Source organism: Gavia stellata, chromosome Z, assembly GCF_030936135.1.
Source record: "Gavia stellata isolate bGavSte3 chromosome Z, bGavSte3.hap2, whole genome shotgun sequence".
In the NCBI taxonomy this organism is placed as follows: domain Eukaryota; kingdom Metazoa; phylum Chordata; class Aves; order Gaviiformes; family Gaviidae; genus Gavia; species Gavia stellata.
In genome coordinates, this window is record NC_082637.1 from 42051275 (window position 1) to 42174248 (window position 122974).

The 122974-nt window shown below is 42.0% G+C and overlaps 1 protein-coding gene across 1 annotated transcript; it reads right to left on the reverse strand.

Moving 5' to 3' along the window:
* Positions 1 to 5292: 5292 nt before the first annotated feature.
* On the reverse strand, positions 5293 to 74532 carry MAMDC2 (MAM domain containing 2). Its single transcript, XM_059833748.1, has 14 exons — positions 74502 to 74532; positions 74245 to 74358; positions 35476 to 35741; positions 34662 to 34746; positions 33580 to 33717; positions 31081 to 31337; positions 28047 to 28140; positions 24640 to 24786; positions 23509 to 23774; positions 13332 to 13425; positions 11507 to 11659; positions 7635 to 7894; positions 6474 to 6558; positions 5293 to 6143 (listed from the first exon to the last, which is right to left on the reverse strand). The coding sequence occupies exons 1-14, from the start codon at positions 74530 to 74532 to the stop codon at positions 6082 to 6084; spliced, it is 2052 nt and encodes a 683-aa protein (XP_059689731.1). The 3' UTR covers positions 5293 to 6081.
* Positions 74533 to 122974: the final 48442 nt, after the last annotated feature.

Here is a 122974-nt window from a genome sequence, read left to right on the forward strand (position 1 = left end):
CAGCCTGGGCCCCTCTCGGCCGGTGGGATGAATCCCTTCGCGCCTCGCGGGCCGCACCTTCCGGCGGGTGTTGCGGCGGGAGGACGGCGCCTGCGGTCCGGCGTACCCTGCGGTGGAGCGGCGCGGAGGGAGGGCACTGGTGCCTGCGCCGCGTCCCCCAAGGCGGCCCCCGCAGTGCTCACCCCTCAGAGCCTTTAGTGTGCTTCTCGGAGGCCCCTGCCCCGAGCGGAATGGCAAGCAGTTGCGCAGGCCTTGGGGCTGCAGGCCCCGGCCCGCTACCGCTGGCGGCCTTTCCCCGGCGGCTGGGCAGCGTAACGCGGCGCGGGAGAGTGGTGGTAGCGGCTTTCCCACGAGGTGGCAGCACAGTCGAGCAGTTGGGCGGCCGGTGCTTCGGCCGTGGGCACTGCCGAGTATCCCCCTTCCTTCATGGGGACGCGCTTGCGTTCGGGCGAGGGAACTCTTCTTGTTTTCCTTTCCCTGCACCTGTCTGAGTTTCTCTACTTTATCTTAATTTTTAACAAAATAACAGGAAAAGCATTTTTTTACATGCGTTACTTAGAGATCAGGAAGTCTGTAGGAAGGATGGATGTCCTTTAGAAATAATGCTGCAGGAATGCGTGTGTGTGAGATTTTGGCACCTTGACTGCCCGGCAATCACCAGTGTCACTGAGACTCCTCAGATGCCTTGCCTTTCCCACGCACTTTATTTTTTCTGTCAGACCAAGAGTTCCTGCTGGAACACAAGGCCTCATAACTAGCCAAAGCTTCTGTGAGGGACCAGGAGGCTGATTAAGACTACTGAAAGACAGAGATAAGAAACTGCTTGTGCTTAAGTGGATCTAGGTAAAGGAATCGACATATAACTAGAGTGATTTGTCCTAGGAAGTTTACCAGGAAAACAATGTTTTTCCAATATGAACCAGATATCTGGCATGCAGAGGCTTGCAAGGCCACCTGTACGTAAGGAACTGTATCTGTAATACCCAGCAAAGACTGAGACTGCCATAGTAAAGACATGAGAACAGCATCTTGGGTATGGATGTAGTAGAATTAGGACCAATGAGGAAAAAAGTAATTTAAGACAGGTTGCTTCTTTGAGGGGAATTTAGGTAGATGAAGGGAGGTGCAAGGGCAGTGAAAAGGTTATTCCAGATACAGAGGAAAAATGGGGGAAGAAAGATTAAGATCTGTTAAAGAATGAAGTGGACTTCTGTTCCAACAGTATGAGTGCAGATGCCCATAGATAGTAATGAAGCTGACCTGCATGTCCAAGCCTACCAGGACATCAGACAGCCACTTTGGATAACCCACTGGACTCTCCACCAGGTCCATGTCCAGAAGACTTGGTGTAGAAGAATAAAGAAGCATAGAAATGCACCCTAGTACTATGTGGTATGGAGGGGAAAGGATAATAAAATTGAAAGTATGTCATGCATAAGAGTTGTGATAATAGCTTTGTAATAGCTGTGTAATAGAGTGCAAAATTGTATTGTAAATTAGTAACACTGGTGTGTCTATTAGTTAATTAGAATATTAGTTGATTTACTGGTTGGTACTATTTTACTTAATAAATATCGTAGTCTCCTAAATCAGTTACGTCTCAAGCTTGCAGACCAAAAGGGTAGAGTTGGACTCGTTAAGTAACCGAAAGAGAAGGAGGCAGTAGATTAAGGAACCATTTCAACATATTCCCCCTGTTTTCCCCAAAATTTGTCAGGGAGCATTTTCCAGGATCTGTGAGTATGGCTGGTGGTAAGAGCTGGAAAAGAGATGGCGAAGGCCACAAAGGTTCTTGAAAGAAGAGAGCGAGGATGTAAAAGCTAATACAGAACACAAGAGCAGCAAGATGTAACACAGTGCTTAGCAGTGAGCAAAGGAACGTAGCAGAATATGCAGTTGGCTAAGGAAGAGACCGAAATGCTGACGTTGAGAAAAAACATATGCAGGTGGGAAAAACAGGTGGGATGTTTTCTCTTTTCCAAATGTGAGGGGTAGAACCTTTTGGCTCAGTGTGTCATGTTGCAGGAAAAGTGTGCTCTCTTCAGCCTTTTGCCTTACACAGTGGTCCTTTTGGAGTACTGGGTCTCTTGAGTATGGGCAGTCACACTTCTGAGCTGTGTTCAGATCCAGGTAGATAAAATGCCAGGTCTTTTAGTGCTCAGCTTGAGCTGTCTTTGTGAAGCTTCATGACCGTAAAGTTGGATTTCTGTTAGGTGTATTTTGGTGTGACACAATAGTCAGCCAGAATACAGTTTCATTTACATTAGCATAAAGCTAATGATATTTAATGTTGTTATTCTGGTTTTCCATTGGTGTAACTGAGACCTAAATTTGGCAGTCTTTTTGGAAATCAATAAGGAATAAGGATAATGACAAAATATTGAAAGAGTAAAAATGATGAAAGCATAAAGAGTATTAAACAAGAGGACAATAAAAGGGCTTTTCCTCTGATGTCCGGACAAGTTCAGTTCCATTCCCGCACAAAGCTACATTTAGAGCAATCAAATACAAGTCTGTTAGTGTTTGGGGTGTTATAGCTGCTTTTGAAGGTTTCTCATTTCCATTTTATGGACTGTGCCACAACTGGGATCAAAGCAATTACTTGTAGGTTCTCCGGTAGCTTTTGAAGAAATTTGCAGACAGTAAACAGGCCTAGTATAGCAAGGCTCAGAACTGTTCTTTGCCCTGCTGTGGTCCCTGTACAGGTACTGCAGCAGTGAGAAAGGAACAAATAGTAAATAAAAATGGATCCAGGGCAGAAATTAGTTGCAAGGGGAGTTTCTTATTTAGGCAGAGCTCATGGAATGTTTTTTATCTCACCATAAAACTGAAGTTTGCTGGTGGAGAAATCTTACTGCACCTTCCCTAGTTTTCAGATGTTTTGCAGCCATTCTTTCACTAGTCTGTGAATTTCCTGGTCTATAAACTGATATTCAGTAGGCACTAAAGCAATTTAAAACCACCTTTCAAATTATGCCTCTGTTCTTTAATTCCTGCAGCAGAAATGGGTGAAAAGGTGCTGTTGTTCCCTGCTGAAGGAAGAACTTAGGCTTTTTTTTTTTTTGCAGTCAGGACAGTGCTTCACACCCTATGGATAAATACTACCCTCGGTGATACTGACAAAATCATCATACTAGTGAGGTCCCTAAAGAATGCTTAGTGGAGCGCAGAATAGAGTACTTTGCTTATGTTCTCATTCATATCAGCCTAAATCTGATTACTTTGATGGCATGAAGCAGAGTTGCATAAATTGTTAGAGATAGGAATCCAATAGTTACGCTTTGTGCTTCATTTCATTTACTGAAAAGTCCCATCAGAAGTATGGAGAACCACAAAGCCTGATGATTTTAACTTCATTTTCACTTGTTTTCTACTTAGATAATTTGATCTGAATGTTGGTACCAAAGCGTAAGCTTTACTGAACAACTGTAAACTGTACTGACTCTTAGGAAACAGTCCATTGTTTCTGCTTGCTTTCATTTTCAGAATAATAGCAAGAGTGATGTGTTCATAACCAGCTGCCAATGGGGACTGTAGGTAGCTAGGATAGGCAGTTAAGATGTTGGTTCCTTTTGGCTCTTCCTCAGTCTGTAGGAAATAATAAACTGATTCAATCTGTATGGTCAAATAAACACGTTGGTACTGAATGTATTTAATTGAACAATCTCTTCAATTGTTTGTGTTTCACCAAAGTGAAAACTTACTAAAGATGCAAGGGGCCAGATTGTCCCAGGTGCTGTTGATCCTTATAAGCCATTAGGAAAAATGTATACTTTGTTCTGAAAGGAGCAAAGGCTATTCCCACTTTTCAGGGCTCACATCTTGCAGCAACAGCGTGAATGTGGTGGCTGTAAGAATAATTTCTGCGGCTGAATACAGGATCTTCCTGCAGCAGATCAGATTGCTTTCTGTCAGCTCTCTTAGGTGATGTGACCCACACATTTCATAGAATCATAGAATCATTTAGGTTGGAAAAGACTGTTAAGATCATCAAGTCCAACCATAAACTTAACACTGCTAAGTTCACCACTAAGCCATGTCCCTGAGTGCCTCATTCACATGTCTTTTAAATACTTCCAGGGATGGTGACTCAACCACTTCCCTGGGCAGCCTGTTCCAATGCTCGACAACCCTTTCGGTGAAGAAATTTTAACTAATATCCAATCTAAACCTCCCTTGGCACAACTTGAGGCCATTTCCTCGTCCTATCACTTGTCACTTGGGAGAAGAGACCAACACCCACCTCTCTACAACCTCCTTTCAGGTAGTTGTAGAGAGCAATAAGGTGTCCCCTGAGCCTCCTCCAGGGTAAACAATTCCAGTTCCCTCAACCACTCCTCATAAGGCTTCTGCTCCAGACCCCTCACCAGCTTTGTTGCCCTTCTCTGGATGTGCTCCAGCACCTCAATGTCCTTCTTGTAGTGAGGGGCCCAAAACTGAACACAGCATTTGAGGTGCGGCCTCACCAGCGCCAAGTACAGGGGCACTATCACTTCCCTGGTCTTGCTGGCCACACTGTTTCTGATACAGGCCAGTATGCTGTTTGGCCTTCTTGGCCACCTGGGCACAGTGCTGGCTTATATTCAGCAGGCTGTTGATTGACACCCCCAGGTCCTTTTCTGCAGGGTAGCTTTCCAGCCACTCGTCCCCAAGCCTGTAGCGTTGCATGGGGTTGTTGTGACCCAAGTGCAGGACCCGGCACTTGGCCTTGTTGAACTTCATCCAATTGGCCTGGGCCCATCGATCCAGCCTGTCCAGATCCCTCTGCAGAGCCTTCCGACCCTCGAGCAGATCAACACACCCATGCAAGTTGGTGTCATCCGCAAACTGACTGAGGGAGTACTCAGTCCCCTCATCCAGATAATTGATAAAGATATTAAACTGGCCACCAACTGGATTTAACTCTATTCACCACAACCCTTTGGGCCTGGCTGTCCAACCAGTTTTTAATCCAGCAAAGAGTGCGCCCATCCAAGCCATGAGCAGTCAGTTTCTCCAGGACAGTGTTGCGGTAAACGGTGTCAAAGGCTTTACTAAAATTTAGGTAGACTACATCCACAGCCTTTCCCTCATCCACTAAGCAGATTCTCTTCGTATTCAAAATGCTGAATTCAGGCTATTATATTAGGTTCAGTTGTTTCTCATTAGACCAATAACCATAAAGTCTAGAGCAGAGCGATAAGACGATTTTCAAAGTTAAATTTTATTAGGAAGTTATAATAATTTCAAAACAAAACCTTCCACACAAACACATAAAATCTTAAAAATTAACAAGTTGTGTGAATTCAGTTTCCTATTAATATAAATGCAAGGCATCTGTGGTTGGGTAAAGTATAAGTACATTCTCTGTGAGTGTACAAACTCATTTATTAAAAAAAACAAGACTTGTATGTCGGAAAACATATGGCTTCAAAGGGTTTCATTTCACATAGTTCAAAATGTCAGCAGTCTACACTGCTAGAACACTAGAAGTGAGTTTGTTATTGGCAAGGATGACAAATATATTTGTTACAGGAAAAGAATACAAAACCACAAAAAATTGCCAGCAGAGTGTTATGAGTTTCCCAGAGAGATTTGTCATCATGAATAATTGCACTTAAACTGTAGGCTATTACTAGTAGCTAATACTATTTTCTTTATTATTTCAAAATATTTATAATTTCCTTAACAAAAGTCCATTCTGTATCCAACACAAAACATTCACTGAATGCAGATTTAAGATAACACAATATTGGATTTTAATTGTGCACCTTTACTTTCCCCTTTTTACTTATATACCAGAAAGGTTAAAAAAAAAAAAAAGCATTAAAATGAATGATCTGTGCAAAATGGAAAGCCTTTATGTAATAACTGATACCTCATGCAAAAGAGAAAAAAATACATTAAAAACAGTCTAAGAAGCCCTGAGTCAATAATTTCATTGCAAAGGCGAGGAACATGAGTGCTCTGAGTTCTTCCTATCCATCGGTGCATATTCAAACCAGTCCAGTATTCACTTAAAACATATTTTAAAATAGGCAGTTTGTGCAGTTTCTCACATACAAATCTTCTATGCACTTCATTCCTTTCAGCAGACTGTATTTAATACTCAATTTCATTTAAGCTGTCAGGGTAGCCTGATGAGAATTGAATTTCTTCCACTTCTAGAATATAAGGAATGGGGAGATACTGTAATTATGTATATTTTTATCATACATAAGAATGCATATGACAGAATGTAATTACCATACTGGATTTAAATGGGACTGCCATACAGTTTTTAAAAAGTATTACAGCGTGTTTACTAGTCTGGATTCTGAGGATGGTCTCACATGTTATTAGAAAACAAAAATTCCGCACTAACCCAGCAGCATGATACTAAATTCAGATTCATTCAGTGGGGATTCAAGGGAAGAAGTATCACCTATCTTATTACAAAAAGCACTGTGAATCGCTAGATGTTTCCTAAGAGAAATAAAGTATGTTTAACTTACCTAAACAGGGTCCTGCCTGGAACAGAATATCATCAATAGCAGTGTCACTTCTCATTGACACACCGCGGATTGCCTCAAAAATAATCTGTAAAGGTAGGACACAGCTTTTCATGAATCCCACTGGAGGAAGAACTTAAAAAAAATAATACCCATGCAGTCTATTCAAGGATCTAGTGTGTTCTGAAAGCCTGCTTCTTGGAAAGCAACTTTTATGCTCCATGAGTCAGTTCATTGCCCTGGTCAGAGAATTTGGGTGTGTGATATGCTGAAGGAAGCAAATTTGTTCTCACAATTTGTTAAGAAATTGCTGTGTGTTATAGACTACTGATAAATTTCCTCTAGTGATGTGGCATTTCTGTCTTGCTTTTCAGCCCAAATGTGTAGCCCATATGCCCATATGCAAGCAAGACTTGAGGGGGGAAAAAAAGCATTACAATATTATGTTGTGGTCTTCCTGACGAAGCTAAACTTACTTTTCAGTGAAAGGTTTCTTCCCCCCCCCCCCCCCCCCCCAATTAATTTCCAGGCTCTTAAGGCAAAGTGATTAAAAAAGCCCACACAACATCCCTGGTTAGTGATCAGTGCAGTTTTGTGCCTGGTGCTGTTTCTGTCAATAGCAATTTCAGCTTCCTCTTGGACAGGGAAACTGAAGCAGGCTTTGTCTCTGGCAATACTGAAATGATGGCACTGTTGAAACCAAAGTCAGAGCTCTGGCTTTGCATCATCCCTTGCCTTTGGTGCCACCTCAGAAAGATCATCCTGTAAGCAGCAGCCATTTTATCACAGCTTAGTGGTTATGTCAAATCTGGACAGGGCTTTAGACAGCTGAAGGAAAAGAAATGGCACAAGTGGTCTAAATAAAAACTGCCACTACTGACAAGAAATGATGGGAAAACAGCATTTAAATACTTTAAAAATATAATTTTGAATTAATGAATTAATAAACTATTTTTATACTTGAGGCTTATTAATATCTTTAATAATTCCCTCCCTACCTTCATTTGTAAGAAATTACAGGTTACTTCAGCTTGTTCAGGTGTCCATTCAATGCTATCTACATTTTAACATTTTAATTTTTTTCATACAGCCCAAACCTTGGATTCTAGCACATAGTTCAGTTCAGTATTCCATTTTGACTGCTTTTTGTTTGTTTTTTCTTACCTGGTAGTTTCTATCACTTTCATATTCTATCAGTCCCCTTAACCATGAGATGCTTTGTTCCCCTGTCCTCCTCCACAAAGGAATCTCTTCATCGTCACCTTCCTTTCTTAGATAAACACTTAATAATCCAGACCCAGCTCCATACATGTGATAGAAAAATGTCAAGCATTGTTTTCCAGAGGTTCCTCTTAGTGATCTTGAAACCAGATACGCTCGCTGTCCATAGACCATGTTGGATGCCTCTATATACATGTAGTATCCTTAAAAAGATATACAAGCAAATATTAGCAAAGTAGAATACATTCTCTCAGCATGTTCATTATGCTCAACGTGCTCATTATACCAAAAACTATGATTGAAACTATTTTGATAAAAATTCTTATGCCATAGACTGTTATATATGTGAACTGTAACATTTGTGATACTGTAATAATAGGGTAGTGTAATAATGGCAATATTTGTGAATGCTAATATAAGAACACTTAAAAACTTGTTTATATCTGATGAAATACATAGCAACAGAACAGAATATAAAGTAAGAAAAAATAGCTGTTCTTAAACCAGGAATGCATTCTGACAGTGGTCGATTAATTGGAATTCAGAGACAGCTGCATGTACATCTGAGGGTACAGTTTAGGCAATGGTTGGAACTGATGCTCTTAACAAAGCAAATGGATTGAAATACCTCTTTTAAATCACATATGACATCAATAACATTTTTCTTTCTGTGACCAAGATATGAAGAAACAAGTGAGGAAAACTAGACTCTCTAGAATCCATGAATGAATGAAATATTGTCATGAACTCTGATCTGTGGAAAAATTAGTCATTAATTGGTGGCAGGCAAATTAATCCCCCCACCCCCAATCCCTCATTTGGTTATTTCCAATTGGAGCAAACTGTGGTGTGTCAGAAGACTGAGGAGCATCCCCACATCCCATCTGCTGCGTATGACAGCTGTTCTGTCTCTTGAGATGCACACTCCGCCAGCAAGCAGTGAACTCAGATTTTGCAGCAGCTCTTTATGCAGTCCCACTGCTCCCTTTTTGTGGTGTTGGAGAAAACAAGCTGCACTTCTGCCACCACAAGTCCTGGCAGTGAGGTTGCCTGCAGAGGGAGAGGGGATTCCTAAGGATCAGTGAGGCAGCAGAAAAGCTGAGAGTGGCAAGAGCAGCAGGTGGATGCTTGGGGTGTCTCTCACAATACTCAGAGTCCTATGATCTACACAAACCCATGCTGAAGACATGCCCTCTAACCCAGGTTGTAGTTTGGTGAGCAGCAGTGGCAAGAAAGGGTGAAAAGGAAGATTACAGCTGTAGGTCTGTAAAGAAACTATAATTTCATACAGCATGTTGGAAGATTCCCAAGGCTATTTATACCAAACCAAGTGCAAGCCATTGCGAGGATTTTGATGTTTGCTATGCTTAAAAGTTCCTTGAGTTAAAAATAGAAACCTACAGCTCATACTACAGTATAATAAAATAACTTGCCTTTAGTTCTAAAGCCTGAATCATATTATAAACTTGTTGGAAAGACTAGATCAGCTGTTGGTTTTGTGAATTCAAATCCACGTGTTTCTCAGCACATCTTGCTGCAAAGACATGTGTGAAATAAGGTATAAACATTGCTGTCATAGGCCAGGCTTAAAAGATTCTCTTGCTTCACCCATTCTAAAGTTGAGCTATCAGCCACAGATCTCAGAATACTTAGTGATCTACATAAACTGAAAATAGGTCTAAAGTCAGTTTCTGCCTTAGAAATCAAGAAAATTGTGCTAACAGCCCATTCCTCTTCTTGAGCAAGAAACTCTTTCAGTATTGCTCCTACTATAAGGAGAGGGTTATTGTCCTTGGAAACAGAAGAGCTGGGATATAGAGTATTTGAAAGAGGAAGAATAAAATATATTACCGAGGGGATAACCAGGGGAAAAAAAAAAAAGCATCAAACAAACCTGAATGTTGAATCCTTTTACAGAATTGAGTTTGGTTCCCTACCGAAACAACCAGCAACTTTAATGTGATGTAGTCCTTTTGGATTGTATTTTGTAGAAAAAAAGGTTCTGCCAGACAATATAGAGATGGCCTACAGATGAATCTCCAAGAGTGTCACCCACATTTCAAAATAAAAACTCTCAAATTAACTTTAAGAATTGTTAGGAAAAATTCTCATTTCTTTTAAGGCTGGTGATCACATGTCTAGTTGATGCAGAAGAACTGGACAGCATGGGTAACAAAGACTTACAGACAGTATGTCATGTAATTCATTCTTATGTCATCTAATTTTTAAATGGAAAAGGGACAAGAATTTCAATAGTCTCTTTTGAAAGTCATTCCACAGTACAAAAGTATCAATATTGGGAAAATGTTCTTGATTTGTAGGTAGCCTACATTGTCCATTTAGAGAACTTAGGCAACAGAGCTGGTCAGAATATGGTCAGATTTGTAAGTAATGTTTCTCATTTTTATTTCACAACATGTAAGAAAAGTTTTAAGCTTTAAAACTTACTTATCTCTGAAGGCTATTCATACTTCCACCCAGAATCAGTACTGTTTAGAATTAACAATGGCAGAACATAATTTGTCGGTGATCTGAAATTTCAAGCCAAAGAGAAACATTCCCATCTGCATTATCAATTCTGCATGTAGGATTTTGGCCATACAGTCCCCCACACCATGAATTTACATCTCTGTAGTCAATTTTCACACCTTGCTCAGGATGCAGCTATTACAGGAATTTTACCAGGAGATAGGAAAGGGAGATTTTGCTGACCATGCACAAAGCCATCTTTTCAGATAAAGGGATCGGAAACAAGACAAAACCTTTGTTATTTTATTAACTAGAAGCATTTGTTATTTTGTTAACTAGAAACAAAACAGTTTTCCAGAGTAACTTGAATTAAGCTTGCACAGAGCCAAACTTCATACACACAGCTGAAAGAAGTATGCTTGATAATGCTTAACATGGTTTACACTCAATCACAGTTGACAGAATAATAATAGCTTTTGGTGAGCCTTTGGAGCAGGCCAACTGCTTTTGTAGCCCAGCTAAAATTTGTAACAGACTGCATAGATGGCTACTGTGAATAAGACAGCTTGTCTGCATCTGACTTTATAACTTGTTGAATGAATGCTCACCACTGTGAAGGAGGGCAAAACCAAAGGCCCCAGAAGCCTTTTTAAACCTATGTAAGCATTTGAAGTTCAGAAGCCTTAGGGCAGTTTCATCCATTGTACTGAAGTCAGGGGAGTTGTTACTGAGGTCCTCTTCTGCAGGAACATGAGCACCCAAGGCAGCGACACAGTTCATCATTTTCAAAGGTCACCAGGTACTGCCCCCGGTTTGGGAGCAATTCTCATGCAGTTTTCTGTGTGATTGCTCATGCTAATGGAGGCCCCACTTGCCTAAATACTTTAACTTGCACAAGTGAGGTTATGGAGCAGATTTTCAAGACAAAGGATAGGTGGGACCTCTTTTATTATCCATGTTTTCTTCTAAGTTTGAACAGGTGTTGATGCAGAAGAGCCCCCAACCACTTATTTGCCTTTAAGTTTCAGGGAATATTCATGTAAACTAGGGTTTGGAAGAAGGCTTTTCTGCGGGGTCTGGAGAGTCATCCTGTCTTTTTTTCTCCCAAAGGAAAGGGCTACTTGAGGATATGAAGACCAAATTACCCACCTGGTCTGCAGATAATTCAGGTTAAACATCACATTCTCGAAACCATCTGTGGGTCCCTGAGAAATGCGTTTACTTCATTTGATTATTAACTGTTCTGACCAGAACACTAAAAACTTTCTCTGCATTCTAAGTTAAAATTTCAAAGCATTTTTGATTAACTATCAAACTCTGAAAGTTCAATGTGGAGCTTAACTCACCTACCCCAGTCGTGTGGTCTCCTTTTGGTCCGGTGTAAGAAGTGGGAGTTGGTCCCCTCCTCCTGTGCCAACTGCCACGACCTCTCCTCTTCTGGGTAAACACACACTCATCTTTCTCAAAAGTACACTCTCCAGGATTGGGCAGCAATAGATCTATAAGGAGAGGACATTGTTTAAAACTGCAAATATATTAGACAGATATATGGAGAGATTACACAAGCAATGGATTGCATTCACTCACGTGCTGAAATCACTTAAATCTACCTATATCACTTATACAGTAGTCACAAGCATATAAAAGCTAGCTTCAAACTGATATACGAAGTGTAATTTCATTTTCTTCATAGTGTTGGGGAATTCTGTGCCCTAGTCTGGCTCACTAGCATGTACTAACGTTCTTTAAAACATCTCTTACAGTTTATTATCTCATCATAGCTCTTACTCCGCAGTGGGCTCTACCAGTGTAATTTTCTTCACTACTGTGGCACCCCATGCAGTTTAATGAGCTCGAGGATGTATAACATGCATATTAAATGAGTCTTGTCAAAGATTGGAGTTTCTGTGATCTGAAATCAAGCGGCACATTTAGCTCTCATGTTCCCTTGGCACCAGATTCTAATATTGCATACAATAGACCACAAAGCTGCAATTACTAGAGTAGTTCCATTATTTCAGTTCTATTAGATGATGCAGAAGAGGGAACATTGTCAATTCAGGTGCTCGCCAGCAAGCTTCTGTCAGGTCTTCTGCTATAATCTGAATTTGTAGTTCAGGAGTAGACACTCTGAGCTGCTTTCACCTTTTGGAAAGGAGGAAGCCTTGATGCCTCACATACTCTGGGGCATTTTTCAGGCATTTTTTTGCTGCCATCAGTGACAAGTCCCCATATGACTACACACCCAAGTATCAGTTTTGCACCTTTGGTTCCTTTTCAAATTATGTAGGAACTACAGAAAGGCAAAACAGACAACTATCAGAAATACTTCAGAAAAATGGCATCTTGTTTTATACATTTGACTTCTTTCTGTTCTGTAATGGTTAGCTGCCTGAATGCGTGAAATCCAATCAAAAGAAGTCATTAGAAAGTTCTTATTACATGGCAATATAAATGGCATGGTAGATCAGCCTCATCACCATTTCAAAAGCATGGCTTTATTCCGAAGAAGAATGGGATTATACATTGTGCCTGTCTCATGAGAATGGTTTCCAAATTAGGATACAATCGTTGCATTGTCAGACCTCAAAAAGCCCCAGAAGAGGGAGTTTGGGTGAGTTCAGAGAGGATAGCCTGTACATGTCAGAGGGTAAAGTCTCGCTCAAAAACATTCAGTTCCTCCCACTACAGGAGGGAGACTGAAACTTATCTTATCTGTCTTCATTAGAGAGCTGCAGCTCAGATAAAGGGCTGTGTCTTGGCCTTGCACAACGTCCATATCCGGACTAAAAAGAATAATGCTATGTTTTGAAAATGTTGCTTTTGGGTCCATTCCTGGTTTCATAAAAGCCACTTGACAACCCTCTGTTGGACTGTTGTTTTTTAAAAAATTGTAATGCCCCAAAAGGAGCGCTCACCTATATACAACCGCACTGGCATCAGTGAAGTTAATTAGGAGTTAGCTGGTACCCCTGTGAGGAAAAACTGGTCCTCGCTGTAGGTATGCTACTGCAAAAACAGGATTTATGCAATACTTATTGGAAAAAGAAAGGAAAGGAAACCACAGTGGGATGAAGGCAGCTGTAGGATAGGCTTGGAAAATGAAGACATGCGATGAACTCTTACTAAAAAGGGTAGCAGCTGTTGGACAGCAAATATACATGGTCTTACCAGCAGCCTGGCAGCTTCCCAGGCTCAGTGATACATCATCCAGTGCCACAAGTCCACAGTCCCAGAAGCTTTTACACCAGCTGACAAAGACAATCTGCAATGCATGAGGGAAGTTTCAGGTATCTAACAAAAGCTGGCACTGCTAAGAGTCTGAAATTTTAGATTTTTCCAAATGCACTAACATTTTTGACATCTGCAGAACAGAAATGATGAATCCACTTTGTTTTGGCACATACTAGTACTGCCAGTGACTGAAGTTTCAAATCCACTGGGGTTTACATATATGTTTTCATTCAACAGAAAGTGTTTTTTCACTTTTATAGGCAAATGATGTATCTCGGTATGTAGTTTCCATTTTATCAGGAGAGTATGTATTTTTTAATGTATGAGAAAACATGACTCACTGAGACAGTTGCAGTTTCCCCCCTCACCACCCCCCCCAAAGAAAAAACATGAACAGCTTAAATGTCCTCAGCTATCTTATCCTTACAACCACGAGGTTTTATCTGTGGAAAAATAAATTTGAAAGAGTAATGCAGAGTGCTGACCACCTCCAAAGGTTGACACAGTTCTGTTTGAATTACAGAAGACACAATAAGGTTTATTTTGTGAAAATACTGCTGGCAGTTTTCTTTGCCTAACTACTGCAAACCGTCTGTCTGACCATTTGGGTTATGACCATAGTTTGGGAGGAGCTTTTCAAAACAATTCCTTGGTGGTGAGGTCTGAGCTAGTGCCTGGAGATGGATGAGTGTCACTTCTAACAGTTCAATATTCTGGAACAACTGTAAACACCTCGGTTACATATCAGAGGTTAAATGCTGACTAACAGTTTCATGTGGATACAAAAAGGTTGTTAAAAGTCATTGATGCATTATTTAATATGTCCTCTTTTAACAGCCTTGGTAACACCTTCAGTATGGTCATTATACTGGATTTTGCTCAATTGCTTTGCTATGTAGTATTTATTTACCCATCTGCTTATGAAACAGCCTGGGACGTAGCTACACTTTAACATTTGAAGCATGTATGGGTTATGCTGCCCAGAATGGAGCAATTTTCAATGTCATTTTCCATTCAATGCTACCAATCCTGGTAATACTGATTATCTGTCTTGTAAACTGTTACAGATGTGGACTTGAGGAGTGCCCCTACACAGCATGCACAACTGCTCAGTGTATAGTGACCTAAAACTGGCCTTTTTTTTCTTTTTTTTTTTTTTGATAGACCTGCTGTATTACCCTTAAGGTTTAACAGAACAAAAATTGTTTCCTAGTTCATTCTCAAGAAACAGGCGTTATCTATTAAAAAATGGTAGTATCTCTTGGAATAAAGAATACAACAAATACTGACGTTGGGTGGACGTCATTCACCAGACTTTTAATAAATGCATTCTGGTGAGCATCTGTAATAAACTAAAGACGTATTATAGTCTTAAACCCAAGAATCTTCAGAAAACCACACATGAAAGGGTGAGGTCAGTCCTCGTTTGTGAAACAACATTTCCACACTGTGGAATCATGTTGTAAGTGATGTTTTCCTATTGACATCATTGGGAGCAGGATCAAGTTCTTTATCCTTAAATTGCAGTAATTTGTTCCATACAAGGTATGTAATTACCCATTGGATCCTGCAGAAAGCCCTCAATTTCAAAGGCATCACAACAATAACTGTTGGTCTCTCAAAGGCCATTGAACCAGTAGTCTTTGTACAATCAAAGGATTGATCTGTTTCAGTGACACTTGTAAACTTGTTCAGCTTTGTCATCTGTAGCTTTAGTGTTACTAATTCTCCACTTGCTTTTTGTGGTGTTGAGTGACACGCTGCCATGAGCACACTTTATAATTGCACAGGGGTGGGGTGGGGAGCTTGTGCTTGGGAATGTGGAGTTTCCAGTATTAGCTATAGCAAATGTACTGAAATTGTTCATTGTCCCCGCAGCTTGTTCTGTTGTTATGTTCTTGATTTAGTTTGAAGCAACAGGGTAGAACATGTTTTTATTCACAGGTCAAATTTATTCAGTCTTCTTTTGTCCTAAATGTCCTTTTTTGTCATAAAGGCACATCTTTGATTATTTGAACTTTACCTACCAAAATGGTACGAATTTGGATTTACTCAGCTACTCATTTTCACCCTGCGTCAGATGTCTGAATCCTTTGTACAGTCTCGATAGGACTAATCTCATGATGCTTTACATTTGTTCTTGTTTTGAATTAAAATATTTCCTAGGTCAATTCTTCCAAAAGAAATTTTTATGAAGTTATCTCATCCCTTGGAGAAGAGAATAGGGGGATTTTTGTGTTCAGCTCACACTTTCTTCATAAAACAGGACAGATGAACAACATACTAATTGTTTCAAACTAGGTAACAAATCTTCCTGGACTTGCATGCTATCTTGGAGGCTAAATTAAAAACATTATCCAATGGAGGCAGTTGTTGCCTGTGTTAGTGAAAAATAAAACATATTTTCCTCCTGTGTCTCTTTTTGTTCCAATAACAGGACACAGCCAGGGCATTAGTTTCTTTCCAAATCACTGCCCCAATTTCTGGAAGCTGGTTTGTTAATTTTCCAATGCTTAATCAATGCTCCTGGCCTGCAGCCTCAAAGTATCAATAATCAGTTCTTAGCATTTATCCTGGATTATATCAGCAAAGAGCAACATAGGATGAGAACAGCTGGTAGAGCAAGCAGGGTTTCACTTCTCCCATGACATGTTGTTGGGTCATTCTGCAGACACCGGATGAGGTAGAAAGGACTTCTCATCCTTAGCACTCTGCATCTCTACAAGTAGATGTGAGTTAAAACGTATGCATATGAAGTTTACCTGCTTCTGGAGGAGAAGAAAGAGTGGGACATGCAGTAGGGTACCTCAAGAAGTGTGAGGAAGGACTAATGGGGACGCTTGTAGAAAGAGGTTTAGAGGGAGCTGGACTGAGAACAGCAGAAAAGGAGAGAAGATGCCCCCAGATCACTATGGATTCTGCGTATTTTCTTTCCTACTTGTTTATCCCAGAAAATAGAACTCTTGCTCAATTAGAGAGCCAGACCAGCCAAACAAAAGAAAAACTGTGACAGAAGCCAAATCTGGTGACTTAAGAGCAAGCTATGCCTCTGCAGCAAATTAGTTTACCTGATTCCATCCTAGTGAATGTTCCTGGGTTTTAACTACATTCTGTATACCTGTATAGACACAAAACTCAGTCTGTCACTTAGACACATATTTATGTTCAATTTCTTAAAGGATAAAGGCATTTATAGTGGAGTCTGAGGTGGGTTTTTGTGAGAAGCAACTGTTGTAATTTCCATACAGTGACACAAAACTCGGTATTACGAAATGCAAAAATAATTTGAGCACCCGAAACTAAAGTGTGACGTGACACAAAGAAGCAGTCGTTTTCACAAAACAGGGAGCCTGACTTTTCAGTCAGTTAAGCTAGTACGCAGCCATATAAGCACATAAGCCAGGGACCCATCACTAGCACAGGGAATGGGAGAACAATTCTGATTCTCCCAGAGCTGTTCGATACAAACTTTATCAGTGTAGCCCAAGTTACTTTTAACTAGTTTAATTACACTAGATTTTAAATGGCTTGTTTTTCTTTGGCTTAAACAGTCAGAAACTGATTTATCAAGAATGCAAGTAAGCTATTAAGCCAAAATTAGAATGTCTGCAAGCTTCTGTCATTTAAAATAAACTGATCTAAAATGGCACTCACCAGGCAAGTTCAATTTCTTGCCACGGAAATACAATGAGCTTCTGCGGGAAAAATAATGGATTATGAAAGCTTCTACATAAATAATTGGATAACATTGGTAATAAGCTTGTGACGTTTGAACAAATATTTTTGAAAATCTTTCCTGTCCAAGGGCCAACGGGTTGCAGAAACAAACAATGAAAAGAGAGGCATAAAGTTAACGGAACAACCTAGGGCCACAGGCTGTTAATGCGACATCTATATTCAGTGGATTGCACTGTCTAGTAGAGAATGCTGCCTGCACAGAAATGTATGCAGGACACTGATATCCTCAGCTGTCCCCCAGGGTCCTCCTAGATTTCCAGAAATCTGGTTTTATGGCTCTATTCTCTTTTCAGTGAAGCAGCTTCCTTGGCTCTTTTTATAAAAGGGAAAGGTTCTTGCCTTTAGACTGAGGAGTCTTGTCAGATGATGTGGCATCGTAATATCACAATATTAAGTACCCAGAACAAAAATTGAGTAAAAAAAAAGGAAATGCCAGCTAAGTATCACAGACACCAAAAGGAGGTATGTAATATTTCATGCAACATATCTCCTTGCTTAGCTACTGTGAAGATGCAGGCCACTTAGGTAACACTTTCTAACCTGAATAATTTTTACAGTTTCTGAAATGTCATTTCCATAACCATATATCAAACACCACAGACAGTGGGGTAGACATTGTGCAAGCGCTAATCCTACTATTTACAGACCCTAATATTCTTATTTTAAATAGGCATTTCCAGTGACTGTTCTTTAAGAAATTTCTAGTTTTAAAGGTGAGAGAAGGAAGGGCAGAAGGGCCATACTATAAAACTGCAGCTCATTCCAACCTCTTTAGGTTGCATACCTTATTGTGGGAAGACTGATCAAGGGTTGCGTCAGAACAGTACCAAAAAGCTCGTTTATTTGACGCAAGTGAGGGTTTTTCAGAGGAGGAGGAGGAGATGTCTGCCCTCTTCCACTTGATACCTGACTGGAGAACTGTGCCCTTTATACTAGTGACTCAGTCACAGGGACCTAGGACTTCATCATATATCCAAGATTGCTTTAGTCATTTACCTATGACTTTGGCGGACAAGTGGGAGACACAAATTTCTCAGCAGCAAAGAGAAATGCTAGAATAATTTAATACTGAGCGTCATCACAGTGGTGGTGTGAGAGCAAAGGTCCGAAGATCCTCATATCAAGCCCGAGGAAGGCAGAGGGGTGATCATGGATGTTTAGGGAAAACAGTACAAGAAACAAATCAACCATAAAGCTATTTGTACCATTATATTATGTTCAGCCTGCAGAGAGTTGAAGAACTTGCTGAACTGGAGGTCACATCTGTACCACTGTGTTTACGGTCACTGTGAGGTCTGTTTTCCATAAATTTGGCTAGTCCCTTTTTAAATGCATGTATACTATTGGCCTCCACAGCATCCTGCAGCAAAGGATTTCAGTGTTTAGTCATTCTCGAAAAAGTCTTCCCTTTTGTTTGTTTTAAAACATGTAAATATTGGAGTGCAACACTCAGTCACTTGATTTTGCTTTCTTACAACTGCAGCTAAAATTAGTTATGGAGGATGAGTGAAAACAAACAGATGAACTCAAAGAACGAGTGAGGGCAAAAAAACATCAGAGAGGAAGAAAAGTAGACTGAAAGAATGAAAACCCTAGAAATGCTGCCACAACTACTCTGATGGAAGTAGGGTGGACTGTTGCGATGTCAGCTACCTTTCTGAGGATTTGTTTTTGAACTCTGTGGAAGGTATTCAAGCACTACAGCACTAGGTAACATTGCAAAAACTTGCATGAATGGATAAACAACATGAGATGTTTACTTTTGAAAACCTGAACTTCAGAATGGTGAACCAACTTTAACAGAGATGAACAGAACTGATGTAAGTAGACCCAATAGCACTCAAACCTTCATTTTAATCTAGGCATTTGGACTTTGTTGTGAAATTGCATAGAAGAGTTATCTTTCCATGGTGGGGTATACACATAAACACACACACACACAATATTAAAATGCAGATTCTTGCTCCACGGTGCATGTGAGCATCTGCAGGTTGCATATGCCATATGTGAATTCTTCTTTCAGTTAGCTCTGACATTTTCCTGCCATGTATTGGCCTGGAAGATCAGTTTCAGTACATTCAATCAGATCAAAAGAATCTACATTATTTCAGACTCAGATTTTTGTGCTGCCCTTTAAGAGGCTTATACAACAAAGCATGAAGGGTTTCATTTATTTTAATATATGTTAGGAATTTTTTTTTTTTCTTTCCTTCTCATATTTATTCCCTGGGCACTACAGAGTATAAAACCAATACTGTATGTGTATAGGATCATAGGTACTTACGCTAAGTAAAAGAGTGCCTCAAGTGCAAATTGAGAAAGTAGGATTTTAAATTTCCTGCCTTCTTACTAGCATTATGTAGCATATGTATTTGCAGTAAGTACACATATACACATATATATTTATGTATAAACATTTATGACTTGCTTAGCTGGATCATACCCACCTAACCTTTTCAATGTGGTAGTTTCAAAGTGTCATATTAAAGCCTGTCGGCCAATTTCATGTTTCCTGCTCACAGAGCACAAGCCAACAATCTGTGCCAGACTGCAGTTAGCTAATTCAAAAAGAACTTGCAAATACCATTACACAAACGAAGAGATGAAAATCGGAGCCTTTTTATTGTCCTGATGCAAACAAGTATGTTATTAAAACATATCAGATGGTTTTTATATTGTTTTCAAAGCCTTGGGAGTAGTATTCATAGTAGAAGAAAGATGAAGGACATAGGTAATCAGGTATTTTAGAACAATTGTTTTCTGACTGGAAAATCGTTATGACCTTCAGTACTCCCTGGCCAAAGCAGCCTAACAACTGCCTCACTGACTTTACTGGCCATTAAGGAACTGACAGGAGACTGTTTACTCTTTCCACAGGAGCTGACCCAATCTACAAGTCACACCCCGTAACCAAGAACTCGATCAGCCAAACTACTGTGCATGCCTACAACTTCTTATCATATAAGTCTAGACATGATGCATCTCGGAAAACAATACGATAGGCACATGAGCCACCACATCTATATTAGAGGAAAGGTGGGAATCCTAGCTTATTTTGAGACCACCTCACACCATTAAAAGACTGTTTTTCACTTGCTTATAACATTGCCAAGACGAAATGATTTCAGCTCAGACTTTCCATGCTGGGTCCTTGCTTCAGGCTTGTTTTGGAAGTTTTAAGCCAAAACAGTTCCATCATTTCCTAGAACAAGGCTAGGAAAAAAGGTTTTATTTTGCCCCTGCTTAAAAAATTCTTTGAAAAGCTGGGGCACTCCTAGGCTTTGGAGTAGGAGCATGAAATGTGTCAGGGTTTGGTCTTTGTGCCAGAACTGTGCTTTCTGTCAAGTCATTAGTTTTTGAAAAACTAAAATTTGTAAGAACTGGGAGAAGCAGGGCAAACAGACTGGCACATGGACAGGATTAGAAGGAAAATAATGGGACTGTCCAGAGCTGGGGAGCCAGGACTAAGATGGGGAATGGGGGGCAGCGGTTTCTGCCTATGGGGCAGGATAGATAAGACAAAGATGCATCAGTGAGGAGGCAAGAGACTCAAGGACAGGTTGGAGGAGACAGGACAAGAGAGGTCAAGCTTCAGTGAGCTTGTTTCTCTCATGTCTCTCTATCCTGTCTCTCCCTCCAGAGCCTGAAGTGTAATCCCTGAATTGCTGGTTCCCACCACTCCTTGCTGTCAGGCAAAACGTGCTCTGATGCACCTCCACCACTGACCTACATTGAAGATGACCATTCAAATCAGTGTTCCTTGTCAGGTATTTCACTAGGTCCTAGTCCTACCCATCCTTACAGATAACTAACCTAGGTATTTATACAATGCCACAGTACTCCTTCATTTCCTTCTGTTGGTTTGGAAAAGAAGAAACAAAAAAAATTAAGCATGTAAGGACTTTTTAAAGTACTAAGGTTGAAGAGTTGGACATGAGATTGCAAGGAAAAGCCAGATTTGGGTTCAATGTGCAACTTCATTCAAGCCTGCTTGTGCATATTGCAAGCAGAAAACCTGTAACTACAGCATTTTTTCACCCTTGCCTTATGGCAAGCAGACACATGCTTAAACTTTGGCATCATTTGTCTTTTGTGTGCTACCTTCTCAGCCGTAAACATATATTGATACACTTTTCCATATTGACAGGCTCCATAACTTCACTCATTGTCTTCCATGTACTATTGGTCTAAGGAAAACTTTATAAACTGATGGTGCATATACATACACAGCCATCATGAAAACCATAAAACCGTTATACAAAGTTCAGCACATTATTGCTTGTGCATAATTTATTATGCACCAATGGCATCTACTATATATGCAAAACTGCAGCTTAATCCCTATTCTAAACCTAATTCAATCTTCCAATCCAGGAAAAAAGACAGTGTGAGAGAATAGATTTAAACCAAGGCTAAGGTAGAACTTCACACCGCTCCCGCCAAATACATAGTTATTTGGCTAAGATGTCAGAATTATGATATGCTGAACTCATGCTGAGTTCTCTAAAGCCCAGTAAATCTCTCTTTTTATGATATATGAGGAACGCCTCCTCAACAGAAACATTTTGCAACTTGTTTCTGTGGGAAAGAAGGCTTTCCCATCACAAGGCCTGAAGGACCCACTGAAGGTTTTTGAGAACTGCCAGAGGCCAAAAAACCCTCCTGCTGCAAAGCACAGGGTTTCTTCCCTCCTGCAGACCTTCAGCTCAGAAGCAGCGAGGATATTCCCTTGATTTCTTTATTCTCCCCCGTGCTGCTGTCCCCATCTGTTACTGCCTACAGACAGACTGGTAACTACAGACATGAAAGCTGCAATTCATGAAAAGCTTTCCATCCCAGGCAAGCTTCTTCACAAGTGTTTTAGATATACTAATTTCTAGGAAAACATAAAAATAGTTCTTCATAAATTCATATTTGAAAATAATTTCCATGTAAATGCCAGATGCTAAAAAACCTGCCACGTCCAAGGCTATAAACCATTTTTAACAGTCATGCTCAGCTGTCATCACTACTCACACAGTGTATTATGCTACACAAGCTACTGAACCTTTTTAAAAGTAATAAAGAAATATGTAAACAGGAGATGCCAAAAGTATGTTATAAGCTTGCCTTTTTAACCAATACCTTTTCATGACTTTAAAAAAAGAGAAAAATACTTTTCTGCAAATATTTTGGGATGATACTGAGAGACTTTTCTATCATGCATTTGCTGGGCAGTACTAAAATTATTTTTTTTCTATATCAGTTGAAAGTGAATTAGAAATTCTATTATGTTTTATGCATAAAAAATACGTACATAAAAATCCCATCAATTTTTAAAGACATCTGAGAGAAAACACTAGCCAACAACTAGGACCAAAATTTTCAGCATAAATTTCCCTTTTAACACAGTTAGGCAACTTTTTTTTTGGTGACTTTTTTCTTTTACAGTAGATTTACTTTGAAGAAAAACACTTTTTTTTTTTAAGAAAAGTTAAACTCAGTAACTACTGCAATTAAAAAAAATTACCTTGTAGTGGGGAAAATGCTCAAGATGTTTGTCTATAATTTAGAAATACCCAAGTTACAAGACAAGTTTTCATTCATATGTTCATAGTACTATCTCACTGTGAAAAAAAGCTGGATTTATCTCAGTGTCATCAGGTAGTAATCCATCTGGTCCTCCTTAGATGACTCACAGATAGTGAAAACCCATTACAGAAATCAGGATAACCACAGAAGTAGAAGTCGGTCTTTGTAAAAAGACTGGAGGTGAGGAATAACAGCAGCTTGAGGACTTACTCAGGACGTGATGTGAAATATTATGTTATTCTTATTAACTTGCTGAGATAACAAAGTGGCCTCTCCAACCAGACATAGCAAATACAAGTCCATTGCTCTAAATTACGCCAACTTCTGGTTTCGTATTTTACCCCAGTGGTTGATTTTAGGGAAGTAGGAACGGCTCCCCATCTTGACCAGAACTTACCAATACTAATGTTTTAGATTAATTAAAATCTGTAATTGAGTTTGGTGATGCAAATCACATAGGAAACAAAGAAAAATGAGTGAACATGGAGCCTGCTGAGAAATCAAGACCCAACTGGCTTTCGTTAGAGCTCCTCAAGTGAAGTCTCCACAAATACTGTGATTACGGTTGAGAGGACACCAGGGCAACACTGCCCCGTTCCTGGTACGAATCCCCTTTATTGGGGGTCCCATGGGAGCCAGGCTGCAAAGAAATACTCTACTACCCACTGTACTGCCTGGGGAACATTATTTCACTTTGCAGGTATAGCTCCCTTAGGAATAAACCCCAGATAACAAAGAACCCTGGGAGGAGAGGCAAGGGAAATCTCCATCCAGAATTTGGCAGATTTGAAGAGTTGGCTCTTACCTTGCAAGGCATAGGCTTTTTGAAGGAGATTTCAGCTTGAGTCCAAACTCCCTTTGGAGAGTCCAAGACGGACCAGATTTTCTCTTGAACAACATGATTCTCCTCAAAGATATAAACAGCAAGAGTACCACTCATTTTGAAAAACCCGTATAAGGCATAATAAAAACGCAGACAAAACTGCAAGTTTCCTGGCAGGGTCGGGCCGTACAGACGTCCAATGTACCCAGGCTGTGATGTAAACTTTGTGTTCGCCAACAAGTAATAACCTGCAAGACAGTGCAATTATTGAGCGCTTCTAATATGTAATTAGCACAGCTGATTTGCTATTAAAGCATCTTCTGTTATTGCATCAGACTTTGGTTAGAAAAACAGTTTCTACTGGCAGGAAACAGACTACCACACTCTGTTTGAAAAGAAATAAGAATTTTTCTAAAAGCATCCCAGCTACTTCAAGCTAAACTGGCACATGGCTAAGTTACCAGAAATAAGCACTTTTCAAATTTACACTGAAAAATTCTCTGGCCTGCTGACCTCACTGGAAACCTGGCTGTTTCAAGGGTACTGCTCCGAGACCGATGGGGCACAAGGCCTGCTATTCCCTGCACCAAGTACAAAGAGGTGAGACTTTAGCACATATGATTAAGAACCATGAATACTCTACACAGAGATTTGTGAGTTTCAGAACTTACTAGCAAGCCTTTCACTACATGGCTTCACTACACAACATTTCACAGTTTTCCCTTAAAAATGCCAGCTATCCTAAGCCTGGAAGAGCTAAGAGCCCACCATTCCTCTATATTAAAAGCAATGGATGAAGCTACTATTATATTTGCTTGCATATTTTTGTGGAATCACCCCTTCAGTGACTACAGATCAGTATAGTGAAGATATTCTGATTTACAGCCCTGCGTGACTATTCAATAGGTGACCTTCCCCCTTTACATGCTGGGAGGCACAGACAGAGTCCCAGCTAGGACAGAGCAGTGTACACTGATTTTTAATGGCAGGGAGTTGCAGTGAGGCAATCTAACCAGTGTGCCAATGACATTAATTAACAGAGTGAACGATGATACAACAGGTCAACCTTTATATCCAGTTCAACTCTTCTCGTGAAAAGGAGTTTTGATTTACCAAACCCGGTAGTGTGATCTCCTGCTCTATACACGTTACGCTTCACTTTCACTCTGCTCCATCCTGGGCCATCTTTGTGATCCTGGTAAAAATTACACAGATCTTCCTCAAAATTGCAGCCTGCCTCGGCAGGATTGAAAGGAGTTCCTAAAGGATAGATGCATATGTTCTGTTAAGAAGAGCACAGTATAGTAAGCATAGGTATTTGAAGTACAAGGATGTCAAAGTATACTCTGTTTCATCTTTCTTTGCATTACAGAAGATGAGCATGTGCAAAGATGTTACACATATATAGTGCAAAGTCACAGTGATATCAAACTATCAATTTTCTATCGCAAGTGGGTGTTATTTTCTTGTATTTTTGCTGGAGCTAGGAGCAAACCTCCTTCACAGCCCCTATAAAATATAAATAAGCTACAGATATTAATAGAAGATTCGTCCTCCAGGATGTAATGTACAAAGACATTCAGACCATTTGTTTTCATCCTCCTCCTTCATTTGAAAGGTATTTGGACAAAATGAGCGTGAGTGTGCGCATGTGTGAGCATGGGTGTCGTATTTTCATTTCAGTTTCCAAGGCAATAACTTTCTAACATCAACATTTAATATTCTTTTTAAAGACCACTTTTTAAAAAACCCTTTTGTAGTCATGTATAATGTGTGTGCATATGCATGCCCTAAGTATGTAAGTCAAATAGCTTTTGGTTCATGTACCACCTCTGGAGCTATGCCTCACTCATGTTAGCACTGCAGGAAAGAAAGCTGCACCATTTATAGTGAAGTTGATTAAAAGCTAAGCTAAGCTCCTCAGCCCTTCTGATGGCTCCCTCTCAACCTGCCATGTGGAATTCATGGGTCATGATTTGCTTTAGTCTGAAAAAATCCCCCTGGTGAATGGGTGTTTTTACGTAAAACATTTCTACTTCTTTAAAAGCATCATCAGTCACTTGTCCCAGATGCTGGGGGAAGGAGGGGCACAACCCAAAGCCATCATGCAATTTTTGGCTACGTCAGGAGTCAGGACCCTGTGAGCATCATGCTACGGCAGCATGCATGACCCTTCTGCACGGAGGCTAAGAGGGGCTTCCCGGCAAGGGCAAGGACACAGGTGATCAGCTTCAGGAGAAGCAAAATGTTGGTGTTGGAGAGATGCCTGTGTTTTTTTCATCCTCAAATAAGCAAGATACAAGCAATTCCCATGTGTCTTTCTCTGCCTACAGAGAAAGAAGAGGCAGCCCTGACCTCCCCCTGGTGCTTTTCTAGCTAAAGAAAAGGCAGTTGGAGCACTACCATGTCCATGCAGCATTAAAGATTCATCCTTTGGTGAGCAAGTTTAGTACTCTGGTACCTTTTCCCTCCATTTGGCTAACATTGAGACCTTTGTTGACCAAAACTTCCAGAATGTGCTGGTTTTGGCTGGGATAGAGTTAATTTTCTTCATAGCAGCTAGTATGGGGCTGTCTTGTGGATTTGTGCTGGAAACAGTGTTGATACACAGGGATGTTTTAGTTACTGCTGAGCAGTGCTCACACAGAGTCAAGGCCTTTTCTGCTTCTCACCCCACCCCACCGGTGAGTGGGCTGGGGGTGCACGGGAAGCTGGGAGGGGACACAGCCGGGACAGCTGACCCCAACTGACCAAAGGGATATTCCATACCATATGATGTCATGCTCAGTATATAAACTCGGGGGAAAGCTGGCCAGGGGACCGCTGCTTGGGCTGGGCATCGGTCGGAGGGTGGTGAGCAACTGTTTTCATTTGCATCACTTGCCTTTCTTGTTTGTTTGTTGTTGTTGTTTTCCTTTTCATTACAATTTTTATTATTATTATAATTATTATTATGATTTTATTTTATTTCATTTCAGTTATTAAACTGTTCTTATCTCAACACATGAGCTTTCTGGCTTTTACTTTTACTATTCTCTCCCCCATCCCGCTGGGGCAGGGGGGGAGTGAGCGAGCGGCTGTGTGGTGCTTAGTTGCCAGCTGGGCTTAAACCACAACACAGAAAAATAAGGAAAAAAATTAATGCTGTTATACACACTGCTATGGCTGACTACAAGTAGAATGAACATCTCTTGCTTTTTAACATCTCTACTCAAAACAATTGAACATGGAAATAGGAGGTAAGTCTGAAGGATTAACGAGCTTTGCTGTAGTTCAACAAAATATAAAGCAAATGATTGGCATTCATTTCTCAAACAGAAAAAAAAATGCCAAAACTTAAAAATCAGAGTTAGTAGGCAAAGCTCTAACTGAACCTATCAAATATACTGGTTGGAGTAGATCTGAACTTGGGCCATGACTGCATGTCTAAATCAGGGTTGGGGCAGAAAATACTGTAAAATTTACCCCATACCTCAACACATATAACCCTTCTGAAAATTAAAATGGAAAACACAGATGCGCACACAGCTCCAGTCCATGGCATACTGCAAACATAACTCAGGATTTTTGTTGCAAAACAAAGCAAAAACAGAACAGGCATTGAGGAGTTAATGAAAAAACTAGATTTACTCAGCCAAGACTCATGGATTAATAGGATATCTGGAGTCTACTTCCTATTGATACTTGAGCAGTGTGGGTAAAGCTAGCAGAGACTCCAAGCGGATAAAAAAGGGCAAAAAATCTCTTTTTCCTTGATCAGTTCAAAGCATTATCCAAAAATCCAAACCTGTGATCAAAAGAATGGATGGGCACAGTGGGAAACCACTAATCTACTTTTGACTATTGCTTACTGCTACAGTAAAAGCCAAGCAACCAGTACACAGCTACTTAAGAGGCTGCATTCCCAAATGACAATGTAAGTCCTTTGTCCTAAGAGCCTCTGCTGCAAAGGTCACATGGATTCAGCTGACTTCTGCTGCTGTGAAAACCTAATAAAATCCTGACAGACACGCCACTCTCTGAGATAAATGATACCTCCTGGAAGCGTGAGAACAGGAAGGCAAGGCTCCCATTTTGGCTCTGAAGAACACCTCAGGGCATGTGGCAGGGAAGAAGATACTCCCTACATCGGCAATAATGAAAAGCCCAGGACGTCTTCCTCCTCATACCGTCACACCTGGGAAAATCCCCCTCCCTTTCTGCAACAGGCCTACAGGTGGCAATTTGTTCAAAAGCTGTGGTGACGCCAGCACAGCATGCAGTCCAGCACTACAGTTGCAGATCCCTGAGGCAGGGTCTTTGGAGAGGAAGCATTAAGGACTCGTTTCTGGATCAAATGAATGGCATTAGTGTTTATCTGCTGTTTTGTCATGAGGAGGAAGAGGAGCGCAATGGTGCTGGTCAGTTGAGAAAGTAGCATCTGCACATCGCTACCGAATATTGCAAGTACCGACAGACAGTTCAGAGGGGCAAAGCAAAGCGGGAAAACAAAGGCGGCAAATAGCAGTAAGAACTCATACCTGTCTGATTGCTGCAGTAAACCGGAGAGAAAGAAATGTCATCAAGGGCAACATAACCTCCCTTGGCGCTATTGAAAGCAACTTCAAATATTACCTGGAAATTATAATCATTTGTTATTCATCTACCGTATACAAAACAATAATTTTGGTACACATCTTCCTATTACAGAATTCTGATCGGATGTCCCAGACAGACTCCAGGCCATCTCAGACAGCACTGCAGGTATTGGGACAAATTAAATTATATCACTTATTAGGGATATAAATCAGAGCCTGACCCTGCCACCAGATCTTTGCCCACTCAAGGTCATGAAAAAATCAAGGGGAACATAGGTCTTCTGCTGCTTTATGAAGCATCAGTTTTAAAGATGCAGTAAGATGACTGTCATAACATACAAAGCCAGTATTCAGGGTCATCAGTCTGTACTGACTATAACTCCAAAGCTGCCTAATTATTACTGTATCTAGAATCTATCTGGATCAAGAGCTAAAAACAGTGTGGATTACTCTGCTGTTATAATATTAAGTTTTACTGTTTTCTCTAAACATCCTCAGACACTGAAACCCATGTCTTGGCATCAGCTGGCAGGGAAGATTTCCTTTAAAAAAGTGTAGTTAAGATAAGAACCAGAAAAGCTGTCACTGTGGGGTTTTTTTACCACAAAAATCAAAAAATGTTTGTACTTAGCCATTCCCAAGGGACTTCATTTCCTCAAGTAAGTGGAGGACAGTGCATAACTCTTGAGGAAGTGTCTTAAAATTTGTCTTAAGTATCAAAGCTCTGAGTTACAGGAAAACTTTGAGAAAAGGCCTGAATCACAAGGCAACCCCAGGGACAAAACACGGATGTAAGGACAAATACTTCCAGAGTGAGATCCTGTTCAGTGAAAGCAATGCCTGTGATGTCTTGCCTAGGGATGGGAGCCAAACTAGGAGAGCAGTGAAAGAATCTTGAGCAATCTCCTTCAACCGGATGAAATAAAGAGGAAGACCCTCTTGAAGCAACTGAAGATATTATATGCAAGGTTTAACCTTATTTCTATAAAGTTATCTCTAAAATAATGACTGTGTTGGATTACATAAAGATTCCTGGAGCAGAACAAAGGCCCACCTAGCCCAGTGTCTTGTTTGCAACAGAGGTCACCTACAGAAAGAACTGAAGACAATGACAAGTTTTCAGTTCTTCTTCTCTCACATTGCCTTCCTGATGGATTCTTTCTTTCCCATTAATTTGTCTAATCAGTTTTTGAACGGATCAGAATAATGGTCTCCATAGTACGCTGTGGAAGTAAGTTCTACAGTTATATGACGTAGGAAAACCCCCTCCCTTTGGTTTCTTTTAAAACTGTTACATGGTAATTAAGAATTTGGAACAGCAATGTAAATTATGAGAAAAAGGGAACAATTAATCTTTTCTGTGTCATTCATGGTTTTTATGAACCTCTACCATATGCTACTTCGGTCATTTTTTTACAGGCTGAAAACTGTTATTTCATTAAAGTAACTAACTTCTCCATACTTTTGATTATCCCCATCTCCCTCTTGTAGTTCTAGGATATTCTTTTTTTAACTGAGAGGGTTGGAGTTGCATACTCTGCTGAACACAGGGGTACCCTGTGCATTCATCAAGTGGTGACATCCTCTGTTTTGCTGTTTGTTCCAGTATAGATAGTTTCCAACATTCCAGATAGTTTTATGAATGCCACTAAGAAGTGAGAGGATACTTTCACAAAACTAACCACAGTAATGCCAAGCTCTAAGTGATCATTCATTAATTTCCATCTATAGTGCTAGTACTATTTTTCCCCTTGCATGTTACTTTGTATTTATTGAATAAGTAATTCACTTCCCATTCAATCTTACGAGACCTTATCAGACTTTATCTCCTTTCCCATATCATTTGAAGTCTGACAATTCAAATGGACGACTTGGTCACTGACTTTACACAGTATAAAAGGACTATGTAACATCTGATGAAAATTAGCTTTACCCCTAATAATTGCTGAAAGTCTGCAGGCCTATGGTGAATTAGCAAATAACTTATATGGAGTTAAAGCAAGTAGAATGAAAGCCGATTTATTTGTAATCCTAGTATTAGAAGTATATATATACATGGAGAGAGTGTGTATGTATATATAAAAATTACATATATATGTATAAAATATATTTTATATATTTGTATACATGTAAGTATATGTGTGTATCTATAATACATATACGCTGTTTATTCCAATCTTCTAAGATATTTATATATGTATTAGATATAAGAATATGTATTTTACATATATATAATGTACATATGTGTGTATGTATATATACCGTATATATACCATATATATACACATACACACACATTTTTATACACACATATGCATATATGTGTCTATATATATTTTTTTTCATACATATAGATATAAAATGTTTATTCCGATCTTCTGAGGTTTGGGATTTTTTTCAGTAAACACTAGGGAATAAAAAATCAATTTCTTTCTGATACTCTTGAAATTAATTATAGTAACCATAGAGAGCTAGCTTTCACATCTAAGGACTACTGTACTATTATGACCCAAGTTTGGACTCTATCTTGTGAAAGCACGAAAGACTGAATTGCGGGATTGTATAAGGTAGAGAATAGAGCTTAAATATTTTTTTAAATTTTTTAAAATTTTTCTTCTGCAGTGGAAGGCATGCATTATTTTATGATACTCAGCATCCTCAAAAATGGATCCCTGAGTCACAGAAATGTGGGACTGAAAGAACATTGACATTATTTAGTAGGAACTGAAAGACCCCACATTAGTAGGACTCTACAGCCTCCCAAGGTATTCTGTTCAAGCACTTCACCAGTATGGAAAGTGATTCCTCCTTGACTCTTATGCAGTGGACAAAGGAAACAACAGATCGTCAGCATCTTTATAACTGACTTTCAGATACTGTACGACCACTGCCACGTTCCCAATTTGGCTTGAGTCGGCACTGATGTCTGATGCAATCTGGAAGTCGTAGCTGGACTGTGTAGGAATGACTGCTTTACCTCCATGGGGTACGGTGCATTGAAGTCAACTTCTGCTAGCGCCCAGTCTGCACTCAGCGCACTGTCTGTTTTCCAGATCTCTTCATAAAAGCCACTCGTGTCTCTCAAGTAAACAGTAAAAACAATGCTACTCTCCTGCTTAAGTTGATAATAAAAAGATAAGCAGCCAGACATTGGGGCCGTGGTCTTCGGTGAGATTAGCTGGGCCACTTCCTGAAAATGTTTGACATAAACAGAGTCCACATACATGTAGTGACCTAAAAGTATAAAAGAAACTTGGTATAAGGACACTCTTTGAAGGAGACCACTTACAAGAAGTATCAGGAGATGGGCAGCGAAGAGACATGTATCACTATGACCTGAACAACAATGGTTCCTAGGAAATTTTACTAATTCTGAGAGATTATTTTTTTTCTCCTTTCCTCCTATGTGCAACCCAAAGTTGTTTGGCTAAGATACCACTGGCAAAACAGTCAGTCTCAGCTCTTTATGAAGTCTTTATTTGAGAACTTTATAGTAAAGAAAGTAATAAACTCTCTGAATTTTGGGAGCCATTCATAAATGGAAAAATGTGTTACAAATGAGTAAGTTCCCTGCCTCCCAACAGCTTGGTATAGTATTTAGACTTTTTCCAAGTGCAACTTTTACCAAGGCAACCCAAGTAAATTAACAAGACTATAAGCCATGTGTTTCCTCACATGTTTTACTCAGCAGTTCCTTTAATATACCAAATGAATTGGCAGATAACCTTTATTCACATTTTGCTGCTTTTATCATTCTGCTCGGTCTATCTAGGATTTGGTTTCTAACTGTTTTATCTTTACTGAATAGACTGGTTTTTTTGTAAAAATCCTTAAAAAATACTTTTGGGAGATGTTAATCAACAGAAAAATGCGTTACAGTTGAGTAGACTCCCTCGCCCTCAACAGGCAATATGACCTGCAGGATTTTCAAAGGGTACAGCTTCTCAGACTTTGATTTTGGGATAGCTATCTCAATTTAAACAGGACACATCAATGTGCACGGATATGCTGTGCATCTGTCGTTTTTCTTATTCTACACTCCCAGAAACACAGCATCAGACAGAATCAGTTGATGAAAGGAAAAATGGTTCTTCACAAGTAGAAAGCTTAGAGGAGAATGAACTGTCAAACTGACAGGGTACTTCAGCATGGACACTGCAAACTGTGCCATTAGGTTTGTATCTACACCACTACATTAATTAGCTAATAGTGTTCTCAAACCTGGAGATGTCGCTTCTCGCTTCACTCCAGTGGAAGGGGGGGGAAAGGGCTTGCTTGGCTGTGGGTCTTCTCCAGCCTGCCCACTGCCAGAGAACTGGTGACATGTCGGTGGTGCTTGACTGAGAAGTTCTGGGCTTCATTTTTGGTCTGCAGTTTTACCACATTTCATAGTTTAATTATGATCTCCCTGGATGATGTACCTTCATACCACAATTCTTGCAAAAACAATGCTATTCTGTGACTTTTAGCTTCCTGGGGTCTTCTTAGTCAATGGTCAGCAGTGAGGGTTCGGTGTGAAAAAGAAACACTGTGGCTACAAGAAAAAAGATCCCTCCCAGTTGGCGGTGTTTCCTGTCACATACAGTTCTTAATAGGTAGAGCCACTGTCTGGTCTTGAAGTTGTGGTGAATTAAACTTCCATCAAAATTTTACCGGCATTTAGGTGCTGTAGGGTGATGCAAGGCCGGACTGACACTCTGTACTCAACTCACACAATTGTGAAATAAGTAAAAAGGCACAGCGGCATGAGTTAAGGAAAGAGGATCAACCCTGCTTTTCATGATGCCATTCCTTGCACTGTCACAAGCGTCACGTTGTCTGAGAGGCACGGTGTGCTGCAGCAGCCAGATGATCTGACCGTCACCTGTTGCGGTACTTCATGCAACACTAAAGGCTAATATAACTCCCAACCCTTTTCTATGACTATGTAAAATGTTCTCCTCTCAACAAGGTGTCCGGGACAAGTATTTCATACAGAGCATGTCCTGAAAATCCTTTAAGTCTTTACAGAATTCTGCCTCCCAAGGACACATTTGATTGAAAGAAACAAAACTCCTGAACTGCGCAATTTAATCCAAGATTCTCCAAACATGTTTCAATCCCTTAGCTCTCCTACTCAACTTTCCCAATAGCCACTGTAAAGAAAACCCCTGCCAGATGTACAGAGCAGCAGTACAAGATTTTAAAACTTATTGTGGCCCATACTTTTAGAATCCACAGAAAGATTAATTTTCCCCCTCTCCATCCAAAATTTTATCCTTATTTTGAGTAATTCTGAAGCCTAGCAAAGGGCATAACAACCTTCTAAAGCTTACAGGAAACCTTCTCTAATCCCTTTTTTCACATAAGTCATTCTTACCCCACCCAATGCCAGGAGAAAAGAAAGAACTCACATAATAATTTGCAGTATAAGAGTCATACGTGGATCACAGACTCAAATTTTCCACTAGACTTCTGTTTTACATTTGTTGCTTACCCAGTTCACTGTTAAGTGTGTGGTCTTTGGGCAGGATAGACTGAGAATTGCGAATGTTCCCTCCACCAACAAACCAGTTGACATTAGGGTTCCAGCGGTTCACGAAGCCACAAAGATGATTTTCTTCAAAGTCACATTCTGTAATTGCAGACATCACCAGCTCAGTGCACACATTTTCATTACAGAAACTGGAAGAGAGGCTATTGCTAAGCACTGGCCTCATTTTACATATGGCAGTGCAGATAGCACCTATATTTATAAAACTGGACACAGTGCTTAAAAGCTTGTAATAAATAGAAGCAAACTTAGTCAATTTTTGATAAAATTCTCATTTCCATCCTGTTCAGTCCCATCTATCTTTTCATTATTTGGCAATATAGGACTGCTGTAATTTAGAAACAAATATAATAGATTTAAAATATACCACTTCATAGTATCAAGCTGAACTTCCACTTGTAAATCAGGGATGGCTAGAAGCAAAGCAGGACTAGTATTTCATAGCAGTAATGAGACTGCTTTGTTTCCTTCACAGATCCAAAGAATTATGACAATTCGGTTGGACTCCACCAGAGATCCCCAGAAATGCAAAGGTCTCCCACCCTCCTAGGCACTGAAATTTCTGAACTTCATTAGCGGTTTTTGGCAAATGTCATGAGGAAATAGCACTAAGTGTAAATATCAACAGAGTTTTCACTCTGCAGCCTGCAAGATGCCACTGTAAGGAAGCATGAGCAGGCAGACAGCAGAAATAATATCGCAGCTGTTATATCTAATATTTGCAGCAGTCTAGTTTTGTGAAAATACAATACTTGTTCCTGCTTGAACAATAAGTAGCTTTAGAATGAATTATTGTATGATGTGAAATGTCTATATATATCACAGAGATGCGTGAATAAAAACACATATTAGTGTGTCCAGCCTTAGCTTAAAAAATATCTATATCAAATATGGCAGCCTACTTTTCAATAAGGAAAAAGCCATTGTCTTTTTTTTAAACCCAGACCTTTAGTTCAGTTTTAAAACTGCCAACAAGGCATTTTTTTCTATGCAGAGAATATGGGAGCTGAGCAGACAGTACTTACCAATACAATATCCAGGAGTTATTTTAATTTCAAAAACTGCTATACTGGCGGATTTATCTTGTCCCATTTCACCTTCTAGTACAATCTGCACAATATAAACCGAACTGTAAATTTTAGGGTTTCAGTATTTCCATTATCACCCTGGACATTTAAACAGGATAAAAGAGGAGAACAAATCAAATGTATGTGGGGGGCTCATCATCCTTACAGTCAGGAGAGGTGCTTTTGCTGAAAGAGCTTGGTAGAATGCATTAAAGCCAGGGTCAATGCCCTTCCTCGAGGACAGAAGGCACACTGAATGAAAATGAGACAAGGCCAAAAAATCCCACACTTCATGTAAGAGTATGGGACTCCAGATTCCTCAGCTGTGGCTATACAGGACATTATCGTGAGAGACACGATGCGACGGGTTTTGGGTAGAAATACTCTCCTGTCAGCTTCTGACTCCTCCCAGAGGGGCACAGAGGACAGGAACGCGGCTGCACACCCAAGACCTGGGAGGTCTCGTATGTGTTACAGGATGCCAGCTGCTCCGCAGGGCTGCCACGCGGTGAGGCATCCTCACTACACGGCTCAGCCGGCCGTGCTTTCCCGCAAGCCGCACCACGTGTTCGCTGGTAAGAGTACCGACGTCCTGGCTCAAGCCAGCTCTGCTCACTGATTTTAGGGACAGAGGGGTCGACTGACTCACACACTGCCGACCCTAGAGTTGAAAGCCAAGAATAGCTTCCAGAGCAGAAATATTCGAGAAGCAGTCCGTACACTCCAACATGTGCACCAGACAGCCTGTGTCATACTCTAAAATCGGGCTTACCTTGTACTTCTTTGTGCTGTTCATTAAATCTAAGCTAGCTATGAGCCAGCTATCTGAAGGCTCCTTGGCTGACCACAGCAAACGATCAAAGCTCTCGCCTTCCTGCCTTAGGTACAGGTTGAGCCTGGCGGGATCAGGTGAAGTCTCTGAAGTTGCTGCTATCTGATAAATCAGTCTGATGCAGCTCCACTCCTCAGAGTACAGCTCAGGGCTGGACAGCACTGCTTTCTCACCCTCGTAAGATGTATCCACAGAAATGTAATGTCCTGGGAACAGACACGCATCAGAATAACAAATGTCAGAGGCTTTGCTTTTGCACCCTTGGACAAAAGTACTTATTTATAAAGGAATGGTTGTTCTGAGGCTAGGTCAGGAGATCGAGACAGCCACTCATTCATTAAGCAAGTCATTTAACCTTTTGATATTCCACTGTACCCACACAAACGTCACTTAATGTGTCTCAAAGCATTTTTAATCACAATTTTAAAATTATAGGAAATCTTCAGAGAAAGATGTATCAGTGTAAAGCAGATTATTAAGTAAGTATTGTCCTCCAGAACTGATAGCTGTAGACAAATAATTTGATTGACAAGTCAATTTACAGAGGCAGAAATATGCTGCAGGAATATTTAGTTGTTTTACAGATCAAAACTCCTTAACTTCATTTTTATAATTTAAATTTTAAAACAATACATAAAAAACACATTGCAGCCAAAAACTTCCAAAGCATTTCTGGTTTCAAAGAAGAAAACTAGAAAGATACTCTTAAGTAGTAAAAGTAACATGTACAAATCTGCTGATTCAAAAAAGTGCTAAATGTAAAGCTACATTTAAACATATCAGCAGTCTCAATGGGATTATTTCAAAATTACTCTCTGGATAGGAACAGGGCCTAAAACATAACCTTCTCTATAAAAACAAAAGAAAGGATGCGATGACAAGCTAAAAAAGCATGAGGAGGCCAAAACTGCCAAAGAAACAACATGTAGAAAAAGGAGGCAACAGTAAATAAATCACAGTGAAACAGAAGCCTGGTCCTGGAGACTTTACTAAGACATCAAAACCAAGATCAGGGGAGTAAAATGGGATACAGGAGTCACAGAAACCTGGAGTGCAATGCCAGAAACAAGTGAAACAGAGAGAGAAAGAAAATTTTAAAAAACCCAGCAAAACAACAAAACAAACTAGGACATCCATATCTGAAACATTATTCCATAGAGGATCTGGAAAATGACCCTCCTAACCTAGTGGCAATGCATATAAAACAAATCCCATTCCTGGTACTAATTCTCAGCAGCCAGGCTGCAACGAAGAGTCATAAGAGCTGTCAGGGACTGTGTTGAGTCAGTCTTTCACCCAGCAGCACATCACACCTATCCTCTTTAGACTCCTCAGAGCATATATTAATTTTCTAATCTCATTTCACTTGACCACAGAGTTAGTCTCAGTTTCCACACATATGTGAGCACTTGCTTAACTGGGACACATCAGCAGTCGGACTGATGTTAAATATATTGCTTGCCTTTGAGGCATACCCTTCCCTCCCAAATCCTGCCTGAACCCTCCAACTCTACCAAGCCACCCTGGGGTTGCTTCCTAGGAGCTCCCCTATTGCCTTTTCAAAAGTATTCTCTCAGATGTGAAAAAAATCATCTGCATGGACAGTCACCGCCTCCCCAAGGCAAACAGCAGGTACAGGTCTGTTCTAGAAGGTTCCTAAAGACCTCTCCCATACATCCCTGGGGAAGATGCCAGGACCGGGCAGCAGCTCTGACAACACCCAATTCCTTGGGCAGTGCATGTTGCAGTATCCCCCTGCATTTGCTCCCTCTCTAACCTGCAGACACTGTGCACAGCAACCCATTTGTACCGTACATTTTTGTTTAACAGATATAAGATAAATGGTTGCTACTTACTTGGGGGTAGACCCTAAGCAGTATAAGGGCATGTGTAAATACAGAAAAGCTGCATTTTCTTTCCCTTTTTAGGGAATGGAATTTTTTTTTTGCCTCCTACCATAATTTCTCTTTATATCTACTGTGTCTGGTTTTAGTCTCTTGGCGGAATACACAAAATCCTACTGGTTAAGTACGAGTAACTTGTTACTGCAGCAGTGTATGAAAGAAAAATAAACACAGGAATAAGTATTTAAAAATAGGCACCTAATATGCCTGCCAAACACTTAATCTGCCACTATGTAAAATGTGAGTGCATAAAACATCCACTTGCATACAGATACCCAGTTAGTTCACAAGAGTTAAGACACACAGCATTTATTTACTGGCATGTGCTAGTCCATGGTGTGCATGTTTTTTCACATGCATGGAGGATAGAGGGAAATCACCAAGGCTCATCAGAAGTCAAATGTTTCTCACACTTTTGTTTTTAGCTGAGGTAAGTGGCAATATCCAGTTCAGATGAAGATTCTGTGTTTTTAGACTAGTCTGAATTTGGATCATTCTGCTAACAAAGAAACCTACAATTCAGAATACATGCCTGGCAATTTCAGTTTAGATTTCAGCCCTATTTTTGTCTGCACTTCACGAGAAACCCCATAGGAAACAGACCCTTCTTATAATACTCATATTTTTGTTTTTTCCCAGAAACAAATTAGTGTTGACACAGGAAAACAAATTCACATGAAGACCTCAAATTACCAGCTATGAGGCTTAAATGGCTGCATGGCTTTAAGACTTAATTACAAGTAGACTAAGGTTCTTCTACAAAGGTAGTGATTTAAAGGAGAAAGAAAACCTCTCAGAGTTTCCAGTCGGGATGATTATGTTACTATAAACTTGACTCTGCGTTCTCTGCTGTACACTTGCTCTCACTTGGTCTGATTCCCCACTGATATGAGAGCAAAGATCACCAATTCTCTTTTTAATCGGGGGGGTGGGGGGAGGGGGGTGGGGGGGGGTGGGGGTGTTGGTGGTTTGTTTGCTTTTTTAAAAAAGATTAATTTGTCCTAGTCATTAAGTCTCCAGAAACAGAATGGTCTCACCCCCATCCTGCTCATCATTTTAGCATCATCTGGAAGTTGAAATGTATGATTGGCTCCACTGAAATCAATGGGACACTGAGAGAGAACTTTATGTGTAAAGTTTAAATGCTTTGCCAATCAGGATCAGGGAGCCTAGCACTTTGCAGTATCCAGCACAGAAAATGCTAATGTTAAGCTTCTCCCAAATGAATGCTGGCATTGACTAAACGGCCTTTATACTAAACTGTATTTCAGTAATAGAAACGACATGTGCCATTGCTGCAGAAAGGAAGGTCTCACAATGCAGACCTCAAGGACTGACACAGAGCAATTGTGAGAGCAAAATCAATGCAAAGAGAGGGTTCCTTGGAGTAAAGAAGCAGGCAACTTTCCACACTTGTTTGTGGGAGTAACAGAAGGATATTTAGCAGTTGATGGAGAATTTGATGAATGCACAGTGCTGTGGCCTGAAATCTCTCATTAAAAATGTAACATGCAGCTTCATTTTGCAGCATGCCACACGATTCTTTTCCTTGATATCCTCCTCCTCCAAATGCCCACAGCACTTAATTTATAGCAGTCATTCAGGAGTTATCAAGAAATGGCTACTCTTCAAAATCACAGGAAAGCAAAAGAGAGGTAGTCACAAAATGCTAGGAAAAGCCTGATGTCACGGAAATACAAGCATACAATTTCTGGCAATTACTTGCTCAGGGGATAGATGCAGCACTAAGCAGTATAGGGGGCTGTGCAAATACAGGAAAGCTGCACATTCTTTCCATTTTTAGGGAATGGCATGGATTTTTGCCATTATGGTGAAGACACCATACAAGCATCTTCACAGATGTCAAAAGCCAGGGACCACTAACTACTTTTGATTGCTAACAGCTAGCATTTCCCTGGTGAAAGCAAATACCTACAGCTGGTAGGAAGAGATGGGAGAAAGGGTACTCTCATATGTAACTCCCTCAACGCTCATTCAGTACTCAAGCTGGCGAGTAATGCACTTTTTACCCACATTCCTGTAATGACTGTTTACCTACTGTGTAACTTCACTGTCTTCCCCTTGACAGCTGAATCAAACTGAACAGGACCAAGCATGTGTTCATTTTACATTCCTCCATGTCCAAGCAAAATATTGAGCCCAGTGGGGATTAGGACAAACCTATCCCTCCTCAGTGCAACTATGCGTTGCGGCGGTAAGACTCACGAAACAAGACCTTTAAAATCCTTCTGTATGCATGTATCTCATCTTGCTGCTCTAATAAGCAGTTCTGTACAGAGTCTCTCTCAATTACAGTTGGTGATACATTAACTCTATGAGCCATTCACCCAAATTTTCCAAATCTGTATTTAATATTTCTTTTTAATTTACTAACCAAATAGGCATCAATACTTCAGTCAGCAGTGATTATTACCAATGGCTTAGGGGAAGGGGTGTTGAGACCAGCAATACTACTTTTTCCCAAAACCAGTGCAGAAACAACACTGATTGCTTTCTCTGTAAGTAACACAAACAAGACAAAATTCCAGACACTGGCTAATAAACTAAACCAAATTCAATTGACAAAATGAAAAAAAAACAACCTGGGATAACTAAAATTACCAGTTAGCTTTTCAATGATATATTTCCTCTGTAAAAATTTGGAAAGGTAACCACAGACATCTTAGACCCTTCGTGGGGTTTCTATCTGACACAGCTGCTCACTTAGTTCAGCAACAGTGCAGCTTTACAAGAAAAACTGTATATAAGCAGTGAGCTCCAAGAGAAACAGAGTTAAGGAAATATGAAGCAGAAAAAGTTTGGGAATTTACATTTGATTAAGCACTCATTCATACAGAAAATTTGCAAGAAATATCTTAAAAGTTGCCAGTCACGTATGGATTTTCTCTGTACTTCCCATATAGAAGCAGGGAAGAATATTACCAGGGTTTCCTGGGACAAAAATTGATCTACTGATACCTTCTCTGGAATCTCAGTGTTTGGATTTTGGGCTGTGGCTTTAGCGTTTTTTTTGAAAATATTCTACTGCTGAAAAAAAAAAAAGGCAGCAAAGCAGTTAATTTTTTAGGACATATTAAACCTTCTTACATCTCCAGTAAAAGTTAGTTAACAGTATTAATGATACTGCCAGAGAAACATAATTTTGCAAATGAAGTTTGCAATGGAGGCTATCCCTGGGTACAGATGGGTTTAGATGAAGGTTCAGAGTTTGAGTTAAGAACACAGAAATTCTACCAACTACTTCATATGAAATTTTGGGTGAACCTAGGAGGGGGCTTGTGGCACCAGACAGGAAAGCTTCAGACTCAACACTCCACTTTTCATTTGATTTCTTTTCGGGAGAATGCAAACTTTTCAACTAAAGTGGACATTTTTTGCTGACAATTTGTCTTGAAAAATAGAACTATGTGGATTAACGTTAAACTTGTCCTATCTATGAAAAGCTGAAGTTTTCTGAAGAAAATTCTTCCACTAATCAGGAACAGTCACCATGTGTTTTGGTAAGGCTTTCTGGAGGGAAGAGGAAGAGTTGGAGGGTGAGATGGGTTTCTTCCAAATATTTTTAGGCAGTGTCTTAGGAATGCAAAAAATTGCACAAGCAAGTGACTTTTCAGTTGGAGGGAAAGGTTTTGTCCTACAATTCCATGATGAAAGTAAAAGAAATGCCCAAACCAATCAAACACACAAAAGCCTGCACAAATATTTCAGCTGGGCACACAATATTGTGCTGGGATTAGAGAATCAGCTTAAACTTCAACTATAGTGGCCTTTTTTGATGAGGAGTCAAATGAATGGAGTTTGGAATACTTTAGTATCTTTCAACCTGCAAGCAGAGGGCTGTTATTGGAGCTGGAGGTCTATCAGCAAGTTTTAGTGCATACAGCCTTAAAAGCTAGGCAGCATCGGGCTAGAGGGCACCGAGCCCAAGCCCCAGTCCCCAGTGCCAGATGCGGCAGGGTGCCGGTGCCAGCTCCCAGCTGGCTGCAGGCTTCCCCTTGCTGCCCTCGTCTGCCTGCCATGGGGCAGGTGCCCTCTGGGCAGCCTTGGCCACAATGTCACCAAACCTGATGTGCACCAAGAGCCACCAAGACCTCTCGTGTGAGCAAGCTCTCTCAGTAGCAGCAGTGCATCCCAGGCAGCTGGAGAAAGCATTGCCTCTCACCACCGTTGCTGGGCCAGAGGAGGTCCGTCCACCACCCAGGCCCCTGGGGGGTCTGCCCCACGCCCCCCTCCCCAGCCTCATCTAGCAGACTGTGAAGCACAGCAACAGCTGTCCAGCAACAGCCGTCCAGCCTTGTGAGAGTCAGTGTTTAACCACCTCCCCTTGGCCCTCAGGAGACTTGCGGCAGCAGTTTCTCCCCACTACAGACAGATGCACGCAGGGCGCACACGGGGCTGAGCAGCAAAGCCTGGCCCACGTTAATGAAGGTAGAGGCTCAGTCCCGAAACATCCAGGGTGATGCCATGATTAAAGCTACTTGACCCCGCGGGGCATAACTGGTATTTTCATTCCCATCAAGCAGCAAATGACTTTATTTCTGGCGAGACGTTAGATTCACACCAGAAGAACTGCATGGAATACGCTGGGACCAATTAGCATTGTCATCGTAGAAAAAAAATTTTGGCTTAAGCCTCCTTGTCTCCTCCATGGTTTCTTAAAAGCAGCTCTGTGAAAATAGCTGGGAGATGGAGAAGCAGGAGGTGGTCTGTGTTCACTGTCTGTAGGGACTGACATGCACTACTACTGTCAAGGCTTTTCCTCCTCTTGTGTCTACAGGGGCACCTCAAGCCTAATGCTGTCACCTTTCTGGAACCCCCCTCGCTGCCCAGGCAGGGAGGGCACCTGAGGACCCCGCTAAATCTGCCCCTGGGCTACTCAGCTTCTTCAAGGGGAACAATGGGTTTCCAGGCAACTTTCACAAAGCTGAGTAGCATTTATTGAAAACAGAAGCATTTTGTAGAACAGCACAGCCTCGGGCGATGAAGGCACAGGCAGTTCCCCCAGGCAGTCACACACCTTCCTCCCGCCGGATGGGCAGCCCTGACAGCAGGAGCTCCCCGGCAGCTTTCCCACCAGCTCTCCTCACTTTACCAACCAGTCTCCCTCCGGGGACTGGGGGTTATCATTTGACCCTTTGCTGGCCGCGGCCGCTAGACCGGGCCAGAGAGGTCACGGTTCCCAACCTCAGGGGATGAATCTTCAAAGGCTCCTTTCCCAGTGGAGGGCTTAGATTAACTACCAGCCCCACCTCCTGCCCTGTCCTTTGCTCCCCCAGAAAGTTCAGAAATACAGCTGTTAGCACGCCTGTCAAAAACTATCAAAGTAATACAATTAGCTCTGAAACACACTGTGACTGGACCGTCTGGTCGCAGCTACTAACACAGTGGCAATGCCTTCCAGCCTCCATCCGTCAGCGTGCCTGTGAAAGTCTGGCAAAGGCCCAGCTTGCGCTGCCGTTCTCTGTTTCTGATTTAGAGGAGTTGCTCCACTACACTGGGGACACTTGAACTTTTAAGAGCTCTTTGGCAACAGCCGGGTCCTCTCCTTGCTCTTCTTCTTGAAGTCCCAAGATCCTTACATCATGCACCAATTACACCAGATTTTTCGTTTGTTCCAAACACAAGCATGTGGGTTTGTTTTCTTTCACAATGACCTGACAGATTTTTATACACTTTTCAAGTTTTCTTTCTGCTTGTTCCAGCCAACCCATCAGTCCCAGTCAGCTGTTGTTCAGACCACTCAGTTCTCCTTTTCACGCTGTTCATTACATAACTTCGACAACTTTTTATCTGCTGACACAAAGGCTACCAGGTTCTTCTCCAGTATCTCTAGGTTTCCTTGCAACAGCTCTTTCAAAAAGCCATCTCTGTGATTTCTATTAGCTGGTATACTTGAGCAGGACGTAGGTAAGATTTGGAGACACAAGATTCTCTGCTGTGAATTTTTGCATCGGAAATAATTCAGAAAAGCCTTTTCTTTATTCTTTGGCATCCTAAGTCAGTTTCCATTGTCCCCAGTGCACAGGGAATATTAAAGATAAAAACCAGAGAAAGCAGAAATCATCAGGCATCTATTTGTTCACAGTGCTCATCTCTTTCATTACTAGCTCCATCCCTTTGCTAAATCATGTTTCCACCAGGATCAAGCACACAGGGGAAAGCACTGGGATAGCTCTTCCAGCACAGCTGCTTCTCCTGGCAGAGTGCATCACAGGGCTGCCTTCCTTCAGCAAAAGAATATGAAATTTCACTCCTGTGGTATTCCCTTGCATTATGTTGTCTATTTACTCTGTTCATTGCTCCTCTCATTTATTTATGCAGATGCACGTGGTCTGATGTGGTGGAGTATGCCTGTAACGTATTACAAGCTCTGCTTTGTCTTATGTGCTGAGCGCGTCTCAACCTGCCCAAGGCAAACCTACCTACCCGCAGTCCACACAGCTTTGGCACTTTTTTGAAGAAAAATACATCAGATTTGTGCCCCAGACCAAACTGTTGGCCCGCACCCCACAGGGGAACCAACATGAGGAAGTTGGTGAGCCAGACCATGAGACAGGGGACTTCTCATTTTGTCTTAAGAGAGGGGGTTTCTGGGGCCACACTTCTCCTCAAGCGTGAGGAGGCACGTGTGTGTGACAAGCACAGCCACAGGGAGTAAGAGTTTGAGAAAGAGAAGAGATACTCCAACCCAACCAACCCTGATTTGGTTACCACGTGTCAGGATTTCCATTAATCTGGAATTTTGTGCTTCAAAAGCAAAGGCTTCTTGGTTGAGAAACTTCCTCGGTATGCTCCAAAGGGGTTAAACTAAAAGCCCGTGGTGCTCACCTTCTAAGCAAGACTCTGAAGCAAACCTGCGCTCAGCCAGGGAAGTGGGAAGACTCTGGTCACAGCAAGCAGCAGCCCTGAGAGGGAGAGGAGAAGCAAGCTGTGGAGCCGAGGCCAGCCGGAACAAAAGTCTGCCCAGCATGACTTGGCTTGGGTGCATGAGGGAACAGGGTCACAGCGTGCAGGGGGGTCCTGGGCCAGGCTGCAACACTGCCCTTGGGGAAGGAAAAACCCCTCAAACGGTAGCCTTCTGGAGCGCATCTGCAAACCACAGGGACGCACTCAGTGGAAGACTATAAAAGCAAAACTTTTCTACTGCGTGGATCTCTCTGCGCCTGCCAAATCACTTGGCCTACCGCATTACCCCAAAAACCAGTTCATCTGCCTGAACGCTTGTCTGCCTCTCCCAGCTACATCAGATCAACTAATAAAAAGCTTTGCCCACAAGCCTTATCCCTCCAAGAAAAGTTATAAATGTGCTGGGCCTATTAAATTACATTTACCCTGATACTCACCTGGGCCCCAGGTCCTACAGAGACTGAAATATTATTTGGTTTCAAAATATTTGAATTATTTATTTTGTTTCACTGGCTTCAGAAGTTAAACCCCTGTGAGTTCAGTTTCCTGGTTTCCATAAGCTTGGTGGTTTTAGACTCTTTTTTTATAACAGGATCGTTAGGATGACTGGCAGACTCAGGGTGGGCTGATCAGTGATCTCACGTCACGAAATACAAACAGAACTGCTAACAGACGAGGTACATATTTATATCCATGTCCTCAAGTAGCTGGCTACAGAAAGTGCTTACAGGTGAGCTAATCAGATCCTGATGCATGCTAGCAGTAACCTGGTAGAATGTCACCTGAGGGAACTAGCCTAGTCATACCATCCGTTTCCAAAAGCTGTTGGAGGTCGCTGCCTCGTAACTTATCACCGGCTGCTGCTGTGGCAGCCCCATAGCTGCTGCTGTGTTTACTCAATGGCCACTCTCTAGTAAATTCACTCGAAGCGAGAAAGCCGCTGCAGTGACTCATCTTCTGCCCCAGCAAGCTTCATCCTGGACCAGGAACACGCAATGGTGAAGATTCAGCATCTGCAACCACAAAACCTGCAGCCAAGGAACACATCTATTCACATTGGACATCACAACCACCAGGACCATGGCTAATATTTCCCGGAGCCCTGCAAAACTGTATCCGGCAGCCAGCCACTTCAAAGATCAACATTGGCGGCTTCAATTTACTAGGGATGCTTCTAGGCTTGCAGTCCTGTACATCATTCCTGCCTGACAGGCGGCTGGTAGCAACTGAGGATGTGCGTGTATACAGACAGACTGAGCCAAAATCCACAAAATAGGAGAATGGGGTTTTTCAAGCGTTTATCGAAATAGCCCCAGGTTAGATAACTGTAATCTCTAAAAGATCTCACACACATTTTAGGGGAATGGAAAGTAGTTGTACATTTAATCCTGAAATCTGCATTTGCCATTTGAGCTTTAAGTATAACCTGTTGTACCATCACATTCATTAGGTATCGAATCCCCTATGTCCAGAGATGTTTGCCAAAGGATTTTTCATTGAAGTATAATGCATCCAGCTTCCTGCCTCTTCCCTTCAAGCAGAAAGTACACTTGAAATTATATATATCCATGCTCCACGGTAGAGTACATCCATCAGAAGCTGAGCACAGGGGCTCTGGTCATAACCCTACTCCTGCAAGGGAGCTCCTTTCAACAAACATGAATGATGACTTCTGGCTGAGTACCCTTAAACAGAAACTGTTAAAACTGGCAAAATTAAACAAGAGGTTAATTTCTCAGCTCAGGAAGCCTGGAATTCAACCTATCAAGACTACTCTGAGCTTTGTTTTTTCTTCTTCAATTATTACTATCTATCCCTTTTTGTTAAGTGGATAATTTTAAAAATATGAAATGCTACAAATCAAAAAGCAGGAATGAAAGCTTGCTCTGGTTTTGTCCAGAAACTTGCAGGTACTTATTAACCCCAGGATGACTTTCCAGTTTTCACAGGGAATACAGAAAATTGCACACTGATAAATTACTGCTGGTCTCAAAATTCATAAGATCCCGAAGTATTTTACAGGATGCTCTGGGCCTCTGTGGGGAAGGGTTGATGTTCTATGGCTCCGTCCCCTCTGTCTCAGTAATTGCAGTCTCTAGTACCACCGGAAGGAGATTCAGTTGAGGAGCTTTGGCTCCAAGCAAGATGTTTAGACTACTCAGACTTACGTTTGTGAAGATCACTTGGTATCGAAAGAAAAAGACACCTCCTTGTGCAAACTCCAGCCTAAGGGAACTGGCAGAAATGGATGCCAATGAATGTTATGAATGTTTAGGCATTTAGGAGATTTAGGAACCAGTATTTTGCTTTCCACAAGGTATCTAATTGCTGACTGTAATCAAGAGAGTTTTGATACATTTTAGCTTCCCTGGGCTTTGTGTTTTAATTAAAATGGCCAGTCAAATTCTTCTTGATGACTGAGTCCAAATCAGTGAACCACCTTAGACATCTGAAGTCATCTCAGGCCATCAGATGTCATCCAGAATATGCACAGGGCTCTGCCATCTGTCTGGCCCTGTCCGCTCTTCACATGTCTGTCACGTCATGCTGGCCTCTCTGCTTCCCCTTGCTAGGCAATGGTCAACAAATGAATTCCTTCAGGCGGCCCCTTCACACGCTCCCCAGCTGCCCAGGGACACTTGTCATCACAGACGGTCAGATTTTATTCTTAACACAGGCCCCAAATATTTCCATTTTTTTCTAGATAACTTTGGAAGTGAAAAGCCACTGAAACTTCTGGCAAATTTTAGCACTTGCTGCAATGACATTCCAGTGAATATCCAGTATTATCCTCAAGCATTTGCTTGCAAGGGCATTTAGCATACCCCAGTTGAGCTATAGGACACATTTATCAAGACAGAAATAGCACTTGAGATATAAACTGGTCATTGGAAAAATTCTATCAATCTGACCCTGCCAGTTCATGACACTGTTTCCTTCAGGATATCCTCACTGACTCTCATTTCACTGCCAAAGTAAGTAAAAGTTTGTCAAAACTTTCCAGAGTATTAGAGTTTATGGGTCCTCATTAGACTTTTTTTATTACTATTTTTTTCTCCCCTAATGGATTACTAAGGCTATTAGGCCTCATTCTACTTACTTTACATCCTAAGTATCCTAGGGTGATCACCCAGATGTTAATGAAGTCTAGGTAAATGCATAAAACACCGTTTAGATTAACTTTCATTAGTGCACTTGGGCTGTCAAATCTCACCGGGCACTTAACACTACCCACAGGGAGCGGTTCTCTTGCAAATGTGCACCCCAATTTATTGCTCAGAATGTAATTAAAGGACCCCAAAAGGCCCCAGCAGAACTGACCCCACACCCTCCCAGCTGGCTGTTAGTACCCAACAGTGGTTACAGATGGACGCTCAGGGAAAAATTACATGTAAAAGAAGCACATTGAGATACTCCCCCCTGTGCCCTCTCAGTCCCTGCTGCAATTTGTCAGTGTGGAGGACTGCCTGAGCGGGTTGTGGTATCGACTGTATCAACGGATGAGCCCGACTGAGCAGCATGTGCCTCATACTGATTCTAAACAAAAATAAACGATGAAGAAAATAAACCCTGCAGAAATAACTTTGCTCTATCTGCCAAGCTTTGTGTGGTCTTTCTAAAAACAGTCCTTAGTCCAGTTTTTCTGAGAAAGCCTTTTAGTGTTGTGTTTGCCATAAAGTATAGTTCAGAAGTTATTTGAGACAAGGCAAATGCTGGAACACTTGAAGGTGTTACCAAAGTTCAGATGGTGTCAACGAACACGTTCAGCACTAGTCCCAACGCATTTTCTGTATGTTTACAGTTTCCCCGGGAACAGTGAATTCTCTGCTGGAAAAGTATTTTCTGCGAACACGCAGCCTTTGGGGGGGAACCGGAGCCAGGAGCTCGCACCGGGCACAAGCGAGCGCTCCCATATGCTGCTCTCCACGCTTGACGGCGCCGGCTGGAGTCCTGGCGAGCCTGGCTGGTCACTGGCAATGACTCACCGCTTTGTTTCCGGCTTTAAGAAACAGATTTTCAAGTCTCAAATTGTCCCGGCAGCTGATCCCACCAGTTTTGCCTGTTACCCTGCAGAGGCAGAAACTTGTGCTGCCTGCAGAGAAAGCTCGTTGTTTACTGAAGAAATTTGCAGTTGTACTCACCCAAGAAGTATCAATAGACATCTCTGGGATTACAGAGGCAATTAACTCCTTATTAAATGTTAACAAGTGAGTAGATTAGCTCCACAACCCTTATTTTGGGTTCAAATTTCACACATATGCTGCCCGTCTCTTAGAAGTGAAGGTGTAGGATTGTCTTTTCCAGCCTCTGCTCCAAGCTATAAACTCAAATAGCATTGACAGCTGCTCTGCAGCTCGCACACAAGAGACACTTGCCATGAAACATGTTACCGGTGCAACTTTCTGACATGGTCCCCAGCCCCACCCTTTACAGTGGAGCAGGAGAAAGACCATTTCCACAGCACAGAGAGGGCAAAACTCCCAGAGCTGCTGCTCCTCCTCCACACCTCAAAAGCTGAGAGTCAACTAGGCCACAAGAGTAGCTGCTTGCCAAGTTTTATCTTGGAAAACAAGGGAAATATTTACAACTGTTGGGAACTTGGAAGAAAAAAGACAACTTTTCAATGCGTGGTACTGAAATAACCCAAAGTACTGAGCCAGTATTCCTATAACGGCGGTGCTCTAAGGGAGGAAAACACAAGGTCTCACACGCCAGTCTTCAGAAGTCTGGCCTCTAACACTACCGAGAAGCTGATCCAAGTCGACCTAGTGTATGACAACCATGTAAGGCCAAAAATCTTCACATTCAGAATTTAGGAAAATGTAATTTCACAAGATCACTGCAAACCAGAACTTTTCTATATAGATTTTACTTTTTCATTTAAAAAAGAAAAACACTAATGAAGGGGAGGATCAATAAAATACATCATGCAAATAGGTAACTATATTTTCTGTAAATTTTTAAGAAGCAAAAAAGCACACATTGCTTTAGAGAGCAAGGGATACAGCATGCAACACAAAGAAAGCAACCAAGCAGGGATACTCATATACATGGTTATTTCCTTGCTTTTAAAAGTGCTCTATTTTAATTTCTTTTCCACAGGACTTTTTTTTCCCGAGAAATCAAAGAGTGCAATATCTTTTACGTTTTGCAAATAAAGGAATTGTTTCTTTGTTATGCTTCCGACTCTTGAGACAAAGTATAGGAGTATTAACAGTCAGGAAACTGGCCTCAAGAAATGCCTGTTGTTGTCCTTGCAACCCTCTGGGGAGGAAAATGGCTCTTCTTCCCAGCTGTTCTCAGACCCTGAACCAAACTGAATATGGAGAATATGGACCGATTCCAGCAGGGGAAGCACACAATGCATTTTAGACCTGCTTTCCTTCTTTACATCTCTGTGCCACATGAAGTTCAGTCAGTAGAAAATTAAACCCACCGAGCCTTACTGAAAACAGATCTTACTGAATAGCTCAACCTCTGCTCAGCTGTTTCATGGGACAGTAAACCCGTAGTCACTTCTTTGTATCTCCCTCCATAAGTAATTCAGTAGTATATAAGGGCTTAAATTCTGCATCAGATATAAAAGTGGAAAGAAAACAATATCAGCTGAGAAGTTTGTTTAATTATCGGTTGAGGGATTGCCAGTGGACCACTGGATAGAAACTGTAAGCACAAGATAAATTATGTCTTCTTTTAGGCAAAAGCTGTGGCTGCCTGCCAGACAATGAGAAATAACTATGTGGCAAAGAGGCCTGCAGATAGGCAGGTCAGTGACAGGCAGAAGACTGGCAGCTACTGAAACCCAGTGCACCTGTGTGTAGATCTCCTGGCATTTAACATTTGTTCTTTGGCACGGAGGAAATGCATCACAAGAAGCAGTTGGCAACCTCATTTGGACAGGAAAGGAGTCCTCCGGTGCAGTATCTGAGGCAGACATGCGCATTCCCTACTGAGTAATTTTCCTGGTTAAAACTGATGAAGACACTCCCCGTCCGGCACTCACCTGCAGAACACAGTGCACAGACTTGCTATCGCTGGTGTAAACTGCGCACTGCATAAAGGCAGTGTCTCCTGTCAGGCTCATTACCTTTTTTACTTATTTGCTGAATTTCTAAGACATCCAAAATCCCTAGCATTGAAATTCCCTTCTGGGAGCATTTTTCCCTCTGAAATTTATATCCTTTCTTTTCAGGGAAAAAGGGTACATAGACATTTGATGGGACAATTAAATAGTTTAGTCGGTCTTTGTTACTGAAAAGCAACCATGGGCCACTTTTCAAAGACGCTTACTCTTCTTGTGGGAGTTTCTGGTTATACCAAAACAAATGTGAGATAAACCAAACTGGGCACACTTTGACAGTGTCTGGTTAACATTACCATTTATTTTTTCTGCAGAAGCAATGATGAAGGAGATTCCCATTGTAGCACCATGGCTTCAATTTTCAAATAAAATCACATCTCACCTTTTTGAATGCCCTTCCACAACAGCTCAGAGTTAGTGCTAGAAGTCAGCCTCAGAGTGACCTTTTAATAAACATTAACTGAAAAGGAGAAGTATACTGTCTGCTCCAGGAGAGCTGAAACTTCGCTTTTAGTTTGTATGTGGTCATATTATGTATTAGTACAAGTGTTGCCATAGAGTTACAACATATGGAAACCTGGGCAACAGATCATGCAGACATAATCCTAATAATGATGTATGTAAACAGAAAGCAAATTCCACTGCAACCAAGCTGACAGACCTGTTGTAGTATATAGATCATGCAGACATAATCCTAATAATGACCTGTTGTAGTATACAGATCATGCAGACATAATCCTAATAATGAAGTATGTAAACAAACAGAAAGCAAATTCCACTGCAACCAAGTTGACAGACCTGTGCCAGCTGTGAAAGAAACATGGTAGCATAGCTGAATATAAAAATGAGGTTCAATAAAATTGAGAGCCTGGTCAAGATGAGTCAAATATCAGTTATCATATTAAAAACTAGCAACCATTTGTTAATCTCAGAAAATTCTCAGATATTGAGAACAACCTTTGATACAGAGTGATATGGATTGGATGGAGCACTTGACGGATAAGGAATTGGCTGGATGGCCACATCCAAATAGTTACAGTTAACAGCTCAATGTCAAAATGTAAACCAGTAATGAATGGTGTCCCTCAAGGGTCTGTACTGAGATCAATACTGTTTAATATCTTCATCAATGACATAGACAGTGGGATTGACTGCACCCTCAGCAAATTTGCAGATAACACCAAGCTGAGTGGTGCCATTAATTCACTTGAGGGAAGGGATGCCATCCAGAGGGACCTTGAGAGGCTTGAAGAGTGGACCCATGCAAACCTCATGAAGTTCAACAAGGCCAAGTGCAAGGTCCTGCACCTGGGTCAAGGCAATCCCTAGTATCAGTACAGACTGGGGGATGAATAGATTGAGAGTAGCCCTGTGGAGAAGGACTTGGGGATACTGGTGGATGAAAAGTTGGACATGAGCCCACAATGTGCACTTGCAGCCCAGAAAGACAATTGTATCCTGGGCTGTATAAAAAGAAGCAGGGCCAGCCGGTCAAGGGAGGCGATTCTCCCCCTCTACTCCACTCTCATCAAGACCCCATCTGGAGTACTGCATCCAGCTCTCGGGTCCCCAGCACAAGAAAGAGATGAATCTTTTAGAGCAGGTCCGGAGAAGGGCCACAAAAATGATCAGAGGGCTGGAACACCTCTCCTGTGAAGACAGGCTGAGAGAGTTGGGGTTGTTCAGCCTGGAGAAGAGAAGGCTCTGGGGAGACATTATTGCAGCCTTTCAATATATAAAGGGGGCTTATAAGAAAGATTGAGAGAGACTTTCTACCATTGACAGGACAAAGGGCAATGGTTTTAAAATGAAAGAGGGTAGATTTAGATTGGACATAAGGAAGAAACTTTTTACGATGAGAGTGGTGAGACACTAGAACAGGTTGCCCAGAGAAGATGTGGATGCTCCATCCCTGGAACTGATCAAAGTCAGATTGGACGGGGCTTTGAGCAACATAATCTAGTGAAAGATGTCCCTGCCCATGGCAGGGGGGTTGGACTAGATGATCTCTGAAGGTCCCTTCCAACCCAAACCATTCTATGATTCTGTGATATTCAATAAGAATGCAATTGTGGAATGAGTTGGTGGTATAGGAGAATAAAGCAATTAGTGTAGAGTACTTCATTACAGTTGATTTTTCAAAATCAATTAATTTAATTAATGTTAGTTGAGAACTAAAAATATGTCATCACTGAAGTCAAAAGCAAAGTCAGCTATTTGGAGTAATAACTATGTAATCAATTTGATTTGCATGTGACTGGGAATAAGTTAATGTACTCACCTCCAGAATAACATTCTGGAGCTGAGCAACCCATCTCATGCTTGTTTCTGACACTTACTGAAGTTGTGACAGAGCAGGTCCATCCTCCCTCACAGCTTATTGCTCTTTGGTTATGGGTGCTTACAGACACGTTGCTGACACAAGGCTGTTAATATCAGCTACAGATGATGGGCAGCAGAAGCAGTTGGGATAGAGGGCTCAGTATTTCATAATTTTTATAATTGTCTCAGCTTTCTGGGAAAATTTTAAGGTTTGGTTTTGGCAACTCACCTCCATAAAATGTTGGAAGAGCTAAAGAGGTTGAAAAGCGGAGCCATGACTCCAGGTTAAGTATAAAGTTTCCATGGTGCATATCAATTCCTATCTGACCTGGACTCCTTCATCATCCCGCTCTCAATGGATTTACTATGGTCTAACTATCTAATGCCTTCTTGACTTGAGACAATCTCTATTACTCTAGACTCCCATCCTTGCCCCTTCAGGGCTGTATTTCTTGTAGCCTTCAGGTAGCTCAGTGGATAACAGTGACCATAAGAGCACTAATGGAAACTCTGCAAGCAGATTTCCCATGCACATCATGCAGCCTCCTTTACAACATGTTAGTAGAGTCACCAGTAAAATGTACAGACCCACTGTGCAGGTACAGCCTGCAAAAATCTCTCTCCAGAAGATCTTAGAGGCTGCCTTCTTCCATCAGGCTAGAGCAATGGATTATTATAAGGACCCTTCAGACTGCCACCCTTCCCTCTCAGGGAGTTTCCTGCAGCGCAATACAGGTCATACACATGCTATACAAACTAGGATGGTTCAATCACCAAGATAGAAAAGACCTCAAGAGGGAGTTCAGCTAGTGCAGATGTCCAGCAGGCAACAATTCCATTTTCCAGCAAGATTCAAAGATTAAGCTTTTTTTTCTCTTTTCACAGAATCATTTGAATATTTTCAAACCATGGATTTATATTGAAACTTCTACTGCTCTGGACTTCAGCTGGAGCTCTTCCTTTCTCTCTCACTTTCTCTCTCTCTCTCGAGTAGCAAACAGAAATACCTAAGCTGACAACTGGGTGCCACATGCAATCTTGCAGTAAGCGGCTAGGTTATTTCTCTTAATAGTGGACTAAATTGCAGGCTGAAATTCCCTTCTAGATGCATAACTGTGGAATTTGGATAATGAGGTGGGATTCCTGTGCACAAAGAACTGTTAAGACTGGCGTTGCTATCTCTTGTGCGACCCGGGGGAGTGGAGACTCGCCTGGCTAACACAGGGTGCAGATAAGGAGGGGGCCCTGTGGAGGCAGGACAGCCCTGCTTGTGGTCAGCAAAGTCAGTAAAATAACAGGAATACGAGGGGTCCTTTGTTTCTTCGAAAAGGCTTCGTGTCCGATAACTGACCTTTGCCTCATTACCCATGAAACGCATATTACAACTCACACCCCTCCATATGCTACTGAAGATTATAGAGATCATGCTAAACATATATGACTATAGCACTCGTCTCTCCACGCAAATCATGCTACACGTCACGTATGGGGGGGGGAACCTCCTAGTTTTGGGCATAAAAGACGGAGAAAATGATTGTTAAAGTGGGAGAGAAGAACCTTGATACCTGACGGACCAGTCGAGGGGCTGCGTTCTCTTCCTCCACCCCAGGCAGGGACGCCTCTCTGGGAAAGCGCTGCACCTCTCACCCTCTGGGTGAAACTTATCCCCAGGTTCTTGTATTACTATCAAGTTTGCTAGCAATATTAACCTTAATTAGTAGCACTACTGTAGTTAGTGAATTTATCAACAGCAATCTCGAATCTGTTTCTGTCGCTCTCGATAAAATAACTAATTCCGATTTTTGTGCATCTGGTCAGTGCAAGTCCTTTTGCTGGGGCTCTGATAAATGAATCAGTGAAAGTCCTGGGACTCTGACAGACAAATTTTGAAACTGCATTCATTTTAACGTGACAATAACTAACAGAAAACACAAAATGGTCTATCAAAAAGAAACAGCACAAAAGCTAAGTGACCCTGGAAAGGCTAACTAAGAGAAAAAGATCTGGCTGACCCAGCACAGGAAAAGATTATTGGAGTCCTCTGCTAGTAATGGATGATTGATCATGTAACTATTTTTGGCTTCAACACCCACCAGCTGTGAAGTCTACTCCAAATTCATGAGTGCTTTTTCGTATAAAAACAAACACTGATTACAGCTCTTTGCTTTTTACCTACATGTGGTGGTCCAAACTTCACATACCACTCATCTTATTTCCATATATGACAGCTTCACTGTGCAAAGTTCTCTCTTCTTTTTAAAACAAACTACAGTTACTGCCCTAATAACTCTCCGGTTTGACACTTAGTTTAAAATAAGCACTGGAAGTGGCTATATTTAGAGAACAATCTGGTATTGGTATAAATCATCTCATGTTTCCACTTAAGCACACAAGAATATTCTTGGCCAGGAAAGAAATGCCTCTGCAAAAGGCCTTGTAAGAATTAAAATGCAAAGCAATGTCTACATAGGAACTAGTAAAGATTTGTGTGTTTGAACTCCTCCTACTTGTTATTAAACTTCAACTAATCTTATACAAAGCAACGTCTTAGATTAGGATTGCCTAGCTATATGTACGCATATTTAAAATGTTATAAGTCCCCCTGCTTCACAGAATCGCAGAATCATTAAGGTTGAAAAAGACCTTTAAGATCATCCAGTCCAACCATCAACACACCACCACCATGCCCACTAAACCGTGTCCTGCAATGCCACGTCTACATGTTTTTTGAACACCTCCAGTGATGGTGATTCCACCACCTCCCTGGGCAGCCTGTTCCAATGTTTGACCACTATCTCAGTGAAGAAATTTTCCCTAATACCCAGTCTAAACCTCCCCTGGTGCAACTTGAGGCCATTTCCTCTCGTCCTATCACTTGTCACTTGGGAGAAGAGACCAACACCCACCTCACCACAACCTCCTTTCAGGTAATTGTAGAGAGCAATAATGTCTCCCCTCAGCCTCCTCTTCTCCAGACTGAACAACCCCAGTTCCCTCAGCCGCTCCTCATAAGACTTGTGCTCCAGACCCCTTACCAGCTTCGTCGCCCTTCTCTGGACACGCTCCAGTACCTCAATGTCCTTCTTGTAGTGAGGGGCCCAAAACTGAACACAGTATTTGAGGTACAGCCTCACCAGCGCTGAGTACAGGGGCACAATCACTTCCCTTCCTACTTGAAATGCTATAAGCAACAGCTTAAAATGAAGCATTCATATAGCTACATGTAAGTTTTCCAGGATATATATGAAGATGTTAATAACTGGTCTGCTGACAGCAAATACTGTGAAGCTCAATATGCAACTGCAGATGCAGACGCTAAGCAAACCAGTATACTGACACAGACTTGTAAACAGACTTCATTCCACATACTGACAGATTTTATCATTGTTTGTGCCTTGGATGTTATCATGTTTCCAAGGCATATCTCTAAGGGAAAAAAATAAAATAAATCCAGTTTTCTTAAACATATTTATTGTTACTATATTGGGTACACTTTAAAAATTCAGGTACGAGGATGCTTGTATTTGCAGTTTTCATTTGTGTATGCCTATGTACTCTAGCACTCAAGGCAGCCTTTACTTCCCCTTATGAGAACTTAGGAATTTAAACAATCACAAATTAGTTTACACTTAGGAAACCATAACCATTGATCTTCTGATTACTGGGAAGGCTCCAAATTTGTTGACAGCTGTGGGAGTATACTGCTGCTTAAGCTATGGCTCAGAGCCTGAGCAGTACTAAAAGCTCCTAATTTTCTTGCTGCCTGTATTGACTAAATTTTCTATTGTACTCTTAAGGATGGCACCAAACTGTAGGGCTCTATAATGGAAAATTACTCACTGTAGAGTAGAGGCAACATATAAAAACAATGGCATTATCCCAGCTCTGCCATAATCATACAGGACAAAACTGGCTATTGCCTGACACTTGGGTACTCAGATTTTATTTTCCTGGCATGAAAAAGGTCTTAGTAAGATTGTGAAGCATGGTGTGACACATGGAAATGTATCTCCAAGTCTCTGGTCTTCTGGTTCGAGCCCCTACTTAAAAGCTCATAAATTTTTGTGACTGCTTGCCACAAGTGTGTACATGTTTAAGGCAGGGAATACACTTCGCTGTACACTGGGCACCTGGCACATGGGGGAAGGAGAGAAGAAGGGATTTGCTAAGAGCAGACAACAGTAATAAATACTGATAATGAACTGCAGGTCAGCTTGGGGATACATGGCTTGGGAGAATTAAGACCCCCATTTCCCAAACAGATGCAAGGCAGACAGTACAGACATCTACATCTGTTTCAACACTTGCCTGAACCTATTCTGATGAGCTGAGAGCAACTCAGAGTCCATGTCCATTCATTCATCTGCCTCCCTGCTGACTCCACTAAACAATGATGCCAATTACTGTCAACTCTGTCGTATGGCCTTGAATGATCTCAACTCACTTTGACTAAACAGCTGCGAGGCGGTACTTTCAGTCAAGGAGGTTCATTTGCAGAATGATCTGCCAAGAGTGATTAGATGGAGAAGAACTATTTTGCTAAAGTTTCCTCAGGATAACAACCAGTACATACCAAAGACAAGAAGTCTTCAAATGGAAATTACTAAAAAAGTAGGAAATTATGAAGAACAGACCCTTTCGTAAAATGCATCAGAGTGCACTGTGCCTTAGCTTACCTGTTTCCCATTAAATCTTTCAGCCATGAGCATTAGAAAACTTTAGCTACATGGTAATCAAGCCTCAAAAATACCGGTAAGGAACAAGTTCTCCATATCCTGTTAAGAACAATTAAGAGATCCTTCATCTAACACGGGACCTACAACAAACTCTCATTTCTTCTCTTGAATGAGGGTGCAAAGATTTCATATATACATACACATAAGTGGACTCAGACATGTACACATACATGTGACTATTCCGATTAATTCTTACCTTGAAAAGTACCAGAAATTCTCATGTTCTTCACTGTAGGTGGAGATCTCTCTGAAAGATGACTGCAGTAGGGATTTTCTTAGCTTTCGGTCAAAAACATGAAGATACCATAGAATCACAGAACACTTAAGGTTGGAAGGGACCTCTGGAGGTCATCTGGTCCAACCACCCTGCTCAAGCAGAGCCACCTAGAGCCAGTTGCCCAGGACCATGTCCAGATGGCTTTTCAATATCTCCAAGGATGGAGACTCTACCACCTCCCAGCCACCCTCACAGTAAGAAAGTGTTTCCTGATGTTCAGAAGGAACCTGCTATGTTTCAGTTTGTGCCCGTTGCCTCTGGTCTTGTCACTGGGCACCAATGAAAAGAGCCTGGCTCCATCCTCTTTGCAACCTCCTTTCAGGTAGTTGTGTTTATTTATATAAGATCCCCCTCAAGCCTTCTCCAGGCTGAACAATTCCAGCTCTTGTAGCCTTTCGTCACAGGAGAGAAGCTCCAGTCTCTTCATCATCTTCACGACCCTTCATTGGGCTCTCTCCAGTATGTCCATGACTCGCTTGTACTGGGGAGGCCAGAACTGGACACAGAACTCCAGATAGGGTTTCACCAGGGCTGAACAGAGGGGAAGGATCACCTCTCTTGACCTGCTGGCAACAATCCTCCTAATGGAGCCCAGGACACCATTAGCTGCCTTTGCTGCCGGGGCACATTGCTGGCTCATGTTCAACTTGGTATCCACCAGGACCCCCAGGTCCTTTTCTGCCAAGCTGCTTTCAAACTAGGCAGCCCCCAGCACATGTTCTGGCACAGAATTGTTCCTCCCCAGGTGCAGGACTTTGCACTTCTCCTTGTTGAACTTCATGAGGTTCCTGTCAGCCCATTTCTCCAGCCTGTTGAGGTACCTCTGGAGGTACCTCAGAGCATGACTCTCCCATGCTGTCACTCCTCTTAGTTTTGTATCATCATCAAATTTTCTGAGGGTATACTCCACCCCATCATCCAGATCATTAATGAGGATGTTGAACAGGATCGGACCCAGTATTGACCCTTAGGGTACACCACTAGTGACTGACCTCCAACTAGACTTCGCTCCAGTGATCACCACCCTCTGGGCTGAGCCCAACCATTCAGCCAGTTTTCAATGCTCACCTCACCTCTGCTCATCACACCCATACTTCATCAGCTTCTCTACGAGGATCTTACAGGCATAGAAAGTCAAACAAACAAACAAAACCGAACAGAACTTCCAGGTATGTGAAATGTAAATAGGTGCTAAAAGTATTGAAAAAGTTTCAAATTAAGACTGGAAAACCTCTTTCCTTGTTCTTTAGCTTCTCATTGCTTATAATGCTACAGCCTCAGCAGCTGAGTTTCCAGTTAGTTCTCCAGCAAAAGAAGCCTAGACTTCATATTTCTAAACTGATCTCAGCTAAAGTGCCTTTATACAGCAAAGAAGCAAAAGAGACAAATTAATTTTTTCCCCTTTGAAAACAGTTTTTAATTATTCCTTTGGGATTTCTACTGTCCACCTGCAGCACACATGCAGTGAGAGAACAGCCATGCCACAGGATAGCTCTATTTCTGTATCACCCACACCTTGTCTGCAACTCATGTTGCCTTCCCCATCAGCATGAGTTGCTTTGCCCTCCCAGAGCAACTACACCTCAAAGAACATAGTCTTGCAAATACCAATAGTAATAAAACCAATAATAATAATAATAATCATCTTCATCATCTCTGTTGCCTCAGAAAGATTTTTAAATACAGAGCATATTGATTAAACTCATTAGTTCTAACCTCCTTAATGAGAGGGGATATGCCCCTGTCTTTAAAGGAAAATAAAACAGATTTTCCTATTGTGTTTTTCCTATTGTATTTCCCTCCAATCAGATTTTCTAGATGAAGTCCTTAACACCCAACACTGTATTTATGTATTTGCTTCCCAGTATGCATACAAACTTAAGCAAACCAAGAGATTTCTGAACACAGAAAGCATATCAGAGGCAACTCAAAAAAACCAGATGCTATCCAAAATGTCCTGGCTGAGATGCTATTATACCCAGTCACTGCAATAAAGCTGTGCCATCCAAGACCTGCCAACATCCACAAAAGGAAATGAAGAGTCAAGGAAAAGTCAGAGTGTTATCTGTAACTACCAAAGAAAGTCAGCATTATTGATTTCCAAAGAAAATACCCCACAAACCAAATTATCATCCGTCTGCAAAAAATATAAGGAAGAAAAATTAAGGCAGACCTCATGGGTTTTAATTCTGAAAGGCTCAGGCACGTTCTCCTGAGGGCAGGACTACGGACTCCTGAGGGATTTAGTGGTATGGCCCAATAGCCGCATGGATATGGAGAAGTGTCTATTGCCCCCTCATTCTTTCTACACTATTTCTCAGCCATATCTTCTCCCTACCCCATACAATGGAGAATCTGTGTTCCCGCATTATAGCTCCTGGACTTATGACTCCCTTCCACCCTGCTATTCTCAACCTATGCCAAGAAGAACTGAAGACTCTTCTGCAACATAACAGAAAATAATTGGAGCACTTCAGTTTGCCACAGCATAAAAACCATGGAATGTGATCCCAAAGGACCCTCCAGTGCTCACAAGTCTTGCAGTACCCATGAAGACTCAGAAGTGACTTTGCCTCACAGCTACCTATATGTATGTGAGGCTAGCCTGGATTCTCATAGCCAGGCACCAACCTCACAGAATCACAGAATCACTAAGGTTGGAAAAGACCTGTAAGATCATCAAGTCCCACCATTAAAAAAAAAACAAAAACAAACCAAACAAACAAACAACCACACCCACAAACCACAAAACACACCACAACCCACACCAAAACAACCCACCCACACCACACAGCACCATGCCCATCAAGCCACATCCCACAATGCCATATCCACACGCTCCTTGAATACCTGCAGGGAAGGTGACTTCACTACCTCCCTGGGCAGCCTGTTCCAGTGTTTCACCACTCTCTCAGTAAAGAAATTTTTCCTAATATCCAGTCTGAACCTCCCCTGGCGCAACTTGAGGCCATTTCCTCTAGTCCTGTCACTCGTCACTTGGGAGAAGAGACCAACACCCACCTCTCTGCAACCTCCTTTCAGGTAATTGTAGAGAGCGATGAGGTCTCCCCTCAGCCTCCTCTTCTCCAGACTGAACAACCCCAGTTCCCTCAGCTGCTCCTCATAAGACTTGTGCTCCAGACCCCTCACCAGCTTCGTCGCCCTTCTCTGGACACGCTCCAGCACCTCAATGTCCTTCTTGTAGTGAGGGGCCCAAAACTGAACACACTATTCGAGGTGCGGCCTCACCAGAGTCGAGTACAGGGGCACTATCACCTCCCTGCTCCTGCTGGCCACACCATTTCCGATACAGGCCAGGATGCCATTGGCCTTCTTGGCCACCTGGGCACACTGCTGGCTCATATTCAGCCGGCTGTCAATCAACACCCCCAGGTCCTTTTCTTTGGGGGAGCTTTCCAGCCACTCGTCCCCAAGCCTGTAGCGTTGTCTGGGGTTGTTGTGGCCAAAGTGTAGAACCCGGCACTTGGCCTTATTGAACTTCATCCGGTTGGCCTGGGCCCATCCATCCAGCCTGTCCAGATCCCTCTGCAGAGCCTTCCTACCCTCAAGCAGATCAACACTCCCACCCAACTTGGTGTCATCTGGAAACTTGCTGAGGGTGCACTCTATCCCCTCATCCAGATCATCAATAAAGATATTAAACAAGACCGGCCCCAAAACTGAGCCCTGGGGGACTCCGCTTGTGACCGGCCGTCAGCTGGATTTCACCCCATTCACCACAACTCTCTGGGCTCGGCCATCCAGCCAGTTTTTTACCCAGCGAAGAGTGCACCTGTCTAAGCCACGAGTCACTAGCTTCTCCAGGAGAATACTGTGGGGAACAGTGTCAAAGGCTTTGCTGAAGTCCAGGTAGACAACATCGACAGCCTTCCCCTCATCCACTAGTCGGGTCACCTGGTCATAGAAGGAGATCAGGTTGGTCAAGCAGGACCTGCCTTTCATGAACCCGTGCTGGCTGGGCCTGATCCCTTGGTTATCCTGCATGTGTCCTGTGAGCACCCTCAAGATGAGCCTCTCCATAATCTTCCCCGGCACCGAGGGCAGGCTGACAGGCCTGTAGTTCCCCGAATCCTCCTTCCGGCCCTTCTTGTAGATGGGTGTCACTCTGGCAAGCCTCCAGTCATCTGGGACCTCCCCTGTTAACCAGGACTGTTGATAAATGATGGAGAGTGGCTTGGCAAGCTCCTCCACCAGCTCCCTCAGCACCCTCGGGTGGATGCCATCAGGCCCCATAGACTTATGAGTGTCCAGGTGGCATATGAGGTCGTTAACTGCTTCCTCCTGGATCACGGGGAGTTTATTTTGCTCTCCATCCCTGTCTTCCAGCTCAGGGAGCTGAATACCCTGAGGATACCTGGTCTGGCTATTAAAGACTGAGGCAAAGAAGACATTAAGTACCTCAGCCTTTTCCTCATCCTTCATGACAATGTTCCCCACCGCATCCAGTAAAGGATGGAGATTCTCCTTGGCTCTCTTTTTGTTGTTAATGTATTTATAGAAGCATTTTTTGTTGTCCCTCACGACTGTGGCCAGGCTGAGCTCTAGCTGGGCTTTTGCCTTCCTAATTCCCTCTCTGCATGACCTAACGAGGTCCTTGTATTCTTCTTCACTTGCCTGCCCCTTCTTCCAGAGGTGATAAATTCTCTTTTTTTCCCCTGAGTCTCAGCAAAAGCTCCGTGTTCAGCCAGGCCGGTCGTCTTCCCCGCCGGCTCTTCTTACGGCACATGGGCACTGCCTGCTCCTGCGCCTTCAAGATTTCCTTCTTGAAGAACATCCAGCCTTCCTGGGCCCCTTTGCCCTTCAGGACCGTCTCCCAAGGGACCCTGTCAACCAGTGTCCTGAACAGGCCAAAGTCTGCCCTCCGGAAGTCCATGGTAGCAGTTTTGCTGACCCCCCTCCTTACTTGGCTAAAAATTGAAAACTCTATCATTTCATGGTCGCTAAGCCCAAGACAGCCTCCGACCTTCACTTCTCCCACCAGACCCTCACTGTTCGTAAACAGTAGGTCAAGCAGGGCACCTCCCCTGGTAGGCTCGCTTACCAGCTGCGTGAGGAAGTTATCTTCCACACACTCCAGGAACCTCCAGGACTGTTTCCTCTCGGCTGTGTTATACTTCCAGCAGACATCCGGTAAGTTGAAGTCCCCCACAAGAACAAGGGCTTGTGACTGTGAGACTTCTGCCAGTCACTTGTAGAACGCTTCGTCAGCTTCTATGCCCTGGTTGGGTGGTCTATAACAGACCCCCAGCAGGATATCCGCCTTGTTGGCCTTCCCCCTCATCCTTACCCATAAGCATTCAACCCTGTCATCACAATCATCGAGCGCTATACAATCAAAGCACTCCTTGACATACAGAGCCACCCCACCGCCTCTCCTTCCTTGCCTATCCCTCCTGAAGAGTTTATAGCCCTCCATTGCAGCACTCCAGTCATGCGAGTCGTCCCACCATGTTTCTGTGATGGCGACCACGTCATAGCTGTCCTGCTGCACGATGGCTTCCAGTTCCTCCTGTTTGCTGCCCATGCTGCGTGCATTGGAATAGATGCACTTGAGCTGGGCTATGGATCTTGCCCCCGACAAAGGCACGCCACCCCTAGGCTCATCTCTAGGTACCCTGGCTTCATCCCCTTCCCCCTTCAAGTCTAGTTTAAAGCCCTCTTGATGAGGTTTGCCAACTTACGAGCAAGGATCCTTTTTCCCCTTGAGGATAGCTGAACACCGTCTGCACTCAGCAGGCCCGGTGCCGTGTAGACCGCCCCATGGTCAAAGAATCCAAAATTCCTCCGATGGCACCAGTCTCTGAGCCACGCGTTGACCAGGTTCGCTTTCCTATTGCTATCAGCATTCCTCCCCGCCACTGAAGGGATTGCGGAAAACACCACCTGTCCTCCCGATCCCTCAACCAGTCTCCCCAGTGCTTTAAAGTCCTTCTTGAACCCTTTCAGGCTTCTTTGCTCAATCTCATCACTGCCAACCTGCAAAACCAACAGCAGACAGTAATCAGTGGGCTGTACCAGACCAGGGAGTTTCCTTGCGACCTCTCTCACCCGGGCCCCAGGGAGGCAGCAGACTTCCCTGTGGGTTGGGTCACGCCGGCATATTGAGCCCTCTGTTCCCCTCAGGAGGGAATCGCCTACAACAATTACCCTCCTTTTCGTCTTAGTAGAGGTGGTTCTGATGTGTGGGGCAGACTGTCTCCCCCTAGGCAGCCCCACAGATGGACTTTCATCCATCTCCTCATTATCCTGGCCCTCAAGTTCCAGAGCCCCGTATCTGTTGTGTAGGGGCAGCTGAGAAGGTGAGGGAGGCCGGGAGGGGATTCACCTGCTGCCCCGAGCAGGGACCTTTTTCCATTCCCCTTCGTCTCTTAGGTCCCCTCCTTCTGCCCGGCAGCAAGAGGGTAAGGGGGCCTCTGCTTCTCGTGGAGCCTCCGTCCTCTGCCTTTCCCTCAGGGATGGTAGGGCATGGCTCCACCAGTCTATCTCCCTCTCGCACTCCCTGATAATCTTTAGCCTCTCCACTTCCTCTTTCAGCTCTGCCACCACGCTGAGCAGATCGTTCACCTGGTCCCACCGCACACAGGTGTTGTCTCTCCCGTCTGCCGGCACCAGCAACAGGCTCAGGCACTCCTGGCAGCCAGAGGCCTGGACAGCCACGTGCCTGGGCGGGAGCTCCGTCTGGGTCACCACATTCCTTCTGGCGATGGCTTTCAGCCAAGTGGAGACCGTAGCTGGGCCTCTTCTGGGAGGCTGATGGCCGCTCGTCAAGAGAGCCTTCAGAGCCAGGAGGGCAGGACTGCGCCCTGCCCGCACGCCTTCCCTGCACGAACCGCCTGCGCGAACTGACGCGCAAACTGACACGCCATGCCCTTCTGACGCGCCATGTCCTGTTCGCCCGCCCTGGTCACCGCGCTCCGGGCTATCATCATCTAACCCTGGAGTGAAGAGACAGCCATTCAAATGATGTTCGCATCCTTTCTGTATTGCACAGTTCCCTATTCCAGACAGAGTACTCATCCTACCTGCTGACACCAGCCTTATTCAAGGAGCTTCTCCAGTCACGTTCATGATAGTTACTAAAAAGCAAAAAAAAATATGTTCCAGGCTGGAAGAAACATGGTTCAGCAAATGTAAAACAGGCCTACAAAAGGAGACGCATTTTCATTGCAAGATATACAGATGAATTGGGGAGTGACACTGGACAATTTAGTTTACTCATCTATACATCAGCTGGGGATTTCTACAGCAAGTAGAAAGTGCTTTGTGGAGCACTTAGAGCTTGATTGAAGAAAAGTGTTTACATAGTTAACCTGAACTTTGTTCTTAGATACAGTGCATTAAAGCATGATCTTTAATATTATCAGAAAACAGGGAAATCTTCTGCTTATTCACAGACCAGGTAGGATTGTCTGGCTTCGTTACCCTCCAGACACGACTTTTTGCCACAAATGAATCCGCTACAAAGCTGAGTGCGATAGCATTTACCTAGACACCACTGTCACACAGGAGCCTGCTTTGACCTTTGTTCAACCATGACTGCTAGACAAGGCGACAATCACAGTATTGATCAACTGTTAAAACACAAAAAAAAAAGAGAATCTGAAAGATGGAGAATGACTTCCTTTGATAACTTTGCATCTCACTATGGCTCTGTATGCCACAGCTGTAACCTGCCCTTCCATTTCTGTCGCTCTTTCTGTATTTTTAATATGAAAAACAGTTTGTGGCCCAGCAAATTTGAAGAAACTCATCAAGTCACATCAGAGCCTTTTTAAGTATTTTAATGGTTTGCTAATTGAAAACTGTGAAGACTCCTTTTCCTAAAAGACTTTGGCTGATACTTCAAATGGAAATCTAATTACTGTGATTCATGGATATTTTCATACTAGGACTTGCAAAGTTTCCAGAACAGAGCGAAGTGTTAGTAACATGTAGCTCATACTTTATCAGAGATTACAACTGTTTAAAACAACATTCAAAGTACACCAACACAATTACTCAGACTATTACAGTTGTCTAATATACTGATCTTGAGCCATGTTTGCCAAAAGAAAATGTGTTGGAGGAACAGCCATATAGTGTAGAAGACTGTGTTAATCAAAGAGCATTTTTAAAGTGGTGGGCACTATACTGTTATGCAAAATCGTAGGAATCTTTGGCTTGAAGAAGGACTATAATAATCAGACTCTTTGGCTGCCTAGAACCACAGGGAAGGACGGGGCAAAAGATACTTACTCTTTTAAATGGGAATTATAAAATATATTCAACTGATAGAAAGGCTTCTAAGCAATCAAAACATTGTACGAAGTTACATGGATGACTACGCTAGCCTTTTATCTGGCCTTCTGTAGCATTACTACTACAAAGTAATATTAAGACAGTAAAAACTGAAAGATTAAATGAAATTATCTCTTTTTTTAAAGCATATTTTCTTCAGATGTAACAGTAGAAGGTTTAACCCCATTTGATAAGTTTAGTCAGTCAACTAATTATAGCGTTGCCTGTAGTGCTCTTGCACACAGTGGCTGGGGATGAAAAATCTCAGGAGGTAATATAATGGGAGAACTACACAAAAAAAAGGGAATACAAGGCAACTAGTTGTAACTGGTTTTGGCTTATTTTTTCAATAAGCTTTTGAAGATTTCCACTTGATAGCATCATATATAATAAGACTATTAGGGCATTTTCAGGCTGATTCTATTACAACTCTGAAAAGCCTGTAGCATATGCAAGGTGAACAAGTCTTTTTTACTAGTAGAAATGCTTCTGAAATGTCTGTGGTCACCCTTCAGCACAAGTACAAGCTTATTTTTCCTCACTACAGATCTTGACCCACATTAGATCTTGATCAAAATTTATACTGAAAACTGACAGTGCTGAAAATACCTTCCCTTCCCTCCAAAAAAATGAACTGGCAAATGGTTGGCTGTCCTCTTCATTTTCAAGATGATTAGGTATGTAGTGTAATAAGCACAATGACCACAAAGTACTGCCTGCCAGCAGTTTTAGTGATATAAAATCTCACACCATGCATGCACCCTGAAATTCCTAAAAAGAAACTTTAGTTCAATTCATTTAAGTTTTTCATTTTTTCAGAAAACTGAAAATATTTCTAGCTGTTTTCAACAAGTGATTTTGCATGTTTGTACTGGTATTTTAGCAAACTTCAACAATATTTACAAGGTCAGTATCCATCCTGTTTATTACAGATGCTGAAATTGTATTAATAAACTTCCTATTAATGGAGAAGATAACACTACAAAGCTAGACTGATTCCTAATCCTGGGCCTTATGCATCTCCATCAGAGCCAGCCACAGCAGCTGTGATTTCAGGTGGGAAGCTGTACCTCATCCTCCAGTGTTCAACTGAGACATGCCCAGCTCCCTGCAGCCTTCCAGGCAAACTCTGGGTATAGTCGTCTTGCGACACGTGCAAGCTGCAGTGGTGTGATCGTACTCTCTCTGGGTAGGCTGTGCAACCCACAAGTGGAGCTGCGTTATAAATTAAAGCTAGTCCAAATGAGCTGAAGGCTCATATTGTGTGGCTGCTACACAGATGCACAGCTAGTTTTTCATGTAAACGCGAAGCATTTTGAAATGTGAAGCTGAAATGTAATTTTTAGTAAGTGTGGTTTACAGTGCTGTATCAGTGGTAGAGAATCATACAAGTTGCTGCACCCTATTAATGAGTAACAAACCTTGTTACCTGCAGGGAATCAGTTTTTCTCTGGGGTTACAGGTGATTTGGCCTCCATCGCCGCTCCCAAACACTCTTTTGCCCTCCTACAGTTTTTAAATTTTGTTTCAAATTCGAGTGGAAATTATCTATCTTCAGTTGTTTTCATGCAAAACAAAGTCCAGCCTATTGTCAGGAGTTGCAGGTATATTCAGTAAATATGAATTTTATAACAGCCATCCTCCCTCTCTTGTGGCCAGCCTCCATGGCTCAGTGTAAAATGCACTAAAATAGTTTGTTGACTCTCTAAGCACTGAATCATTAACAGCTGTATGTGAAAATACACTTCTGAGAACGTTACTATCCTGTGGAGGAGAGGAATGCTTTGAAACTCATCTCTCACACAGTGACTCACCGATAACAATTTAGGATTTGTTTGTTCTCCTGCTGCAGATGGAAAGCCAAGACTTATCAAAAGTGTCACGCACAGGCAGCTGCTGATGAAGCCCTCCATCAAGTGCTCTTGGCCATCTTTTTTTGTACAAGACCTGCCTCTGAAGTTGAGCAAAAAGTATGCTAATAACTGTAATTAGGTATAGTTCAATAAAAATGCTATTGCCCAGAAGCCTAGGACAGAAGTTATACCTGGGCAAGCAAAATATCAGATTTCCTACTGGTATCAGCAAGACAAGGGAGAGGCTGAAGCAAGGCTAAATGCTACTCCACATGGTACTACTAAGCTGCTGGTGACAGACTGAATAAGACAATAGCAAGAAGAAATGAGCTGCTAACACAAGCGTAGTGGCTGAGTAGTCAAAGTGGAATGTACAGGAGAAATGGCACCAGAGTTGAAGGAGAAATAAGAAGAACACAAGAGTCTAAGTGTACCAGAAGTATGTGAGAGTCAGCCTTTTTCTTTTTTTCCCCTTGGGAGTGACTAGGAAGGACAGTTGTTACTCCAAATGCAATTATTTTGGCCAGGAAGACAAACATTTTAATAATCAGGTCAAGGCAAAACAGATTGTGTGCCAGTTCTAATGGCTTCTCCACTCCATCAAATGGCATTTGGTGCAGAGATGCCCAGGCTACAAGTTGGGAGACCCAAACCAGTAAGTTTCCATGGCAGCGTGGATTTATCAGCTGAAAACCTTGTCAGCAAGCGAGCATTGTCGTATGCCAGCCTGGTTCTGCTGCAGATGGGTACAAGCCGGTGCAAGTCTCCCTGAATGACCCTCTTACTTTGCTCACAATTACACAGTTATCACGAACACGTGAGACCACGTGTCTCATTTTAGGGTTGTACAAAGCCAGCAACGTTACACCTTTTTTACATTTTCAAATTGCTTACTTTCCTACGTACAGGAAAGTACGTACAGGAAAAAACTGAGACTACAGACGTGCCAATCTATTTGCCAGTAGGTTTGTAACTGAGCACGGCACAGCACACGTCAGATATGAACGGTGCTTGCTGTGCAACAACATCTAGGATCACCAGTGATTACCTGTTTCATTACTCTGCATATTACATTCAAGGTGAGAGAGCTTAGGTTAAAAGAGGTCAGTTTTAAGTCATATAGCACAGCTGTAAATACAAGCTCTTTAAATGGTATGCAGGCCATGTTTAGATTTGAGATTCCTTATGCTGCTGCTCTCATGCCTCACTTATCTGATGGCCTGGGATGGCTGTCCTGTCTCTTGAAATTATTTTTCATCTTAAACCCATTTTAAAGTGTAGCTATATGATAAGTATGTCCCAAGAGACAAACTTCAGTTTCCTGACACTGTTGTTAGTGATGTTGCTTGCTTACCTGCTTACGATAAACTGTTACCTGATGGATGCACATTCTGAGTGTATCACAGAAACAGAGTCTTGGACTAATGCAGCAAAAAGTAGGCATGTTTTAAGGAGAAGAAAATCAAGCTATTTTTATATATATCATAATTTTTTACATCACTCTTCTGAATGAAATCTGTTTCTTTTAAGGATGAGTCTCCTTTGGAATACTGCAGAAAGAGAAAACATTATTGAAAAACTCTGAAATGCATGCTATTAAAATATATCCTTGGAGACATGAGATTTGAAGTAATACACACTTCCAGAATTTTAGCAGGAAAGCAACACACACAAAAACATGCCTTTAAAGCTGCCAATGATCATTTGAGAGCCAGATGCATACGGCTGTATCAACTACCAGTTACAGCTTTAGCAGTTCAGTGCCACATACCTCATTATAGAAGATCGACATGGAAATTTGCTTGACAACACTCTGCAGAAGAGCAAAGGTGATAAGGAGGCAACTGTACAAAATCCATTGCCACTACTACTAAAATAGCTCCAAGTCCAGTACAATTGGCTGTGCATGGGCACATTTAACAATGATCACTTGATTTTGGAGCACATTGCTAATATAAACAACCTCTCTTCCCTATAGCTTGCAGTGGTAATAGACACATTTCTTATCTAATGCTTAAAAGCAGATGCAGCACAGCAAACTCCATTAGTGCAAATTTGAGCTGACAGCCCAAATGCACATTATTTGTAGCTCTATTAAACTGTTATCTGTTAAAATGAAGGGACATTGAGAACAAAACATACCCATAGACACAGGCACACAAAATGCTGTACAGATGTTCTTGGCAAAAATGTAAACATTGTCCAGAGTCACAGAAAAGATGTGCCATAATTATTGTGCCTAATGAAACTTACTTATAATAATACTATGAGCAGGATGTTCTTACAGTCAGGTTATGGCAGGCTCTGTGCTGGACAGGGCTGGGAGGAAAGAAAAAATGCCAAAATCCAACCCTGCAGGATGGCTGCAACTGACATAAGGCTGCGTTTCCTACTGCCATTTCAAGTGGGTCTAAATGGCTTTATTTATTACCCTACTCAGGATTATTGCGTATTACATACAACAACTTGCTTTGCTTTAAAGTTTGTTTTACACTTACAAAGCACATGTGTCCTCTAAAATATATGTGCAGTTTGGTTAAACAAAATCTCAAGATTTTTTGATTAAATCCTATCATACAAAGTTTGGCAGTATCTGTTAGAATTAAACAGGTCTTTCCCTTGCAACACATATAGTGCTGACACAGAAGTAAATTCCTGTGGAAACCAGCCACTATGCACCTGCAAAGCTTTATGCCCCAACATAACTGGACATGAACCCATGCTAAATATACCTGTGGGTGTTAGTGGTAAGCAACATGGAATTCAAGCTCCTCAACTATCTCTAAATACCACAGTAGTGATGAAAATAGATGTGCTTTCTAAATTTCTCATCCATTAGTTGGGTCCAAGGAGTTTGATCTTTGTCTTATATTGTGTACCTGGATTTTTAAAAATAAATTATCTGTTCAGAAGCACCATGAATGCAAGGATATCTATGGGAGCATGCCTACACCTCTGAAGTTAAAATGGACCACTGACACCTGGGTTTATGTGTACTAGCAAATAACTTAAAGCTTGCAGATCTTATCACTGGTCCATTGATCATGCACAAATTCATCTGCGGCTCATCAGATTTCAGAACCAGGATTACGTGATGATGCCCTTTTCCTGAGCAACAACATTACTGTGTTTGTTGTGCAGCTGGTATCCTGCAAACACCCACTTCATGAATCACACCATGCTTGCATGGGATTTCCCAGCTTACACTGAAAAGAGAACTGGCGCATTAGGAAACATGCTGCTTCAAGCACGATGCTATATTTACCCAGCCTGGGCCATGACTTCAGCTGAGTGTGCTTCTAAGCCACAGGTAAGCTCACAAGAAATTTATATCCTCAGCTGTTCCTGTATTTTACATTTTTCTTTGCATTTTGCTTGTCTGCTAAAAATCCTTCTAATTCTAAAATGCAAACACCAAGTTAGCAGATGACTGACTCAAAAAGCTGACAGTTAAAAAGAGCACCTTGATGTTTATACTTCAGGGTCCCGTTCCTGAATTCAGAGCTTGAGGCTCATAGAGGGTTTCAGTGAAGCAGAAGTTTACGGGAGCACAGGTCCACTGGACAGATATTATGCTAAAATGCCTGATTTGTTTCTTGTGTAGCAGGTATCCTACAAACACCCACTTCATTAGGTTCTGATTTGCCAGTCCTGAGTAAAACAGCGAAGAGTGAAACAGCTACCCGTTTTAACATTGACTATTTCGTTTTGGTTTTCCTTTTGTACTCAACTAAAATGGGCCCTAAAATGCCAGTCTGTTACAGGTATGAAAACTTTAGCTAAAAAAAACCCCAAATCTTTTCAATTATAAAGATCCTAAAATGAAACACATAAAAAAATCTCTTATCCCAGAACTACCAGAATACTCAAGAGAAGCCAGAGACATTTAAAAAAGCAGTTGAACCTTAGAAGCCTACTGGTTTAAGTGGGAATGCATAGCTGTAAACAAAAGCAAACTTTAGCCTCACACTTCCTTTCTGTGCCTGGCCCTTCAGAAGATATTGGCTTCCTTGGCAACTGGGCAAAAAACTTTCAAGTATGGAGTGGAAATTTCTGGGCAGGATTTTAGTTATATTTGCATCATCTTGACAGTTTGGCACAAGACCACACTACTGAGAGATTTATAAGATGAAAGAACTTGCACTGCAAGTCAGGTAATCCCTATAAGAGATTTGCTGCATAGAACTCTATATTAAAAATAACATTTTAAAATAATAAAACAGTTTTGAAGCAATGCAATGAGAAGTGGAACAATTCAAAGCTAAGCTGCCACTCCCATCCTTAACTTCCTCTGTTGTCCCAGTAAATTACCACATGTACATACACTGACCTGCAAATACCAGGGCCCGGTGCTGCCAAAAGTAACACGGTTTTACTAGATAAAAAAGAGCATCTAAAGAAGACTGGTTTTGTACAATTGCTACATAGATTTGGATGAACTATTTTCAACTAGAGTTAGTTACGATTCTATGAATATATTTCTGAAGAGGCTAATACCTTGTGTGCCAAATATTTGCATGGAACGACTTACTATGATTAAATTACAGACTGCAGAAAAAAGGTTTATAATGGAAATGCTGACAGAACTATGCCTATTAAGAGAGCTGGTATACCACATATACTTCCAAAGTATAACAGTTTAGTTACATATATCTGAAAAACAAGATCTACAATGACAGAAGCTGTGCAGCCACTGGTATGCTTATGGTCACACAGAAAACTCAAACTACAACAAGCAAAATAGTGTTCTGTGGGCCAAAAAAGTAGGTTGCTGCTGATCCAAATCTCTGATCAAATTTCCCTGTTTCTTGAAGCACCGCGGCACGGATGTGCACAACATGATGCACATCCATTTCCGCAGCAATTACTCCCAGCATCTCACAGGCCCTTGGAGCTGAATCAATACCACTACCATGTGGCTCCCTGTTAATCACAAGGAAGAAGTGCTGCTTCCAAGACAGGCGTCTTAGGAGGGCGTGATGTTAAGAGGCATAGCTGGGAAAGCAGAGATGGTTACTAAATTTCCACTAGTATCTTCAAAAATAGAGGAAAATCTATGTATATTTAAATAAAAAAAGAAGAGAAAAAGCAATTATTTTAGTCATGACATTCTCACAGCCTTTTCTAAGTCAGCACTCTTCATACATTCTCAAACCGTAATGATTAATCTAAAAATTAACAATTAAAGTGACTTACTTTGCATATGTGAGAACTGAATACAAATCAGAAAAAAAAAGCGCTTCATTATGGACTGAGTAACAAGTGGAACGACAAAACTGGACCAGCCAGTTTTGAATGGAGTACTGATGAGGGGTAATGAGGGGTCTCTATCTCTTTGTATCTGTACTCACCTCTACATTATTCTTAGCACCTGTTTTAGAGCTTAAAATTTTTGAAAACACATAGTCCCTTTTACTGTGTGAGCACAACCTTCACTTTATGAATGACATAGTGGCCAAACATAACGAAAACTGAATTATTTTCTTACCCAGTTATGACAATGTTGTATTTATTTTTGTTTAGTCTTTGATTTGTTCGCATTGATTCTGTCAAAAATGGGAATCCATACTAAAAACTTGTCAAGTAAGAGTTACAGTTGCATGGAAACTCTGTACTGTGACTGGATTTTGTTCTCTCTTTCAACGGCAGTCGGTCTTAGTGAAGTCTAATAAAACTTACTGAAAGACTAATGCTTCTCTTTTTCCTATTGAACTGTAAGTATCATAAAATGGAGAAGAGTCTTAATTGGACATGTTGTAAAGATACTCTTCACAAAGATTGTCTCCTGTCCTGAAAATTCATCCACTTCTATAGTAGAACCCAAAATACATTTAGATAGAACAATAATGCAGCTTAATAGGAACTTGACCCATGTGGGTTTTTTTATGAAGAGGGTAAGTTACCTACCGCAGATTTGATAAAAGACACCTTTTCCCAACAGAGAGTGAAAGAGATATCTGGGGCATCCTGCGGAGGGACCTGTGCCTGGCGGGGAACGCACGCCTCCCCGCAGCGCCTGCAGATCGCTTGCCAGGGAGCTGACACCCAGAGACCGCAGCTGCACACGGGAGGGATCCGACGGCGGCTGTTGCCCCGGGAAAGCTGAGCAGCGCGGCACGGCCGGGCGGCAGCGGCACCCCGGGATGCCGCCCCGCCGAGCGCTGCGCGCCGCCACCGCGGCCGCGGGCTGCAGCAGCTCCCGGCGGCGGGGACGGCAGCGCCCGGGCGGCATCAGCAGCAGCAGCAGCGCCCGGGGGTGGGCTGTACCCCCGGGGGGGAGCCGTGCGCCCGCGGGCAGCAGCGCTCTTACCTTCCCCGTGCAGCGCCCAGGGCAGATGCGCGTAGTCCCACTCGTAGCCGCAGGCGCTGTCCTCAAAAGCGCACGACCCGGGGGAGAGCAAGGCGGCCCCGGCGAGCCGCAGAGCTGCAAGGACAAAGCGAGCCCCGGTCACGGCCCGGCCGGCCCGGGGGCGGCGGGCTGGGGGCCGCCGCCGGCCCCGGAGCAGCGCCCACCCCGCGCCCCGGGCGGGCGGGGGGCGTCGCGGCGCGTCCCCCGCCGCCGCTTACCGTGCGCGGCGAGGAGGCAGAGCCGCAGCATCTTCCGCGCCGGGGGAGCCGGGGCTGGCGGCGGCGGGGCGGGCGGGCGCAGCGGCCGGGAGCGCGGGGGCGCGGCCGCGCCGAGCCCGGGGCTGTGGCGGCGGCGGCGGCGAGGCTGAGCGCGGCCCCTCGGCACCCCGGCGGGGCGCAGGGAGGCGAGCCGCGGCCGCGGGAGGGCAGGGGAGGGGCGGGGAGGCCCCGGGGGCACCCCGGGTGGGCGGCCCGCCCCGCCCCCGACTCGGAGCGGGGTCGGCCCCGGCCGGCGGCCCAAGGCCGGGGCGGCGGGGGCTGGAGCGGCCTCGAGGATGGGGGTGCCGCCGCCCCTCCGGGCAACCTGCTGGAGTGCATTACCCCCCTCACAGTAAAAACGTGCTTTGTTTAAGCGGATTTTCCCGTGTTTCAGCTTGTGTCCACTGCCTTGCTCCTGCCACTGGGAACCACTAGAAGAGCCTGGCTCTGTCTGAGGTACTCCCCCGTCAGGTATTTGTAAGATGCCCACTCACAGCCATCTTCAGAGGACAAAGCAGCTCCCACCCCACAAGGGTTCCTGAGCCACCACAACCTGCCCTGCTGTCCTGCTGCACCACAAAACCTGCCATACTGCGGTGCCACGGCAGGGTACCCTCTCTCTTTTAGGTAAGCAAGGTGCAGGGGCTGCTGGGGTGCTCCAAGAGCCGTAGTTCATAGGATTACATGATAAGTCAGGAGGGGACCGCAGCAGGTCTCCACTCCAAACCCTGCCCAAAGCACAGCCAGCTCTCAGCTCCGATCAGGCTGCTCAGGGCCTTACCCAGTCGGGGCTTGATAACCTCCAAGGCTGGAGACGGCATGCCTCCGCTGCTGGGCTGTCCTTGTGCGTAAAACGTTTCTTCCTTGTCGTCAGTTTGAATTTCCCCTGTTTCAGCTTCTGCTGCTGCTTCTTGCCCTCCCGTCGTGCACTGCTGTGAAGAGCCCAACTGCATCTTCTCCACCCCCTGCATCGGTGCCAGGGGATGCTGCTGGGTGCCCCCAAAGCCATCGCTCCACCAAGCTGAATCAGCCCTGGTTCTGCAGCCTCTTGCAGGGCTCCAGCCCCACCATCTTGGTGGCCTCCCCTCACCTCAGTGTTGTTCCTGTACTGGACCCAAATGGGAGGCAGTATCCAGATGGGGCCTGATGGGCACCAAGCAGAGAGGACAGTCCCTGCCCTATCCTGGCTCTTGGGCCATGTCCTGCTCACACCACCCCAGCCACCACTGGCCCTCATTGCTGCCCAGGCACACGGGTGGCCCCAGCTCATTTCACTGCCCACCACTGCCCAGGGCCATCCCCCAGAGCTGCTCCCCACCGCCACCAGCCCCAGTCTGCATCTCTGCAGCGCTCTGCCTTCCAGCTGCTGGGCTCAGCATCTGCCCTTGTTGAATTTCCTGGGTTACTTGTCAGCCCCTTTTCAGGTCCAGTTCAATGGCAGTCTTGCCTACAGCATGTTCACTGGTCCCCCCATCTGGTGTCATCCGAAAACTTCACACACTTGCCATCCATTCCCTCCTCCAGGTCAGACCTGGCAGCTAAGCCCAGGTAACACAGACGAAAGCCCCTATCCTCCTTGTTCAATGGTTTTTGCACTTGTCTTGTTTGCTTCAGCAGCTGTTGTGCAACACAGTTCCCCATTGAAATGTCTGGGAAAACTTAGCTGACCAGAGGATTCCTCTATCCCAAGGTAAATTCACTTCAGCTATGCTTTTGGGTCATCACCTAAACTAATCAGGTACAGTGAGAAATTTGAACAATTGACTTCCTGAAAACATCGTTCAAAATTACCAAAGTCACCAAGAGAATGTAGGATGTCTGAAGCTTTTTGTTGGACTACTCCAATACCAATTTCTACCAATCCATGGGCTCCAGAGAAACAGGAGTGAGCATCAGTCCATAGAGACCTACATTTCAACAAAAACTGCTTTAACTCATGCCAGCTACTCCTCTTAGTTATAACATGTGGTCACACTTCTTCATTTTCTCACAGTCTGTATGAAAATTTGCTACTCATGGAAATTAGTTTTCTAAGTACAATCGCTGGCTTCGATATTAGGTCATTCGGTAAGCCTGTGTCAGAGAAGTACTAGAAATAGTGCAGAACAGCTGCATAAGGTTTTTCTTCAGCCATTGTGAACACATGCGTGGTTTGCATGACAGCCTACACAGGCTGTTTCAGTTACTTGGCCTTTATTTTTCATAATGTTGGCAAATTTTGGCATGCGTCAAAAGTCTCAGGTTTCTAGCAAAGTCACTTGAAGCCAGTAAAAGATCTCTTACACTCACTGAGTGTTTATATTCCTAAGTAACTGTCATGTAACTTCATAATATACTTAACGTATTACCATTCTGAATCCCACGTAGCATCTAGAACTTTTCCCCTTAAACTGACGTAGGCACTGCATCTAGTCAACTGTGCTAACAGCCCTGGTAATATCTTGGATAACCGCTCCAGCCCTCACCCAGTTCATGTTTTGTCCATGAAGATTTTTGGCTGACAGAATTTACTGTAGTTTTGTACCTAGAACAGACTCTGTATTCTCATGGGGAGGACATGCTTGCTAGCTTTGGGGAACAACAGTGAACAGTTTATGGAAAGTCTTGTAACTGGCATAAAGTTATTCAATTTTTTTGAGTTATTCCTTGTGCATAAACAACAGGTCCTTAATTTTGGCCAATCTGTTGTAGGAGGAGTAGAGTAGCACCTGCCTTGGCGATACCCCCTGACAATTTAATTTCGAATGTGCTGGGTATTAGTGCGATTCCTTCAGTTTCCCCCAAAACATAATAATATTTGCATCCCTCATTCATGGGTTTGCACAGTGACATTCTCAGGCGTCTTGCTCAGATAGCTAGATTACTCAAAATTTGCTGCATGTTTCACCTTCCAAAAATTCCTTGTCCCCTTGCCTTTCCCAGAGGCGCCAATATACTTGCAGTGCCCTGAACTCTGCTCTGTCATTCAGCTGTACTCTTTGCTGTATTCACAATACTTCTGTAATACAGAATTTACAGCTGTTTGTTTAGCTTTTGCTTCAGCGCAAAAAATCAATCTAAACTTACTAAACCTTCGATCATACTCCTCTACCAGTGTCTCAGATCAAAAGAGCATGTATGCAGACCTTAGCACCCACAATAAAATCAGGAAGTCATTATATTTTCCAGTGAATCACTTCCCACATGTAGCCTGTGGAACTGGTGTGTTCAGAAACAGTTTCTGAATGTCCAAAAACATATCCTCTGCTTTTCCTAAGGACACCTTCCAGGCCTCTCTGGATACATCAGGCAAAGAAAATAGGTGGCAAAAATATCTGGCATAGGCCTCTTCCAGGATGTTTCTTTTTCAGTAGGGGAAAAACTTCCCCCTTTTAGAAATTCACTCAATTCATATGGGTTTTTAATAAAACTAGTGGTCTTGACCAGCACAGGTAAGCTCATTTTTGTTTTTTTTTTCAGCTTGACCTGTGATTTCCAAAACAAGGAGCCTGCCAGCCCTTCTACCATTTTCTGCTCCTGGGAAAGTGGAAGAGTATAAGCATCCCAGAAGAAAGGGCTCCCTCACCTCTGCTCTGAACTCTGTCAAAAGCTGCATTATCTCCTTGAAAAAGTTCTCAAAATCTTCCTCTACTGCCAAGGTGCCCTATTCCATCTCCTCCTTCAAGGAATGTGCTGTCCTGATGAGATCCAGAACTTGGCTCATTTTTAGCTCAATTTATGCCCTGCTTTTACTACAAGTTTTATATTTTCAGCTTTGTTTTTATACATCACAGACTCCTTGGGTAGTTTCTTGCAGAGTGGTCTCCATCAGACTCCAGTCATGAGCTGGTCTCTCCTCAGGGATTTGACTAATCCCAAAATGCCAAATTGGCCCTTCAGCCACAGGCTAGTCATAAACTCTACGGGTCTTTTATCTTCTTTTGCATTCTCTGTTTAAAAACACAGCATTCCCTTAATCCATTTTTTTGCAGTGTGCAGAATATCACAACTTGTTAGAGACGTTAAGTGCTTCAGAACCAGCTTCTTCAGAAATAAGGTCAACTTTCCTTGTTTTGCAGAGCTCTCTTTGTCATGCACGTACAGTTAAGCACACTTGTCTGTGTTTTCAGGGAGTACCCTCTTCTACCTGGCCCCATCTCTACTCCTTAATTTAATTCATTCCTGATACTCTAGACAAAAGATCCTGGTAGGGTGAAAAAACTCCTCATGGTTCCATGCCTTCAGCCTTCTGTAGATGAGATTGATTGTGTGCAAAAAGAGTCCAGGTAGAGATAGGCCTGAAGCTGCCAGCTTTTGCAGTAAGTTACCTCCTCAAAAGCTGAAATGGTGTCTGTGTAGCATCTTCACTCAACTTTTGCAGCTGTCCCTTTGCCCTGCCTTCCCATCTCTGTTGCAGTGTGAGCAAATCCCACACAAATACACAAACTTAAAGTCAAGTTTGTGTATAGATTTACAAAACATGAAATTAAATAAAGAACATTACAAGTTTTTCCAGATGGCTAGCAAAACTAGATGGGTTCTCATCAGAATCTTCTTCAGAATCAAGTCACTTGGACTACAGTAAAAGGGTTGCTTGCTCAGACATGCGGCAAATCCAAACATCAGCTAAAGACTTTCTCTCTTTTTGACAGAACCATCATGTTGCTTTAGTCTTTTTAGATTTTTGCTCTCTGGCATGGCTGCCAGTTGCATAATGATTGTGTTTCACTTGAGATGACCAAAGCAGACTCCTATTGCTGGAGAAGAAACAAACAAAACCTGACACACTGCATTGCCATTATGTTTCGTTATAATGCAGTGACAGATTCAAAATAACTATTTGAGTGATGTACACAGAAATCCCAGACTTGAAGTAAGAGAATAAAAAGGAAATACTTTGCTTTCTCCTAAAACTATTTTGATTGCTTTATTCTTCCTTTGTTCCAGTACTGTTGCTGCAAGTTCCCTTTAATACTAATTGGTCAGTTAAGGGTAAACGTATCTTCTTCTCTCAGTCACACCCACTCCGACTGCTATGGAGAAGATCAATTCCCTCGCTTTGACCATCACACACCTCTCTTCCCATCCCTCCGTTTGCTCTCCTCTCTCGTCCTGTTAAACTTAAGCTGCTTGCTTTCACTTTCAAAGACTTTCACGACCTCCACATCCCTGACATCAGCTTCTACCCCTTTTGATCCTCTCACATATAAGAAGGTCTCTGTAATCATCCACATGGTTGCTTCCTTGTTCTACTTCAGGTTCCTCCTTAAAAGGTGGCTTCCTTGTGTTCCTGCGAGACCTGTGAAAGATTGACAACAACATGGAAACTGGTGTGCTGTGTCCAACATAAGTCATGCAGGATTGTTTCATTATATTTACAGTCTGTCTGGCTCTTTTCATCCACTGTCCCTTTTCTTAAGGAGAAAACTTTTGGGAGAGGCAAGGATTACTTTTATTTCTGTTTTTGTACAGTACCCAGTTTAATAGAGGTACTTTGGTTCCTAATTGCTATGGTAACACAAACAATAAGAAACAACAAAAAAATCAGGATAACTTCATTTGTTACATTGCAAATACTGAAATTCTGCATTATTTGTCTATCCAGGCTGTAGATGCAGCATACTTGCCAGATCTGATTTGTGGCATGCCATAAACTTTAAAATACAGGCTTTCATTATAATAGCATTCTGTTGCCTCCTCAGTAAGAAGACTTTACCCAGAATTTATCTAGTCACAGCCATACACACATACAATTTAGGTTTCTCTCATGCTCCAAACTCTCATAGCTAAAGTCCTCAGAGACTTGAATGATCTCATTTCAGGACATATCTGCTGTGAAGCTTTTTTGACAGCTGGCTGACTAGTATCTGTACTTAATCTTTTAGAATAAATGGATTTATACCTGTTTCAAAGAGCGACAAACTCTTGGCCAGTCTTTTAGCCATACTTTCTGAAGCCAAATATGTGCACCTGATATGAATTAATTTCAATATCAAGGCAGCTGATTAGCTAAATGTCTCCAGCAGCTTTGAAAAATGCCCATTTTTTCACAATATATACACACAGAACCAAGTATAGTGTATTACACAGTATACACCACCTTTGAAGAGGTAATGGCCCAAATAGCCAACTGATACTCGTGACTCACCAATTTAAGCACTCACTAAGAACAGCTGAAGTGGCTACTGCCCTCGGTTGTTTTCCCTACTGGTCTTCAAGATGTTGCAGCTCTTAGCAGGGATGGCTGAGCTGTACATGCAGCAGCTCCTCAGCCACCAAAGTTTATAGCTCTGTGTGTTAAACTGGTTATTAAACTGGCAACTCCAGGTTGCAGTAACCTCTCAGGAGCCAGTGAAGTAACAGGAGACATGTGTAATGGCAGAGACGTGTGTGAATGGGATGTTCTGAAGGGCAAAGGGAATAGGTGAGCAGAAATGTAAAAGGGGGTTAATATTTGGAAGGTAAAGGCAAATGCGATAGATGCAGAGTTTGTGGAGAGATTTGAGAAAATCTTTAAAATAATGAGACCAATGGTTAGGGCAGATGCTTTTTGAAGTGTAATTTAGATTTACAGATTCATTTAGAGGAACTGGAGGAGAATGATACAGAATTTCTGAAGGCCTAGGTAAGCCAAATTGTTACAGACAAAACAAAATGAGTCAAAATCCAGGCAAGGGTCTTGAGACAATAAAGAGTAAAATGACGCAAACATTCCTGAAACTGATGTAAAATCTCAGGGTGGCCCACTAGACTCTCTTCCAATAAATGTGTAGAAGAGGGCAGAACATTTTCCTTAATAATGAATTTGTAAAAGCAGTTTGCACCTTATTAACTCACATTTCCCAAAATCCCACCCTGTCCTTCCCTGCTGCTAAATTAATTAGGTTGTCCTCTTCATGTCAGACAGTAACATAATGACACATATATTAACTAGGCTACCTCACAAGTGAAAACAAATGTCAAAAGTGTCATTAATCATTATATATGAGTTTTTTGAGGAGTACAAAAGCCTTCTACAAATGGCAGAATTTAATTCCATACGCACTTCCCCAGTTTGTTCCTAACCAGCCAGGAAACGGGTAAGCCACGTTTGTGCTTGTTGCCTTTTAAGACAGGGAATGCAGAGATCCAGGATAAGGCAGAAGGCCAATTACATCTCTCGTTAAATCCTATTATTAAGTGAGCTTGCTTTAAGGACAAAGTTGATCTACAGGCCACAATTTGCCTTACGTTAATTTGACTCCTTTCATATTTTCAGATTAACTGCAACACCAGAGAAGCAGAAGAGCGATGATTAAAGTCTGAGCTTTTCCAAATTCTCTGCACTCCTAGCTACAGATACTCTCCTCTCCAGTGTTTGTTTTGAAAACCTGGAAAATACACTTCGTAAAAAGATCTCATTGCATGCCCAGGCACATCCAAACTTTCCACTTGTTCTCAGACATTGGACACCGGTACTGTTCTCAGTTGGAAAAGGACATCAGGGCTGGACAAGGAAATGAGGTCTTGTAGCACAGTTCAGTGTTCGTATTTCAATCTCCTCATATACATGTGTTAATGTTATTATTTTATGCCTTATATGCTTTAACAGTACTATAATTGTGCATGGCACATTTACAAGTCTAATTAGACAGAAATCCTGGCATCTGTTTTATTTTATATTTACCTTCAATATGAAAAATACCAGTAATAAGAGCCAAGGTCATCTAATCAGACTAACTTTGTGTTGGTGTATCCGTATTTCTTATGCCTTTTGCCCATTGTCTCTAGTGCTTCACGACACCAAATGATTCTGATCTTGCTTATGAGCCAGTTTCTGCAGCTGCTGTATTCTCCCTTGTCTGAAGTATGTCATGCTGTAGGAATACTTCCACTGGCTTTCACTGGGCTTCTCAGAGAGTAAGGTACAAATCCACTCAAGAGTCTAGATCTGTCTTTCTGAGGACATGACTACATTACATCACAGGGTGACATTAACAGAGCGATGTAGTCATATTTGGTTTGGTTTTGATATCTGGCTTTATTGCAGCCCTTGCATACAATGCATCTGTTGTTCCCAGGGACTTAGTCCTCGTTAGACCCTATGGGCTGAACTCTGTTATAAATCAAGCAGAAAATGCTTAAAGTTTTGCTTCTCTATGAAGATACTACACTATGAAATGCAGAAATGAGGACTCCCCTTCTGTGTTGCTAACCAAGAGGTGACATGTAATGGTTAGAGTGAGTAAAAGGAACATATATACTCAGGTTTTTTTTCAAAATTTTCTGAGGGATTTGATTCCTATGAGAAAACCAAAGAAAGCCTGGGTAGAAGGTACTAGCAGCCAGTGACTGTGCTGGCCATTTCTGCTCCCATATGGGCTATGTGCCATTTTGGGGGGGGCAAGAGAGGAACTGCACCCATGGATGAGCAGGAAAATGTCCTGACAGTTTTATTTGATTTTTCTGATTGCTACCGCATTGCACTGTTAGCAGCAAACCACAACTGCCAGCTGAAGCAGTGGGGAAAGGCCCTACCACTGCCATCTATGGCATGAGCCACACGTGCGCATCAGCATAGCAGGTGCATCTGTGTGGTTTTTAGGATGGCTCTGAGAGGAAATTTTTTCCCATTCTGTTGAACCGGTTCTGTATAACGTTTTGGAAGGCTCTGCTCTGAACAGCCTGGTATGGTTTAGTACTAACAAAGTACATGTGTTTGGCATGTTGTCCCCTCATATTGTGTCTTGATTCAGCATATTTACTCTTCTGTGCACTGAAGTTCCTTCTGGTGATGGTGAAAAACCTTATGTGGAGACTGTGGAGATCTCCAGTACTTCTGTTTTGCTGAGGGTTGGTGACTGATCTCAGAGCCACCTTCATTTATTAATGGGAATTGCAGTCAGTCTGGTGCTGATTCATCTGCTGGGACTCAGCGAAGGGAACCGTGCTGCGGCTGAGCTTGGTGAGATTGGCTAGTACTGAGGGTGGTTATACAGAGCCATGACAGCAGACGGGAGGGGGGTTAATCTGTTTTTTATGTGGAGTTAGCATCTGCTATATATATGTAAAGTCAGTACTGCTGTAATTCCAGAAAAAAAATTAGTTAGTGGCTGAACTGAGCAATCTTTAAAATTCTTTTTTAACAATTCTGCAACATGCAGGCTGCTAATAGTAGGGAAAAGAGCAGGAGGCCAATCTCAAAAAAGGTAAAGCTGGGCATGAAGTCACAGCTCAGTAAAGCTGACTCTTTTTTTGTGAGTGACAACAAAAAGACTCCAGGATCCCTCTCTTACATTAGAAGTACCAGCATACCTCTTTTTTTAATTATGTAGTAAGTTTTTCAGACCTTATTTAATTCTTTGTAAAGGAAAGCCAGCTGCTTGAAAGAAGCGGGCTCTTGCTGCATATCACCATGATTTCATGAAGAGGAGTAAACAAAACAGTCAAGAATGACACCTGCATGTAAAGTTACTAAACAAGTTAAATCTCAGTGATTTGTTTCTTTCTTTGTAAAAACTCTGCTGGCACCAGCAAACTGCAACTTCCTCTTTGGAAAAAAGGACTCAGGTGCTGGGGAAATAGCTAGCATAAAAAGCTCAGTTTTACAGCTGATTAAGGTTTTATAACAGATAACAGGTCTGAATTCTATGATTTTTTTTTAAACCAGACAGTTAGGAGATGATTGGACTGTAAGGTATCTAAACATCAGCTACAAGCCTGGTTAATGGCCTGCTAGCCAGGTAGTGGCCTCTGAAGGCCATTGGATATTGCTTTCAGCTGCCAATTCTGTCCTTTTCAGTCAACAGAGAGTGCCAGCCACTGTGATTTTGCAGCTGGTATGAATGACCAGGTCGAGGGGTCTCAAGGGGATAACCATGCTTGACCCATGCCAGAGAATGCAGCTCTACAAGAGTCCCTTCTCCATGCTCACGCCACAGACTGGTCACCCACTTGCTGAGGAAAGGAAGCCAGTAGGTAGCAGCCACAGCAGCACCATCCCTTGAAGAGCAGGAGAGCCAGAGCCCCAAGTGAGACGAGCAACCTCACAGGCATGGCGACTGCAGATAAACCTGCTAAAAAGTAGCTTTCCCGCATGCACGCATGTAAAGGAGTTTCCTTGCATAAATCCAAGCTACATCACCAGTGCTTTGCCAGCAAGAGACAGAAGCCATCAGAAGAGAAGACCCGGCTTCACAAGGCAAAGTGGAGGCCTTCTGTGGTGGAACTCTCCAGATGTTCTGCTAAAGTTATGAAATGAAATTGGAGAGAAGAAGAAGGAAATATTAATATTCCATATTTTGGTCTTTTGGGCTCAGTATTTAAAGAGGTTTTGCTTCCTGGACAAAACCACAGAATTACTTTAAGGTTCAGATATTTTACTGAGCATTTCAGCTACTCAGGCGAGAACAATAATAAATGCTTCAATTAAAGCTGTACTGTAAGTGTCCAATTACTGAAGGTTAGTTATGTCTAGACTAAATAAACAAGCCTTGCTGCTGTACATGAAGATACGAGTTTAAATGTAAACAAATTTAGAATAGGGGCTACTTGCAAAAATATAGTCTCAATTTCAACACAAGTACCTTTTTCATTTAAAGTACCCTGAAACAAGATATGCTGGAGCAGGCATTTATATAATGATTGACAGCAAAACTGTAACTAGTAAATGGCAGAATTTTCCCATGAAGATAAAATTCCAGCAAAGTCCTGCTCAGCCCAAAGCCAGGACGAAGATTTGGCTTAGGATGGAGGATTGGGATAATGATGGTTTCATCACCCATTTCCAACTGGGTGGGTTTGATATCCACAATAGTGAAGCACAGAATTAGGGTTAGAATTTGGGAAGCAAGGATCCTCAGGGTTGGAGTAACACTGAAATCCTGCTCTACCCAGACAGCTAGATGAAGGTGGGCTCAGGATGGAACGGTAGGTCATCAGACATTTTGAACTGGGGAGGTTTATCATCCACTCGGCAGAAGGATAGGGTTAGGGTTGGGTTTAGGGTTAGGGTTGGGTTTAGAGCTAGGGAAATCAAAGACTTTGGAGCTGAAATGCCAGCGACATCCTGCTCAGCCCAGAGACCTGGGATGGCAGCAGGACTCAGGACAGGGCTGTAGCTCAGTGTACATCTGGAATTAGGAACTGGTTTTATCTCCTGCAAGGAAAGCTGACATGTAAAGGTAGGGGCTAGGTTAGTTAGCTGAGTACCACCGTATGATGCTTGGAGCAATGTGTAATTGAAAAAAGTAAACTGTTCTTTCCAATATAGGCTACCTGTATTCTGCTGTACGTTCCAGCTCTGAAAAGTATTCTTTTGTTTAAACAATGTTCAAATATCACTATCGCCTTTGGACATTACAGAATGAATCAGGTAAGAGAAAATTTTGTGAAAAATCTTGTAACAATCCAGAAAGAACAAAACATCGTGGACAGTATTCTCTGTTAATTTGTACCAGATGCTACACTAGAGGTGTAAAAGTAAACATATTTTTTAGGCCTATTAACAGCAAAATAACATAATGGATCGTTTATATACAACTAACTCCTACTTGTAGGCATGAACACACCAAAAAGCCATTGACAATTGCAGAAAACCTTTTCTATGGATGATGTCCGTTTTCCTTATTGGTTCTGTGCCTATAACAATCTACTTTTAAGATTTCTTTGAGATACGAGCTGCAGAAGAAGCAGGGAAATGCCCAGCTGCAAAAGGAGCTTCACCATCCAGAGGACTGCATAATGAAAAAAATTAGGGTTGCCATGGTAAAATATTATTTGTTGTCAAATAAATGCCCTGCGGTCAGTTTCTCCCTTGGATGACAGTACTTTTGCAGAACTCGGAAGAAAACAGAGGAGAAAGCCAAATATGAGGAGATGTGCAGAGATGGAAAACAGAAAAAAAAAGGAAGTGAGACAGAAGAAAAGGAAGATTTGTTCAGTTCTGTTTAAAACCATTAGCCCCTACTTTTTTAGGACTGCGTTAAGTGGATCTGCATGTCCCGTATCTTGCTGCTAGGGTAATGAATGTCCCTGGCACAGGCAAAATAACTGTCTAAAACAGTGCAGAAATCCTGCAGAAGAGGGTTGCCCTGTTTAAGAGAGGCCTGCAGGACTAGTTCAGCTGTGTCAGGAGTTTTTCCCGCCTCCGAGTCAGCAATGAACTGGCAGATACCACGTCAGTATCATATCCTTTGGCTTTGGAGTCCTACAGCTGGAAGTTACTGCAGTCACCTGGCTGCTGGGCTAGGATTTTGTGTGGCTTGAAGTCATGTAGTAACCCATCTCTTAGCTGGGTATCTATCTCCTCCTGCCTTTGTCAGTGCTTTCTCTTTGCCAGCATTGGCACCATCTCTTCTTTTGAACATGCTGAATAGAGCAAGGGTCTATATATAAAAAGGAAATACATGTTCACAGCAACCGCAGTTCCAGTTGCAACATCAAATAGTAAGCACATGAGATTAAAAAAAAACAAAACAAAACACCACAAAACCAAGCGAGCTGACATACATATGGTAGTTTTGCCCGAAGGGGCTGTGGCTGAAGTTTTACAAATTCATATCACAGTGAAGAATAGTCTGACTGCAACTGCAAAGGAATCAGGATATTTGCTCATGCTGGAGATCGGCAATTACCACAAAAAGCACAGCTTCATTTTTACAACCCCCCAAATGAGGCAGCTCCAGCTGCTCCTCATTTTTCAGTTTGACACATACCATAAATGTACAGACCACAAGGTAAATATGCATGTAAAGCTGTACAGGCAGGTATTGCCACAGGGTTTTGTGCACCCCCCCAGCCTGTTCATGTTAAATGCTAGCATTTCAACAGATTGCATACAAGAAAGAAAGATCTCTGTAATATATCGCTTACTTTGATTACAGGTCATAACTTGTTACTTACCTGATGAAAAACCTGAATGGCAGCTCCACAGTGTTCCTGTATATCCAGTTCATCCTGACATTTGCCTTGTTTCATGGGGATAACTGGCCTTTTGTTTTCCTGTTACACCAATTTGTTTTGATCTGTGAATTTTGCGGCACTCAAGCAGTGTTGAAAATCTTTAAGGCAGCAGTTATTGCAATGGTATGAGAAAGGAAGTTGTTGGAAGAAGAAAGGAGAGAGATGAAAGAGGTGGTTGTTTATTGTTTGGAATCATCCATTTCGTTCCTCAGCAAGAAGAAAGCATGCTAATGAACACAGATGTTTATATTTTCAATGTCGTTTAAACATTTAGAGCCCAATCAGGGTTTCATATCCCGATTTTCTACTTCAGTCTAGTTCTTCCTGATTTACCCTGCAGTTGGTGTGAGGAGAGTGAGGCTTCCCAACCTGAAACATTATGTAGGCCAAGTTAAAGGAGTATGGAATCCAAATAATGGACATAAACATCTTAAACCTCGGAGGTACAGAAAAATCCCTGCATGTTCTGGTCTTTAAAAGCCAAGTTCCATGAAAGAGACAGCACCACTTTGTGAATCCAGATTTGCTTTCCAACCAAAAAGCCTTACCAACCTGAAAATCTGCAAGGACAAAAGATTTATTCCTCAGGTTAAAATATTTGTTCCTCAGGAATTATTAGGGGCAACTGTTGGACATTATGAATTCTCCCTGTTTGGCAGAAGGAATGACTGAGTCACACCATCTAAACAAAAAGAGACAGGAAAAAAAAAAAAGTAAATCTAGAAACTTTAGAGGCTCTTCCTGTTTTTAAAGCTAGCAAACAGATGAGGCTGTTTCTTCTAAAGTTTTTCATTTAGGCAAAAAAAAGAAAAGCCAAAATTACATCCCTTCTTGTGTCTGTGGTTTGCACTGTCAGCTGGTTTGATCAAGGTCTGCAAACAATCTGTGTATGCACACTGGGCATCTCATACAAGGCCAAAACGATCAGATGTGCAAGCCGTTGTCTTTGCACCAAACATTGCACTTTGTGGTAAACAAACAAATCTCAGTTGCCGACAAAATGACTGATTCGTGGCTTCCTTGCAACCATGTAGAGACAAAAGCAGTGAGTAAGGATTACAGTAGATGGCAAGGTCCAAAGGGGAAAATTACTAATAATTAATGATACTGGGTATGAGGTTGCCACAACAATGTGCTGTCATGGACTGAGTCCTATGACTGGCTCATGAAATACGAGTATTTCTCTTTGAGTTGTGTTCTCATCTGGTTACGAGTATTCCATTTTTAGTTCTAGCATCATGACAAGATGGGTTCAATAACTAGCAAGCTGCCAGATCCCCTATTTCCATCAGTTCCTAGACATCGATTGTTAACTTGATCTTCTTCTGATACATGCTGAGTCTCACTAAACTTCGTGCCTCATCTTGCAGGCACAGTAGTACCTTAAGAGCTTCTTTCTGTTGTTTGCCCAGTTATCACCCCCAAGGCCAAAGCTCACAAGACAGATTTATGGTTATGATGTAATTTCTGCAGCCAGCTAGGTAACAAACCAGAGTAAGTGATGAGGTACTCAGCTACGGATGGGTCAACAAGAGTTGGTCTTCTGCAGAGCCCCGGAGCAGGGTTCCCACCCAGATTTGACAGCTGTCACCATGACATAGCAACAATTTCATCAGCTTCTCCAGACTGACTCTGAGCCATCCACTGCTCATCAGCGCTCCATCTTTTCCAAGCACTGGGGCACTTACTTCTTTGTCCAGACCTAGTGGTATGAAAAGGGAGAGGTGGGCTCTGCCAGCACAGCAACCTTCATCTCTAATTAACTTTCTATTGATCTCCTTTAGACTGATGTGAGCTTGGCTGAGGGTCTGGAAATCATCACCCCAACTGACAAGTAACTGGTTGTTAATAATAATATGAATTGATGGTGCCCATCAGTCCAAGTTATATGATAGCTTACTGTGTCACTCAGATCACCCTCTAGAGAGTAGCAAAGCCATGGTCTGAAAGGACCATAGAAGTGTCCCCTGTGGGTTAGATTTGACACACTGGATGGGAGAGTAAATAGGAGCATGTACTGCCACTATTTGTATTGCACTGTGCACAACAGAAAAAAGAAAGGAAAGCCACCCTGTTGAGCATCAGCATTACATTTACCCCTGACATACAGGACCTTCTCTCACCCCATAAAATCCTTTCTCTTTTGTTCCTCATGTCTTCACTCTGTCTTTTGCTGCTATGGCTGATAAGCCACAGCAGAAGTGGTGCATCCTAGAGCACTTCAGATCAGGCTTCTAGGACTGTCCTAGCTGAGATTAAGAAGCTTTACCAAGCAGAATGGGAGGAGCACATACTGGGAAAGCTCACCAGAGAAAATCAACATGGCCTGGTATGTTAGTCATTGCACAAAAAATAGTTGTTACGAGGAGAAGGTGAATCTTTTTCGCAGAATCATTCTTTCAGTAAATATGAATTTGCAGGATAAGCACTCGGTGTCATTGCAAAACCAACTAGGCAGTGCGGACACCACTAATCTTCCTAGTTGGGTGATTGCCAAACTAGGTTTACAGTGTGGTCCTGGGAAATGCAGTATCTCAGTTCAGCACTCTTTCTGCCTGATTTGAACTGGGATCTTCCACCCCCTGGAAGAATGCCCTTGCTGCTGGGACATAGGGTATTTTGGGTCTGAGCATCTCTCAATATGTGCTGGAGGGTTTTCGCTTTATGTAGAGAAAACATGACATTTTGAATGGGGGAGATAAATGCCAATCTTAGTGTCACAGAATCACTCAGGATGGCAGGGAGCACAGGAGGTCTCTGGTCCAAACCCCTGACAACGCAAGGACAGCTCTGAGCTCAGACTGGGTTGCTCAGAGCTTCATATAGTCAGGGCATAAAAACCTCCGAGGATGGAGATGATGCAACCTCTCTGCACCCCAGCTACATTGCTTGGCTGTCCTCTTGGATGAAATTTTTTTTTGTTATGTCCAGTTGAATGTTACCTGTTTCAATTTATGACCATTTTCTCTCACTTGGTAACCTCCTTGTGGGTGCAAGGGCTGCTGTTGGGTGTCCCCAAAGCCACCTCTTCTCCTGGCTAAACCAGCTCCAGTCCCATAGTTTGTCTTCACAGAGCAAGAGCTCCAGTCCCTAGCTATCTTTGTCCACCTTTGCTGAAGTCGCTCCAGTTTATTGATGTTTGGCCTGTACTAGGGACACAGTGCTCTGGACATGGTTGAACAAGCGCTGAGCAAAGGGACAATATACCCTGGGAGGTGGGGTCTCTGCTCACTTCTAGTGACCAGTAAGAATGATCTGAGGGAAGATCTCTGTTAAAGACCGTGGGTTGGGTTCAAAAAGTGAGGATTTGAACTTCAGCCTGTCACCCACAGAAAGGGTGTGGACACTCCCTCCTCCTCTTTTCTCCCAATCCAGCCTTCTGCTTTTCCTGTGCTTGTATAAAAACACCCCAAAACAAAGATATTAAATTTTTATAGAATCAGTAATTTCTTTAAAATTTTCTTAGAAGAAGTTCTATATCAAAACCAGAAAACAACTTTTCCTGTTTTTTTGGGGGGATGGAATCATTAAAGAAATAATCCCACGGGAATCTGTGTTTGCCAGCTCTGTGGAAAACTCTTTGGTGACTAGAGACCTTGCTAGGTAGCAGCCAGCGACTGTGAGACTCCACAAGACCCCTAAAATTCATTCCTGATTCCCAGGAAACAGTAGTGGAACTAAATGCCATCACCCTTCAAGCTCCATTCCTCCCCCCATCCTCTCCATCTTTGGTAGCAATCTGTGAGCATGCCTGGACGACACCTAGCCAGCTGCTGGGAAAGCAGCTTCCACTCTTCTCCCATACCCTGCTGTGCACCTGCTTAATGCTCAGAATGAATACTTATACTGCATAACTTAGTGCCTTTCATTAAACAGTGGACTAATTGGATCATGCTGTGCTAGAGCACCTGCCAAATTAGTCAGGAAGTATCATGTAGTAACGCATGAATTTCCTGGAGTTTCTTTAATCAAATTATTACAAAGAACCATTCTTTAAACAACTATGTTAAACAAGGGTGTCTTGCAGCCGATGCTGCTATAATGTTAAATAAAGCACCCTTCAGAATTGGCTCATCAGCTGGGATTCCTCCTTATGATTTCTCTATGAGTAAGCTTTTCTAAAGCTTACCGTGAAGTCTGTTTTGGAATATAATTTGATCACAGATTCACATCACAGAATCGTGGAGGTTGGCAGGCACCTCTGGAGATCATCTAGTCCAAACTCTTGCTCAAGCAGGGTCAGCTACAGCAAGTTTACCAGGACTGTTGTCCAGTTAGGTTTTGAATATCTCTAAGCATGGAGACTCCACCACCTGCTTAAGAAACTTGCTCCTGTGTTTAATTGTCCAAACAATAAAAAGGTTTCTTTCTTCTGTTTAAGTGGAATTTTCCATGTTTCAGTTTGTGCGTGCTGCCTCTTGTTCTGTCACTGGGCACCACTGAAAGTGTCTGGCCCCATCTTCTTCATTCCCCCCAGCATGTATTTGTACACATTGAACTCCACCATCTCATGGTCACTGCAGCTGTGGCTGCTCCCAGCATTCACATTCCCAAACAGCTGTTCTGTGGAAGTATCAGGAGCAACAGAGCTTCTCTGCTCTTTGGCTCCTCAGTCACCTATCAGGAAATTGTCATCAGTGGGGTCCAGAAAATTCCTGAACTGCTTGTGCTCTGCTGGATTAACCCTCCAGCAGGTATCAGGGTGGCTGAAGTCCCCCATGAGGGCCAGGGAATGTGAAAGAGAAGCTTCTTCCAGTTGTCTGAAGGAGACCTTATCTACTTCTTTTTCCTGAGCATGTGCTCTGTAGCAGACACCTGCCATAACATCAGCCATGTGCACCTGCCATCCCAAGGTAGAGCTCCATGCGCTCCTGCTGCTCTCTCATACAAAGGGCAACTCCATCTCTTTACCTTCCCAGTCTGTCCTTCCTGCTGAGTCTGCATCCATCCATTGGCACACTCCAGTCACGTGAGCTATCCCAGTATCTCACCTTGACTGGAGTGAGACCATAGCCCTACAACTGCACAGAGACCTCTAATTCCTCCTGCTTGCTCCCCATGCTGCAATGGATAATTAAATGGTAAAGGGTGCTTGCAGCTTAAATTATGAATTCCAAAAGAGAAGGTGGAAAAAATTTCTCATTTTAACCTCTATTTCATCCTTCTTATCTTCCTTTAGGAATAAAAATACCATAACCAATGAACAAACAGCTCTGATTTTTCCTCCAGCTTAATCCAAAGACCTGTGGAAGCACTAGGTATTAGATAGAAACAGCAAAGAATGCAAGGGACTAATTGAGCACTACAGCCAATTATTTGCTTAATTTTGTCTAATAACACCTTTTGGGGAAATCACTACATTTCAGTTTTAAGTTACCTTAAAAGAATACATCATGCCTGATTTTTGTTTTGGTGGCAGTCAGAAAAAGGTAGGGAGAAAGGAAACTCCATCCTCGCTTGTGAGACAGCCGTTAAGTGCAGGCAGAATTGCAGCACCTCAAGAACCTATCCCAATATTGAGAGCTGAGGCACCTCAAAGGGATGGTGACATAGAGACATGACACAAGATCATGACACAGAGAGTGAGACCAGGCATGGGTCTTCCCAGACCCTCTCCTATGCGGAGCAGAGAGCTAGTCAATTTGGGTAAAGAAATGTGCTGCATTGCTCTTGGAAGGTGGAGGAAACAGCACACATCTGTGTTGCCCAGACATATTTATGAGGCATTTTGAACACCTGTGTGGTTTTACCATATATGGGTCAATGATGTCATAAGATTGCAAGGAACAGCCAGACTGAAGGAAAACTGTTAGAAAAAGGGAGGAATATGAATTAGGCAGATGGGTACGGAGGTCTAACCTGTACAGGGTAGCATGGGCAACAGAAGAGGAAGATCAGACTGGCTGCAGGAGCAAAGAAATCCAAGTATGTACTACAGCTATTTTTCATGAGGTAGAATCACGTGTAGCAGCCTCATTTTCCCTTGTTATATTGATTGGCACATTGTGATGTTTGTTAAGAAACAGACTGGCTTTTGAACAAATATGAAAATTAAGATATTTCTGCCCTGATGGAAAAGATGCAGCTTGCAACAGAAACCTGTGCCACAACAGTAGCAACTGTGAACAAAAGCAGATGGAGAATAATCCTGACTGGCATGTTTCCTACATACAACCAACAGAAGTTAAACTATCTTAGACAACCACAGCAGCCATTTAACAATGTCAAGTTTTAAAAACAAGCAGACCTTGATTATTTCTGTAATTCAATAACTTCATGTTTACAGCCACTTAATCCATACAAACTTTTACAACCAACCTCACCTGCCAATTCTGTATATTTGCTATTGTGCTGCATTGTACCCTCTTCTGCTACTGTTGATTTTAAATTTCATATCTCTATGCTTTTCACTTGAAAACTGTCTTATATATTTCATAATATATTAGGATACCACATCAAATTTCTAAATGGCAGTTACAGACACCTCTATAACATACAAATCACTCTATAAAACAAAATGTGAGTCATTGAAGACCCTAGGAAGAAGGTATATACGGAATCACAGAATCACAGACTGGTTGAGGTTGGAGGGGATCTCTAAAGGTCATCTGGTCCAACCCCCCTGCTCAACCAGGGGCACCTACAACCACTTGTCCAGGACCCTGTCCAGACGGCTTTTGAATATCTCCAAGGATGGAGACTCCACAACCTCCCTGGGCAATCTGTGCCAGAGCTCAGTCACAATCACAGTGAAAGTGTTTCCCAATGTTCACAGGGAACCTTCTGTGTTTCAGTTTGTGACCATTGCCTCTTGTTCTGTCACTAGGCACCACTGAAAAGAACCTGGCTCCATCTTCTTTGCACTCTCCGTTCAGGTATTTGCACACATTAATAAGATCCCCCCTGAGCCTTCTCTGTTCCAGGCTGAACAGTTCCAGCTCTCTCACTCAGCCTCTCCTCATAGGAGAGATGCTCCAGTCCCTGCATCATCTCTGTGGCCCATTGCTGGACTCTAGTATGTCCGTGTCTCACTTGTCCTGGGGACCCCAGAACTGGACCCAGCACTCCAGGTGTGGCCTCACCACTGCTGAGTAGAGGGGAAGGATCACCTCCCTCCACCTGCTGGCAACACTCCTCCTAATGCAGCCCGGGATGCTGTTGGCTTTCTTTTGCCACAAGGATGCATTGCTGGCTCATGGTTGACTTGGTGTCCACCAGGACCCCCAGGTCCTTTTCTGTGAAGCTGCTTTCCAGCTGGACAGCCCCCAGCATGTACCGGTGCATGGGGTTGTTCCTCCCCAGGTGCAGGACTTTGTACTTCTTTCTCCCTGTTGAACTTCATGAGGGTAAACGCCACAAAATACACCATGAAACAAAGTATATTTTGTTAATTTCTGTTCAGTAAAGCTCCAAATACAGAAGCTAGGAAGGAAGCTAGCTTCTAAAGAATTACTTTGTCTGCTTTATTTTTTACATGTACAGCTGAGGGCAAATCCCATGCTTAGATAGCATGTTCATCATTTGCAACAAGTGTAGTTTAATTTGCAGTTTTCCATATATTTAATAATGACAGAAAATAGCAAATTCTAAGCTACATCTGTCTATTTTTAAGCGCAGCTAATGCTTCTGTGATTCTGTGACTGAAATTAAAACCCAAAGAGTCATTAAGTATACACATCTTACACATTTTGAAGACTATATTGCATGCAGTTTTGTGGGTATGAGATGTGCAGATACTAAGCCAACTGGTACAGTTGAAAAAATTAAATTTTAATTGTCCTGCCTGTGTCCATAGACCACCACAGCTACAGCACCTTTTCCTTTTCTCTAGGTCATCTTTTGGCTACAGCATTAGAATGGCCATTAGTGCTAGGGCTAAACTTGGCACTTTCACATTTCAGGGATTCCTGCCGATACCGTCTTTGGCTTTGATTATCATGGATTGACAAGTTTCATCTGTGATTTAAGATCTGAACAGCCTCCAGATCACAAATGTGATGGATAAAAAAGAAAATCCCTTGAACCTTGTTAACACTGCAAAGTTTTAATAAAAACTCACAGAGCAAATGATACTTTCATCTACTCAGTAGTGAACTGAACTCATTATCAGAGGAGCAGACTGTGGTTATTTTTATAGGAAGTTCCTTACACATAAAGGACCTTTAATACAGTGACCAAATTCTTGTGATCTGAAAAAGATATCACTTATCTCAAAGTAGTTTCAGAGGCAGACATAGCATTCTTATTATTATTGCAAGCATATCTGTGAAACTGAAAACACTTAACACTGTTACTTTGGTATGCAACTAAATATAATTCATTTTCAAACTGTTTAGGGTGTTTGGCACCTCTGTATCCAGTTATCTATGCATTGTCATCTCTAGGACAGTATAGCTACCCACTGCTAGAGTAAGTGATGTGACACTTGTGATATTCTTCTTCTTTATGTTAGGTGTATCCATTTAAAGGATTATACCAATAACCTCATTGTATTTCACAGTTACTTTTCCAAAAATGAAATTAATTCTTTACTAGGTTCAAATAAATACTTTTTTAATTGACTTTACCTTTATGGGCAACTATTTTCATTCACACTGATGAAAACAAAGATCATCATTACAAATTTAGGAAGGCCTTCATGGATACTAACTTATACACAAACAACACTATGGATTTGGGGCAAACCACTGGCCATTTAGCTTTAATAAACACAGAATCACAGAATCATTAAGGTTGGAAAAGACCTTTAAGATCATCAAGTCCAACCATCAACCCAACACCACCATGCCCACTAAACCATGTCCCACAATGCCACGTCTACATGTTTTTTGAACACCTCCAGTGAGGGTGACTCCACCACCTCCCTGGGCAGCCTGTTCCAGTGCTTCACCACTCTCTCAGTAAAGAAATTTTTCCTAATATCCAGCCTAAACCTCCCCTGGCACAACTTGCAGCCATTTCCTCTTGTCCTGTCGCTAGTCACTTGGGAGAAGAGACCAACACCCACTCAACCCCCTTTCAGGTAACTGTAGAGAGCGATGAGGTCTCCCCTCAGCCTCCTCTTCTCCAGACTGAACAACCCCAGTTCCCTCAGCCGCTCCTCATAAGACTTGTGCTCCAGACCCCTCACCAGCTTTGTCGCCCTTCTCTGGACACGCTCCAACACCTCAATGTCCTTCTTGTAGTGAGGGGCCCAAAACTGAACACAGGATTCGAGGTGCGGCCTCACCAGCGCCGAGTACAGGGGCACGATCACCTCCCCACTCCTGCTGGCCACACTATTTCTGATACAGGCCAGGATGCCGTTGGCCTTCTTGGCCACCTGGGCACACTGCTGGCTCATATTCAGCCGGCTGTCAATCAACACCCCCGGGCCTTTTCTGCGGGGGAGCTTTCCAGCCACTCTTCCCCATGCATGTAGCAATGCCTGTAGCATTGCATGGGGTTGTTGTGATCGAAATGTAGGGCCCAGACTTCACACCAGGACTTCATTTATTCTTTCTTACACCAGCCAGCTAAACAGCCACCCAAGAAAAATAGAAAGATGAGCACCAGGACCTCAGCAAGGACTGCAGAAGCTGACTCATAAAAAATTAGCAATCACTGTATTTTCTTACACCAGTTGTGGGGCCCTGATGGCACAGCATGGCAGGGGACTTGGAAGCACAACGTGCCAGAGTTGAAGAGCAGTCCTCACAGGTTCCTGTTCAATACGAAGTCTCCAGAAAGCACAGGGCAGGAGTGCAAGTGAGAACATAAAAAACCCCAGTGTAACCCAAAACCCGAAGGAACAGATTTCCTTCAAAAATAAAAGGCTTAGATTAACTCCTTATGCTCCTATATGTCAGAGTATTTCCACATACCATTATCCCCTTGCTAAAGGTTATCTGCTCAACCCAACAGGACTCATACAGTGCACTCCTGCTGTGAATACAGGGATAGAAAACATGACACAGGACCTGTGTTTGTATCAAGCTCTGAAGACACTGCCTTTTCCTTCCCTAAAATGAAACATTTTCTAGTCAGGGACTATGCATTGTGATTTCCTATTAGGTTATGTGTAAGTATATTAAAGGAGACACCGTAGTAGTTATTCATCGTAGTAGCAGGCACTGTAAACACTTGCAGGCTTTGGTAGTAATAAGTGCAGAATCTGTAGAATCAGGGATAAAATGTCCAGTATCCCAAAGTGAGGAGTGAGTTAAAATAAAAGCGAACCATGTTTAAAGGTATAATGCCATGCAAAGATGCTGACAAGTCTGAGATGAGCTGAAAAGATCATGGCCAGTTTAGTACCTGGCATGGATGTGGCAGCAATAAAGGGAAATGGTTACTAAAATCTATAGTGCATATGCAAAGTTAGTATATTTCTACTGAGAAAAGCCGTCTCATTTTGAAGAAGCCAGAAATTTGATGGAAAAGACATGTGTAAATCTATGCCAAAAAGGTATGCCACGATCAACAAAGTCTTCCTGCTTGGAGTCCTCGGATTCAGTCCTGCCAGGAGCTTTTCATTATTGCTGCAGACAGCTTCACACAAAACATGAGTGTGAAAGCAGCAGCTGTTCCTTTCTGCAGACATGTGGGGAAACGTGGTACCCATCAAAAAATAATATCATTTTTGTATGAAAGACATTATGCAGAAAACTAATAAAAATCTTCATTGAAATAATTCATGCTCAAGAACTACCTGTGCTAGTTTTCTTCAAATAGAGGAATTCCCAAACAACCACCGGAAGCGGAGACTTCTGTGGGCAGAAGTGAAAGCATCTGGTTTTAGACAGCCATGTAGTAAATGAGTCTTCACAAATTTGTATAAATATAAATCACACATAGATCCAAATTCTGATCTCCAGTATACTCACGAAAACTAGGAGAAAGCTCCCCAAACCAGTGGAACTACATTTCATGAGGAAGTTCAAATTAAGAAGGAAATACAAGTACAATGCTGTAAAACAGCTGGTGACCATCAGGCCTGTTGAATTCAGACCACAAACTCATTAAGGCGGGAACTGTTTCTTTGTTTGTGGCTGGTGTCTTATTCCTTAATTGCCAGTGTTATTACCAAATGAGAGTAGAACGGAAAGCTCTAATTTTTGCTAATTCAAAGCAGAACTAGAACTACATGAGTTTGTTAGAATTGGAAACCAAAGTTTGACATGCATAAATAACAGAAACCCTATTACGCCATGTCAAGCACTAGAGAGTCAGTCACGTTTGACTTTGCTATGGTCACACATTGTGTCCAATACTAACATTCAACACAATCTCCTGCTTTTAAAAAAGGAATTAGCCATTCATGTTTCTCTGTCTACAGTTCAATGTAGATTCAAAACCTCTTGATAAAAATAGATTAGAAAAACACCAGTGTTGCAATAAACGTACTTCTGAAAATGTTGGCACAGGCAGAATTAAGTAGTCAGCCTACTCCAGTCTGTCTCATAGTGATGTATTTCCCTAGTTTTGTTTGTAATATTCTCTGAATATTATTAACTAAGTCTTTTCACTGATGGTTCCAGTGTGCCAAAACAACACATTTAATGTAAACAGAAAATGAACATAGTAAAAGGCCAAAGAATAATCAATATTAATACCCAGTTAATTTCTATAATAGACATAAGGAGGAAAAAGTAAAAAGACAAAACAAAACAGGGTCAGACATTGGTTTAAAAAAAACTGCACTTAATGACTCAGCTATGCTCCCACTGAAGGAAGAAACAGACTTTCTCTTGATATTAATGGAAACAGGCAAAGGACTTCAGTCACCTAGAGATGCTGCAAACTGAAAAGATGCATATCCTTGAAGACTACAAGGGAAACAAAGAGAATGTTACATTTTATTCTACTTTGTTCACTGCTATTTGTCACTAGAAATAGAAAGGTAGTCTCAATAGCATGAAAAAGCCTCAGTCAGCCATTAGAACATCCAAACACAGTAATAAGGATGCTTATTAATTTTTTTCTCTGGCATCCAGTGGAGGTGATGCTGAAAAGCTGGCGAAAAACAACAGAGGTCCTAACATAGACAACCGGTGCTTAAAAATCATGCTCTGAGCAGCATGGTTGGGAATTGTCTCCAAGAAAGATCCAAAGGACAAACAGGCAATGAATCAACAATGATTATGAAAGGCATCTTACCTCAGGTCATCCTCAACATCACAGCAGAGGAGAAAGATTTCTACTTTCAGAACAGAAACAAACCAGTATTTTTAAAATTATTTGCTGTTACTTTACCTCAGTATCCATTTTTTCCTAAATAATTTTGAGATTCAAATTTTCTAATATACCTTAAAAAACCCTGTAGCACTAGATTAAAAATTCTCCTCCTTTCTCTTTCAACAGTGTATGGATTCACATTCAGAGTATCATTCCAGCTGTAAGCAAAACAGCTACTAGTTCACTGGGATGTAAACTTAAACACAGTTCTTGTTCCTGTACACACTGTTTAAGTTTTCTTTGTGACTGAAAAGTGCACAAAAGAGGCAATGGGTCAAATTCCAGTTTCATCCAATCAGATGTAAAGGATAGCAAACCCCCATGAAATCACGGCAGGCAGAATAACATGCAAAAGAAGACAGGTCTTTTAGGCAGGAGCACTAATCCATCCGCAAAACAGCCTTGCACATTTTTTCCTTTGCCTTCCAATCAGTGTACAGCTGTGACAACCGTTTACCATTTCTGCCGCTGTTTATCTTCAGGGCAACCATTTATTGATACAAAGAACCTCTGTGCTCCTCCACCTTCACCAGCTGCGATTGTGGATCTCCAGCCACCCCACTGTATTCAACTGGGTCCTTGGCAAACTCCCCTCCCACTTAGGAGTGGTGTCCCAAAGACTGAGTTTTGATTTGCATTTGACAAGCATTCTTGTGTTAAAAGAGTTTGCAGGGTGTTCACAACTGAGGGCAACTTGCATACAAACTAGTCATTTGGAGCTAGTGAATATGCCGGCTTCAGACGTAGATTTAACATTGTGGGTTTTACAAGCCTTTGAAGCTAGCCCCAGAACAATTGTCAGCATTTATAGTGGTGATTTCTAACATGTCACTGGGGATTGCTTCATAATCGGAAAGAAAAGAAAAAGAACCACAAAAGTAAAAGTCCTGCCAGAAAAGAAGTATACCAGATCAGACAGATGGTTAGTATTAACTGAAAGGGCATCCAGATTTGTGATTTTCTTTTTCCTTAACAGCAATATCAACAAACAAGTTACGAAAGCTCATAATGTTTCTTCAATTAACTGTTCAAACACTTAGTCTCCCTGCATTATATAGGTGACCTGTCAGCACCATCAGTTTCATCTCCCATACTGACAGGGCAAGCGGGGATAGGTAGAGATCTCACGCTGTTCCAGAGACTTCTGCTTTTTAAATAAGTAACTTTTATTTGTCCATTAAGAACACAGGTAGCCCATGTTCTCTGTCTTTGATCATTTTTCGGATGCAGAGTATTTTTACACATTAACCTTGTAGCAGAGGATATGGATTATCTGTTCCTCTGTAATTTAAATACAGCTGTACAAGAAAAGGAGCGAAAGGGTCCAGGCAGTAACTAAAACAGCTGTTGCAGTATTAAGAGAAACTGGTGAACTCTTTTGTCACAGTGTATATCTCAGGAGGTAATAGCAAAAGGCCTATTTTTCTACTCCAACTCAAGTGTGAAGAGAACAAAGAGAAGGAAGATTCAGCTATGGACCTGACTGTCTCCTATAATTATGGTATAAAAATAAGAATGTTGTTCTCTCTGGCAGGCCAGACACTGATCAAGGATGTTACCCCATCCACCTACTCAGGGTCTGACCAAGGCAGAGCTGCATGAGACGTATGTCTAAACTTAGTAAGACCTCTGCCACAGCAGGGATTGCGTCTGCAGTCCCTGGCACCTGCTTCAGGGAGAAAACCACAGCCTGGATGTCAGCCTGGTAAGGACTGGCTTTTATCCAGCCTGAACGGGGCCAGCAGGCATGGCTGTGTTCACACACCATGGCCGTCGGCCTGAGCCTGCTCCACACCGTCCTTATGGTCCTGATCATAGTTGCTATTTTTTGGTGGCAAATTATGCACAAACCCAAAAGGTATAGTGCACACCCTGCCACTGCAGTATTACTGAAGCATCATGCTAATGATGTGCTTTTCCTGTCCTAGCACAGGGCATAAAGGCATGCAGTGACCTCCTGGGATCGCATGTGGTGAGAGAAGCCACATGTGGTATGATGTGAATTTGTGCTGCCTGTTTGTAAAGACCTTGGGATTGAAATACCCTGCCAGCACTGCCCAAGTTTCCCTTGTCCCACCTCAGAGCAAACTCGCACATTTACATCCTGAACGATGAACCACAGGATAAGGTCCTTGCAGCAAAGCAGGCATTACGATAAACTGTCAGAATGTTTGCTCCCATACACTCTCCAATGGCAGAGGAAATGATGTCAAAGAAATTAATCTACATGTTTTTGTTTCTCCCATACTAGTCCACTCTGTAACTAGGTCCCTAATTGTTTTTTTTCTTCTTGATGCTCAAGTCTCCACTCAAAACCTAGAATTTGTGGCCAGTAGGCTGCTATCTCCAGGGCTGGGAGCGATGTATCTTTCTTCTTGGGTGGCTTCCACAGTTGGATACTATAATCAGGATCAATTATGGATTCATTTCCTACAAAGAACAGACACTTCTCATGGTTTATGCTGCTTCTTGGGCCAGTGCATGAGACAATTCAGATTCCTGTGTCCCAGTGTTGTCATCACTTGTGTATAGGAAGAGACAAAGCTGAATTTTAGTTCAAGAAAGCTTATAATTTTAGCAATATACTTGCAAAAGAAACAGGAAAAGGTTTAGTGGACAGGATTTCTTAGAAATAATTCTTCCTATATATAATAGGCCACAATGTGGGCAAAATGTGTCATTAGAAAGTTATTACAAGGTCATGAGAAGCCCTCTGAAAATCTTATAGCATTCTATGTGAAAATCTTCTGAAACACCTGAAGATAACATTCAAACATCAGACAAAAGAAGTACATAGATGAACCAAAGAAGAAAGAGGGAGGAAACCCCAGCTTTTTCATACATGAAGCTTTGTCTATGCAGCAAATGGAGATTCAGGCTCCTACTGTCCAAATCAGTGAAGCCTCACAGAAGATGCAGCTTCATAAAATACCACTTTGCTGGAGTCACAGAGTCTTCTTTATGAAACAACCGCATGTGACTATTGAGTGCCTGGGAGTGTGGAGCTGCCAGTGCTCCAGCCTCAGCTGGGGAGGGGGATGTGCTGCAGGCCCATGGCCCACCAGACAGAGGAGTTCTTCCTACTGAGTTTCCTCAACAAAATCTGAATTATCAACGTGCACCGAAGAATGGGTCCATGCTGAATGGTCCTTGGCTATAAGATCACCTCACGCACATAAACAATTGCTTCACCAAAACAAAAGTAGCCAGGTTACAACACTTCTTTTTTCCTACTCAGGTGCAGATCTTAATAGTTCTGCTCTATTTTATGCGCCATGAAGGGTACAATACCAGTATAACTGCAGTATGCCTGCTGCTTATGCTGTTGCACTGCAGTCAAGCCTGCTCCCATGCAAGAGCCCATGAAGCTCTTTGTGCATGAAGTAGCAGGAAAAGGTGTGTCTCCTCAGCCAGCACCTTAAGAGAAACATCAGGGCCCTGCTGAGTCAGCAATCACAGTAATCACCAGGACTATTCCAGCCCTATCATACTAATTGATGCAGCTGTTAAGAGTATCAGATATCAGTGTTTTGAAAGTTTTATTTGTCACTATTGCCAGATGTCAAAGTAATTATTGATACAGATGCTAGTGGTATCTGAGATGCCTGCAGTGAGGTTATAGTGACCCATATAAAAAGTCTCCGTTCACATTCCTGTGGTCTGGGACTTTAGATGAGTCCTATTAGCAGATAATTCGTACATTTAGTAAGTGTTTTTTTGTTTCTAATTGTACTTGAGGCTCCAGCTAATACATCTGCAAGACTTTGAAAAGGTCAGGCATGACCCAGCAAACCATCGGAACAATGAAGAGGCCTTTACAGATATATGACACTTCAAGATGAAGAAACATTTTTAAGGGTTGCTCCTTTGTTATAGTTTTCCCAGCAAATTAAAACTATGCTTCAGTTGTTTTAAAAAGAGGTTACTGAAGTAACAACCGCTTTCCCTCAACTCCTCTCGAATTAGGGGGAAAAGCAATGGGGAAACACAAAGAAGGGGGTAAATCTTTCATTATTGATTTGTTTTGGTCTGCACCTTTTGCACTGTGTAACACAAATGTGGCTTAATAACCCTAGCATATCCCTTTGAGAGAAAAGCTTTCATTTTTGAAAGCACAAGTCTTCCTAGAATAAAAAGTAACTAGCAGTAGGATTGAGATTTGCTATCCCCAAGATGCCCAGATTGGACAAACTCAGTTTACAAAGAAAAAATGTGTTGTGCTACCTACCCACCTCATACACCTGTGCGGCTTCTCTGTTTTCTGTGCCATTGCCACAGATATTTTAATTTCAATTGTGAAACAGGAAGAGTCCAGTGGAACAGAACAGAGTGGGGAGAATGGACACAGAGGTGGCTTTGAGACTGTCTCTGTGCCTACGTCTTTTCTGGAAGCGCAATTCCTGCATGGGCTGTGAGCGTAACCAGGACTCAGGGATGTCCAAGGATAAAAGTCCTTCTCTGTTAGTTGCAAAGAGTAAGGAACAGTTCTAGTTCGAAACATGTTTTGTGTCCTCTTAGCTATGTTTTGAGTGGTTAAACTGCCATTATTATTTCCCAGTTTAATAGGAATTGTTCCAACTGATCAAGTTCATTAGCATAAGAGAGCCATATAAATGTTAAACCAGATTATGAGTACTTGTTTCTACAGTTTAAATGAATAACCTGTCTTATTTTCAGTGTTCATTTTTATTGAAAACTACAGCTAGGATGAGTATTTACTCGTAAGACTTTTTCCACTCTCCTACCTTTACAAAAAGTCATAGCAAAATATGTAACATATAGGCCCAAAATGAGAATTTGGCCCTGCTTCTTTATCCAAATGTAGAAATAGTCCTCCATATGAGAACAGATTAGATGAAACAGTAACTTCTTAAAAGTGTTGTCATCACTTGTGTATAGGAAGAGACAAAGCTGAATTTTAGTTCAAGAAAGCTTGTAATTTTAGCAATATACGTCCTTTTTGCACTTTCTTGGTCCTGTTTAGAAGTTATCCTTTCAAACTCCTTCAGTTTGAATAGCTATGCTCTTTGGACTTTCTCTGAGCTGAAACACAAACATTGTTTGATTTCATTCTGAAGCCACTGAAAATTTACAGACAACTGTAAGCTTTCTTACATGTTTTTCCTTTCAAACCTCTGCAAGGTTTTTCTGGTGAGGCAAAAGGAGAAAAGTAAAGAGAGTGAGTGGGGTGAGCAAAAGTACTAAAAATTTAAAATAGTGAGAATGGTAAACTGAAATTTTAAATTAAAAAAAAGGAGATTAAGTGTTCAAATGATAGTTGAAATTAATTTTTCCTTTGAAATTTCTCCATCACCAAAATGAAAAATGAACTCACAGAAAAACTCACATTATTCTCTCACAGAAAAAACAAAGTCAACAACACCACATTTTTCTGAGGTGTATTGGTAAGCAATGTATTGGAGAAAGAAGCAAGCATAGTCCGAGTATTGTGTACCTATTATGAAATGCCTCAAGGTCTGCGAGGACCACACCAGTGCCAATGCATAGAAGAGACAACCCCTGCAAACACTGATTTATTTGATACAGCAAACCACCCAGGTACGTATCACAATCTGAAAGATAGCTTTTTCTTTGTTAGACTATGTGAGGCTTAACGTTGCTATCACCGGGTGCTTGGGCTTGTACATGCCCAAGGTAGAATTGAACAGGGTGTACCACAGCATACTAAAGAAACCCTAAATTTGAGTTGTGCTGCTATGTGCTTCTGCAGTTGCAAAAAATTGTACTGTCTGTTCCTTATGAATATATATATATAAACACCTTTCAGCAGGTAATGTTCTTATGCTCCTCCAGCGAAGCAAGTGGCATAATCCAAGAACGACCTGCTGTGTCCCTGGTTTTAGTGATCAAATTCCTATGGCATCTGCTGGCTGACACAGAATTCTACTAATTCTCATTCTACTTATTTTGCACAGATTTTCACTGCCAGTGGCAGACCTTGACTTCTGGGCAGGTAGAGTAGAGTAGAAGACATGGATCTGAACAATCCATACCTGGATCTCTCTAACATTCCTAAGTATCCTGTTACCGGCTTTGCATTCTCCATTCGTCACCACTATGCTGCTAAGCGTAAGCATATCCCAACAGGCGTGATTCCAGGAAGCGACTTCAGCTGTCAGTTGCCTTTCCATTTTAGAATCACAGACTCATTTAGGTTGGAAAAGACCTTTAAGATCATCGAGTCATCATCATAATTTGGTACCTTGTTGGACAAATTATAGAGGACAGGACTGGCCAGTACATGACTAACGCCTAGAATGATGTGCTCTTTGAGAACTGAAATCATTCACAAAACCATCAGATCCCAAAGGATATAGAGGTAAGAATATGTGGGTACCTTCTAATGCCCTTGGATGAGGCTTTGAGAAATGAATTACTACTACAGAAAAAAAAAAATCTTTGCCCTGAGACGAAAACACTCTAAAATCTGCTGGATAAAAAGAGTTTATATGAAGATGTTTCTATAACAGCTAATCTACAGAAGCAAAATACGTGACTGTGATTTCCCCTTTTTAGGAAACCACTCCTCAAAGAAAGAAGACCTGGCAGTTTTCTTGCAGATGAGAATATCCATCAAGACTTATCTTCAAGTAACCATGATACAGGAATTGGGTGTCACTGCCAGATAGTAGGTTATCGTGTGTCCCTCCCTCTCATTTCACTCCTAAATGGATTTCAAATGCAGTGTTATGTTTCCAGTATGATTATGTGATTGTAATTCTCCAGTTCGGACAAAAGAGTCAAGCTGCTTGTGCTTTTTCAGCCTTTCACTTAGCATTCTCCTAGCTTTAATATAAATTATAATGCCACATACTGCTCTCTGGGAGTGGAACAGCAGCAAAGCATTAACTGTAAAACTTAGTGGATATTGCAAATAACATCAGACCTGGTAAAACTAAGAGAGCAAGAGCCAAAGACCACAAATTTTCCCAGGAAAAGAGGGAAGGACAAAAAGGCCTCTGATTCTCTGTTCCCCAGCACCAGACCACATTTACATTATTCCCTTCTACCCAGTTAGGGGGGGAACAGCTCATCGAAATCCTGAAACACCCATTGGCTTAAAAAAGTTAAAAGATGAAGTTGGGCCTTCATCACCATTCCAGGACAGGAAAAAAAAGACACAAAAAGCCCCAAGACAAACTGCTGTAACCAGAAGATTCCTATTAAGCCAGCGCTGAATTCACAGGCCTGAGTAAACCTATTTGCCAGCTCTCTATTTGTAGGACAGAAGAAGGAGTAAGACTGGCTTAAGGCTTCCTGAGAATGTAGCCACAAGTGAATCAACTACCCCAAAGTTTTAAGAGAAAATGTTGTGGCTAAAATTCCCGTAATCACAACGAAATGGAAGAGGAGTGATGGGAAGCCTACTAAGCCTTCAGTCCTCTTTGCCACCCTATTCTGTCCCTCTTCCCAACTCAAAAGTAAGATTTTCTCACTTAGGAGTAGGGACAAAGGTAGCTACAGGTTCACGTAGGGCCTGATGCACACACTCCAAGATTTTGCTACTGAATGAAGCCTAAGGTGTCTCAGGAAACATGCTCTGCTACCACAGGGATTTCATAACAGTCACAAGGTCATAGGAAATTCAGTTTGGAAGGAGCCATAGCAGGTCTCTACTCCATCCTCCTGCCCAGAGCAAGGTCACTTCTTAGCTCAGATCAGGTTGCTCAGGGCTTTACCCAGTTGGGGCTTGAAAGCCTTCAATAATGGAGATGGCACAGCCTCTCTGTGTACTGGCTCCACTGCTGCCCTGTTCTCACAGGCAAAAAGTTTCTCCTTATATCCAGCCTAACTTTTGTTTCAACTTGTACCCACTGCCTCTCATCCTCCCACCTGTGAAGAGCCTGGCTCCGTCTCTTTAATCACCTCCCTGTAGGTGCGGGGAGGATGCTCCCGTTAAGTCACTCACAAAAGAAGAAGTTGCAAAACCTAACTAATAGAAGGTTGGATTACTGCTTTAATGTCATTGCCAAGTAGCAGTGGGATGAAGTTCAATTTAAATCTAATGTTGCAGAAATTCATGTTCTCCCAAGGCTGTTTGTTGGAAAAAAGATATACCAAGATGTAGTTTTAGACGCAGGTAGACTGAGAGTTATATACTCTTCACAGAATCACAGAATGATAGGGGTTAGAGGGGACCTCTGGAGATCAACTAGTTGAACCCCCCCGCCAGAGCAGGTTCACCTAGAGCAGATTGCACAGGAATGCGTCCAGGTGAGTTTTCAATATCTCCAGAGAAGACGACTCCACAACCTCTCTGGGCAGCTTGTTCCAGTGCTCTGCCACCCTCAAAGTAAAGAAGTTCCTCCTCATGTTTAGATGGAACTTCCTATGACCAACTTTGTGCCCGTTACCCCTTGTCCTGTCACTGGGCACCACTGAAAAAAGACTGGCCCCATCCTCCTGGCACCCACCCCTTAACTATTTATAAGCATTCATAAGATCCCCCTCAGTCTTCTCTTCTCCAGACTAAAAAGACCCAAGTCCCTCAGCCTTTCCTCATAAGAAAGATGTTCCAGTCCCCTAATCGTCTTCATAGCCCTTTGCTGTACCCTCTCCAGCAGTTCCCTGTCCTTCTTGAACCGGGGAGCCCAGAACTGGTCACAGTACTCCAGATGGGGCCTCACCAGGGCAGAGTAGAGGGGGAAGATAACCTTCCTCCACCAGCCAGCCACACTCTTCTTGATGCACCCCAGGATACCATTGGCCTTCTTGGCCACAAGGGCACATTGGTGGCTCATGGTCATCCGGTTGTGCACCAGGACTCCCAGGTCCCTTTCCACAGAGCTGCTCTCCAGCAGGTCAGCCCCTAACCTGTACTGATGCATGGGGTTATTCCGCCCCAGGTGCAGTACCCTACACTTGCCTTTGTTGAATTTCATAAGGTTCCTCTGTGCCCAACCCTCCAGCCTGTCCAGGTCACACTGAATGGCAGCACAGCCTTTTGGTGTGTCAGCCACTCCTCCCAGTTTTGTGTCATCAGCAAACTTGCAGCCTGGGATTGTCTTTAATTGCTGGGAGCTTAAGCACAGCAGTATCAAACATTTGTTGAAGTGACAGAAGTGGCTGTCTCCATGAAAAATACCACATTTCAGTCCTCAGATATCAGATTTGAAACCAAGAGACAGACAACAGGAGCTCCTTGTGTTCAGAGGCAAGCAAGGGCAATGACAAAAGCCTGACATCACAGATGCATTGAAGAAGGAAGTGTGAAGTGAGAGATCCCAGGCTACAAGCTAGAACGTACAATGTCCTGAGTAGGTGAGATAGGAGCAAAAATCCCAGCTAGGCAGTAGGAATCCAAAGCACAACATAGCCTGGTGGCCGAGTTTTGCACTAAGCAGCAAAAGAAACCTTTCAAGATTATCCGACGTGGGCAGGGTAACATTTTCCAGCTGTCTGCTTAAGTTCATTAGACCCTTACATACTACAAGCCTTATTTCAGGCAGCTGCAGGGCTAAAGAACCTCTCAGAGATTTCCTGGACAGATAGAAAAGTCCTGAAGTGCACCATGAAATACAATGCATTCACTAAATTACTTGCGTTGATTGGCTTAAGAATTTTTATGATTTTGTGACTATTAAACTAAGTGAGTGACAGCTGAAAGGTCGAAGAGAGGAGAAGAGAGGAGAAGAGAGGAGAAGAGAGGAGAAGAGAGGAGAAGAGAGGAGAAGAGAGGAGAAGAGAGGAGAAGAGAATATTTCAGTTGGAAGGGACCTACAATGATCATCTAGTCCAACCGCCTGACCACTTAAGGGCTGACCAAAAGTTTAAGCCTGTTATTAAGGGCATCGTCCAAATGCATCTTAAACACTGACAGGCATGGGGCATTGACCACCTCTCTAAGAAGCCTATTCCAGTGTTTGACCGCCCTCTCGGTAAAGAAATGCTTCCTAATGTCCAGTCTAAACCTCCCTTGGCACAGCTTTGAACCGTTCTCACACGTCCTATCAGTGGATGTCAGGGAGAAGAGATAAGCACCTCCCTCTCCACTTCCCCTCCTCAGGAAGCTCTAGAGGGCCATAAGGTCACCCCTCAGCCTCCTTTTCTCTGAACTACACAAGCCCAGAGTCCTCAGCTGCTCCTCATAGGACATGCCTTCCAGTCTTTCCACCAGCTTTGTTACCCTCCTCTGGATGCATTCAAGGACCTTAACATCCTTCTTAAATTGTGGGGCCCAGAATCGCACACAGTACTCAAGGTGAGGCCACACCAATGCTGAATACAGCGAGATAATCACCTCTTCTGACCAGCTGGTGATGCTGTGTTTGATGCACTCCAGGGTGAGGTTTGCCCTCCTGGCTGCCAGGGTACACTGCTGACTGACATTGAGCCTGCTGTCCAGCAGCACCCCCAGATCCCTTTCTGCAGGGCTGCTCTCCAGCCACTCCTCTCCCAATTTAGAGTTCTGCTTGGTAGTACCCTGTCCCAGGTGCAGAATCTGGCATTTGGACTTGTTAAATTTCATCCCATTAATCACTGTCCAATGCTCTGATCTATCTAGATCTCTCTGCAAGGCCTCTCGTCCCTCAAGAGAGTCAACAGCACCTCTCAGTTTGGTATCATCAGCAAACTTGCTAATGGTGCATTCAACTCCTGCATCCAGACAATTGATAAATATACTGAACCCTATTCTGGCCCTAGAATTGAACCCTGAGGAACACTGCTGCTGACCAGTCATCAGCCAGATGTAGCCCCATTCACTACAACCCCCTGAGCTCTGCTCTTCAGCCCCCTTTCAGCTCTGCTCCTTTTAGGCTAGGCAGGAAGTCATCAAACACTAAAGAAACTGTGAGACATGGGTTATCTAGCTTCTTTGGTATAATGAAAACACCCAATTCACTGAATCGAGTGTGGTCACAAGTAACACATAGTGTTTGTGACTACAATCAATAAATTTGTCCTCGTGGCAATAGTAAATGACCCTTACAGCAGCATAGTTGACCGAAACAGAACTAAGAAACTAAATAATTTACTGTTTGCACTAGCTTAAAATATGAAATATTTCAGGAAATTTGATGATGAATCTCTTTACATAATAGTTACTATAACTCATCAGCCTTAATATTGCTTAATTTTTTTACCTATTACATGCTCATTTACCATACCAGCCTGTTCCATCAATTGTCTGTCTTAATTAATAAAACAGTAACTGAAAGATCAATAGATTTATATTCTGGCAAGAATATTCTGATGTGATAAAGCTCTAAATACATGAAAAAGAAACAATACATTGTTACTATGAAGTAACACTGGTAGGAAATCTGCAACTACAGTGCCTTCAGCAACTGACTCTTCACTGGCAATCTAGAGGAAGACATAGATAATTATATCCCCATCCTATGCAGTATTCTCCCAAAAGAAGCACTCCATTTTTACCTCTGAACCTGATTTTCAAGGAAATCATACAAAAAAGATGAGCCTGTTAAACAAAATCCACACTTCTGCTGAAACCAAGCACAACGATTCAGTCAGGTTATGGTTATTTTATGATCTTTTACAGTCTTTCCCAAATGTCTGCTGATCTCCCTGTTTCACAGATGCTAATTATAAATTTCTTTTGCTCCATGAGGTATAGAAGTGTTCAGTTCTCTCCCTCATGGCACTTCATGTTCCAGAAATTTTCTTTTCATTTAACCTTTTTCACTGAAATCTGTCTAGTTGATTAATGCCGTTAGTAACTTAATTTCACAACCTTCATGACAAAACAAAGACTATCTAAACCCGCAGTCACATAAACAAGGAATACCTGCCCCAGAAACAGCACAGTCATGAACAGGCTTAAACAGATGATGAAAACACATCCCAAGTGCTGTTCTAAATTATTTTAGCCAGGAATTTGCTACTTCTTTGTTAGATTTCATGTGTCTGAAAACTTTCTTTTGCCACCTAAATATATTATGTAATCCTCTAACATCTAGTTAACATCTGCTCTTCCAATTCTTCTATCATTAAAATTATCTCAAGAAAGTGCTCACATGTTTAAAAGTTTGTGTATTTTTTCTGCTAAATTACCTGGTCTAATTAGAGACATGATTTCTATATATACTTTGTCTCCTGTCTGTCCTTAGATCACCACAGCTAAAACAACACTATCATTGAAAGAGCAATCATTCTCTTAAGTATACTATTTTCTGCAGCTATAACATTTTTCAGCTATGAATTGCTAAAATTAACATTTAAGTTAAGATTTTCAAAAGCACTTGTCATGACCTACAACTGGTCCCATTGAAGCCTTTATTGGAGATCCATTGGTTTTAAAGGAAAAAAAATAACACCAGTACTAAAAACCTTCACATACCTTGGCCTTTTGTACCTAACTCCCATCGAAATCAAATGCTTAGGTCAGAGTTAGCCAGGTAGTAACTTTCAGGTGCACCTGATTAGTTATGATCTTTCCTCCTGCTGCTCTACGTCATTGCTGAGCAAACAGCAGGTAGGATCTGGCTCTCAAGTGGGCACTCATCTTTTTGTGAGAGAGTATTTTACAAGAACAGAAACATCTCTCCTGGTGTGTCTGATTTGTCACTATGAATTACGAATGGTAGTTCTGTTACTAGGATGGTCCATCAGGATTAGGACATCACATCTGTGTTTGTGAAGGAAGAAAAGGAGGGATAGGAGAATGAGAAATGCACATGATTTTTCCCGCTCCTTGTACTTGACATACACAATAGGCACTATGCAGACTCACTTTTACACACTTTTTCTACACTGTTTGCAAAGCAGACTTTAACCAGCTTAAAACTTAACAAAATGATCTGAAAAACAGGATAAAGCCCTGCAAATGCCTATCTTTGCCATGATATGAGTCTAATGCAAAGGTAACCCAACAAGAGCCGTCTATGAAAATAAGAAAGGTTTATTACAAAAGGCCCCAAAAGCCTCTGAGAAACCCAAAACCTGAGTCCAGATATAGCTTTGCTTCCAAGCCCTACAGAATTTTTGTTTTCTCCTGTTTTCTCCCCTTTCTGGATCCATTTCCAAATAAAAAGAGAAAAGGAATATATAACAGTATCCTGTAGACAAGAGTTTATTTTCCAGGTGTGCCTGTAGCAAATACATGACAGTTAACAATCTTTGGTTTCCTGAGATGGTAATTTCTTCTTGAGAGCCACCTGGAGATATACAACAGTTCAGTATCTCTCCACGTTAACTTACCAAGATTTGTTTTCTTCTACATCTAGCTATTGTAGAGCAATAGTTGCAAGCTTTTTGTAAATACTTTGTTTAGTCTCCAAGAATTTGTCAACAGAAGCTGTTTTCACATCTTATCATGACCTCTCATTGATCTATGAAAAATAATGGATAGTTCAAACACTATCAGTTTCGTTCATTCACAGAAATTGCAGAACAAGTATGAAAATAAGTAAGGATGAAGCAAAAAATGTTCCATCTACTACTGTTTTATTTGTCCTTCCAGTAACAGACCTCTCATTGATCTATGAAAAATAATGGATAGTTCAAACACTATCAGTTTCGTTCATTCACAGAAATTGCAGAACAAGTATGAAAATAAGTAAGGATGAAGCAAAAAATGTTCCATCTACTACTGTTTTATTTGTCCTTCCAGTAACAGATTGTTTTAATAACTGGGCTAGTTCTAAAAGACAGTAAATACCATGTGAAGGACATATGCCATGCACAGATTTACCAAATATGACTATCAGTATATAACTATAAGAAATGCCAAACAAATTAATATTAATAAGATGTTTAAAATTAAATGTTACACTGGTTCTTGCTAGATTGATAAGCAGTGGAAGAAAATATTTCATACATGGGGTATTTTTGATGGTATGACAACATGCAGCAGCAGGAACGATTAAAAATCTTCCACTTAAAATGTTACGCTGTTTTTGTGGATACTTAAGCCAATTAAGTTTCCGTGTTTGGAAGCGCTCCAGTAATTCAACACAATCACATTTAGAGTTCTCGAGGTTTCACAGGAGTGCACTGCTGCATGATGGCCTCATACACAAAATACTGCTATGAAAAAAGAACAAAAGAACATTCAAACTGCTTTTATATCTCCAGATATATAAAAAATTCAGGTTCTACCTTATTCCAGTTATTAATGACAGAATAATTTCTCTTCTTTCGGGTTTCAATTGCCGCGAAAGAAACCAACTAATGAACAGCACAATAAAATGTTTATATGAAAATCCCCAAATAAAACCTACAATTTGTAACTCAAAGTGGCCAGTGTTTGGAATAGGGTCTGTAGTTATTTTAATTCAACAGAATTGAGCTTAAGCCATATGCATAATAAAACACTAAAAATACTGAGAAAATACGTTCCTTAAAAGTCCTGAAAAGATTCCATCTGCTGAGTGCAAGACAAGAAAGACCTTACTGTTCATCACCTTGACTCAATACTTAGGTACCTCCATTTGGTTCTAAGATGAGACAGTGGAGGAAAAAAAATAAGCAAACTTATCTGTCTTTGTTACAAATCTGGTTCCATGATGTTATAGTGATTACAGCACTAAAAAAAAAAAGCCAAAAAACCAAACCAAAACAAAAAAAACCCCCAAACCCTGAGAGATTAAAAGAAGCAAAAGCAAGAAGACTACATAGTGTCAAAAAAATGTGTTTTGAAAATTCTTTCCTAATAAGCCAAGATTTGTGGCTGCCTGCAGCTGGAGAAACCTAAGACGACATGTTCTTGCTGGCTTTTACAGATGGATGGGGCCATGCATAGTCCAGATTCAAGGGTATCCGTTTAGGTAAACACAGCAACCATTCATGGGTTCTGTAACATTTTCTACAGCTTTCTGAAGTTTTCTAATGGTCAGGACATTCAAGATTGACTACCTTCTAATTAACAAGAACATGAAATTTTGACAGCAGCCAAATGAGAACAGATTTTATTTATGTCTGCAGATCCTCAGCTTTTGAAAACACTATCAATACGTCATAATAGTTTTAAGACGTAGCCATCAGTACTCTCATCAGATACACACCCCTCAAATTTAACTCAGAGGCCTAAATATAATTGTCAAAGCAATTTTAAACTGATTTAGTGTTTAACTGTGATATGAACTGATTTGACTCCTCAGTTCAGCTCCTACCCTTGAAATTCTGAAAGATTTACATGAGAGGCTAAAAGTTCAATTCTACTACAATTGTAATGGAAGCAAACACAGAGTACTAACAAAAGTAAAAAAGTAAGGCTATGCCAGTTATAGCAGGCATCCAAGACAATTTCTGACGAATCTTAAACCTTCTTACAGCTTTTTTATAAATCACATACGGCTTTAATGTCAAACTTAAAGTTTATTAGATGCAGAGGAATCTAGTACACAGTCTTACGCATCAAACTTTTAAAGCCTTTTAAGACCTTCATAACACCTTCTTTGACCACTGCAATTTTTGCCCGTGGAAAGAAGAGTATGAGAAGGTGAAATATTTCTGTCTGTATAAATCTTCTTCTCTCATCATAGAGAACATACAATCATTCAGGTTGGAAGGGATGTCAGAAGTCCAGCCTCCTACTCAAAGCAGAGTCAATACTGAATTCAGATCAGAATGCCCCAGGCTTTGTTTAGTTAGGTTTTTAAAACCTTCTGAGATGGAGGTATCACAACCTCTCTGGGAAACCTGTTCTACTACTTCATTATCCCCCATAGTGACTTTTTTCCCTTATATCCAGTTAAAACCTTCCCTGTTTTAGTTTACGATCACCATCTCCTGCTGTGCATCTCAGCAAAGACTGTGGCTCTGTCTTCTCAGCAACCTCCTCCTCAGCACTGAAAGGCTGCCATTTGGTCCCCAAAAGCCACCTCTTCTCCAAGCTGAACAAGCCCATCTCCTTCATCCCCTCCTTCCAGAGTCTGTGCTACAGCCCCTGACTGTCGTTGTAGCCCCTGCTGTATTCAGGTTCATCAACAACTTTGTTATGCTGGGGGCTCAAAACTGAATGCAGTTGTCTCACAGACTCTAGAGGAGACATGATATAGAAGAAAACGTACCTTAAGTTCAGTTGATCAAATGCCCCTCAGGGATCATGGGACTCTCCCATTCTGCCATTTTAACTGTCATTGACAATCAAGAGAGAAAGCTGCAGAATTATCTAAAGGCTGTCAAAGTTAGTAATTCATGCTCTTCAGTAGGCCAATACAGGTACTGTGGCTCATTGTAATCTGTGACTAAGCTTTATTTTGCACCTATGAATCCCCAAAAGGCCACCTGTATCAATTAAATCAGAAAGAGCCTTCTGTTTTCTGTTACTACTTTTTGAAAATATGTATACATTGTTTTCTTAATAAGGCAGTGCACAGAGATAAAATACACCTTTTACTTTTTCTCTGACACCTAAAGTAATGATTAATATGCTTGAACAGATAGGCCAAGATAGCCGAAAATGTCTCCCACTTAGACTTTCAAATGGAAACCAAAAAGCTATTTAGTAGTCTCAGGTCAATACCTGGAGTACAGTCATTTGGACATAAAACATATTGTATGGGTAGTATATGTTTGTACTAAACAACAATGCAGTGCAGGGGAAACCCTCCTGCCCCCCCCCAAAAAAAAAAAAAAAAAAAAATCAGACAAAGCTCTCAAAGTAGTTTGTTGGATTCACTTTCCCGTTGCACGTTCTCTCACGAGTTGTAGAAACCTTGATTTTGGCCCAGCTTAATTGCACATAGATTTAGCCTTGCTTTTCCATTTTTAGTTTGACAGGTAGCTTACCATAAGATGAGGAAATGTGAATGACTATAAAACTCATATGGGTCACAGAAAAAAGGGTAGTTAGATGGAAAGTTCCTCCGGGATATTGCTGTGGATAAGGGCTGTATCTGACCTTCTTAATTAGCGTCAAACTCTTTGCTTCTGGTGGCACTAGCACATATTTACCACCATCTCTTTTATCAGAGGGAACTGCTTTATTCAAGAGTATGCAACAGCCTGTACGTTTTCAGTCCTATCAGCACTTTCTTAAGTCCTATATTCTAAGTGTATTTCCAGAGATGCCTGAAAACTGCCCTCCAACATTCGTCTACTGAAAAATCACAAAAAAGGAGGACAAGTGGGACACAGTTCTTATTTCACTCAAGGTTTCAATTGCATAGGGAACCACTGGTCACTCATATCCTTATGCACACAGGAAACAAAGTAATCACACTTATTACAGCATCTGTTTCATTAAAAAATCTCTGAACAATAATTGTATTTACTAAGGCTGATTTTAATTTCTATTTCCCAGCCAGAGAGATGATGAAGTTGATGAACTGTGTGGAAACAGGTTGCCCATGCAAGATTTACCACAAACACCCAGTTAAAGTCCTAAGGGACTACAGGTCCTACCCTGCTCCATTTCTACAGCTGAGTGTTGGATTTATTATCCACTGCTACCTACCTGGAAATCAGTCACCACACAAAATTGATTCAATAAAATTAAGCTGACTAAGCTTTCTATGCTTGTGGGAAAGCAGGTGGTGATGAGTCTGTTTCATTAACTACAGACTTTTGGGACATATACTTATTTGTTACTACAAAATACCATAAGAAAGTGGCTTTTGCCAAAATCTCCTTTCTTTCTAACGCACTGTATCACCATTTATATTAGGGTGATGATAAACTACGAATTTCTTTTTGAGAGAGTTGTCTGTACATCTCCATTTATCTGAGGCAAATTAGCAGGACCATCTCTCAAAAGACAGCAGCACAACCACATAGAGGAAATCCATCTATCTACAACCAGAGGTTCAAGCCAAGGTAGGTTGAGTCTCTAAAGGTATCAGCAATAAGGTTTTATTGCACCCTCTAGTGTCTGAGGACAGGCTTCTGTACATTTAAAAGAGATTATCTTGTAATAGTTCTTGTCTTTACATCAAATCATCTTCCAGCAGCCACAGCCAAACTCAGGACATTATAATAAAATATGTGAAGTGCAAGTGCTTTTTATTGTAAAAGCCTTTTCATTTTTCACTTTCTTCTTCAGACTGTATTAAAATAGCATTTAGTACTTTCACTGCAAGATCGAAGCCTTGAGTGACTGCTTCTGAAAAACGCCATTGAAGAGTTACTCCAAAAACCACAACCTCATAACACTGTTAAGCCCAAGCCCAAAAAGGTTTCAAAAATGAGGTCAGGGTCTAATATAAATCAGTTTTCTACAATTGCAGTAAGAACTGCTGTTCCAGTGGCATATAGCCACATGGTTTCTTTTTTTTTTCACATTTAGAAATGGCAGCATATAACTGGGATTTAATAAAGAAGGAATGCAGAAAATGCTACACATGAGAAATTTATGTGTTATCTCTGTTTGCCCTGGACTTGAGAAACTTTTAATCTCTCCTTTCTGCAGTGAGTATTAAATGCTCTTTCTGCAGGTCAGATGATGCAATATGAAATGGGGCTTTGTCAGCCCTACCTGAGAAGTGAAGTCAAAACAACTGTGCCATCATCTCAATTAATGATGAAACAAAAGAATTCCTCCATTACATTTTACCACCACTCACATATTCAGGCATATTTTCCTAGCACTCAGGAGCAGTAAGGTGTTTGATAAGAAGTCTTGCCATGAAGAGCACCACTGTATTAATTTAATCAAGTGATAGTAAATATTTCGGATTAATAAGCTTAAATAAGAATAACATAATTCCATAATATTGTGGTTTAAACATGCATCTTCAGTAAAGAATGACAGTACTGCTAGACCAGCAGAGAGTGGTAGTAAGCTCATATTGTCCAGTATTTTGAGCAGTCATTTACAGCATTTTTTTGAAGTGTGAAACCTTTTCTCATCAAGTAGCAGTGGCTGTGTTTTATGTTCATGTTACACAGGTTCAGTGCAACATGGGATCTGGCACTTTGGAAAGCTCTCGCACCTACTGCAGATTTACTGATATTCTTCATATTTACTATATTACTATTCTGTGTGATAGCTGTAACATTTAGATAAACATAAGCAAACCCAAACACATTAAGTCATACTACTACAAAGTAAGAGACAGGTCAGGCCGTATTCTCCCATGTAGCTGAATTTAAGTTCGCATCCATGTGAGTGTAAATGGAATTGGGTTTCTGAAGACAAGTTGGAGGAAGGGTTATAAAATCCCACACACAGCTGATGTAAAACTGTAATCTGTCCTCCTTGATTCTATTCTAAAGAGTGCTTTTCAGTTTTGTTTTTTTGTAGAAAATGCTTCAGAAATTGTCCAAGCCTTACATCTTTTGTGATAACATATTTCAGATACAAGAATGTTTCTAAAAATAAAAACATCATCACATAATATACCTCTGTAGGCAACTGAATAAAAATGATAGCTAGTTTATTTAAAGATGCCTAGCAAGAAATGTAATGCATAGTTGATTTGGAATCAAAACATGTTTTAGTTTAGACTTAGTCTGCTGAAGTAGTTTGGTTTCATTATTAAAAAGGTGTCTAATAGAACTGTACCAGCTTTTGACCCTTAATTCACTCAGCTTAGGAGATCTACAGAGTAACTCAGAACAAAAAAACAGGAGATACTATCAGGGGATTGTTGTCTTGGAAACTGCAGCACGACCAGCTACAGTTTTTTGCAGAAAGATTCCTACACAAATACCTTTGTTCAATTAACTGTTTAATATAATTGCATTTTATTTCTCTCCATACTATGTCCTACGAGTACCAAGGTCTGCTTAGCCAGCATAGAGCAATGTAGTAGACTTATTCCTCATTTTGCCTTAATGGCATTCCTATGTGTCAGCAGATCCAACCCAGAAAATGCACAGCTGTGTCTGCTGTATTTGAAAAACCTTGTTTTCTGTACACATCACGTGATTATTCAGAGTGACTATTTCTTCAGTCTTTTATATAAAGAGGAAAAGCTACTTAGTTTAATGGAAGTGAATTTGCATTTAGCCTTCTCAATGGGAAGTGAACACTTAAATGTTATGTTAGCTGAATAAATCAAACCTAAAGGCCATGAAGATGCATGTTTCATTAATCAAAGTTACAAGCAGGCCCCACAGATGTGTGCACTTAAATTTCTAAGCTATAACAAAGCAGAAGGCACAATTACTTATTCTCTCTGTATTTCCTTGAATCAAATAAGACCAGCATAAATTCCTTGAATCCAAAGGAATCTCATTTATGCCCTAGTCTTTGGGATCAGCCTCTTGATGCCAAGGCAATGCAAGGAATCTTATTTTTAATACTATTGCCCTACTCTCTCTCTGCTATCACCTTTAGTTCAGATGTTTGCAGTTGCATCCCATTGCACTTGAGAGATGACAAGTAAGATTTATGCCTCCCCTTCAGAGTAAACAAAACATCTACTGACAAACAGGATTTCATGCATTAAAGAATAAAAATGTCAAATCTGTTTCCTGATCACTAAACAGCAACGAAACTAGCCGAGTTGTATGCAGCTACAGCATATTACCAGAACTATCGTAACTCCTCTTTACCTACATTAATGTGCACCTAGCAGAGTTCCTCCCTAGCAATACCCTTTAAACATTCTCCAGATTAGCAACTACCCTCTCCTATTCACCACCTCAAAGCTACTTTATTTTAATAAGAGGTATTCAGAAGGTGAGTCATCAACAGCACTACAAAAGCATAACTAAAAAAGATGCAAACTGAAACAGCAGCTGCAGATACCAAAAACACAGACATATTCCAAGAATCCCTCTATTTGCTTCCCAGCCTTTAAAAGAAAGGCGAGACTTCATCCATTCATCATACTATGGGTCCACATGTATTTTGCTATCAACTTAATTAAAAATGTAATTTCACCACTTACAGGATGGAGGAACAAACAAGTCCCTGATTCGAAGTAAACTTCAATCTTGATATCACCTCCCTATTTCTAGCAATCCGTGTTAATATCTGCGTAATGCGATACGGCATTTTAAGTGGGAGGTACCAGGGCTGAGTATTGCAGAATCTGAAGGCTTCAGAGGTGACACCTGTTGTTCTCAATAGCCCTCTGCTTATAGGTGTTTTTACATTATCTAGCTTGATTGAACTAATTAAGGCTTGCATGCATCACCCTTAAATAAAATGGTCCACTTCTACCAAGTCAACATATTTTGAAAAGCTTAGAAGGGTAACCTTAGCCCAGAAGGTGGGAGTGAGGGAGGACTTAAAAAAAAAAATCCTGGAATAAGCTTTATTTGTAGACATTGAAATGCAAGTTCCTGAAACCACAAGTATTTAGTTTATATATCAAATATTTTTCTTCCACTCTTGAGCACTTAATCTGAACAGCATTACCTGACTTCTGAGAGAGGTGGATTCACAAGCTGAAGCCTCGATATTAAAAAAAAAAATCTTTTACTCAAAACAGTACACAGGTACCTCTCAATCTCTTTGGTAACTGCACTGGAGGTCAAACCCCATTAAAAAATCAGAATTATTTGGGACATTTTATTAAAACAGTTCAAGAAGCCAAACCAAATGAAATATTCTGCACTTAAAAGACCACATTTGGAGTACTACGTCCAGTTTTGCACTCCCCAGAACAAGAAAGATGCTGACACACTGGAGAGCCCAGGGGAGGTCACCAAGGTGATCAAGCCCTGGAACACATGATGTGTGAGCAGAGGCTGTATGTATCACTGTCATCTGAATATATGACCAAACTTACAAACAGAATGCAAAAAACAGAGGGCTAAGCCCCAAATGTCTTTAAGTTTATTATTCTGAGTAAGGAATGTTAAAAAATTGCCAGAAAAAGAAGTCTTGTGTCAAGTCTCCCTAATAACTGTAGATAAAAATCCCCACTCACTGTTTTCATTGAGTCACCTGATTTCTACCTGTTAAGAGCAGAGCTTTTCTACTGAAAGCAGAGCAGTAGCCCAGATCATCTGAGATTCTTAACCTTGGGCAGCCACATCCGTCACTTGGATTAAAAACACACACACCCTAAAATATTCATCTTAAATGCTGTCTTCTCTGAACTTACGTAACATTACTGCTGACTGGTATGTCACAATACATCAGTTACTTTCTGTGTAATGACATTCGTAAATCAGAAACTCCTGAATACTAGCATCAAAAATCACAGTAAGAGTCAATAACTTATTCTTCACTTTTTATCTAATTCACATATCTCTTCTGTATACAAGAAGACATGAACTTCTCTTATACAACATGCTTATGAAAACAAGAGCACAGCTATTCCTATTTTCAAAAAGTGTACTTAACAAAGGTAGGACTGAGGAACTCAGCTGCATGATGAGCCTCATCTTTAATTCTGTGCATTTTATGACATTGCAACTGATCTAGCATATGTCAACAATGTTAATCAGATTTCACCCCTTCCTCCCCATGATAGGTAAACTGGTAAAACTATCAAACTGCTAATTAATGATCCATTTCTAGTTATGCTTTCACTTTTTTTTCTTTTTAAACAGCTTTGACACAAAAACCAAAACACTGCAAGAGCTTTTCATAGTGAGAAGGATGCAAGACAACTTTCCTAATCCCTTGGGCAAAGAAGGACTGTTTGTTTGCCCATCAAAATTTATACACATAGGCACACACACTGATTTAGCAAAAGGGCACAAAAAGCCAGGAACAGAGGATGATGCAAAATTGCACATTTCAGAAAATGTGTGCGGCTGAAGACTACCAGAATCCAGTCACCAATGCAGTGTAAGCTCAATGGTATAGCCTTAGTTGTTCCTCCCATCCAGTACTCAACTACTCAACCTCCTGGAAAAGAGAAATGAGAGACTACACCTCATCCAGGTAGAGAAGACAAAGAATTCATACGCGTTCAAGGGAAGACTCAAGGGGTTTTTAATGAGATCTTCTGAGGGTTACTAGCAAAACAAACTACAGTCTTTTGACTTCCCTGGAGCTGAGGAATAGTCAGAAGCTAACAGAGTACTCTAGTGGAGTAAGAAGACAGAGGAGTGTATCACATGCACAAGCTCCTTTTAGTCCTCCCTGGGAATCCATCTGTGGCCTCTGATCAGAGACAGACTCTTGGAGCCAGACAGTCGCTTGGTCTGAACCAGTAGAGTTGCTCCGAAGTCTTGATTTTTAGCTATGTAGGCAAAAACCTGATTGTATCATCTTTGAGGAGTCTTAAGTAACTCAGCTTTGTGCTTACTACCCAGAGCAACAACTCCAGCTCCACGGAAGAGGTAGAACTGGTAAATCATTTCAGAAAAGAGTTCATCTCCTCATGGCTATACTTTAACCGCTGGAGGAAGGTACCGGTTCATGAACAGTATTTCTAATATAAAAATAGTACCACAGCTTCCCAGCACACACTCCAGAGATGCTAATCACCTGCAGAATCCCAGCTTAATCAGCAGCATGACTT

Coding starts and splice junctions, on each gene's coding strand:
- MAMDC2 (XM_059833748.1), bottom strand. CDS start 74,532: ATGCTGCGGCTCTGCCTCCTCGCCGCGCACG. Junction 35,742..74,244: donor CTGGGCGCTGCACGGGGAAG/GTAAGAGCGCTG, acceptor GTCTGTTCCCAG/GACATTACATTTCTGTGGAT. Junction 7,895..11,506: donor AGACCACACGACTGGGGTAG/GTGAGTTAAGCT, acceptor TATCTTTTTAAG/GATACTACATGTATATAGAG.